At 37.9% G+C, this 144,179-nt stretch overlaps 5 protein-coding genes, 8 long non-coding RNA genes and 1 pseudogene across 16 annotated transcripts in view; 5 read left to right on the forward strand and 9 right to left on the reverse strand.

Moving 5' to 3' along the window:
* LOC147506660 (cytochrome c oxidase assembly factor 5-like) overlaps window positions 1-144 on the reverse strand; it is a 4,643-nt gene extending 4,499 nt beyond the window's left edge. Inside the window, exon 1 of one of the 4 annotated variants that reach the window (XM_086558732.1) lies at window positions 1-144. This exon is cut by the window's left edge and continues 365 nt beyond it. The gene's annotated coding sequence lies outside the window, so the exon portion shown is untranslated. The other 3 variants (XM_086558731.1, XM_086558733.1, XM_086558730.1) reach the window with 3 other exon arrangements.
* A 21,947-nt stretch (window positions 145-22,091) lies between these two features.
* On the reverse strand, window positions 22,092-22,659 carry LOC147506661 (uncharacterized). The gene is made up of 3 exons (XR_015220844.1): window positions 22,573-22,659; window positions 22,369-22,444; window positions 22,092-22,188 (listed from the first exon to the last, which is right to left on the reverse strand). It is a non-coding gene; the product is annotated as an uncharacterized LOC147506661 (long non-coding RNA).
* Window positions 22,660-30,130: 7,471 nt separating this feature from the next.
* LOC147506662 (uncharacterized) lies at window positions 30,131-30,808 on the reverse strand. Its single transcript, XM_086605811.1, has one exon. It carries the CDS (start codon window positions 30,806-30,808, stop codon window positions 30,131-30,133), a length of 678 nt encoding a protein of 225 aa, XP_086461937.1.
* A 459-nt stretch (window positions 30,809-31,267) lies between these two features.
* Window positions 31,268-34,919, reverse strand: LOC147506663 (endoglucanase 3-like; annotated as a pseudogene).
* Window positions 34,920-40,042: 5,123 nt separating this feature from the next.
* Window positions 40,043-43,090, reverse strand: LOC147506664 (uncharacterized). The gene is made up of 6 exons (XM_086605812.1): window positions 42,828-43,090; window positions 42,264-42,335; window positions 41,919-41,967; window positions 41,713-41,829; window positions 40,221-40,391; window positions 40,043-40,109 (listed from the first exon to the last, which is right to left on the reverse strand). Exons 3-6 carry the CDS (start codon window positions 41,963-41,965, stop codon window positions 40,043-40,045), a joined length of 402 nt encoding a protein of 133 aa, XP_086461938.1. The 5' UTR covers window positions 41,966-41,967; window positions 42,264-42,335; window positions 42,828-43,090.
* A 10,275-nt stretch (window positions 43,091-53,365) lies between these two features.
* On the forward strand, window positions 53,366-56,439 carry LOC147506665 (uncharacterized). Its single transcript, XR_015220845.1, has 2 exons — window positions 53,366-53,444; window positions 56,186-56,439. It is a non-coding gene; the product is annotated as an uncharacterized LOC147506665 (long non-coding RNA).
* A 4,179-nt stretch (window positions 56,440-60,618) lies between these two features.
* Window positions 60,619-62,868, forward strand: LOC147506666 (uncharacterized). Its single transcript, XR_015193853.1, has 4 exons — window positions 60,619-61,134; window positions 61,222-61,464; window positions 61,742-61,860; window positions 62,620-62,868. It is a non-coding gene; the product is annotated as an uncharacterized LOC147506666 (long non-coding RNA).
* Window positions 62,869-63,845: 977 nt separating this feature from the next.
* LOC147506667 (uncharacterized) lies at window positions 63,846-64,273 on the forward strand. The gene is made up of 2 exons (XR_015193857.1): window positions 63,846-64,062; window positions 64,132-64,273. It is a non-coding gene; the product is annotated as an uncharacterized LOC147506667 (long non-coding RNA).
* On the reverse strand, window positions 64,182-65,363 carry LOC147506668 (uncharacterized). The gene is made up of 2 exons (XR_015193855.1): window positions 64,922-65,363; window positions 64,182-64,500 (listed from the first exon to the last, which is right to left on the reverse strand). It is a non-coding gene; the product is annotated as an uncharacterized LOC147506668 (long non-coding RNA).
* Window positions 65,364-66,872: 1,509 nt separating this feature from the next.
* On the reverse strand, window positions 66,873-68,149 carry LOC147506669 (uncharacterized). The gene is made up of 2 exons (XR_015193851.1): window positions 67,613-68,149; window positions 66,873-67,191 (listed from the first exon to the last, which is right to left on the reverse strand). It is a non-coding gene; the product is annotated as an uncharacterized LOC147506669 (long non-coding RNA).
* Window positions 68,150-87,580: 19,431 nt separating this feature from the next.
* LOC147506670 (uncharacterized) lies at window positions 87,581-88,234 on the forward strand. Its single transcript, XM_086605813.1, has one exon. The coding sequence runs from the start codon at window positions 87,581-87,583 to the stop codon at window positions 88,232-88,234; it is 654 nt and encodes a 217-aa protein (XP_086461939.1).
* Window positions 88,235-98,604: 10,370 nt separating this feature from the next.
* LOC147506671 (uncharacterized) lies at window positions 98,605-99,681 on the reverse strand. The gene is made up of 2 exons (XR_015193852.1): window positions 99,372-99,681; window positions 98,605-98,957 (listed from the first exon to the last, which is right to left on the reverse strand). It is a non-coding gene; the product is annotated as an uncharacterized LOC147506671 (long non-coding RNA).
* Window positions 99,682-107,723: 8,042 nt separating this feature from the next.
* LOC147506672 (uncharacterized) lies at window positions 107,724-109,397 on the reverse strand. The gene is made up of 5 exons (XM_086605814.1): window positions 109,130-109,397; window positions 108,946-108,974; window positions 108,691-108,794; window positions 108,176-108,646; window positions 107,724-107,775 (listed from the first exon to the last, which is right to left on the reverse strand). Exons 1-5 carry the CDS (start codon window positions 109,395-109,397, stop codon window positions 107,724-107,726), a joined length of 924 nt encoding a protein of 307 aa, XP_086461940.1.
* A 3,931-nt stretch (window positions 109,398-113,328) lies between these two features.
* On the forward strand, window positions 113,329-116,252 carry LOC147506673 (uncharacterized). The gene is made up of 3 exons (XR_015220846.1): window positions 113,329-113,421; window positions 115,615-115,686; window positions 116,062-116,252. It is a non-coding gene; the product is annotated as an uncharacterized LOC147506673 (long non-coding RNA).
* The last annotated feature ends 27,927 nt before the right edge of the window (window positions 116,253-144,179 follow it).

Consider the following 144,179-nt stretch of genomic DNA (forward strand, 5'->3'; position numbering starts at 1 on the left):
TGTAATTGTTTTCTCATGATTTTATGGATCTCAAAAACATATAACCAATCTCGAGCAAATCCAACGTTTGGTATAATTTTTAGTAAGGGCTGAATTGTAAATAATTAAAATACTGTCTTTTTTTTTAATTAACTTTGGGTACCTACTTAAAAATTGTGCTGATGTGGCCTCCTGAAATCGCAGATGAGCATTTTCGCCCACTGTGCAATAATGGTTTTAGATTGTGTACCTTAGAATGTGAACACAGTACGTTAGGTGAGTTGTTATGAAATTTAGTTGATAGTTTTGGTTAAGGAGTGAAAAGGCTAGTCTTAAAATGTGAACCATAACGATGGGTTTTTGCTGAATTTTGTCATTTTTTTAGTGAAGTTAATTTGGTGGTTTGTGGTAGTCGTTTGATGGTGGTGAGCTAGTTTTGGAGTTTTGAGGACATGCAAGCTGTGAAGTGATGAAGATTATTTTAAGACTACACACTATCTTTCGATCAAAAGAGGGTGTGCTTGAATGAGCAACACTGCAATCAGCATGGTATATATCAAACCCATAGCACCACCTGTAGCAGGTTGGGAGATATCCTTCTCCCACCACTGAAGAACTCTTACAATCTCATTTGCATTTAAAGTTCCATCATGATTCGCATCAAACACATGAAGTTTATTACATACTCAAAATGTTACACTCAAAAATGTTTAAATGTAAGACTTTAAATAATGTTTCAACATCTCCTAAGCTATTTTGAACCAATTGAAAGTTACTAATTCTTAATCCAATTGAAGTCATAAATCCGCCCATTCCAATATGAGAAGTTACTAAACGGTCAGATGGAAAAGAAACACAAGAGAGAAATAGAATAGATGAGTGCATAAGCTTATTAAGTTAGATAGTGAAATAGTGAAAGAAGATGTGGAACAAGATAATCAATAGAGTGAAAGACGAGTAAGTTTAGGAGAGAGAGAGAGAGTTTAACAAAAAGTAAAAAAGGACATTGAGAGAGACTCACGAAAGGGGAGCAAAAATAAGAAAGATTTGATTTGGTTGTTCTTTACTCACGTGAGATTCCTTTCATAAATTTGAGTCCGTTCAAGTCTGGATTTTAAGAGTCCGTATAAGAGCAAAACTATATATATATATATATATATATATATATATATATATATATATATATCTGACCCTAAAAAGGACCTTAAATAAGGACCTTAAATAAGTCTAAAGTAAAAAACACCTTGTTTTCACCTAAAAATGATTTAAACCCTAATCTTTTTGTGCATATGATCTACTAACTATAAAGAACATCTCTACAAAAATTCAACTCGTTTGATATCCTCTAACTTAGATAAAATTGTTTTCCACTTTTGAATATATATATAAAGGTCCGAAATGTACAGTTTTTTTGCATTCATCTTTTTTGGAGTGTAAAAATTGTCAAACGAGTTGAATTTTTGTAGAGATGTTCTTTTATGGTTAGCAATAGATCATATGCACAAAAGATTAGGGTTTAAATCATTTTTAGGTGAAGCCATAGTTTTTAGACTTCAGACTTATTTTAAGTCCTTTAGGAGCTGTGTATATATATATATATATATATATATATATATATATATATATATATATATATATATATATATATATATATATATATATATATATATATAGACTGAATGAGCTAGTAACTTTTATATATATATAAGCTAAAATGTGAATTAGACTGAATGATCGAGTAGTAACTTTCTCTTGTGTGATGTGGCATTAGCATATTGGGTTGTTAGCCAGATACAAGATACTAGTTGTCCCACTTGTACTACTCTTACTTTATTAGTTGTGTTTCCAATACTATTAGTTTAATTTGTCTCTTTGTGAAAAAAAATTAGCCGGTTTCCAGTTTTACATGTTTTTTTAAAAAATGTTTATGGACTAGGCAGACCCAAACCTGTACTACTAAACTCTATTATACACCACTCTTTCTGCATCTTCTTTCAAAATAACAGACAACCTCTCTTCTATAGGTCTTATATAGTACATTGTGCTTCTTACATCCATATTACATAGCTTAATTTGTTACATAGTCCGCTGCTCTATTACCTTCTCTATAGATATGTTGGAAAAACAATGCTCCTGAAAGAACCACAATGGCCTTTAATAGTTTGTAGCAGATATTGGCAATCCCATGGAATAGACTCAATACCATTGATGATATTAATAGCTCGTGCAGAATCTGAATTGACTATTAGATGTTGTGTCAATGATTTCGCCGCTTGTAATCCAGCCTCAATTCCTTGCATCTCTTGGATAAGACCAGACCTATGCTTAGACGTCCCAGTTTTACCCTGGTCCTTGGGTACATGGTAACAAATAAAAAGGAGTTGGCTTCCTGTGGGTTAGGTACGATATGCAGTCCTGAAATTTAATTCAGTTTCCATTCAGATCCCGAAAGAACAAGAAACGAAGATTTTGAGGGCGCTTCATTATGGAGAAAAGCTTCGGTCCTCGGTACTTAGGACCGAAGTCCGCCCTAAGTGGTTCCATACCACATATTTATTTTCCACGTTAGCAACTTCACAAAAAACAGTCCTCAGCAAATTTTAAAAAGAAACAAAAAAAACCAAATGTGTGGTCCGAAGCTGTTTAGGACGAACTTTGGTCCTAAACGTTGAAGAACGAAGTCCTTTACAATAACCCTTCATTATAGTATGCTACTTCGTTGGCAGCTTTTGGCCGCCATCTATCGTTGTTGTGGGGTAGGGTTCAACATATCTGTGCCTCACATTTTCAGTTATAATGAAAGCTAATTTACATATCTCCCAAGTCATATAGGTTGCATGTGTTTGGTTGGTTCACATTAGGAGGCTATGTGGATATTTGAAAATTCAAAACCAAGTTTTTGAAAAATTGGATATTATTTGAAAATTTCGGATATTAGATTCTGATATAGCTATATCCGGTTCGATCCGAAAAACTTATATTTATTATGAATTTTAATTTATTTGCTTTTATAGTAAAAAAAATAATAAACTAATGACATAAAATTATAATAACAAAAAAGTAGTACTAAAATGAAAATATATTTATTTATACTATATGTTTTATAATGATAAAAATAAATTAATCAAAGCAAATAAAACTTTAATTTATAATATTTTTCAGATGGGATATACATTATCCGATATTTGATTATTTGATTTGGATATCAAAAATTAGATTCAGATACTATTTTTTATATTCGTCGGCACCGACACCCCTAGTTCCCATGTAAGTTTATCGAAAAGAAACGTGCTTGGTTCACATCAATCAATTCTTGAAACAATAGGCAAATGTTGGTCACAAAGCGAGTGATACTAAAACTATCCCTATACAACTGAAAAGGCTAGGTTCAACAATTGTTTCCCTAATCAAACATACCCAAATAACCCGAAACGGACTTAGGTAGGGGCCAAGGTATATATTCAATTGAATACCATCAAACATTGAGAAAATAGTATATATCATGCCCGTTATATGAACTGTACTTATACGAACTCCAAAGAAACACCACAATGAAAAACAATGAATTATATGCTGATTTTTTGTGGAGATGTTCTTTCTACAATATATATCATTTTTAGGAAAAAAAATCAGCACATTTGAAGATGTCTAGACGTATCAAAATTCTCTTACAATATTATAAAATTATCCAACGGTCCAAAATTTTCAAATTTCAAAACAACTTTTGAAAAGGTTAAACATTTTTGTTTGGGCTGATTTTTTGTAAGTAGATTCTCTATTGTGAGAAGACTATCTTCACCAAAATCAGCCCTCAATTATAAATCCACTTTTGGTGATGGAGTTCATTTAAGGCAGAGTTCATATAACGGGCTCATATATATATATATATATATATATATATATATATATACCTATATATATATATATATATATATATATAGCCCGTTATATTATCAAACGAGTTGAATATATCATATGCACAAAAACCTAAGGTTTTAAATCATTTTGTAGGTAAAGTTGTGGATGTTTTAGATTTGGTCCTTATTTAAGAGCATCTTTAGGTGGTAGTATAACCTGTTATTTTCTTCATATTTGAAGAAAAAATTCGGAATTTTTCGAATTCCATCTCTAGGTGGCCTTATTCATGGTCGCATCACCGCTTGTTTCAGATTTTTTGTTATGAAATTTGGCAATTTGGATACTCGGGATCTTGAGGCGACAATAGTAATGTCGCTAGCGCCAATACAAAATTCAAAGTTTTTTTTGACTTTGACCAAAGACTATTATAAATGCCAAAGTCAATGGCGGGCCAAAGCCATTCTTGGCCGGCACTACTAATGTCGCATTGAAGTTTATTTTTTTTTTTTTTTTCAATTTGGTGCGGCGATTGGGAATGTCGAGTGAGTTTTTTTGAACTTTGGGGGCAATGGTAATATCGCCACGACATTAATCTTGCCGCTGGGAATTAACAATGGCCGTGGTAGGGCCTACAATTGCATTTCGGGTCGATATTTTCGCGACCACCTATAGTTGGTCAAAATTTGCGACCATATTCTTCAAAAAATTTCTTCAAATTTGAAGAGTATACTACCACCACCTAGAGATGCTCTAAGGTCCTTTTAGGAACCGGACTGTATATATATATATATACAATATATAATGTACCTAGCTAGGTACATTATATGTTTAGGTAGGTACATTATATATTGCATCAATACGCTATGCTCGAGATTTGATATCATAATGTCTCTCTCCTCACTAGCTTTCCAACTTCTGTAGTAACTGTAGGTTTATAGTATTGTACGTCTGTACTTAGATAGTTAATTAAGTACCCAATCACACATTTGTTTATACATTCATTCAAAATCAAAATCACGGTACTTGTCCAAAACATAGACAATTTAAATTAATTAAAAGTGATATTCCAATCCTATATAAGCTAGATATTTGCTACCGATGGTCATACATATAAGTACAAAATAGTCATTTTCAGTGATTTGCCAAGAAGTATACTCGTTTCACCAACGATACGCTGTCAGCATAAACTTCAGCTCCCATAGTAAAAATTCCAATTTTTCTGAAGCTTTTGTTAATCAAAATCTATTATAAATGTGAAAATCAAACAAACTTATCAATATTTTCAAAAGGTGGATAAAACTGTCAACAAATAAATTGAACTGATTAATTTTTCTTGAGAACTGCAACCGCTTTGCCGGTTAAATTGATTTTAATTTGCAAAAAAATTTATGGATGATTAGAATTTTTAAATACCCGGCCTCGTGAAATATCATGGGTCCATCACTCCAAATAACCTAGGGTCCTAATGAGATTTGAGCTTGAGGCCTGCTTGAATGGGTGGTGTACTTTAACCAATAGAGTTGCGTTGAGCAGCCAGAAAATCGGCCGCCATGGTTACTCTCTCTAAAAATATGGGTGAAGTGGATAAAAACAAGGGTTAAGTTACTTGAATCCGAATAAACCATGTTCCAAAGATACCATGGTATTGGCGTCCTTTTGTTTGTCCTTTTGTTTGTGATGTCAGGTGAAAGAAGTGAAGAAAGAGTTGGAGTGAACTCTCATGCTCCTGGTGCCCATATAAGGCCACCAAGTTCATATCTAATATTCTAATTAATAGCATTCAACTACTGCTGCAGTGGATGCTTGTTGTCTCCTCATGAGTAAGCTTTGTATACTTATTTGTTAAAAATTTACGTATTTCAATTATATATATTTCTAAAATAACTCTTTGTAATGCTTATCCCAATATTTATTTTGCAATGGATATTCTTCACTGTGTAGCCAATGTCCCAACCATCCAACCCATATACACTAAAGTCTAAAATTTTCTAAAAACGTTCTTTAATTTCTGCAAATTTCTACGTGCACGATTGACACTATCTAGTTAATAGCGACTGAAAATGAAAGGATCTGTCTCACTTATAGTGTCTCCTACCCAGCCAATTATATTGCACATTCATTATCCATAATCCAGATAGTTTTACAAATTTTTTCCAAGTGGCATGATATGGAGGAATTCATTGTACACCGCAAATACTTGGACTGACTAATACTAAAATCAACTTAAACATATTATAACAACCCTAATTTTTAAACATAAATTACATTATTTGAATTGAAAATAACTATTATATTATGAAGTCAAATTTTGTTCAGGGAATTTGTTTGGCTGTTGTTGATTTTTCAAAATTGTTTTTACTGAATTTGTTTGTTAGAACTTTTGTGGGTATTTTAAAATCGTTTTTTGGGGCTTGAAAACATTGTTAAAATATACCCATTCATAGTGTATGGACCTTGGGTGTTTTAGACCCATTTTCGGGCTCATAGGTTAACTTAAACAGACTTAAAACATTGAATAAACATTACACGCGAATTTCCTCTGTAAAAATTTTATTATTCAAAAACAAAACCCTAGCCTCCATTAAAAAGAATATTTTTGATTGAAAGAAATAAAAAGAAGGGGAAAAAGAAGAAAAATGATTGGAGAAAAGGAAGTTTTGGTATTCTTTTGCAAATTCAATTTCAGGTGAGTAGACATATTTTTATCAAAAAATATTTATAAATCATTTTTTTTTTTTTTTTGTGATTTTTATCTTGTTTGCTTCATAAATTCATAAAATGTTCCATACTTAATTATGAACGTGTGCTATTTGTTTTGAAATTTTAATTGTCGTTTGGAACGATGATATGCTTGCAAAATTCTGCACAAGTACTGACTTGTGACTTGAATTCGACTAATAAGATGATGTAACTAGTTTTTCGACAGAAATATACAATTTTAGTTCTCTTAGTCATCTTTCATTTCCAATTGGCCTTGACTGATTCCAGTTTATATTCTATTTGATGTGAATTTTACAAGAAAGTGAGTCAGAAAATTGAATAACATAATTTAAGTTGTTGGGCATGTTCCATCACATAGTTTAGGGTACATACTAAACGAACTAGTGTTTAGGAATTTTTGTATTGAAATGGATTTTCTGTCTAATTTTCAGAATGGTATAATTGATTTAAAACTTTGATTATATGAATTCTCTAGAATTTTTAGAATGGACAAAGGTCAAACTGTCCTAACCAATTTTTCATGCATTGAACAATATACGTAACTTATTAGTGTAGATTTTAGTTGTACAAGAAAAAATGTAATGATCATGCAAGTTGTATCGTATTAATATTTCAAATAAATGTGTATTGATTAGAGGAGTAATTATTTTATTTGTCTAAAGAGTTCTATTACATGTATTGGAATAAGAGTTGCATGCATAATTATTTGATGAATATTGTATGTATAGAGCGTATATTGGTAGTTAAAGATTTGGTGTGGTACTATGCAATTATATATATTGGCACTGATTGACTTTGACTTTGACTATGTGGCTGTTAAGAACTACGAATGCTTGATTCTAATCTTGAAAGATTTTGATGCGTAGAAATCTTTGAGTAAAAGTGCAGCCACTATATTATATATTATATATTAGTTTTTGTGATAATTATATGTATATAATGTTATTAATTAATTGTGTACGTGATTGTGGCTGTTTGAATTGTATTTGATTGATGACCATTCATGTTGCGTTCAATGATATTTAAATGCGGGATTGATTTACATTGATGTGTGAAAATAACTATGCACGTGTAATCAATTGTTGTGTATGATTAATGCTAGTATAATGAAAAGTGAGTTGAGAATAATATTTTCAACGAGTCGACCACACCTTTAGAACTCTCCACGCCTCAGGATATGATATATTATGACTTGAGATGTCATGTGATAGGAAGGTATTCATTGAATGTGCCATGAATGACCTGTTAGTATTATGATGGGTATTCCTTGAATGTGGTGGGAATGACCCAAGGTATTCATTGAATGTGTCATGAATGGCCTGTTAGTGTTATGATGGGTATTTCTTGAATGTGGCGAAAATGACCTAGGTATTCATTGAATGTGTCATGAATCACCTATTAGTGTATGATGAGTATTCCTTGAATATGGCGGGAATGACCCAAGGTATTCATTGAATGCGCCATGAATGACCTGAGATATTGAATGACCATAAGAGGTTGTGATTATGAGCATGGAAAACCCAGAGATGGCTGTGACTCACAAGTTACGAGTTTGCAAGATGTAAATATGTTCCTGGAGGCGATATCCCCGCTTAGGACATATATTTTGTAGTGGTACTCAGTATGAGAGAGGCACACGGGTATGTGTGATTTGGCAAATGTGTGGAGTGCAAATCATGGAGTAGGAACTAAAGGTGAGGTCAATAAATAAGTGATTAATAAACAAGATACATTGTGGAATTGAATGAACAAAAATTATGTGAATTTGTGTGATGTTATGGATGTGAAGTGTGACTGTGAATAATATTAGTGAATATTAGTGATCTTTTATGTGATTGCGAAATGACTATAACTTGATATGTTATTACGAAAATATTAATGACTTGTGATAGTCTGAGATCTATGGTTATGCACTTGAGAAACTTTATGGCGTAATGATGTCATGTGAATGACTACCCTTGATATAGGTATTATGATAAGTGGTATTCCTTGAATATCTTGACGAACCGAACCGGAGTTGTATCAATTAGACTTAAATGTCTTAAATGAGGTTTGATTATGAATGGAAATTTGACTGGCTGAGATAAATCATTTTATTGTGATGTCTAACTCTGTTTTGCAGGAGGGTAAGATCTTTTAATATTTTATGCAGGGATGTAAATATCCTACCCTAAGACGACGTGTTGGCTTAAAGGTAAGGTGTATCAAACTCATATTTAATTAGGTTATCATATATGCATTTTGATAAATACCCAAAATTGTGTTTTAAACCCCGTAGAGACATTACATTTGGGTCAATTATGTGTTTAATAAATGTAAATTAATTATATTTTCATGTTTTCACAGGTTTCAACAGACAACGATAAAATACACACAGAACCTGCGTTTTAGCATGAAATACTGACCCGAATAAAGTTTGGACTTGAAATCTTGATGTCGGCTCATTTAAAGCTTCAAACTGCCGCAAAGCTCATGGACTCGAGAGAACCATGAAACAAGTTGAAGAATCCAAACTTGAGTCCCTAAGCCTGACTAAAGAAGAGATTTTGGTCAAAACCGACCTAAATCCCGAAAAGTCGGGAGAAAACTTCAAACGACGATATCTTAGTCTTCTAACTCGATTCAAGCATTTGACCTATCAAAATGATCAGCGCAGAAAACTCTACACAATGGTATATTGCTTTTACAAAATGGACGTATGGTTTGAAATCAGAGATAAAGCCAAGCACGTCACTATTCATCGAAGACGACGTAGATATTTTAGATTTTTATTATTTAACTTTTGTAAAGTCAAAAGATGAATAGTTCGAATAGTGTCAAATAATGTTGAATAGTGTCAAATAGTGATTACTATTCCTTAAAGTCAAAAAGTTGAATAGTGATAAAATCTCAGTCGTTGGATCAGATTTCTGAGATTCGATCACGACCATCCATTCAACTATAAATAGAAGGGTCTAGTTTTAGTTTTTCTCATGGAATGGTTAGCATTCCATCGTTAGGAGATAGAAGTAGTTTCTTTGCTTTCCTAGTGTAATGAAGAATTTAATTTCCAATTTTTTAATTAAAATGTTTTTAATTCAGTTTTATTTTCTGTTAATTAGAATAAAACTTTAGTTATGTGATCTCGAGCTTTGAAACTGCGAAAGTGAGAATTATATCCGTTTGGGGGTTAATAAAACTCATGTGAGGGAAAATCTTCGTTGTTGGTTTGGTAAGTTGTTTAGGAAGAACAACTAGACCTACATCCTATCCCAAAATGATAGTTGGTATAGTGTCTAGTTAGGGATCAAAGTGATGAGCTTAGAGATAAGTCATTGCTTTGGTTCCACTTGCTAGCATGTATGAGCTTAGAGATGAGCCATACATGTTAGGGATCAAGTTTTCTTCTATTAGACTTGTCTATGAGTTCTAGGAAGAATAAAATGAACTTATCAAACAACAAAACTTATTAAAATCATTGAGATTAAATAATTTGCAATTTTATTGAAATATGAACGAAATGACAAACCCGACCGCTGTTCTACAGTTAGATCAATGGCGCCGCTGCTGGGGACCGTAAAATTTGCAAAATAAATTAATTTGGTCACAACACTCCATAATAATTTCTATTCCCTCCACAATATTTCATTTTCCTCTAAAAAAAAAAATCCACAAAATCAACCATTTTGTGGTTATGGGCCTGTTTTTGGGCCTTAAAAAAAAAATGCACCGATCTTCTTCTCTTTCTCTTCTTCTTCAACTCACTTTTCTATCACCCTTCATTTTTTTTTCCCACTCCTTCCCTCATCTTTCTCTTCTAATCATATGACTTCTTCACGATTTCCTCTTATTGTAGGGGGTGCTTCTGCTTACACTTGCAAGCCGAGGAGATGTTGCTGCCGATGAAGGACGGTGTTGTTGTTCGTGCTGATGGGTGTTGATGATGTTGTTTTGTGGTCAAGCTGAACAATGGTGGGGTGTTGTTGATTTGGCTGATAGCGGAGTTCGGTGCTGATTGGGGGTGATTCACGGCGTGGTATGATGCTGATGGTTGTTGGTGACGAAGAAGGTCTTTGTTTGGGTGGTTGTTGAAGTTGAAGTGTGAGAAGCGGCGGTGGTGGTGCTATTTTGGTGCTGAAAATTGGAGGAGGTGATGGTGGTGACGGCTGTTGGTTCTAGTTGTTGGGATGCATTGATGGAAGGTCTTTGGCGGTGTTCGCGATCGTGATGAAGGAGGCGGTGGTTGTTGTTGCCACTTGTTGGTTGTGATCATAGTGTTGGTTGATGTCGAGATGGGTGCCTGTAAATGTGTAGTGGTGGTGATGTCCGTGCTAGTAAATGTTGTATTGTGGGGGTGGCGGTTGGTGGCGAGTTGGACGTTAAGATGGTTGGTTAAAATTGATTGGTAGCTGCTTGTTGTGGGTATCGATGCCCGAGGAAGGAGACGGTCGGTTAGTCTTTGGAAGTTGGAGGTCACGTTGAAAGGTGGTGATGTTTGAGTATTGAGGAGGCGGGTGTTGGATTCGTGGATCTGGAGTAGAACATTGTTTGGCGTCGGCGAAACACTTGACCGTGAAGGTGGCGATTGCTTGCTATGATGATGAAACTAGTTGGGTTTGTTGAAGTTATAGTGGCGGTGATAATGTTGAACAGGTGACCGAAGCAATACTAAAAGTCTACGTGGGTAGTTGTGAGTGTTAACTTTGTGGTTGCACCTATCCGAAGCAATTAAGATGAAAAAGAAATAATAATAAAAAAGAAATAAAATAAAATAAAATAATAATAATAATAATAATAATAATATGTAAATAGTAAATAGTAAATAAATCAATAATAATATTGTGTGTGTGTGCTTAGGACTTACGCTTAACAACCAAACGGACTTTGGACTAAATGACTTGGGGACTGCACCTAATGCCTAATCCCACGTTTGATTGTGCCGAAAGCATATGGACTGTGGACACTAATTTCCATTTGCCCTAGCACCACGCCTAAAAAATAAAAATAAAAATAAAAATTACTTAAGTAAGTGTTAAATATTTAGTTATAGATTTTTTTTAACTCGTGTAACTAATTTAGTTGTTTGTTTTTATTTTTAAATATATTCGTGTAATTAGGCCCTCGAAGGCACCAAATTGTAACTTATTGGCCTTGTGCCACCATTTCCGCTTGGCTTGTGGGTTTCTATTTGTATGTAATAATTTTCTAAATAACAGGTGAGTGGCATTGACCCCGAACTGTCAACAGGTCAATGACCACTCAAGTTATCTTCGACCCAAGTGTGTGTAAGCACAACTTGGGCATGTACGTTATCTTTTATCTCTCCCTTGAATCTCCTGTCAACGGGTTATATGCAATTTCCAAACATTTTTAGGCTATTCAAAAGAAAATCAATCTTAGTCTATTTTGGAAATGATATGACAGCCTGTTTAGAATTAACGAGCATGATTAAAATTCATTTTTTTATGAATACTTAATAATTTTGCCAAAATAATGAACTTTGAAAACATGCTTTTATATCGGGTATTTGACTATACTTTAAGGGAGTCTCCTACATGCTTAAATTTTCTACCATCTCAGTAACTCAAAATGTAGACATACCTAAGCGTAACAAACTTTTACCCTTGCATACAAGAGATAAATCAATCATTTCCGTTATTGAGACCAATCTTTCAACCGAACATCTTCAAAATGCTAGTTGTCCTATTTTCCAAATCTAAGCTTCATGAAGGACACTTTCTAATGCAATTTTTTCTTGACACAGGAGTGTAAAAATACCATTTTTTAGGGGGGTACTCGCTAAACCCCAAAATCTTTCAACTATTACCTAATAGTTGATATAGAAATATGACACCCCAGTTTCATCCTGTTTGGGGGTGTGCATAGTGTAGGGGAATCTGACGTAAAAAGACCCCACATACCTAGTCTCGAATCTGACTTAAAAAGACCCAACATAAAGTCTTGAGTATCTAACTTTAAACGACTCATTTTCTGTTACATTCAAGTAATGTCATAATAAGGTAACTGTAACGCCCGTATTTTTTTAATACGTATTTTTCTATTTTATTAATTTAATTAAATTATTTATTTCCAAAATTCGCCGGACCGGACTCGGGATACGTGGGCCCAGTTTTGGGCCGAGTGGTCGGTGTTGGGCTTGGGTTTGGGACCCAAGTATATAAACACTTTTCTAGAAAATAGGGTTCATAAAATAATAAAATATATTAAAATGGAGGCGAGCATGAAAATTTGGATTTCGGAGGTGGAGAGCGACGGTTCGGACGACGAGGATTAAGTAGGAGCTCGCATTGAGACGGTGAGTAGCTATTTTGCTATATCACGGATTCTGATTTTCAGTATATCGTGTATAGATTTTCTTTTTATATATTGATAAAACTGTCGGTATTAAAATTGAATTAAAATATGTTGAAACTTCGAATTTACCGTGGTCGACGAAGCTTTATGGCCGTTAGGCGATTAAAGCCCCATTCGTAAATCGGCGAGTTTTCCTTATTTTCTTTTACACTCTTTTTTGATTTCTTGTGGCTTTGTTTGTTAATGGGGATCAAAACCCGGCGATTTGTGGATCGATGTTGGGGGTATATGAGTTTGAAACTGTTAGAAGCAGGTTCAAAACTCTTTGGAGCTTTGTTCATGGGGCGCCGACCATGAATCTACGGCCATCATATTATGTTGTTGGGTTTTGGGGTATTTTGTTGGTTGAAATTGGTTGATGGACGCCGGGATTGAAGTTTGGGTACCTTGTTGGAAGCTCTCAAAGCGTCAATGGCGCCGGACGCCATTCTCGAGCTCTTTGGGGTTGGGCTGTTTTTTGGTTTAGTGGTTGTGTTGTTCGCTTTGTTGTGTTGAGTGTATTGTTGGAGGTGAGTGGGGGTTGAGTGGGCTGTTGGAAGCTTGAGGCCGGCCATTAATGGCGTGATAAAGCTTTTAGATCTAGTTTTGGAGGTGAAAAATCGTGATTTGTTAGTATGGGAAGATTGGGTTTTCCATATGGAGTCAAACCATTGGGGATGGGGCGATACCGGTGAGGAGTGGGTTGGATGGCCTTGGCTGAAATGGGGTGGTGGTGGAGAGAGTTCTTTGGAGGAGGAAGATGACTATTTTAATTTTGGGCACGGGGTTTGGGCCTTTAGTGGTCATTGGTGGGCGAAATGTTTAAGTTCTTTGGGGCCAAATTTCTATTTCTTGTTGGCCCGATTTTTAGTTAAGTTGTGGGCGAAATGTTTTATTGGCTTGGCGAAATTTCAATAGTGGTTGGACCGAAATTTCAGGTTTAGTGTTAGTTGTGGGGGCGAAGTTCTATTAGGATTTGGGCCAAACTAATTAAAATTTTGGGCCCGTTTAATATTATGCGAGGCGGTCCATAGGACTTAAAATAGATCCAATTGGGTCAGGTAGAATAAATAAGTGGACTTTTAGACTTTCGGGTTTTAAGGTTTGGGCTTGGCCAGTTGGGTCCGAACCATGACCGTGGTCATGAGCCCATGAGCCATACACCTTTGTCCTTAGCCATGAACCATGGCTATGACCCTGAACCTGTCGAACACGGAAACGACAGTTTGACTTTGACTTGGACAGTTTGACTTTGACTAGGACAGTTTGACTTTGACCATCGACCGTTGACTTTGATGGTTGACTTTGACCTTTGACCATAGACGGTTGACTTTCACCTTTGACTTTGACTATGACAGTTTGACTTTGACTTTGACAGTTTGACTTTGACCATGGACGGTTGACTTTCACCTTTGACTTTGACGATGACAGTTTGACTTTGACCATGGCATATTGAGTTTGACCTTGACCATGAGGTGTTGACCTTTGACCGTTGACTTTGACTGTTGACCGTTGACTGTGGATGTTGACTTTTCCAGTTTTTCATATGTTTGTTTATATGGATATATATAGTAATAAAAAAATCTTGTCGGATATTGTATAACTTGGTTGGTAAATTATCTAATTTAGATTTGACGTGAGTAGTGTGTAAAAGCATATTGGGCTTTGATTGTGGGTATGGATTGTTTAATTGTACTCACGTTTTATGTTGTATATTATATGGACATATGTAGTAATAAAAATCTTTGTGGAAGCTTCAGATAACTTTGGTTGTCATTATCTAATAAAGATTTGACATTGATATTGTGTATTTTTGACACGTGACGATATTGAGATGTTATGAGATATTATATTCCTAATACGTTATAATGGATGTGATACGTTGAAGCATTGTGACATGATATAATGTGCTAGGATAGTTGTATTAATGCAATATCTTGGAGAAATGTATTTACACTCCATTATTTTATATGTGAGATGCTAATATAGCATTGGTGAATATTGCCACGGGGGAGTGTGGTGTAGTCAATAAGATATTGGCACGTGAAAGTATGAAATATGGTTATGAGATATATTGAGGTATTTCTAGAGATTGTGGCTTAGTGCAATAAGGTAATTGACCTGCACGTGATATAGTAGAAATGTTTATGAGTCATAGATGTATGACACTGAATAAATTACGAACGAAAATCCTAGAACCCGACTACCACAACTCATGTGATTGGCCCTTCCGGCGCTTTTGGTTAAAATTTTGAATGGCCGGGCTTCCGCGGCGCTTTAAAGTTTGAAATGGCCCCTCCGGCGAGTGGCGAATAGTGGCTTGATTATTCCGTTTCGCAAAATAGAACGATGATCGCTAATATTTTTTATGCGAATAGTGGCGTTCTTGCTTACATAGATTTGGCTTCCGTGTGAGGATTTACGGTGTCGCGGCATCCCGGGGGGTGGTTACGCCGGAGTGGCTCATTATGTAAGGGAGGCATGTGGATGTACATGTTCGGCGTTGGGTTTTGCGATTGTGGTAGCCGTGGAAACTAGGTAAAGACATAGATACACGGCGTGATTTTAGGGACGCATAAAGAAAACCTTAATTAATATAATTATGGTAATATGTTGGTAAATGATATATCTTTAGATAGATGATTGTATATGATTTGGCTGGTTAGTATTTTAGTTAGAACCTAAAAGCCTCGCCATTGGAGGAACTAAATGCCTTTTATTATGCATTATGGTATGTTGTATTAGTTGTTGGAAGTTAAATTTACCGGTGGAGGAACTACCGCCTAGATTATTGAACTTAAGGATGTTATATTAGTCGTTGGAAGTTAAAGCGCCTCGGTGGAGGAACTAACTGCCTTATGGACTGTGTATATATTTGTATAATTATATGTTGTATTTTAGGGCTATTCACACGGCATTGTTTATAATCTTCAACCCGATATGCATGTTTGTTTTATCGGGTGTGTTCATTCAATGAACATAGTTGATAAGTTTTGACAGGTTTAGTGTTGAAGAAGAGTGGCTGCTGCTTGTGGTTTGCATTAGCGTTACATCTCCGGATACGTTTTGTTTTCTCTTGAGGTGATATAGATTTTCAGTTGAGATAAGGTTATTTGCTTTTTCATTTGTAAATTGTTTTATAATGAAGAGGACTTTGTTTAAGTTAAAATTTCTATTGGTTTTAATTATCCGCATATTTTAAAACTGTTTATGGGCTTTTGGAAGTGGGAGAGTCGTCACACCCGGAGATCGAAGAGTCGGGGACAAATAATGTTTTTCCGAATTCTGTCGAAATTCGGGGTGTGACAGTAACGCTCTTTTATTTGGAGAGATAGTTGTAAGCGTCGGTTCTTTCGTCCAAATAACTCGTGTATTTCAATTTAGTACCTGATGGGTGGCAAGGTAATGTTTATCAACGACACGAGTTTATTTGTTCAACATATTAGCGAATAATCTGTATTTGCTAAATCATTCCACCATCTGGGTGCGAATGCCAAGGGTTTCTACAAACCCTTATATTTGATAAAAGTCTTAGGAATCTGACTATAATTCTTGGTGCCCCAAGCCTCTTATTGCAGTAGGAGAATTCATAGCCCAAAGTAGTAGAGTCCAAGAGAGCATTGTCATTTATGAACTTCACAAACTCATTCACAAAGAACTTCGGCAAGGAAGTCCCCACCCCTTTCTTTCGGATAGTGCAAGTAACCACATTGAAATCGCCGCAATAGCCGGGCAAGATTCCCAACATTTATTCTATTTAATTCATCCCATAACATTAAATTCAGCCTGCCATAGTAAGAGCTAGCATGTACAAAAGTAATAAGAGTTTGATTGATTTGAACAGTGATTTGTTGATGAGAGAGGTTCACCAAATTCACTGCAAGACCATCCTTCCACATTACCCATATATTTCCAATCCTATCCACAGTGTTATTGTGCAAAAACATTGTATTGTACCCTAACCCAGTAAATACCAAAGGAGTACTGTTGGGTGGGAGAATTAAAGGTTCAGCAAGACCAATAATATCTGGTTTATTAGACTTAATAATATCTACTATGTAAGAAAAAGGATGACTTCTTCTTACCCCTCTAGCATTCTAGAATGCTATATTCATTTAGAGTATTTATGGGCTAGGCAGACCCAAACCTGTATTACTAAACTCTATTATACATCACTCCTTCCGCATCTTCTTTCAAAATAATAGACAACCTCTCTTCTATAGGTCCTATATAGTACATTGTGCTTCTTACATCCATATTACATAGCTTAATTTGTTACATAGTCCGCTACTCTATTACCTTCTCTATAGATATGTTGGAAAACAATGCTCCTGAAAGAACCACAATGGCCTTTAATGGTTGGTAGCAGATATTGGCAATTCCATGGAGTAGACTCGATACCATTGATGATATTAATAGCTCGTGCAGAATCTGAATTGACTATCAGATGTTGTGTCAATGATTTCGCCGCTTGTAATCCAGCCTCAATTCCTTGCATCTCTTGGATAAGAACAAACCTATGCTTAGGCGCCCCAGTTTTACCTTGGTCCTTGGGTACATGGTAACAAATAAAAAGGAGTTGGCTTCCGTGGGTTAGGTGCGATATGCGATCCTGAAATTTAATTCGGTTTCCATTCAGATCTCGAAGAACAAGAAACGGAGATTTTTTGGGCGCTTCATTATGGAGAAAAGCTTCGGTCCTCGGTACTTAGGACCGAAGTCCGCCTCTAAGTGGTTCCATACCACATATTTATTTTCCACGTTAGCAACTTCACAAAAACAGTCCTCAGCAAATTTTAAAAAGAAACAAAAAACCAAATGTGTGGTCCGAAGTCTGTTTAGGGCCGAACTTTGGTCCTAAACGTTGAAGAACTTAAGTCCTTTACAATAACCCTTCATTATAGTATGCTACGCCGTTGGCAGCTTTTGGCGCCATCTATCGTTGTTGTGGGGTAGGGTTCGACATATCTGTGCCTCACATTTTCAGTTATAATGAAAGCTAATTTACATATCTCCCAAGTCATATAGGTTGCATGTGTTTGGTTGGTTTTACATTAGGAGGCTATGTGGATATTTGAAAATTCAAAACCAAGTTTTGAAAAATTGGATATTATTTGAAAATTTCGGATTTCAGATTCTCGATATAGCTATATCATTCGATCCGAAAAACTTATATTTATTATGAATTTTAATTTATTTGCTTTTATAATAAAAATTAATAAACTAATGACATAAAATTATAATAACAGAAAAGTAGTACTAAAATGAAAATATATTTATTTATACTATATGTTTTATAATGATAAAAATAAATTAATCAAAGCAAATAAAATTTTAATTAATAATATTTTTCAGATGGGATATACATTATCCGATATTTGATTATTTGATTTGGATATTAAAAATCAGATACAGATACTATTTTTTATATTCGTCGGCACCGACACCCCTAGTTCACATGTAAGTTTATCGAAAAGAAACGTGCTTGGTTCACATCAATCAATTCTTGAAACAATAGGCAAATGTTGGTCACAAAGCGAGTGATACTAAAACTATCCCTATACAACTGAAAAGGCTAGGTTCAACAATTGTTTCCCTAGTCAAACATACCCAAATAACCCGGGACGGACTTAGGTAGGGGCCAAGGTATATATTCAATTGAATACCATCAAACATTGAGAAAATAGTATATATATATCCTGCCCGTTATATGAACTGCACTTATACAAACTCCGAAGAAACTCCACAATGAAAAACAATGAATTATATGCTGATTTTTTGTGGAGATGTTCTTTCCACAATATAGATCATTTTTAGGAAAAAAAAATCAACACATTTGAAGATATCTAGACGTATCAAAATTCGCTTACAATATTATAAAATTATCCAACAGTCCAAATTTTTCAAATTTCAAAACAACTTTTAAAAGGGTTAAACATTTTTGTTTGGGCTGATTTTTTGTAAGTAGATAGAGAAAACTACCTTTTGGTAATGGAGTTCATTTAAGGTAGAATTCATATAACGGGCTTATATATATATACAGCCCCGCTCTTAAGCGGATGTACTTAAACGGACTTTATCTAAATATTGAAATCTCACGAAATAAAATCCACGGTCTCTCAAAACCCAAAATCTCTTTCTCGGTCTTTCTCTCTTTTATTCTCTCTCCCGTCTCTTTCGTTAGAACACTCCTCTCCCTCCTAGCACTCTCTTATAGCAAGTGCTAAACAAAAAGAGAGAGGCACAACACAAGTTTTGTCGTTATTGAAATTCTTTAAACTTATTCTCTCTTTCTTTTATCACATTCGTTTTCCTAATTCAGCATGAAACTAAGAAAGTTTTTATCAATTATAGGGACTTGGAAGTATCATATCAATGTTATTTATTATTCTTTGAGAAATTGCATCAAACTTAGGGCAACTCGTGTATCAAAATCAAGAAGTTGAACCTTAGTTTTCAATAATGTTTTGGATGCCATGTGTATTTGTTTATATCAGATTTGCACGCGTATCAGTGTGCGCAGTTGGAGGCATGCTACTGTTGTGTGGTCTATTTATACTCTACTGGGTTGACCAAGATGATGCAAGACATAGCTTTGGACATGCTGGAGGTATCTTTTATATTCAATCTTGCATTTGATGAAAGAAAAATCATGATCTATTAGTTTTTTTTCATTAAAGATATTTTTTTAAGCCTGACATATTTATCATCCTGTTATATTAACTTGTTTGCACTGTGTTTCATGACCTACTTGAGGCTTGAGCATCGGCAATTTGAAAGAAAATGGATATGGAGATGGGGTTCCCTACTTCCCTTATGCCCTCCTCATAATGGTTCCTGAGTCCTGACATCAAACTTTGATACCATTTCAATTTTCAAGTGATCATTGATTACGAACTTTACTCTGAAGGAGGCCCAACTCTCGTTAGGAAAATTATTACCGTCCGAGGCAACCAGTTTTTTTATATCTATCTTTAACAGTGTTTATTATTTGGCATTTGTAGTTTTCTGCACAAGTGAACACCTACAAGCATTTCAGTTTTTTGGTTAGGAGGTAGAGCAGAAAAGCAAGATATGTTTTGTCTGACATGTTTGAAGTTCTTGCCAGGTAATCTGAATCTTTTATCACAATCGTCACATTTTGGATTTCTTTTTTTAATTTCCATAACATATCCAACATTTTTTAATTTCCATTAACATCTCCAGTATCCGAGCCAGGTAAATTTCGTAGGTCATCATATGTTATAAATGTTAAGCGAGCAGAGGTGCTTCAGTTCCCTTTTTATCTTTTGCTTTCTGTTTTGCTAGTAGTCCAAGGTCTGTCATATATCACGAACTTCTGGTCTGCAAGGGTGTCAGAAGCTACAACTATTGAAGGTTGAAGTGGCCTCGGATTCTATGAGGGTTGTTAACATCTTGAAGAAACAAGAAAGGGAATTAAGGGATTGCGACTGCTTCATCACGCTACATCTTGTTGTTAACATTTCTTTATTTTTTGTAATCCAATGTATTTACTACAAACATTTCAACCACTTTATACTTTATATGTTACATACTTGATGAATTTAAATAATAGTTTGGCGCTGTCGGCTACTTAATACTCATATTGCTTTGTGCCTTTGTTGTTTCTATGAACTATCTTGTCCAGCTACTTTAATTCGGTTTCAAAAAGTCCGAAGTCTCTGAACTGTTGACTGTTGTTGACGAAAGTGAATTGCAGATTTGTTCAAGACTTCAGCTAGGAAGAAGGCTTCTTATATCTATTATCAACCCGGTTACTTAAGCCAATGTATGGTTTTGCTTGGTTCACATATTGAATTCCATCTGAATTACAAATTTCACATACTAGACAATGAAATTTGGATAGAGCAGCCATTTTCTGATACATCAAACTCGACTTCCAAACTGAAACATTGTATTTCTTCTTTGTAGGTATAAGCACCATCTTTTCAAATTCTAAGAAGCTATTGGTGTTTGTAATACCAGAAAAATTAAGCCATGAAACTTAGAAGCTATTATTCTAGAAATCATGTAAATCATTGAAACAAAGCTCCATGAAGATAGATCACAGGATACAGAACAAATATTTTTCCCAACTTTACCAAAAAAACACTTACAATCACTAGACTAATCACTACCTCCAAATCCAAAAACTTTACAAGTTGTTAACTGAATTGACCCTACAATCTACAGCTGACAAAAATTTGCACATCCATACAAAGGACTACAGGTAGAGGATGACTAGGGATGAAGCCCTGTCCGGCTCGCAGCACCTCCAAATCCTTTTTTCGAGCCTCTTTGTGAAGATCCATGGGAATTAATGTTGTTGGAAATGAGTATCCGGAGTTGCCGAGAAACACTAAAAGGTGGCGTATTTGATGTGGTGGTGGTGATGCGGCTTGAATCGATTGAGTTGGTTTGAACCATATATTGGCTAAGAGCAGAGAATAAGCCCGACTAGATAGAGTTCCTCTCATTCGACTAGCAGGCCTCCAATTCTGATCCGATGGCAATTGTTCAAGACATTAGATCTTGCAACATGTGTCTTTGTATTTACCCCCCTATGCCCGTTGAAAATCATTGGAAAAGATGATCCGGGTGCTTGGAGTTGAACAGTGCACGGGCGTGGTGGTGATCTTGCAACCCGGGCGTAACGGTTAGGCTGCGGCTCTAAGACGATTATGCAAGTTACTTGCACCTCCCACTTTCGACCACAAGCACCTAGTGGTCCTCGCTGAACTTGCGGGGGATGATAATGAGAAGATGTATGCACTGCTGCTGCTGGTGGCGGAAGCCCAAAAGAACTCAGAGGGAACCTAGAACTTGACTTGTTGCTAGAAGGCCAACAACCCGTTGCAATGGACTTGGAATGTGCGGGCGGCCTTGATGATCCCATTCTGCCAACAAAACCCAAGTATTCCATAAATTGCGCGAAGAGAACACATCTCAATGCATATATCAAACAGAGAAAATAATTAACATCTTTTCGAGTAGCAGATAATTTCAAACATCCTACCGAAGAATTGCTATAAAAACAAGATCAAGTCATTCAACCCCGCTAAATATAAATGTGTATTCATATATGACAAGCCTGGTAACAATGTGACTACCAAGATTTAGCACTCTGAAATGTATTCATTATATTATTAGGCCAAATGTTCGAAGAGTTTCAGATCTCCTCGGTAGAGAAGTTGTCACATAAGCTGCATTTCGGAGTGAGTGTGGGTTCTTCCATACAATAGATAGAAAAATATTCCAATTATCATCCAGATGGAAACACGAATCCATGTGCCAGCCCTGAGTTTAGGAGAAATGTTTTAGAAGTTTACATGAGATTAGACCTTACTAATTGGTAGGGTACAACACGGTACTAAATCCAAAACATTCATGGAAAATGAAGGACGCTTGCTACACATCTACAGGAAGAGAAGAAAATAAATTAAAACAACACACGACCGGAGAATAGAAAGTACTCACCCAAGATTTATCATTAAATAGACATTAACAAGAATGCACACAATGGGGAGGAGTGGAACAAATGGGCAAAGGAAACCTGTCGAAAATCCAGTCAATTATATGATCAATTCTATATTATAAGCACTTTCATGCCTGAGTTTTTAACATACATTATTCTCTTAGAACTTTAAAGTAATGCAATGCAAGATTGAATATAAAAGATACCTCCAGCATGTCCAAAGCTATGTCTTGCATCATCTTGGTCAACCTAGTAGAGTATAAATAGACCACACAACAGGAGCATGCCTCCAATCAACAAGACACCGATCTGGCGTGCAAATCTGATATAAACAAATACACATGGCATCCAAAACATTATTGAAAACTAAGGTTCAACTTCTTGATTTTGATACACGAGTTGCCCTAAGTTTGATGCAATTTCTCAAAGAATAATAAATAACATTGATATGATACTTCCAAGTCCCTATAATTGATAAAAACTTTCTTAGTTTCACGCTGAATCAGGAAAACGAATGTGATAAAAGAAAGAGAGAATAAGTTTAAAGAATTTCAATAACGACAAAACTTGTGTTGTGCCTGTCTCTTTTTGTTTAGGACTTGCTATAAGAGAGTGCTAGGAGGGAGAGGAGTGTTCTAACGAAAGAGATGGGAGAGAGAATAAAAGAGAGAAAGACCGAGAAAGAGATTTTGGGTTTTGAGAGACCGTGGATTTTATTTCGTGAGATTTCAATATTTAGATAAAGTCCGTTTAAGTACATCCGCTTAAGAGCGGGGCTGTATATATATTTCGAACCCGTCCTACGAACGGGTTGTGTTTAATGATATTGATTAGAAAAGGCTCAATTATTATTGGTTCATTAATTAATTATCATTAACATAATCTTATTTGAATTTATCATACAATGTAAATTTTTTTTTTTTAAATCAATACATACGACATATTACATATATATTGAATTTAGGAATGAATAAATAGATTAGTTTCTTTCTGATGAAATCTTGTTGTCTTTCTTGTATACTTATAATATATAAGGAGTATCCTTTTTAGTTTTTGAAAGACTCCAAACTCTCCATTCAATTAAAGCTCTTGTTAGGCTTAAAGCTCTTGTTATGTTTTCTACTTTAATGGGTCTGTTGTTGCAATTGGATCATTTTATCAAGCGACTGTGTCTTTATCCTATTTATAATCCCTACACCATATTCATTATGTACCTCAAGAAGTGCTACAATCTGCCTTCTCATCCTCATAGCATTAGAGTTAAATTAGTTGTACACAAATTTGAGTTCTGAGCAATAGTTTATGGAGACCAAGGGCATTTATGCATTGAAAAAAGCAAATATGTAAGCATCGCTGGTCTTCTATCTTCATGTCCATGTTGGTGGCATATACATCTTTTTTGCCATGGGTTAACCTGGATTACGCATACATTGAACTACAATTGCTTAAAAAACAAAGATTGAGAATCGATCTACTTTTACAACATATATTGTACTACAGAAACTCATATATGGGATTATCATTCCATTTATGACAGAGTAGTATATTTAGATATAGGAATAAGTTAATCTCTCTAGTTATGCCTGATTAATGAAAATGCATTGTTTTTTTTTTTTTTTGAAATATTTAGAGGGTTAAGGCAAACTCACACGAAGGCTTACTGATTGTCAGAATGCTCATCAACCTCAAAGGGAACCTAGCCTGTAGGCTTTCACCAATGCACCCATTTTGAGTAGACCCAACCGCCTCCACCTTGTCCATGAAGACTTACTTTCACTCCTCGGTCCACCTAGAAAATGCATTGTTGCCTAGAAGTCTAACGCCTTTTGAAGCTCGGGCTATCAAAGAGATATATGACAAGTTAGCTAAGCTAGATATATAAATAGATGCATAGGAATCAAAATGAGAAAGTTAGTTTAAGGGCATACTATATGCTAATGCTGCAATGCTTAATTAAGATTTGGTTATTTCGGTTATTTGTTTTTAATTTTTAATGTTGTGATTGGTCTAAAGTTCTAAAATTCAACTATATATTTTCTTATGACTCCAAATGCCAATAAAAAGCCAAGAAGGTGATTGTCAAACTACAACCCCATAAAACTCATGACACCATGAATTAGTGAAAATAATAACATGATCACAATGGCTTAGAGAACATACTGCAAAGATAAAGAACTGGCGAGATTCTGAGTACCCATAGAAAACCCCATTTATGTGATTTTCAACTTAATGCCAATTTGCTAACTAACACAAACAAAACAAAAGGTAAAAGAACTTAACATAACACAAAGGTAAAGAATCTGCGATTTACAATAGTAATTAATCATCAAACATTTAACTGTTTGATTTCAACGGTCGCAAAGGTGTCACAAAGTTTGCTACTAATAAAAAGGAGAGAATTGGAAGAATTTGATCGATGTTAACTACGAATATAAACCTTTAGTTACACATTAATACAATGTGTTTATTACAATTTGATATATTCTATGCACTCCTCAGCAACTTACTTTTGGAATCTTCATTAGTTTGTCTAAAATATCATAACGCAGAGTTGAATCACAAAAAACTAAACATAAATATACAATTAGCAAATTTAGAAGTTATCAATCTCAACTTTCTGATGTCAATTAATGAGAACAAATCATTAGGAATAAAAACGGGCATAAAGACTTTTTTGTTTTTAAAAATTAAGCTAGGGTTAGGCAGACCCCCACCTGTATTGATTCAACCGTTTCGTACATATATTTGTCCACTTACATCCTCATTTACAATACATTGTAGTCTATGATCTAGTGGAGGGACAAACTGTACAACAAAATTAGTTGCATCATGATGTGAAGCTAAGTAGTCCGCTGCTCGGTTCACTTCTCTATAGACATGGGAGAAGGATAGAAAAGTGAACTCCGATCGTTTCATATCTATAGCTTTGATCATGTCCATGCAGAACCAAGGAGGTTTCTCCAACTTGTTGATGGCATTCACAGCTCTCAGAGAGTCGATTCGACCTCCACTTCCTTATAGCCTTTGCGATACATCTCAGGTAGGCATATGTTGATAGCTTTGATTTCACGAAATAGCACCGGCGCCATGCCTCCATGCCATCTGAATCCTGCTAACACATGACCCTCTTTGTCTCGATAACTCCGCCATGTCCCCGCTCCCCTTCGCTTCATCGCACCATCGGTATTGGCCTTCACTTTCCTGCCATTTGGACCCCTCCATACACATTCTACTTGCCTTTGTATCATATATTTGGGGTCGATGTTAAGCTCACAAAGCAATTCTAACTCTTGCAGTATCCTTGACTGCCGGGCCTTAAGACTTGCAGGTAATTCCTTGTGTCTCGCATCATCTTCTCATAAAGGTTTTGGGCTGTCCCGGCAGCATCTTTGAAATCTTCTATCGTTCCTTTCCTTCCATAGGTATGCGGCTTCTTTGCACAGAAAAAGACCTTGTAGATCTCCCCTAGCTCCTCCTCTTTGCAAATCACGAAGGATAGGCGACCACTCCCTATTTGTCGTGGCGGTTATCTCGTGGCTGATGCCGAAGCAGTCGCTTGACTCTAGCTATGACTTCCTCGAGTATACACATTCAAAAACAAATGCCACGAGAATTGGCGGCTATTGTTGCATATAGGCAAAGAACCCGAAGTTTGGAGGATTTTCACGGTAATGAAGTCCGTCTGGGTGGGAAGACTTTGGGAGAACAGCTGCCATGTAGAGAAAGAGTGTCTAGGCATCACCCACTTACCCCACACCAACTTATGCCATCTCATCTTTCCCTTCTCACGGTGGCGGTGCACGTGCAGCGTGTGTGAGGTGAATGGTGTCCACTTTCGAGTCGCGGTGTCCACACTATATGATGCGTGGCGAGATGTTTGTTGATGTCCACCTCTTGGATCACCGCCTTTAAGGTTTGAGATTGCATCTGATTGACTGCATCAGTCCATTCCCCATTAGAAATGATAACACTGACCTTAGCATCTAGTGGAAAATCCCATTCTGCCTTTGCTTCAGTGTCTTCGAGTAGCGGTGATCTTGAGCACCAAATGTCGATACACGCCAGGCGTTTCTTCCCCTTTGCAATGGAATATCGATGAGTTTCTTGGCTGTGGTTCTATTATTCAAAATACTTCGCCATGTCGAGCGGTCTCGAGGCACTCTCATAGTCCAAAAAAGTTGGACTTGATGTGTTGTTTCCAAATCCAATCTACCCGGATGGTGTCTTCTTTAGAGATTATTTTGAAAATCAGCCCACAATCGCTCCCGCGTTCCATCTATGAACATTCATAATTCCCAGCCCACCTTCTTCCTTTGATTGACAAAGCGCGGCTCCGGCTTCTTTGGTGCAACCCTTTTCTATTATTTGTGCGGTCAAAGGAATTTTGCACAAATACTTTCCACTTGCTCGAGAATCGTCTTGGGCGGAATGAAGGTTCTTGCCCAATATGTGTGAAATGATAGCGGGATGGACTTTTATCACTGTGTCGACCGCATGAGATAAAACTCTTGATTTCCAATTGGTAATCTTGCGTGTGATCTTCTCTACCAGAGGTTGGCATTCCTTGATACCCAATCGGGCGGAGATGAGGGGAAGGCCGAGGTATTTCACTGGGGGTTTGATCAAGTCAACCTCTAAAATGTTAGCCAGAGCACTCGCCTCTTGGTCATTTAAACCTCCCACAAGTAGAGTTGTCTTGTGCTTGTTGATCTGTAACCCAGTAGCCTTTCCAAAAATTTCCAGACAGTCTTTCATGGCTTGCATGGACGCACCCTCACCCTTACAGAACAGAAGAACATCATCTGCGAAAGCCAAGTGAGACAGCTTCACCTTTTTGCATTTGGAATGGTACTGGATAAGCCGATTGTTGAGCCTGTCTTGAATCACACAACTCAGGATCTCCATAACAAGGACAAATAAATATGGAGATAATGGATCTCCTTGTCTGACACCTCTGCCACCCTTAAAATATCCTTCCGGCGCACCATTAATCATGACAGAATAGGAAGGGGAGGAAATGCACATTTCGATCCACTGACACATATTGTCTGGAAATCCGAAGGTCCTGATCATTGCCTTGATAGACTCCCAACTGACCATATCAAAAGCTTTCCGAATGTCCAATTTAATGGTACATCTAGGAGTGCTATGCTTCCTGTCATATCCTCGGAGGAGCTCATGGGAAAGCGAGAATGTTGTCTTGAATGGATCTCGCGGGAATGAAAGGCGATTGGTTAAATTTGAATCGGATCATCAATAACTAGCTTAATCCTATTTGCTATAACCTTAGAGATACATTTATACACAGTATTACACAAGGCTATAGGCCTAAAGTCTTCAACTGCATTGGGATTATTGACTTTAGGAATAAGACATAAGAAAGTGGCGTTTATTCCTCTAGGAAAAATCCGTTTGCGAAAGGCATTAAGGATAGCTAGAGTGAAATCATGCCCAACTACAATCCAGCACTTCTTAAAGAAAGTGGGGGTGAACCCATCCGGCCCAGGAGCTGTATTTTCCTTCATTTCAAAGAGTCTTTGCTTTTGACTTCACCGGTATTTGTAACCTCCTCTTCCAGGATAGTCTTCATATGTTCAGAGATGGTGTTTCGGACTTGCAACTGATTGAAGAAGTTCTCTCCGCTTATCTCCGGTGCCTCAGTGCCTAGTATAGAGGTGTAGTAATCGATGATGGTTTTGGTCACCGCCGTGTGTCCAGTGATAGTATTCCCTTGAGCATTCTGGAGAGACCATATCCCTGCTCTGGCCTTCTTTTCTTCTAAGGATTTAAAGAAGAAAGCTGTGCATTTATCTCCTTCTAACATCCATTCACTATCTTGCTTGGTTTTGATCTCAGAGATTTCCATACCTGCCAGTTCTCCATATCTTTGCAATGCTATATGTTCCTTCTGTCCCAGGTAAGGGTCCCATGGCTTTGATTGGAGCTGTCTCTGGATGTCATATAGGTCCTCTCTGGCCTGCTGAACTCTGCCATGGATGTTTGAGAAGTTATTCCTAGCCCACGGCTTTATCCTCTCCTTCAGAAGCTTAAGTTTTTGCATTAGAACATACATAGGGTTGGAGAAAATAGGTTTCTGCCACACTTCTTTCAGCATGGAGTGGAACTGTGGCTGCTCAAGCCAAGAATTCTTGAATCTAAAAGGCGTCGCCTTCCTCTCTGCGTCATCCCAAGATAGGAGGATAGGCGAGTGGTCAGAAACACCGTGAGGCAGAAATTCTGCTTTGGAATTAGGGAAACCCTTTACCAAATATTTGTTCACCAGACATCGGTCAATTTTGCTCATGATTCTGCCTTGGCCCTTCACCTTGTTGTGCCATGTGTAGAAGAAGCCCCCGAATCTCAGGTCAATTAGTTCTGCTTTGAGCAGGCAGTCCACAAAATCCTCCGCTTCTCTTGGGTGCATTGGACGCCCACCCTTTCGTTCCTCGCTTTGGTGATGTTGTTGAAATCTCCTGCTGCGCACCAAGGCAAGTTCAGTGAACTCTTTATGTCAATTAAATCTCTCCATAAAAGCTGCCTGAGATTTTTGGAATTTCTGGCATACACTGCAGTTAAAAAGAACTCTTCATTATTGGGTTTGTATCTCCCCTTACAGTGTATGAACTGATCAGATTCGCTATCTTGTTGATATCCATCAAGTACGGATCCCAGCAAATCCAAATACGGCCAGAAGGATCTTTACTGTAGTTATTCGTGTGCTCCCATAAAGGGCAGCATGTGTTTCTGACGTAGTCATATCTGTCTTGCCGAACTTTGGTTTCTAGCAAGCAAAAAACGCTTATTTTTTTCTCTATTCTGACCTTGTTTATTTCTCTCGCTCTCGCAACATCATTTGCACCTCTAACGTTCCAGAAGCATATAGGTGTCATCATCTATGATTCCGGTTCTTGGAGCCTTTAGGTCTGCCCCTACTCTTCTTACCACTATTGTTATTTCTTGACTTGGTTCTTACGCTTTACCAACATCAGTTCTGCTCTTGCCACCTTGTTTCCCAGATCTAGTTGTAACCCCAGATGGTATTTCAACCGTCGGTGTAGCAGGTTCAACAGCTGTTCTGTTATCTACCTGGACACGATCATGGAAATGCTTTCAGTCTCCACTTCCGAGATTTCTGATTCCTCAGAGTCTTGTATAGCTGTCAAGAGATGGAATCTACTTGCTTCCAGGTTGTACATATGACTCTCTTCTAGTGCCATGACCGAGTAACAAGGTTCGACATGATTTGTTTCTTGTCCTTGGGCTTCTCTGTTCCTACTTTCTTCCTGTTGTCCAGTGTACACTATCATCGAGGAATCCAAGTTGTCATTCCCCGGAATATCTTCGCTCTCCAGAGCATTCTGGCCAGCCTCCACTTGTTCTTCCTGAGTTTCTACATCGGTGGTTGTATAAGGCTTGTTTTGGTATCGAGTTACTAGTGGCGGTGGCGTTCTTGGTCTCCACTCCTGTGCTCTCTTGCTTCTTTTTAGTCTTCTTTTCTGGCTTCTGGACATTCTATTCCTATCCAGCTGCGGTTCCTGTTCGTCTGGTTCATTGCCTCCTTCTTGTTCCTTGTTTGCATTCTCTGTGGTAGTTTGTGGCATTGAGGCTTGTTCCTTAGCTGTATTCCTACATTCAGCGACTAAGTGCCCCCACACTTGCGGTTATTCTGAGAACAGGGATCGATCAAATTGGATTTTCTGCGGGAACTCAATCCCTAGTTGGGGCACTTCTACAAATATTTGATCCGGGATTGAGAGGCTAAGTCTATATCAACAGAGGGCCGGCATAATATCCATTCGTTCTTTCCAACGAGTTCAAGTCAACACGAATCGGACAACCAAGACCTCGTCCCATACTCATGAGTATTTCAACTTCCCAGTACTCAAAAGGCAGTCCTGGGAATTTAACCCACACATACGCAGATGTTTGTCTATGGGTATCTATATTAAAGTTAGGTGTCCATTTGGTGAATCTAACCAATTGTCCCTGCAAAAACCAAGGACCACCAAAGAAAATGCGATTATAGTCTTCCTCATTAGAGAATCTGAACAAGACATATCCTTTCCCCAGGGGTGAAAGTTTGAATGTAGCAGACAATCCCCACTCAGCGCTAACTGCCGATCTGATGTTGTCTATGTTCAGGGATCTTGCATCCAGCCTGGTGATTAAAGCATACTTACAAGCTTCTATGCCTTTTTCCACCGCAGCTCTGGAGATTGTAATAGCCGGCTTATCTCCTTTGCGTGTTGGATGTGGAAGATTAGAGATGTTCACAGTTTGCTTCATCCTACCTCGAGCTATATCAGCATACGAGTCTCTGGTGGGTGCTCTATTGTTTCTGAGCTCTCCCTGTCTAGATGTTTCCGCTCCATCCACCTCTGAAGACCTTGAGAACCTTACTTGATGTCGGCCTGTATTGAATCCAACTGGGACCGAAGCCATCGAACTCAAGAAATCAAACCCGAAGGGAAAAAAGATTTGTCGACTCTGAACTCTCTCGTACCCGGAGGAGGATTTTACCGAAGAATCAAAAGAAAGGAAGAGAAGGAGAAATTCTTCCAGCTTTGAACTCGCACTGTAGACAGCGGAGGATTTTACCAAAAGAGGGAAAAAAAAGGCGCTAGAATAGGATAAGAAACTTGGAGAAGGGTTTTTGTTTACTAAACTAGGAAAGAAACGAGGTATCGGATCAGGGAGCTATATTACGTTATCTCACTACCTGTCTCACCTAGAGCTGTCCCCATTGTTTGAATCCAGTATTCTGTTTACTAAAGCTCTTGATGTTGAGCAACACCGCGAAGAGTCTGGTGTAAAACTTTCTACATAATCATATTATAAATTAGAAGTTACATAATCATATTATAAATTAGAAGTGAGATATTAAACTACAACATCATCAAGACCACTATCAATGATGAATTCAGTACTTCTGTCAACTAAATGCTTGATGGTTTTCAAGGCCAATAGTTATGATTCTGTAACAAAGGACTCTAATTCCACAAAATGCAAGATCCCACTTCCCAGATCTACCAAATAAGCACTAACAACAACCCAAAAGGCAAATTGACAAAGTGCCACTTTTTAAAACTTAAACTGACTTGTTATTCTGATCTGGACCACCGACAACAGCACCAATCAAGATGTTAGGATTAGGATTAGATGAATAGAAAAATGGATGAAATCCACCATCGTATCCTATAGTTTGTGGGTGGCTTATTAAGGAGGGCAAAGAGGATCCCCTGTGGTGAATTCTCCGTGGGAAGTCTGGTCCATAACCTACCATATATGACATCCTTAAGGGGTTCTCACCAAGAATATAGTCAACTTGCACATGACATAACAATGGTTAGTCTTAACTTCATGCACCAAGTACCAATAATATGTATACAGGCGTTTGCGTATGCCTTCTTTACGTATACACAAACATATGTAAGTACAACATGCCTGCCTCTTTGCTAGGTTCCTTAGGGTGCTTGGTGTGACCAACATGTTCCCACAATTAAAAGTTAAGTCTTGTGAGAGCATGTATTTTGCATATGTATCGAGTAAGAAGGTTATTGATGTAACATATTGAAGATTGCTTTGACTTAATTTGTACATGAGACCCCCTGCAATTCAGATTATTTTATCATTAGCTAGTTATTGGATGGAAATTACTAAGAGCAATGGACTACATATAACTTGTTTTAAGGGCCTATGTTCTCTCTTGAAGAACAATAATTACACCTTGTTTCGATTTTTTTTGCTCCATTGTTTTGGTCTCTAAGTGCCAAACTTGTATTAGTTTTGAATTGTTGGAACCATTTTAGTGGTATCGAAAGATCGGTGATGTTCAATCCGGTTTCCAAATTGTGATAATGCAATGACCTTTTATACCTCGATGTATTGTGTGCTTGTGGAGGGAGAGTTGGTAGAATTTTGCACATGAAATCTTAAACTTTGCGGTTTGTATTGCCCAAAGGACTTGTCCTTACTCAACAAAGCTCGGTAAATCCAATCAAAAAAATATGAAAACTGTTAGATCGATGAATCTTTAGCAAGCTTCCTATTAAGACACATTTCACTTTCATATCACAACAGTATGTATGATATGTTTTTCTATTTTTCTTGAAATTTACTCTTGATAGAAGAACACTTCCTCCAGCAAATTTGTTATCCCAATTGAAGATATCAGTTCCGTCAATACCCCCTAATGATTTCAATAGATTGAGATAAGAAACATCATTTGTTGCCCTTAGCAGCAAAGCAGCTCCCCATATTAGCTCATCCACGGTAATTTAAACAATCAAAAATGTTAACCACAAAAGAATAATCGTTTATGCTTCAAAGAAAAGTGGTAATATATTGTTATTTACGTTGGGATTTTAACCATTTGTAATAGAAATAAGATCATTTTTTCAGTTAGTGCCCCTTTACTAAATGTTGATGTTAAAAGTTCTTTCTTTTAGACCATATGCCTTTAGTGGAATGAAAATTTAAACAATTACCGATATAAATATTGACAAAATATTTTAAATACATATAAACTTCTTACCTTGTATCGAATATGAGTAGTAAAAGCGGGTACAATTTGAACCAAGTGAGTCACTATATGCACCTCTGTATTGCAAATGCGACTCTGAAAACAGAGTAGAGACACTTGAACTGTGTCCATGTCCTCTCGGCGCTCCAACACTTGTGATCAACATTAGGATCACCAACTCCTACATAAAGCTTGCTTGGAGTAGCTGTACCACACTTGAGAAGGTAGTCTGTTGACCACCGAATGGCACTCGTGATTTTAAGCAATAAGCACTGAATGCATGATATTACTAAGGGAGAAGTAAACAAAAACAGCAACACAATGATGATATGCGTGTGCAGCCAAGCCATCGGATATTCGGAATTGGACCTCCATGTGAGTTCTTGATCACGGGGAAGGTTTTCGGACCTTTGGCCCTGAAAAATAAGATAGCTTTGGATAGAGCATCCTCGTAGTTGGGATGCCCATCAATCTAAACACCAAAGAAGAAAACAAATAAACCAAAGAAGAAAACAAATAAAAGTAGGAAGAAGAGAGACTTGGAAGTTCCCCTTCTTCCCTCATCCATTGGTAATATAGTTTTTTTCCCGCTAAATAGGTAATACAATTAGTACTTTAGGTACATAGCAGGATCCAACTATGATGTTTGTATATAGAAAAGTTGGGAATCCCAATCACTAACGCAAAATCAGGTTTTTTACTCAAAAGCATCCTTTCTCTTGGGTTTGCAACTATTCTTATTAATGGATGAAATGTTAATCAAGCAACCTCTTTAATCCACCCCAAGTTGGTAAAAACATATAAATGTTTCATGTGCTCATGCACCAAGTTTCATAGGTCACTGGACATTGCACAGTCTCCTTATACTACTGTATAGAGTCAATGTTGAATATAGAACCACCCAAGGATCTTTAAGAGTTTCAGTAGCGACCATATGGTTCTTAGCAATAAGGATTAACAATTGGAAACCAATTACATCAATCTAAACCTTGTTAAGTACAAAAAGCAGCAAGCCGGCCATATGGTTCTTGGCAATAAGGACTAACAATGGAAAGCCAAGTACATCAATTCTGAAGAGCTATGGTACCTTAATTTTCTACTGTTGAAATGAAGCAGTTAGATTGATCAAAGAACGTCCTACGTGGGCTTTCAACCCCGTTCAAAGGGCCTTCTTTAACAGTTATTTAATGTATATGATTAATGCACGGTTTATTTATTGGGTGTTGGGTACCTCCTAGTCCTAATACTTCTAATGGAATTGCTCTTGATCACTAACTGATGTATCCGCAGATAATGTTGAAACTCAATAACATGAGTCAACCACTTCCACATATAGTAGTTAATACCTTCCACCATCTCCAAACCATATGGGTGGTGCAATGGACACATCCCACAATATTGTGTTTAACATTTTACATATATACAAAAAGAATAAAATAATAATAATAATAATAAATGATAGGCCTAACTTAATGCATTTTAATAACATGGGCTAAATGTCTATCATAAACTCATAGGTTCAAAAAGCTGACCTGATTCATTTGCATTGAATGAGAACGACACTTCATAATCTTCCTTTGCCATTGCACCCCATGGATCAATAGAATTGAATTTCAAAGAAATCTTATGTAGTAATAGTTTCTCCTTCTTATCTCTTCTTGACAATTACCTACATTCTCAAATTAAAAATTTGCTAACGGTGTTATGCACCCATTCTTCTAATTTTTATTCTGGAAATTGCTAAAATGCGTAACCAATCAGTACCCATTCTTCTACTATTTAGCCAGAACAGTGATCATTTGTCTTGATCAATACTATTTGGGGTCAAAAGTATCATATCAAAAACTATAACCAATTTTCTTTAAAAAATACTTTTGCGTACATGCATCAAAACCTTCCCAACCTGCTATTGACAATACCAAATGTCCACTCCACTAATAAATACCCAACTCTTCATTTGGATGCATGCCTATACAAAGACCAACTGACCTCAAAGCAAAAGGTATTAAACTCGCTTTTATGACCTCCCATGTATTAGACTCAGTTACAACATCAGAGATTTGTTTTGCAATTTAGAAACATATAAATGATCCAGAAAAAGGCAGGGGAAACATCACTACAACAAATAAAGAGTCATCAATGTAATGCATTTAAAAACCAAAATTTACCCGGGCTAAGCAATTGCGTGGTCATTTGCATTTACAATCTTCATTCTTGGAATAAAACCTTCTTGAGAGAGCATAAATTAGTGGTGCGGTGATAGGGAACACCTCCGTGAGTAGAAATAAGCTCCCATTATGTCCTTTCAAATTAATTGTAGATAGTAGGTTTCTTGACTGCAAGATATGCACACAAAAATCTAAGCATGAAGAACACTGCCTTCCAATGGTAGCTTACAAACTATACTTGTAATATGGTGTCTCAGGTCAAAGGCGTGTAAAATACTGATTTTGGTATTCGTCAATGATTCCTCTAGCAAAAGTAACATATTGTTTTAGCAAATCTATTCAGTCGAGGCTATGGTTTTTAAATTACTATAATTTGTAGTGTTTATCAATAAAATGACCAAAAAGTGAATTTTCTCGATAGATTATCAAGAAATAAGCAAACTCTATCTTACCTATCTTATAACAATTTAGCAATGTTTATTAGCTTAAGGAAACAAAAAACTCTAACATAACAATAAGAGAAATGTTTAATTATAAAGGACCAAGTTAATATGTAACTTACGACTTAAAGGATCACCTCAAGGAAAGCTAGGTTCCTTTCCATTGCTTTGAAGTGTACCAATTGATCAAGATCGACTTAGTATTGACTACCTGAAAACCACATTATGACAGAAAATCATGAGAAGAAAAATATATAAAATTTATTCCATTTATAAAAAAAAAGGAAAACAAAGGATAAAATAGGATTATAAGATTATGAATCTATCATTACTTTTTGTATGCAAAAAAAAAAAAATTAAGTTCCTCAAGAAAAGCTGAAATATTAAAAGGCGCAATCACCAAGCAAGCACTCTATTGAAAAAGATAATTGAATAAAAATAACTAAGCAAGAAGAAACTTGTATGAATGGAAACTAATTTCTTAGCACAGCTAGCTAGGTAATCAAAGTGAACCAAATACAACAAATGTGGGCAATATATATCTGAAATTGGGCGTAGCTAAGAAAAAAAAATCCAGCCACATAACCGATAGAATGACTCAAACAATTATATGAATGTGCACTCTTTGGAAAAAAAATGAACTACATACTTAGGTGTATTAGGACTGAAGTAGAGAAACATTAGAAAAACCACATCACCATTGTTTTAATGACAATGACAGATAATATTCGCATCTGAAATTCATCCATTTAGATAAAGAGATAATTTGGCCTACAAAAGGGAAATGCTACAACATAATAAATCAGTAACCTACCGTTAACAAAAGAAGTTTAGAATTGCATCTTAAAACCTTATCGGTTGCAACAGATCAGCTGCAAAAGAAAGGGTCAAGGGTAAAACAATATAATATAGATTGGTTATGTAAATATCTAAGGCCTAATTAATCACAATACAATAAGCTACCAGTAACAAAATAAGTTTTGAACCCATTCAAATAATTGATATACGCTATCATAAGATGGAAAAAAGAAAATTAGAAACTTCTGGATGTACTTTTAGAAAATCAAAAGGTTTTCTTGGGCAACCAAAATCTCCTAAGATAGAAAATAATAGCAAAAGTTTCTAGGGATATTGTTTACATTAGACTTTGACAATCATTCGGGAAAGAAGCCGTGGAATCAATTCAAGTTGATCATACATGTTAACTTCTTAATGTGCATAGTGAGAGATTCAATGTAATCTAGTGCATTAGTCCAAATTTATTTATTTCATAACCTATACAAACAACTTAGCAACTTAACATGTTCCTAATATTACCATACCCTAGCTCAACCTATCAAGTTCCAAAACTTGAGAAACTATATCAATAACCTATATATGCACCACCAATTCTTATAAATGCATCTATGTCTTGTGATTATTGTACTTTATCGCAGGAATAGATGTACTCAAGCTTCACATTATACTAATAGAAAACACAGTAACCACCTTTCATTTGTCTAGCTCTAATATATTAAACTATAGTTTCAATCCTTCAAGCTTTCTAACTTCCGAAACCGTATAAATATAACGTAGCACCCATGTAGAGAGTATAGAAAAAACATATTGACTCGCACGAAAAGTAAAACAGGACATCCTTCAAGCTTTCTAACTTCCGAAACCGTATAAATATAACGTAGCACCCATGTAGAGAGTATAGAAAAACATATTGATTTCATCTAAAAGTAAAAGCAGGGACCCTTTGGACATTATATAATAACTGAAAATAAAAAATCGTGCCTTCAAGCCATTGCTCAATTAAGTAAACTAATCAAATAATTTCAATAGATAATAACCAATAAAAATAACTAAAAAATAAGCCCGACTGAGGTTTCCAAACCTAGAACAACGATTTGAATATGACCGTTGGCGAAAAATAGCTTCATTGCCAAGATTGATGAATCCCATAATAACTTACGGTGACATTCCCCAACATTATTGCAAGTTCAGTTGCTGGCAATCATGTTTGTGGAGGAGGTATCATAAGTATAAGGCTTCAGATATAAACAACAACAAATTCAATTCAATTGAAAAACATGGATGATAAAGCAAAACCCTCATGGATGACTTCATTCCTTGCGAAATTCATGAAGAAGACCCTCGATTGAATCAAAACCCTAACTTCTTAAACCCAAACCTCGTTTTTCAATTGGGAACTTGCAAAAAACCAAAACTTCTAAATATTTGTGTGATTGACTGTCCCTAATATTTGTATTAATAGTTTGTTTATCGACCGAGAAGATGAGTGTTGAGACGATAGGGTAGATTAGGTAGTGTTGCAGTTGCAGGTTTTTTGTTTCCAAAATAAGTAAAATACATCAGAGTTGGGGTCTCTTTTCGAAGGGTTCGCACCTAAACCTCCTGTCCACGTGGACAGCCTCAATGAGCTTGAAAAAGGACTGTTGTTATATATATCTACACTAAACAATCAATTATCAGCATAAACTAAAGCACATTTTAAATATTTAAATAGGAGAAAAAAGAGGTTTCATATGTTTTGAAGTTGTGACTTGGGTAAAGTAATATGAATCAAGGAGCACTAAGTAAACGAATATGGGAAAGTATGTAGAAGGAGCACTGTTTTCTTTGAGAAGAATATGGTGAAAACTGAAAATAACATACCTTTTAGCAGCAAAAGTAAGAATACGTTGGCGAGAGCAACCTTCCTCATCCACACCCGTTACACTGTTGATCAGATCCATGGCCACGTTGTTTTGGACCATATATTGTTGGTGAATGTTATCTTGACTCAAAAGCGAAATCTAAAACCAACTATTATAGCGTGACACAACAGATATAAAGCAATCACAAAAAAAAATGATGTTCATAATGCTCAAATATTTGAATGGAATTGAAGATGCAAAAATCTAATTAGAAAAGGACCTTGTGTGGAGAGGTGGCATCCGCGACTTTCAACCCGGGAAGCATTAACCGTAGTGAGAAACTCACCATTATTACCATCTTCCTTCAACTCATTCAGCAATTCCCACATCGTAAATGTTTAGGCTTCCTTCGTCTTTACGGATCTCAAAGACGCTCGTTTTTTTTCAATCCCGTTTGATTCGATCTTGTTTGGATCGAATCTTCTTCAGGTCGTTAACTACTTTTGGTTAAGTAATTCAAATTTTGGGAAGAGGTACGGTGGGTTATAGAATAGTTTTTGTTTGGGTTTTCTACGTGAAGAAGAAAGTCAGATTTTGTGGAGTTGAGTTAAACTTCCTTTTTTTTCTCCACTTTTTTCATAATCCCCATATGACGTGGATAGCCTCAGAGTACTGGAAAAGGGACTGCTGCCGCCTCCATAACCTTGCAGGACAGTTCTTTATGCTTTCAGAACGATTTGCACTTGTTGAAGAAGAATTTTTATCTGCCGAATCAAGAGACTGCTCACATAGCTGAATCACCTCTTCATACTTCCGTAGCTATTAGATCTGATAAACAAATATGTCAATAATGCAAACCGATATACTTGTTGTAAAATAGATATGATTAGCGAGGCTAATGAATTCCAAGAGTAAATGTATCTTGATTTCTCATTTAGAATCTGAGTAGTGAATGAAATATGAACACACCGTCGAGAAAAGCTTACGCCTTCATTTCAATCGATCTCTCTCACGAATAAGGACTTATTAAAAGCGCTGGGCAATTAGTTGCAAAGCACCTTCCGCATCATCCGATGTTCTTATGTGCAAAAGCTCGGACAACGATTAAGACACGACCTACTTGCTACCGGTTAAAAAGGAAGAAACCAAAGGCGTGTCACTACATTTGTACACAAAAGATATGATCGGGTAAACTATACATCAAGCAAAATAAAGTATGAAAAGCGTCATGAGTAAGGTGATTCTATATGTTTTGATGTGCAGATAGTACAATAGGTTCTTAGTCTTCTTCTAGTTTATTGCCTTGACTTCTTGCTCAAAGACTAAACCTTCTTTCAATTTAAGCGAGACTTCGTCAAGCTTCAAGAATGTGAAAACGGAAAATCAGATAAAATCTTTATCATAGCTGTCGATTATAAGAGGGGTGAGTTATTACAGAGTGAAAATGCTTGCTAACTTGAATTGTGCAATGTGCATTTGTGATCTATGACTTGGTCAAGATATTCATTCTTTACAAAAAGAAAAGATTTCAAAGAAAAATTTATTAAGTGACAACTGTTGTATGTCAAGATATCCAATTAGCATAATGAACTTTGATGATCTTTTCTTGTAAAAAAAAATCAAAGAAAAATTGTTGAAGAAGCATAATTGCTTTGCAATTTGCGCTTTATGTTTCAATGTTCATTTGTTACGTTATTACGTTTTTTATTTATACTCAAGAAAGTAGCCTCCTAGATATTAGAAGACCAAAAGTTTTTATCTAGTTAAAAGTTTGGATGTCGACATCACAAATATATGAAAATGAAAGATTAAACTCAATTTTAAAGGCGGATGCACATACTTGCGCTTTTCTGCGGACCGTTAGAAGCTTCTATTACCAATTTATGATCCAAGCACGGATCAGCTCACGGTGGTAAAGAATCCTTGAAATATTTCAATGCATCTTCAACTTCACCAAGCAACAGATGACAACTGTACGAAAGCATCAAGTGATTTAGGGAAGAAAGACGTAAAAATTGACTTCCAAGTAAGATAGATAAAAAAAAAAGAACTTAACATAAATAAGACACACCTATTCCTGACTCTTCAGAACTGCGTTCATCCTGTTTCTGCAACTGTTGTTGCCTATATTTTTCAAGGATGGCTTCCCTTATTTTTCTACTCTCTTCCTTGATTCTTTCAACATCTTCCTCTTCCTCTGCAGCCAGATTGAATTCAACCATTTCTTCATTGTCTTCTTGCTCATCTTCATCTCTAAACACATAGGTAATAGCCAAAAACGGTATCTGAGAGTAAGTTCAACAATTAAGTCTCCTATAAAGAAAGGAATAAATATGTACCGTTTTAATTTGTCTTCATGCAATTCTAAGTCCTGATGTGCATTATTAGATACCTCAGACAGATGATTTGACCTCCTGTCATGGTTATGTTCTGCCTCACTTTGTTTCGAACGCCTAGAATCCCTATAGCCTACGTGAATTTAGAGGTGGAGAAAGAAGGTTTTGGGGGTCTCGTAGGGTTTAGAATCTTATTTGTGAGGGACTCAACGTATAATTCCTTTTTTCTCTCCTTATTCCCCGTGAGTTTTTTTCCCTCTCATGATTTATTCTTATTTAGTTATCCCGATTTTTCGAACTTTTTATTTAGTTGTCCTGATTTTTCGTAACAACTCTAGTACTTAATCCCCCTGAGTACTTAAGATTTGCTGACGTGGACAGCCCCAGAGACCAGGAAAAGGGACTGCTAGCTCACTTCTCTTCCAAAGCCCTGATTGGAAATTGCAAAACCTTGGTCAAGGCAAAGAATACAAAACTCAAAACACAGCAAGAATAACTCTACCACATAATTAATAAGAAGTTTTCTAACCTTGCAATAAATGGCATGATGGGGAATTTCTGACTTATTTCACTGAAGATAAATCTTGAAGCTTTCATCTTTAAGTGATAGTTCTTGTCAACCGCTCTCTTATATATAGTAGTTTGTTTCTCATCTAAAAGCTTAGGTTGTGACATTAACAACCACCCATGTTTGGCGTCCACGGATAAATGCACTGCTAGTTCAGGGATGTTCCGCGGTAGAGGCATCACCATAAGCAGGGGTGATTAAATATGCATTTGGCGTTTTTGTTCTTAGGGAAGGAGGCGGAGAAAGAAGGTTTTGGGGACTCGTGGGGTTTAGAATCTTATTTTGCGGGGTATAATTCCTTTTTTCTCTCCTTATTTCCCGTGAGTAATTTTTCCCTCTCCTAATTTCACGTGAGTAAAGTGGGTCGACGTGGACACCCTCAGAGAAGAGGAAAGGGGACTGCTATTTTATATATATATATATATATATATATATATATATATATAGATAAAGATTACCATACGTCAAACCAAACCAACTGCTTTACCTTCACTTTAAAACATGATGAAATTACCATACGGTATATTAAAATCTGATTTCAATAGAAATTATGCAGTGTTTAACAAAGCCCAATCTGGAGCATAAGTTTCTTCAACAACAAAATTTTAGAGTATTAATATGACGTTCTTTATAATAAAAGGAGTGAACAACAATTTAGAGTGTTACTCACCTAAGTGCAACAGCCATGACAAAAGTTAAGGCTGTAACTGAGCTCTGTATGGCTGAAGCAAACGTTGGTGAAGTGTTGTCCAATCCCAGCAAATAGAATCCTTGATTTGCAGTTATTCTAGAATCAAACAACTCAATTCATTCAGGTAATATAACAAATCTTATTTTTTTGGGTAGCATTTTGTTTTCATGAAAAATCGAGCTTACCCAATGAGAGCAAGGCAGAAGAATTGATTGAGAAAATAGACAGTCATTCCTGGAAAAAAAAAAAACTCGTTAGTATCAAAATGCATATCATTAGATTCAAAATCGTTGAAATCCAAAATGGGGTAAAGGTTCAATAAAAAAAAACCCAATCCAATAAATTAAGTGGAAAGAATTTCGAGAAATTGATTAAGAGTTTAAGACATACCTGGTTGCGAGTTCTTAATTTTGTCACATTGGGTATGTAGTAAATATTGAAAAGGGGCCATAAAACAACATCATTTGGTGGAAGAGGATGAAGAAGCTGAATAAGAAATTCGGAGTAAGAGGAAAAATTGTGAATGATACCTTCACTTTCTCATCGCGGATGTGCCCGGGTCTAAGAGAAACTGGTTTCTCCATCGCAACCAAACAAAGAACCTACAAGCGATATTGAATAGTTTGTTAGTACACTCTGAAACAAACCGTAGAGTTCAAACTTCAATACTAAATAAATGCTTCATTGATAAAAGATTCTCTTTCTCATTTGAACAAAGGAAACCAACTATATGTTGTGAGTATCCAAAAAAAAAAAAAAAAAAAACTATATGTTGTGAGTCCACATAAAAATCATATGCTTTGCTATATAAACAAAGTTTGGAAACAGATTCATGAATCTTTGTGAATATCAAAAGGAAGTACCTGCAGGAGATGGTTCTGTATGATGTCACGAATGATTATGCAAACCATCATTAAGTTTTAGTTGTCATTTAAGGAAGCAATATTGTAATTTTCTAAAATTAATCAACAATTTTGGATACAGAGAGCATATGCACAATCCATGTTACAGACAGAAATTGAATAATGCTAGTGACATAAATCAATATCTTGAACGCCTTAGCAAAATTTGAGTTTTTGGAAACAAAAGCATACCCATATTCATCAAAATATCCACCACACCCATCAGTTCAGAAATCTTCCCTGAAAACAATCTGGAAAGTGGAACACCAGTTAAGCATGCATTGAATTTAAGTTGTTACTTGTGTCGAAAAGATGGGTATGCTTAACATTCTTCAAGTGCAAATTGATGATCAGAATTTCGAAAAAAAGTATTTAAACTTTCATTTCAGTTGTGTTCCATACATAAACCATGACCTACGTATTAGTTTCTGGTAACTATAGCAAAGTCTAACATCTTTAACTAAGGCGGAAAGAAAAAAACGATTGGGGAAGAATGCATACTCTACATTAAGGAAGACTGAGTAAACAAATGAAACTTATTTATTTTTATCAATAGTAAACGAAAGAAACTACTGTCAGTTTCTTTCAAAACCTTGACCACTTGAGTGGAAGAACTACATTTAAGTGCTGACTCCCGAACATTAAGAAATACAATAGCTCTCAAACAATATATCACCTGAATGTTATCAATGTTATCCACAGTTCCACGGCGGCAAAAATAAGCGATTTGCAAAGCGGAGCACCAAGCTGTCAGTGGAAGCAAAACAAAAGGTAAATACAGTATAAACAGGTCTTAGAATAAAAAACACAACTACAATAACAGCTGCAGCAAAAAACAACAACAACCACGATGGTAATAAAAAAATTTCTGAGAAAATGTTACCAAGTTTTGCACCAACTCCTTTCCTAAATAATGATCGATCAAGATATATCTGTTTCTCCTCAAATAATTCCCCGGTGGGAACTCAGTTCCTCTGCAGAGTCTAAACCCTTGCCAAAAGGCTTCTCAACAACAATATGAGTCCAGCCACCATCATCAGCTGAAAAGGAGATAGTAAACATTCATGTAAGTTTACATAGAGATTGAATGTTTTGAAACTCTAGAAATGCGAGGAATCCATAGTAGTAGGTTACCGTGGATGTCCTCACATTTACGGACACATTTTCAGGTTCCACGACTTCATTATGTTGTCTTCCATGCATTTTAGGTTTAGAACACGAGACACATTTCAAAAGCTATATTCAAATAGACATTTTGTTTGGAGAGGTGAACTCAATTCTTAATTTGGTATTGCAATGTCTCGTTTTTTTTTTACTCACGCAAAATCCGGATAAAAAACTGCATCAGGGGTGTTAATTTTTTTTGAGAAATTGATTGAACAATCGAATAAATAAAAAGAGATTTCATTAAATTAAAAGCCAAAAGAAGAGAAGTGCATGACTTGTTTGCTTTTGCTTTTATTACACACTGATGCATGTGAGAGAACAAAACAAAAAGCAGGAAGAATAAACAAATTGCTTAGAAGAAAGCAAGAGATCTAACCTTTTCTAAGACGGTAGGCTCTGTTGCATTTGCCAACTCAAGAAGACGGAACAGGCCAATTGCAAAGAAACGGCTATAGCTAAAGCTTCCCTTGCCTGCAGCCCGTTCTGAAATGTCTTTCAGAAGTACCTCATCTTCTCCTTAGAGGTGGAGAAAAGAAGGATTTGGGGGACTCGTGGTTATCAAGTTATTTAGTTATCCCGATTTTTTCGAACTTTAAATCGCGGGGTTTCTCCTTATTTTTCGTGAGTAAAGAGGGTACTTAAAATTTGCATACGTGGACACCCTCAGAGCGCAGCAAAAGGGACTGCTATTATATATATATAAAGATATGCTTAGCTAGGTACATTATATATTAATATCTCTCTCCTCACTAGCTCTCCAACTTCTGTAGTAACTGTAGGTCTATAGTATTGTACGTCTGTACTTAGATAGTTAATTAAGTACCCAATCACACATTTGTTTATACATTCATTCAAAATCAAAATCATGGTACTTGTCCAAAACATCATACAACTTAAATTAATTAAAATTGATATTCCAATCCTATATAAGCTAGATATTTGCTACCATGATGGTCATTCATATAAGTACAAAATAGTTATTTTCAGTGATTTGCCAAGAAGTATACTCGTTTCACCAGCGATACGCTGTCAGCATAAACTTCAGCTCCCATAGTAAAAATTCCAATTTTTCTGAAGCTTTTGTTAATCAAAATCTATTATAAATGTGAAAATCAAACAAACTTATCAATATTTTCAAAAGGTGGATAAAACTGTCAACAAATAAATTGAACTGATTAATTTTTCTTGAGAACTGCAACCGCTTTGCCGGTTAAATTGATTTTAATTTGCAAACAAATTTATGGATGATTAGAATTTTTAAATACCCTCGTGAAATATCATGGGTCCATCACTCCAAATATCCTAGGGTCCTAATGAGATTTGAGCTTGAGGCCTGCTTGAATGGGTGGTGTGCTTTAACCAATAGAGTTGCGTTGAGTAGCCAGATAATCTGCCGCCATAGTTACTCAGCTCGCTTACTCTCTCTGAAAATATGGGTGAACTGGATGTTTATCGGAAAAAAAATGGTGAAGTGGATAAAAACAAGAGGAGCACTTATTACTTGAAGGTTAAGTTACTTGAATCCGAGTAAACCATGTTCCAAAGATACCATGGTATTGGCGTCCTTTTTTTTTGTGATGTCAGGTGCAAGAAGTGAAGAAAGAGTTGGAGTGAACTCTCATGCTCCTGATGCCCATATAAGGCCACCAAGTACATATCTAATATTCTAATTAATAGCATTCAGCAACTGCTGCAGCAGTGGATGCTTGTTGTCTCCTCATGAGTAAGCTTTGTATACTTATTTGTTAAAAATTTACGTATTTTATTTATATTATATATATATTTCTAAATTAACTCTTTGGAATGGTTATCCCAATATTTATTTTGCAATGGATATTCTCACTGTGTAGCCAATGTCCCAACCATCCAACCCATATACACTAAAGTCTTTTTTTTTCGCTATCCATATACACTAAAATCTAAAACTTTCTAAAAACGTTCTTTCTGCAAATTTCTACGTGCACGATTGACACTATCTAGTTAATAGCGACTGAAAATAAAGGATTTGTCTCACTTATAGTGTGTCTCCTACTATGAGGGAGTAATATCTACATCCAATGGATATCAGACACGTGTCCAGCACATACAAAGCTACCAACCGATCTCCCTCACTTACATCTCCAGGTCGCTTGGACACAACCCTCCATGCCAGATCGCTTCACAGTAACTCAAACCAATGGCACGACCTTTGCATAGAGTTCGTCCCCTCAGTTCGTCTTGCACAGCGACCTCCGGAAGGTCCACATTCGCTCATACCGCGAATCGGATAGTAAGCATTATGCCACGGTGGCATCATCAAGACCGGAGCCGGATGCGCACTCTATTACTCCACCGCGGCTCGCCTTCATGGCCCATTAAATGTCATCAAGTCCTGAACTTGACCTGACGTGGGAGAAGAGGAAGCGCGGGCAACTTGCCTATATAAAGAGAAGAGAAACTACATCTGACTTGATTGAAGTTTGGCTAAAGAACTTGATTCGTAGGCAGTTCGCATCCAACGTGAACTCAGTCAAACTCACACCATCTCTCCATCTCCTTCAATCCCTGAACCTATAAGACTATCCCAAATTGAGCCTTTACATTGGCACCGTCTGTGGCCCGATTTCTTGAGAAAAATCTTCAAACTGAAAGCTCTCAAGCTCTCAAGCCTCCAAGAACAGGTCAGAAATCTGGTCAGCCACGCACATCGGAACGATGAACGATAGCATCACCTTTCTCCGACAGAAAAACGAGGCACACAAAACTCAGGTCTCAACTCAGAACCCTAACGACATCACTGCTAAAGATGGCATCAACGAGGTGAACCAGCAGATCAATGAGCTCTCCCAGAAAATCGATCAGAGTACAGTTAAGAAAGACGCCACTCAGATCGTGCAAAAAATGCTGAAGACATACCGAACATCCCCGTTCACATCTACGGTACTCAGTAAACCCTCCCCCCAAAATTTCATCCAACCAAGGTTCACAATGTACGATGGCTGTACGTGTCCTGATCAACACGTAGCTCGCTATATCCAGAGCATCACACTCTATAGTGCTCAGGGGTTCAACCACCTGCAATGCCGCTTGTTCCCTGCAAACCTAAAAGAATGAGCTCTTGATTGGTTCTACACACTATAACCAAATTCGATAGACAGCTTCAAGAAGGTCATTGATCGGTTTGCTAGCTAAAATGCGTTCACAACCGCGCCTTAAAAAAGCCGACCTCGATTCACTCTTCCAAATTGTCCTAAAAAGAGCGGCGAGCCAATCCGCTCCTTCTTAAGGCGATTCAAGGCGAGCTTCGACCGTCCATGGACAGCGGCCTTAAGGAGTCGTTCGCCACCTTGGCCTTCACCAATGCCATTAGGAAACACACATGGCTATCCGTGTCGCTAATGAATGAGCGTCTGAATAAGCTCGGAAGACTTGTATGCTCGAGTGGACAAGTACATCAAGCTGCGGGGAAGGACTAGAGCGTGAAGGCTAGAAAGAAGAGGAGGAGGTCGCAGATGATCTCCGGGGGCTGCCCCATCTTCTAAAAGTGACCTAGGCTGACAAGGTGAGGAAGCCCAACACCAGAACTCATACCAAAAGAGAGCTCGCCCTACTCACCCGATCTCCTAGTTACATACTGGAAAAAATCAAGAAAGCCTCATACTATCGACCTGAGGTGAAACAGCCAAGTGACACTCGGGCAAACCATCATAGCGCTTTTCATAAAGCCAAGTTTCATGAGACCAACGAGTGTTGGGGGCTGAAGCATTACCTCTAGGACCTCGTTGAAGCAGGGCATATCAAGCACTACACTGATATTGCAGATGGCGACCTGCACTATAAGTTGATGGCTCGCAGATAGCTTAAGTCGAACCCCGACTTCAGCAAGAACAACAACAGAGCCCGCTCTCAGGCCCGAGGACGCTCCAAGGATCGATCTCGCCATGAGAACCGCCAGCACTCATCTGACAGAGACAATAACAGGACGATCAACATGATCACCTCCCAGAACGACTCTGTCATATCCTCAAGGGAGAAAAGGGGAAGAGTAGGCACTCTCCAAGAGGTCTACCAGTTCTCCTCTCAGGCAGCCCCCATCCCAAGTATCGCTGGTCACAACTAAGGAGACATAACATTCACTGAAGCCGACCTCAACAGGATGTGATTACCACACAATGACGCTCTAGTTGTCCATGTCAAAATCAGTGACTAGACAGTCAAACGCGGCGTCCTGATAGATCCAGGGAGCTCATGTGACATCTTGTTCTATTAGACCCTCAAAGAAATGAATCTACCCAAGTCGGTGATGATAAATCCAATAGCCCCACTCTATGACTTTAACAGATCTCGAGCTGACCCAATTGGAGACATCATTCTACCCGCTCTCACCGGTTAGATTGGCGTGAATACAAAGTCAGCATCAACATGAGCTTCAGCATCATGGATGTCAACTCGTCCTACACTGCCATCCTAGGACGTCGTTGGATCCACAAGATACAAGCAGTACCATCAACACTCCATCGATCAGGTACTACGCTTCCCTGGACCTAGAGGCATGATGGAGTTTCAAAGTAACCAGCTCGATGCTTACAACTGTAACCAGATTCTCTCAATAGACAAGCCTAGTAAGGCTTGCTTCAGTCAGCAACAAAGGAGAGATTGCCAAAGTCAAACGGGCAGAAGACTTCATCTCTGAGGTCTAAATCCTTACCAAGACCCCTCAAAGCAACCTGCCAAAGGAAACCATTGGGGGCTCGGTCAAAGGAATCACTCCAAAAGAAAAGACCCCATAGGTCGCCTAACCTCCTCAGGTTAAGGAGGTAGCACAAGAGACCAAGACCCCAGAGGTCGCTCAGCCCACTAATATGGCAACCTAGACCGAACTCAAAGAGAAGGTCAACCTAGCTTGGAACTGAGGAAGACCCTAAGTTTGTTTATGTAGGAGCTAATCTTGATTCTACTCTCAATGCACAACTTGTAAGCTTTTTATCTCTTAATAAAAATGTTTTTGCTTGGTCGTACATCGAGATCCCTGGAATTGATCCTAGTGTCGCATATCATAAATTGAATGTCAAACTAAAAGCCAAACTAGTTCGACAACGTCCTAGAAAATTATCTCTCAGATTCCAAAAAGCAATTAATGATGAGGTCGAGAACCTCAAAAAAGTTGGCTTCATTAGGAAAGTCGAATACCCTGAGTGGATTGCTCACATTGTAGCAGTCCCAAAAAAGAATGGCACAGTTCACCTCTGTGTAGACTTTACCAACCTTAATTAAGAAACCCCTAAAGATAGTTTTCCTTTGCCAAGAATCAACCGACTTGTCGACCCGGACTTGTGGCCCACGAGCTCTCACGTCCTTCATGGATGCCTACAATGGCTACAACCAGATCCCATTAGCTGAAAAAGATCAAGAGAAAACCTCATTCACTGCGACCTAGCAGCCATTCGAGTGGCCTCCTACCACCAGACTTTAAAGAAGTCATACAACAAACGAGTGAATCCTCGAAGTTTTCAACCGGGAGACCTAGTTTTGAAAAAGACTAGCGACGACTCGAAATTGGCCCCAACTTGGGAAGGCCCTTACATAGTGGAGCGAGTCGTTGGCAATGGAACATACTAGATTAAGACTCAGGACGGGCATACATAATTACCGCGTCCTTGGAATACCTATTTGTTAAAAAAAGTTTTATCAATAGTTGACTTCATTCACTTGAGTTCTTACTCTTACCATTATTACTGTGCATATATTTTTAGATTGTATTAATACATACCACTCTTTTAAATGCACAAGCAAAACGCTCACACGAGCTCCAAGTCTCCCTTGAGTCACAACGCTCACTCGAGCCCAAGTTCTACATAGCGCGCTAAGCATTTCTCACTAGATGAGTACCTACATTTCTATGATCAACTCAGTGCAAAACGTTCAGTGCGCAACTCGCTCACTAGTGTAGAACACTCCTTAAAGCACCAGGCTTCCTCGAGCTACAACGTTCACTTAAGCAGAACGCTCACTAGAGCAACATGCTCACTTGAGCTCAAAGGCTACATAGACATAATACTTCTCACTAGTTGAGGACCTACATTTCTAGGATCAACAACGTGCAGAGCGCTCCCTAGAGCAACACGCTCACTCGAGCTCAAGGGCTACATAGCCCAAGTACCACTCACTTGTTGAAGACCTACACTTTTAGGACCAACTCAATGCAACATGCTCATTCGAACACTAACACTCCCTAGCGCTATAGTCTTCTTAATTAGATGACATGACCTACATCTCTAGGTCCAATTCCAAGTTAGAGATCAAAACAACATGCAACAATATCTAGATAGGAGAAGGGGAAGTTAGCAACATGGAATAAGCATGCATTTCATAATGTGCAAAATATGAACCGCCTGAACAGACTCAGGAAACTGGTTCATAAACTAGCCGAACTGCCAGGACATCCTAGAAAAGCAGCTCGGTTAGAACTTAAACATAACAAAAATCGAATTGCCCAGAACAGTCCAAGAAACCAGTTCTTTCAGTATCAAATCAAATAAAAAGGGCGAACTGCCTGGATAAATCTAGAAACCAGCTCTAATGTATCAAACTTTGAGTATAAAGCCAAAAATTCACTCACAACTCAAAATTTCAAGAAACATCGGTCAAATTTTCAGTTCGCAGGGGCTCCAGTTCTTCCCCAGCAACAGCAGAAAGAGTATCATCAGCGACCACCTCAGAATAGCTCTCCACAATCTCCAGAGAAGAAGTACCTAAGGTCGGAACATCACATCCATCTCCAGGTACGTGTAACTCTGGTGTACCTGAAACCCTGTGTTCATGTTCCTCCTTCAAGGCATAATACATCTTCTCTAGTTATATATAATCACTATCCAGAGCTTTATAAGTGTCATTTGCTTTTTTGGCGACTTCCTTACAGTGCTTGGCATAGCCAGTAACAGTATTGCACTCGATCCTCAACTCGCCAACTTCATTGCCTAGAGCGATATTTGCCAAACAAGCGTCCTAGTACTTTGCCCTCATCTCATCAAACTCCTTCTTCTCAGCTACTTGAACGGTTTCCACATTCTTTATTTCCTCCCTAAGCTCGTCAATCACACCCTTCTCCGAATCCGCAATTTGGGCGATCTCTTACAGCTTCTGGAACCCACTAAAAAGCTAGGCAACACATAACAAACATATTGTCAGCCAAAAATTCCCAGTTCGATAGAAACCGAAAACTAATACTTGACAACACTTACAAGTCACTGAGCCAGGTCCATTAGCCTTAGGTTCTTGGCCAAGTCTTTGGCATCAAGTTTGCTCCGGTCCCCATCAAGTGCAATGCTATCGAGCAAGCAGGTCGCCACCTTAGCCGACTTGAAGCTACAGTCAGAGCACTTGACAATATGCTTCTTACCTTGGTCATCAACGTACACCAAGTTACGATCCATATCGTCCTACCCCATCACAGACTTACCACTCACCTTATTAGACACTATCACCTTCACTGCCGGACTACGCACACCGGGGCCAGTGGGTTGGCTTTGACTAGCCTTAAAAGTCTCTAGACCTACGAGCAGACCCAGGTCATCTTCCAGAATGCTCTATCATTGTTGCAGAGCGCTCGTCGTCCACCTGTACACTTTTCCCAGGCCTAGCATCTGAGGGGACAACCTTCCTCTTCAGTTGAGAATCACGCATTGTGATGACAATATCATCCATCACAAGCGGAGAGCACTCTCTCTGCTGCCTCCCCAGTTCTTTTTGAGCGACCTCAGAGCTCCCCCCAGTGTGCGGCCCAGATCGGCTAACCGTGCCAACTCCACTCCCCGATGCACTGGCATCACCTCCAGTTCTCGTAGGTCCAGAACGGTTCCTACGGAGAAGATCACCCTCTTATCTTTCCATCGCAACCTCAACTTCTGAACTTACAGCTACAGCAGCTAGCACTTTCTTCTTTTGTTGCCTCATCCTCTTTCACTGTCACGTTCAGTGAAGTAACTCACTACGACCCCAAGAATCTCTCTCTTTTCAGATCGCTTAAGCCTTGCAAATCTTTCGATCTCCCCACGATAACCTCGGTTCATTATAACAATGTCTATCAAAAACATCAAACAACCAAATGTCAAAATCAACAAGAAAAGGAAACAAGAGATCAGCATAAGTACAAACACCAGTACAAACATACCATCAAAATTACAACTCTTAGTTCTCAAACTACTTCCAACCACACAGTAATTCCCCATCAACAACAACGGTCTTTGCTCCCAAGACTCATTGCTAACTCCATCTAGAACAGATGACTTACTCGTCATAGTTTGCAAACTAAAATTGTTCGACCTAGATCGCTTCAAAGTGAAGTGCTTGAGCACATCGTTGAGCCCGATATTGTACTCCCTAGACTCGTTTAACAGATCCTTTAAAAGTCTCCAATAGTTCCCAACGAACTGACATGGAGCCTTCCCACAGAAGTTCAGAACATCACAAGTCAATATAGAGAATGACAAACACAGCCCTGCTCTCAGTTGCCCTATACATACAACGACCCCTCCCTTTATCGGTAGAAAACTACTACTAAATACATTATCTACACCACTCAAGTCGTGTATCTCCAATTCAGGGATATTAATATCAAATCTTCCCCTCACATCTTCAAAACTTCTGACTGCACTCCTATCAACAATCCTAGGAAGTAAACTACTAGAAGAAGACCCATCCTCTACATCATTGCCACTCGAAATGGCAACGACAGATCTAGAAACCTCTTCATCTATCATGTTTTCAGATCCTAGTGATCTCTCTATCACCTCATCAGAACGTGTGTCATCAGAATCAAACATTCTCTCCTTTCTATTTTACAAAATCCTTATGTATGCCTACTAAACAGAATAAAAGTGAAATAAAAATGGCAAAAAGCACTAATTTGAGCACTTAACGTTCTCAAATATCTCAAGAAAATGAAGCAAGATGATACTCTTCAGTTAAACCGTCTTATACAAACCACCCGTTCGGTTCCCAACGCAAGCCATCATTACGTTGAACCCTAAATCGACACATCTTCTTATGCCTTGTCTTTCCAAGTATGTGATATTTTCACCCGCCCTAAAATGAGGCGGTTACTAATCATATTTAAACCTGCCCACGCCCTCGCATGTGCAATACACGTGCCACCGTTCTCTATCAGTAGATCGCTCTTCTGTTTTAAGCAACCTACTGAGAGGGGGTTGCGTGAGGGAGTAATATCCACATCCAATGGATATCAGACACGTGTCCAGCACATACAGGGCTGCCAACCGATCTCCTTCACTTACATCTCTAGGTCGCTTGGACACAACCCTCCATGCCAGATCGCTTCACAATAACTCGAACCAATGGCACGACCTCTGCATAGAGTTCGTGTAATGCCCGTATTTTTAAATACGTATTTTTCTATTTATTAATTAATTAAATTATTTTATTTTCAAAATTCGTCGGATCGGACTCGGGATACGTGGGCCTGGTTTTGGTCCCGAGTCGATGTTGGGCTTGGGTTTCGGACCCAAGTATATAAACACATTTTTCTAGAGAATAGGGTTTTAAAAATAATAAAATAATGAAAATGGGGGAGAGAGAGAAGCTGGTTTGCTGGAGGGTGGAGCGCGACGAATCGGGCTAGGAGGATTCGTCGAGCTGTTCATACAGGTGAGTAGCTATTTTGCTATTTCACCGGATTTGTAGTTTACACACATCGGCGTATATTGTTTCGTTTTTTTACTGTTCATTATCCTGTTGTATTGGAATTCGTGCTATTTGTGTTATTAAATTTTATTAAATTCGGATTTGTATTAAACTGTCCAAACTTTGTGAGTTGGGTAAACTGTCGAAGCTTCGACAGAGCATCAATGGCGTCGCCCAACAGTTGAACGAAATCATATTTGGCTTGTGTGAACTTTCTTCTTGTTGTGGATTGGTTGCTTGGATGAGGTGGGTTTAAAATCGGTTGTGAGGGATTCGTTTCCGACGGCAAGGCCCATGGCGTCGTCGCGATTCGGTGGATGGGGAAGTGTATGGTTTTTGGCCGGAGGGCGCCGAGTTTGAAATGGGGGTCGTGTGTGGTGCCGTGGGGAGGAGGCTGAGCCCAAACCTCCTCCCTCAGAAAAAAAACGCGTCATTCTTGTCATCGGGTTGTAACTTTTGTAATTTTGTTTGGTTGGTTTTGTTGGTTTGAGGAATCGTTGGTGGTGGTTGTTTGATTGAGTGTGTTTGAGTGTGTGAGGGCTGAAAATGGTGGCGGTTGGAAGCTTGAAAACAAGCTTTAATGGAGGTCGATTTTTGTAGATCTAGTTTTTTGAAGAAGATATATATTGATTGATTTGGGGTTTTCGATTTTATTAATGTTGTTTGTTTTGTGTGGGGATCAAAACCGACGGAGGAGGAGATGAGTGGTGGTCGATTTGGTGGTGGTGGAGGAGAGAAGTTTGGGGAAGAAGATGAATAAAGAACCGATTTGGGCTTGGGCCAAATCGGTTGAAAAAATCTATTTTATGTGGGCGGTTCTATTTATTTGGTTGGGCCCGATTTTAAGTTATTTTTGGACCAGTTTAATTAAGTTTAGTCTGGGCCCAGTTTAAGTAAGTTTTGGGACCAGTTCTAATTTTTGTAATTGTGGGCCGAACCCATTTGTATTTTTGGATCAGTTTAATTAAGTTTTGTTTGGGCCTTTTCCAATTATGTTTTGGGCCAGTTCAGTATAAGTTTTTGGGCCCGTTTCTAATATAGCTTGGGACCAGTCTATTGGACTTAAAATAGATCTATTTGGGTTTTTCCAATGTTTAGACTTTCGGGTTTTAAGGTTTGGGCTTGGCCAGTTGGGTCCGAACCATCACCTATAAGCCCATGAGCTATGCACATTGACCTTTGCCCTTAGCCATGAACCATGGCTATGACCCTGAACCTGTCGAACACGGAAACGACAGTTTGACTTTGACCATGGTATGTTGACTTTGACCATGGCATGTTGACTTTGACCATGCCAGTTTGACTTTGACCATGACGTGTTGACTTTGACAGTTGACCATTGACTTTGACCGTTGACTGTGGAATGTTGACTGTTTTCCAGTTTTTCACATATTTGATTATATGGACTAATATAGTAATAAAATATTGTCGAACATTATATAACGTTGTTTGTCATTATCTAATTATGATTTGACGTGAGTAGTGTGTAAAGCATATATATATTGGGCTTTGATTGTGGATTGTATACTGTATAATTGTGCTACATTTTATGTTGTAAATTGTATGGACAAATTAAATGTAGAAATGCTGTGGAAGCTGATATAAATTTAGTTGTCATTATCTAATTAAGATTTGACGTGAGTAGTGTGTAAAGCAGATATATGTTGGGATATATATATTAAATGGAATAGTTTTGGAGACATAAATGTATAAATACTCCATTATTATATATGTGAGATGCTACTATGAGGTAGCATAGTATTGGTGAATATTTGCCCACGGGAGTGTGGTGTAGTGCAATAATATATTGGCACGTGAAAGTATGAAAATAGTTATGAGATATATTGAGATATTTCTATATATTGTGGCTTTAGTGCAATAAGGTAATTGACCATGACATTGATATAATTGATTTATTATGAGTCATTAATGTATGACACTTGAATAAATTACGAACGAAAATCCTAGAACCTAGCTACCACAACTCATGTGATTGGCCCTTCCGGGCGTTTCGGTTAATCCGAATGGCCTTCGGCGCCCTTCCGGCGTTCAAGTAAATTTGAATGGCCCTCTGGCGAGCCCGAATAGTGGCTTGATTATTCCGTTCGCAAAATAGAACGATGATGCTAATATTTTATGCGAATAGTGGCATTACTTACATAATTGCTTCCTTGTGAGGATTTACCTGGTGTGCGGCATCCCGCTCAGGGTGGTTACGCACGGAGTGGTTCATTATGTAAGGGGAGGCATGTGGATATACATGTTCGGCGTTGGGTAGCGATTGTGGTAGCCAGGGAAACTAGGTAAGACATAGATACGACGTGATTTTAGGGACACGCAAAGAAAGCCTGAAATAATCTAATTATGGTAATATGTTTGGTTGGTTATTTGTTTAGTTATAACCTAAAAGCCTCACGATGGAGGAACTACATGCCTTATTTATGATCGCGATAGTTTGTTGTGTGGTTAGTGGGAAGTTAAGGCGCCTCAGTGGAGGAACTACCTGCCTTAATTATTGTACTTGAGTATGTTATATTAGTCGTTGAAAGTTAAGGCGCCTCGGTGGATGAACTAACTGTCGTATGGTTTGTGTATATATATGTATAGTATATGTTGTATTTTAGGGCTACTCACACCAGCATTGTTTATAATGCTGACCCGATTTGCATGTTTGCTTATCGGGTGTGTTCATTCAATGAACATAGTTGATAAGTTTTGACAGTTTTAGTGTTGAAGAAGAGTGGTTGCTGCTTGTGGTTTGCGTTAGCGTTGCATCTCAGGATCTGTTTTGTTTTCCCTTGAGGTGATATAGATTTTCGGTCTAGACAATGTTTTTTGTATATTTCATTTGTAATTTTAAATAAAGAGTTATTGGAAAGAGATTTGTAACTTAATCTTATTTGTGAAGTTTTGTAATGAAGAGGACATTTGTATAATAGAAATTTTTATTGGTTTTTAATTATCCGCATATTTTAAACTGTTTATGGGTTTTTGGAAGTTGAGAGTGCGTCACACCTCGGAGATCGAAGATTCGGGGACAAATAATGTTTTTCATTGCGCCGATTGGGGGGTGATGGCGTCATCCCCTCGTTCGTCTTGCACAACAACCTCCGGAAGGTCCACATTCGCTCATATTGTAACGGACAGTAACGTATGCCACAACTAGCATCATCAAGACCGGAGCTTCAGATGCGCACTCTATTACTCTACCGCGGCTTGCCTTCATGGCTCATTAAATGTCATAAAGTCGCGGAACTTGAACTCGACGAGGGAGAAGAGGAAGCGCGGGCAAGTTGCCTATATGAAGAGAAAAGGAACTACGTCTGACTTGATTCAAGTTTGGCTAAAGAACTTGATACGTAGGCAATTCGCATCCAACACGAACTCAGTCAAACTCACACCATATCTCTATCTCCTTTAATCACTAAACCTGTAAGGCTATCCCAAATCAAGCCTTTACACCTACCTGGACAATTATATTGCACATCCATTATCCATAATCCGGACTGTGTTACAAAAAATTTCTAAGTGGCATGATATGGAGGAATTCGATCATTGTATACCACAAATGTTTGAACTGACAAATACTGAAATCAACTTAAACATATACAGAAATTAAGTTCACTTAAGAAGGTGCCTTTGTTTATATTTTTCATATCTTGTAACAACCACTTAACTTCGTATATTACTTGAAGGTTAAGTTACTTGAACTGAAAGTAAACCATGTTCCAAAGATACCATGGTATTGGCTTCCTTTTGTTGGTGATGTCGGCAAGAAGTGAAGAAAAGAGTCGAGTGAACTCTCATGCTCCCCGATGCCCATATAAGGACATCAAGTCCATATCTAATATTCTAATTAATAGCATCCACTCTCTGTTGTAGCGGTGATGGAAGCTTGTCAGGTCCTCCCCGAGTAAGCTTTGTATAACTATTTGTTAAAAATTTATTATTTCATTTATATTATCTTTTTTCTAAAATAAATCTTTGTAATGGTTATCCCAATTTTTTTATTTTACAATGGTTATTCTTCGATTTGTATAGCCAATATCCCAACTTATCACTCCCAAATGTGCATTTTATTACCTTTACATTCTTGACATTCTGACCGCTTCTTACACATAATAAACAAACAACTCATAGCTTTTACTATATTTTGTAGGTTACATGCCAATTCAGACCACTTATCATAAAAGATGCATTCTAGCACCAAAAGGAGCTTATGTAACACTTTTTATAAGGACTTAAGTTGCTATGGAAAAGTGGTGAAAAAAAAGTCAAAATCAAAGTCAAAGGTCAAGGACTCAAACCCGGAAGACGGAAAGTCATGTCCTTAACTCAGAAGACTAGAGATGGATGACCTTGTCACAAAAGAAGACTTGCTCAAGAAAAAAGAGAAAAAGCAAAAGCATAAAACAAAAATGAAAAGTAAATAGCAAAGTAGTGAGGTGTCTTGATTTTAGAGGGAGCGGGCAAATTAATCATTGTAAAAAGGTGTAGTATATAAACCAAAAGTAGAGAAGAGGGAAAACACACCTAGAGAGCTAGTCTAGTGTCATTAGAAGTAGTGTAATTTTCATTTTCAAGTCATTTTAATTCAAGTCTTTTTATTTCTTTTATATACTTTATTGCATTTTCCATTTTCATGTCTTAAAGCTTAAAACTTTATTCAAGTTCCAACTTTTAATCAATCTTTAATCAATCAATCTCAAGTTTTCCACCATAGAGTCTTCTTTTTATGCTTGTTAAATCAATCAAATGCAAATATTTCTATAACATCTTGCTTTCATTCACTACTAAAAAAAGAACCTATTATGACGACTATTTTTTTTCTATCTTGACGGTTTTGTCTAAAACCATCAAGATAAGTGTCTTGGTGATATTTTTATGGCGGTTGTTGCTAAATAGTTACGAGTGTAAGACAGGCGTCATAAAAATATTAAGCTTTTCTGACGGATTTTCTGAAAATGTCAAGTTCGCTATATACTAAACCGTTAAGAAAAGCTCCTTAAGGCTCTGTTTGGCAGTGTGAATAGAGTGTCTATATTCAGGAATTGGTGATGTGGCAGTCATGTTTATCTTGTATAGGTGTTTGGTCTGTCTAAAAAGTGGATACTCTAGTAAGCCCCTTGAATTGCGGGAACACAAAAGTGTGGATAAGCAAATCCAAAGGAAAAGTCCAGATTCGCTAAAATGTGTTTTCTATCCATGAGAGAGAAAATAATAAAAACACATAAAGAATGTTCTCCCTATCTCTTTCTCCTCCTCCTCCCTCTCTCTTTCATGGGAATCTTATTAATGGAACTATAAATCTTATGTATTTTTTTTTTCTCTCCACCTTTTTTATTTTCTCACATTAAACCTTTTTTTTTTCCTCCAAAAAGTAGTGTTTAAATCTTCACATTATTAATCAAATTGGTTTTTTTTTTTTTTTTTGGGATGTTTTTTGTATAAATCAATTGGGTGCTTATGTATTCAATATTTAATTAGAGTTTTTTTCCCTTTTATTTGTTTATTAGTTTTTATTTGTTTTTAAGTTTTTATTTGCAAATTTTGTATATGATTTTTTTTAGTTTTTTTTTTTTTTTTTTTTTTTTTTTGTATGATATAAAAAATGAGTATATAGGTGTGAATGTCAACCAAACAGTAGCCAAGTAAAACATGTGATAGGATAAGAGGCAGACACACAAGTACTCCATCTCATGACTTGTATCACCTAATCATAGTTAAGTAATACAATATCTCTTGCAGCCAAACAGAGCCTAAAAGATTTTTATGACTATTCTGTGTGAAGCGTCTTTATTTATTTTCTAATTTTTGACCGGTCCAGAAGAAGTGGCAATATATATTTCCTCTCTTTACAGAATTTTTCATTTTTGGGACTTACTAAAGCGTCAAGACCCAGGACAGTTCGGAACTTCGGATAATCTCTTTGATAAAGTGAAAGAGATTAATAAAGTTTTATCCACAGTAAATCGTGGACCTCTGTTCTACTAGGGCAGTAAGAAAAGTTTAAGCGAGGGTATTTCTTAATCCAAACTCTTGTAAAGAAACAACATCCCAATCGACCTCTTCCTGAAACCTTTTTTTTCATTTTCCTCTCAAACTCTCAAGTACATGAAATCCTAATTCCATCCATCTGATCATTTCCTTCATTTGCTCATTTGGTTCTGAACTTGAATTGATGATATCGCAATCGACCACTGGTGAAGTTGAGAAGTATATCCTCGTGAAATGTAGAGAATACATCATCTTCTTCTTAATCGTCTATTCGCTGAACCGAACTCCTCTGCGGATTCGAGAAAAAAGGTGCCTTTTTTGTTCTTATTGTTTTTTCTAATCTATTTTTTTTGTCTCTATTGTGTATTAAACTTCCCCTGTTTATTATCTTCAATTCTGACCAACTATGTTAACACCTTTAATTTCACCGGGCCTGCATCAACAAGAAGGGAAAAAAAATCGGCATCCCCTGTTCTGAATTCGTTGGCTTTCTTTTTTTCAGGAGAAAGAATAGTAACTTGACAAGGGAGCAGCAGTGATATTACTTATCATATCAACCAGTGATTAAATCCCTCAATCTAGTTTTCTTTCTGATAACTATTATATTGCAATGAATAGTTTGTTTTTTACTCTGCTTGGGGTCTCTACGCAAGTGCATATGAACTGTTTGAATAAACTTGTAATAGAAATATGCCTGGGTGTTGTCCTCTCATATTCTAATTATAATTCACATTAGACTAGCTAGTACTACTCAATGTTACATTATATATCATTGTTCTTTTACTATTGAATTGTGTATATGATGTGGAATGATTCTTTGAATTGGTCTTGCCAAGGTTATTAAGTCCAAAGAAATCTAATGACAATGGAAGTAACCAAGTTCTCAATTGGATTAAACTAGAAAACCAAAGCTATAGCGAAGGTACTTTGCACACTGCACTAATGTAGTTTATATTTAATTATATTAAACATTCAGGTGGTTCAAATTATTGTTTGATTACATGACTAGGTTGGGTAGTGATTGAAAGTTTGGTACTGGTGGTGTGTATTTGGTGAGTTGCCAGTGAGGTGAAGAGGGGAAATAGGGTCATGTACGTAGAGAACACAATTAGGGTGTGTTTGTTAAATTTTACTATGGAATGTAATGGAAAGGAAATAATTGTAAATGGTATGTGTTTGGTAAACTGGGGAAAAGAAAGTAAAAACTGGGGAAATGAATAATCATGTTTGTTTGCAAAAGCTATGGAAATGAATAATTGTACTGTTAGGTGTGCTAGTAGTAAGTCCCTAGCTATCTATTTCCTTTCCTTTCCACAAAATTTTTAGGGGTTAGCTAAGGACACAAAACCTTTTCCATTTCCATGATTTTGTTTCCATATAGAAAAGCCCATTTCTTCTCTATGCGTAAACAAACGCCTTAAAAACTATGGAAAAGGTGGACCACTCTTATTTTCCTTTCCTTTCCATAGTGTTTCCATCATAACAAACACACTCTTAGAAAAGAAGTGGGTCAAATGGGTGCTGATCTAGTGGTGCTGGTTCAAGTGTAAATGATGCCCATTCAGTTCTTCTTGACGAGGAGGAATTTGAAAAGGCTTCAGCAACATTTGACTATGATGAGAGTTATATGAATCCAGCTGAAGAGCTTGGTTTGATGGTAATTAGATGATTGAGAAAAATTGGAATTGTACCATTAATATTGATGCTTAAACCTTTATATTGATTTTCGGCTGGCGATTCTCAGGATGGGGGTGCAGAAGAAAGGATATTATTCCTTCAGCTCCTCAAAGATCTCTTCCTTTTGTAAAGTGATCATCTTTTGCTGAGGGCAATGAGATGGCTAACAACTCAAAGCCATCCAAGGTTGCATGGCATTCAGAGAAAGGCTACACTTTGGAAGAATTGCCACCTAGCTTAATGGGTAAACTGCTAGTTTACAAGAGCGCGTGGCATGACTATACTGAAGCTTGGAGACCACCTTTACGACGTAAGTGACATCCATACTGATATATTTGTCTGGTTGGGAATTCTAATCAATGTCAGTTGTTTATATAAGATTGACGTTTTCACTTTTCTCCATCTCACCCCTATAATGCAATATAGGTGTTTCTTGGTTTATCTTTAGAGAACGGGTTGCACATCACTATGTAGCTATATTTGAATTATATGAATCTCAACATAGTTTGATTAATTATGGTTTGTATAATCTATGTATTTTAAATCATGGTGGCAGCATTAATTTTGTTTTCTAACTTAATCTGCAGGTTGGCCTTTTATTGGTGAGAAAGTGGGTTCTTTTGTTGATAGATGTGGAAACCATATTGAGATGGGACTTCATGTTATCTTTGGTTGCTACAATAACCTTTTCCGCTTGTTGAAAAAGGTAAAGCCTCTCATTCAACATTTTTTTTTTGCTAGGTAAGTATCTCATTCAGTTTGTTTTTCATGGCTAATATTTAACATGTAACATCCATCACGACAGATGTCGTGTTGCTTCCTTTATATTTTGTGTTTGCTTCGCATGATTGGTATCTCATACAGTTGCATTGCGCAATGAAACCATGACCGCATGATAGTTCTAGACAATGTGAGTTTCAATATTGTTTGTCTTGAATAGTGGGGTAGCCTAGTCAGGTGGTTTCTACACTTAAGGGTTGGTTAGGGTGGTCTTTGGGCTCTTTCTTACCATTTACCAAACTACCAATCGGAAAATAAAAAAAATTCCCATTTCATCTAGTTCCATTTCTGTGGAGGTGATTTCTGTGGATTACCATTTACTTTTGATCTCGCCAAGCCAAAGGCATGTGTATGTGTTGCGAAAATAGTATTTTGTTTTTCTTTTGTTTGCTTTGAGGTATGGGATGACTTTAGCAAAGATTTGTGCTATGACCCTTGCATTTGTGGGTCTTTTTTGTTTTCAGCTCTCCGACAACCATGTACAATGTATAATTGTAGTAGTGTATATCTTGAACCACAGTCCATTTGCATTGTAGGTATTTTCATTTTTTTTTCCTTCCGTTGTGAGAACTAGGTCCATCGCATTGTTCCTCTCATGCCATATATAAAATAGCTTGTTTTTTGTCAGTGGCTTGAGCTTTTGGTAGCAAATTTACTAATAATATTTCTTTACTTTGTTTCTTAGGTTTGACAACGTTCAATCGATCGATGGATAATACTTAATTTGTTGATGATGGAGTTGATTAGAATGATTTTTAGTTTGGTTGAATGTGTTATCAAATAAATGTATCTAGTATTTTTCAATGATGTTGAAAGGATAATAATTTGCTATTTTTTCTTGTTGAATAAATTGATGTAAGGAATAAGTATTTTCGAATGGTTTGAAAATATATGGGGTTGAAATTACTCTGGATGTTCTAATTTTATTTTTGAGAATTTTATAGTTGTTTTATTGGTGAAATAAGTTTACAGGTTAGGAATTGAATTACAGGTTATGTAGTATTTTTGGTAGGAAAAATATAATAATAATATATTTAAAAAAATAAAAATAAAAATTAGATGACGGTTTTAGAAGAACTGTCATAGTGTAAACTATTTCTTCACGTATTTTGTTTAATAAAATGACGGTTCAACAGTAGTCAATGACGGTTCTAACTATAATTTATGACGGTTACATATGAGGCGTCATAATCAAATTTACCTACTATGGCGTTTTAAAGGTTAATATATGTCATAATAGGAGGAACTTTTAAGACGCCTTTCTATGAACTATCATAACTTTAATGACGGTTTTGGTTGACTTTTTATGACACCCTCAGTAATGACGGCTAGTTTTTCAATTAGAAAGTGTCATGATATATATTTCCTGACAGCTAAAAGTTGTCATAAAAAGCCCCTTTTTTAGTAGTGATTCATTCAACCCAACTAAAGCAAGTTATACTCAATCAATGAGTATAACTTGCCCATTAGGATATAAAAAACCACACCATTTACATACAAGTTCTTGAATCCAATAACTTTAGTTTCCATGTTTTGATCATTTCCTTTAGATAACTAGTGTTTTCAATATCTTTTTACTACAAACAACTAACTTAAGAAAAGCTAGAGTAAATCTTAGAACAAGAAGTTTAGTTAGTTCTTTCATCCTTCCTTCCCAACTAGGTTTATGTGGACAATGACAACCCAAAACCTCTATTACTCACCCAATACTACTAAAGTCTAAAACTTACTAAAAACGTTCTTTCTGCAAATTTCTTCGTGCATGATTGACACTATCTAGCTAGTTAATAGCGACTGAAAATGAAAGGATCTGTCTCACTTATAGTGTGTCTCCTACCCAGCCAATTAATTGCAAATCCATTATCCGTAATCCAGACTGTTACAATTTTTTTCCAAGTGGCATGATATGGAGGAATTCATTGTATACCGAGATGCTTGGACTGAGTAATACTGAAATCAACTTAAGCATGTACATAAATTAAGTTCACTTAAGAAGGTGCCTTTGTTTCTGTTTTTCATATCTTGTAACAACCACGAACTCGTACACATCTGAGTGCTTACATTTCACATATTTTATGTCCTTCAATTCAATAATGCTAAAATTTATATATTCCGGGAAGTATCATCTGTCTTGCAAGTTGCAAGTATCTTTCTTTCAATGTCATGTTATATTCTTGCATATAAACTCTTGTTGTAGACACGAAGAAAAATATATAAAATTCAACGGAATTAAAGTTGCACTCCATGTAGAATATATATATATATATATATATAACATTTTATCTCTGCATATTACAATCATAAAATCAGAAACAACATATTACGAGCTCAAACTAATAAGACTCAAGCTTTGTCGCAACTGCTGTTATTCGAGTCTACACAGTGAGTATATTCATATATATCACACTAGGGACCCATACGTATGTATACTAGTCTTTCTAGTTATGGGGTTTGGTTTCGGATACAACATCCATAGGTTCTCCAACGTAACTGCAGCAACGGCGACAGCCATGTAGGCTCCTACAAGGGCCTCCATACTTAGCATCCTCAAAACTCACCTTGTTCTCTGCAAACGAAATAGCAGGGGAGTTGTCAGTGTCTACGATTGTATTGCTTAATATAAAATCTTTAACGGATAATGTATGTACTGTGATGAAATTCCGAGAATGAATATATAACTTAGTTAAGATTTAAGAGCTATTACATAGTACATACTACTAGAAGGTGGACATTTCAGGTATGCTAGGAGCCTAGGAGCTAGGTAGGCCGCCAAGCACTTTGTCTTTCAGTGAGCCAGTAAGGTATATGTATGTACTATGTTACTGTGTACGCAGCTCAAGTCACTATTGTGTTGCAAATGTATCTAATAGCTATATTGCTAGCCTCGTAGATGTACATATTTTAACATCATAGAACTTTCAAAAACTTGGTACAAAACGCGGTAATTAGTTTAATTAATATATCACGTATATAATAATCAGACTCACTAGCTTGAGCCTCAGCTGCTGCTACTTCAGAAGAAATCAGAAGACCAACAGTTAGGAGGAATCCCATAACAAAAAAAGCTTTCAAATGAGACATTTTTCTTGAAACGTGAAAGACAATAGGAATTTGGATGAGAAGTAGAGTATGTGTAGTGTGCTCCTAATTTATAGAAAATTGAATATGGGATGAATGACTCACCATGTGACGTGAGGATGATGGAATCAATCTGTCATCCACTTGTGAGTTTGTGAAATAAAATGGGTGTGTTTGCAAAAGCTATGGAAATGAATAATTGTATTATTGGGACATGGGTGTATTAGCACTAAGTCCCTAGCTATCTATTTCCTTTCCTTTCCTTTCCACAAAAATTTCAGGGGTTAGCTAAGGACACAACCTTTTCCATTTCCATAATTTTGTTTCTATATGGAAAAGCCCATTTCCTTTCCATAGGTAAACAAACGCCTTAAAAACTATGGAAAAGGTAGACCACTCTTATTTTCCTTTTCTTTCCATAGTGTTTCCATTAGAACAAACACACCCATAATTTATATCTTGTGGGCCTCCCAGTCAGGGAATTATCAAAACTCAAGACCATAAGAATACATGTGCGTGATAATCTGGACTAAGTAGTGAAGTTACACTTGTCAATGCCATATGATCAGATAGATTGAAATGGATTCTGATTGAATTAGACATGGTTATATCTTGCCGACATCCTGATCAATTGAAGTAATTTCATGATTTTGTTTATAAGAAAAATGTCAGTAGAAACCTTGGGTTGACGCAGCCCTCAAGCATTATCGGAAAAAAAAAGACGCGGCCCTCAACTCCCCGACCTTGATTGCTTAACACGTGTATGTGTGAAAATGGGATACTTGTCTATCCTGTGTGATAATGAGAGGGGAGAGTGAGAAATAATAATCGAACCAGAAAAGAAGTTGGGGAAAGAAATAGATGGAGAATACGAAGAAACAGCCAAGATGAGAGCATTAACGACGAAGAAATAATTTTCCATTACATTATCGAAAATGCTAGCGGGATAGCTACTTGAAGGTTAAGTTACTTGAATCCGAGTAAACCATGTTCCAAAGATACCATGGTATTGGCGTCCTTTTGTTTGTGATGTCAGGTGCTAGAAGTGAAGAAAGAGTTGGAGTGAACTCTCATGCTCCTGATGCCCATATAAGGCCACCAAGTTCATATCTAATATTCTAATTAATAGCATTCAGCTACTGCTGCAGCAGTGGATGTTTGTTGTCTCCTCATGAGTAAGCTTTGTATACTAATTTGTTAAAAATTTACGTATTTTATTTATATTATATATATTTCTAAAATAACTCTTTGTAATGGTTATCCTAATATTTATTTTGCAATGAATATTCTTCAGTGTAGCCAATGTCCCAACTATCCAACCCATATACACTAAAGTCTAAAACTTTCTAAAAAAGTTCTTTCTGCAAATTTCTACGTGCACGATTGACACTATCTAGTTAATAGCGACTGAAAATGAAAGGATCTGTCTCACTTATAGTGTGTCTCCTACCCAGCCAATTAATTGCAAATCCATTATCCGTAATCCAGACTGTGTTACAATTTTTTTCCAAGTGGCATGATATGGAGGAATTCATTGTATACTGAGATGCTTGGACTGACTAATACTGAAATCAACTTAAGCATGTACATAAATTAAGTTCACTTAAGAAGGTGCCTTTGTTTCTGTTTTTCATATCTTGTAACAACCACGAACTCGTACACATCTGAGTGCTTACATTTCACATATTTTATGTCCTTCAATTCAATAATGCTAAAATATATATATTCCGGGAAGTATCATCTGTCTTGCAAGTTGCAAGTATCTTTCTTTCAATGTCATATTATATTCTTGCATATAAACTCTTGTTGTAGACACGAAGAAAAATATATAAAATTCAACGGAATTAAAGTTGCACTGCATGTAGAATATATATATATATATATATAACATTTTATCTCTGCATATTACAATCATAAAATCAGAAACAACATATTCCGAGCTCAAACTAATAAGACTCAAGCTTTGTCGCAACTGCTGTTATTCGAGTCTACACAGTGAGTATATTCATATATACCACACTAGGGACCCATACGTATGTACACTAGTCTTTCTAGTTATGGGGTTTGGTTTCGGATACAACATCCATAGGTTCTCCAACGTAACTGCAGCAACGGCAACAGCCATGTAGGCACCTACAAGGGCCTCCATACTTAGCATCCTCAAAACTCACCTTGTTCTCTGCAAACGAAATAGCAGGGGAGTTGTCAGTGTCTACGATTGTATTGCTTAATATAAAATCTTTAACGGATAATGTATGTACTGTGATGAAATTCCGAGAATGAATATATAACTTAGTTAAGATTTAAGAGCTATTACATAGTACATACTACTAGAAGGTGGACATTTCAGGTATGCTAGGAGCCTAGGAGCTAGGTAGGCCGCCAAGCACTTTGTCTTTCAGTGAGCCAGTAAGGTATATGTATGTACTATGTTACTGTGTACGCAGCTCAAGTCACTATTGTGTTGCAAATGTATCTAATAGCTATATTGCTAGCCTCGTAGATGTACATATTTTAACATCATAGAACTTTCAAAAACTTGGTACAAAACGCGGTAATTAGTTTAATTAATATATCACGTATATAATAATCAGACTCACTAGCTTGAGCCTCAGCTGCTGCTACTTCAGAAGAAATCAGAAGACCAACAGCTAGGAGGAATCCCATAACAAAAAAAGCTTTCAAATGAGACATTTTTCTTGAAACGTGAAAGACAATAGGAATTTGGATGAGAAGTAGAGTATGTGTAGTGTGCTCCTAATTTATAGAAAATTGAATATGGGATGAATGACTCACCATGTGACGTGAGGATGATGGAATCAATCTGTCATCCACTTGTGAGTTTGTGAAATAAAATGGGTGTGTTTGCAAAAGCTATGGAAATGAATAATTGTATTATTGGGCCATGGGTGTATTAGCACTAAGTCCCTAGCTATCTATTTCCTTTCCTTTTCTTTCCACAAAAATTTCAGGGGTTAGCTAAGGACACAAAACCTTTTCCATTTCCATGGAAAAGCCCATTTTCTTTCCATAGGTAAACAAACGCCTTAAAAACTATGGAAAAGGTAGACCACTCTTATTTTCCTTTTCTTTCCATAGTGTTTCCATTAGAACAAACACACCGATAATTTATATCTTGTGGGCCTCCCAGTCAGGGAATTATCAAAACTCAAGACCATAAGAATGCATGTGCGTGATAATCTGGACTAAGTAGTGAAGTTACACTTGTCAATGCCATATGATCAGATAGATTGAAATGGATTCTGATTGAATTAGACATGGTTATATCTTGCCGACATCCTGATCAATTGAAGTAATTTCATGATTTTGTTTATAAGAAAAATGTCAGTAGAAACCTTGGGTTGACGCAGCCCTCAAGCATTATCGAAAAAAAAAAAAGACGCGGCCCTCAACTCCCCGACCTTGATTGCTTAACACGTGTATGTGTGAAAATGGGATACTTGTCTATCCTGTGTGATAATGAGAGGGGAGAGTGAGAAATAATAATCGAACCAGAAAAGAAGTTGGGGAAAGAAATAGATGGAGAATACGAAGAAACAGCCAAGATGAGAGCATTAACGACGAAGAAATAATTTTCCATTACATTATCGAAAATGCTAGCGGGATAGCTACTTGAAGGTTAAGTTACTTGAATCCGAGTAAACCATGTTCCAAAGATACCATGGTATTGGCGTCCTTTTGTTTGTGATGTCAGGTGCTAGAAGTGAAGAAAGAGTTGGAGTGAACTCTCATGCTCCTGATGCCCATATAAGGCCACCAAGTTCATATCTAATATTCTAATTAATAGCATTCAGCTACTGCTGCAGCAGTGGATGTTTGTTGTCTCCTCATGAGTAAGCTTTGTATACTAATTTGTTAAAAATTTACGTATTTTATTTATATTATATATATTTCTAAAATAACTCTTTGTAATGGTTATCCTAATATTTATTTTGCAATGAATATTCTTCAGTGTAGCCAATGTCCCAACTATCCAACCCATATACACTAAAGTCTAAAACTTTCTAAAAAAGTTCTTTCTGCAAATTTCTACGTGCACGATTGACACTATCTAGTTAATAGCGACTGAAAATGAAAGGATCTGTCTCACTTATAGTGTGTCTCCTACCCGGCCAATTATATTGCACATTCATTATCCATAATCTAGACAGTGTTACAAATTTTTTCCAAGTGGCATGATACGGAGGAATTCATTGTACACTGCAAATGCTTGGATTGACTAATACTAAAATGAACTTAAAAATATTATGAAAACCCCAATTTTTAAACATAAATTATATTATTTGAATTGAAAATAACTATTATATTATGAAGTCTAGCTTGTTCTAGAATTTGTTTGGCTGTTGTTGATTTTTCAAAATTGTTTTTACTTGAATTTGTTTGTTAGAACTTTTGTGGGTATTTTAGAATCATTTTTTTAGGCTTAAAAACATTGTTAAAATGTACCCATTCATAAGTATGAACCTTGGGTGTTTTTAGACCTATTTGAGGCCTATAGATTAACTTAAACAGACTTAAAACATTGAATAAACAATACCTGTGAATTTTCTCTGTAAAAATCTTATTATTCAAAAACAAAATCCTAGCCTCCATTAAAAAGAATATTTTTGATTGAAAGAAATAAAAAGAAGGGGAAAAAGAAGAAAAAGGATTGGAGAAAAGGAAGCTTTGATATTCTTTTGCAAATTCAATTTCAGGTGAGTAGACCTATTTTTATCAAAAAATATATATAAATCATTTTTTTTTGTGATTTTTATCTTGTTTGCTTCATAAATGCTTCATTATCATTTTATAAAAGTTCCATATTTAATTATGAACGTGTGCTATTTGTTTTGAAATTTTAATTGTCGTTTGGAACGATGATATGCTTGTAGAATTCTGCACAAATACTGACTTTTGACTTGAATTCGACTAATAAGATGATGTAACTAGTTTTTCGATAGAACTAAACAATTTTAGTTCTCTGAGTCATCTTTCATTTCCAATTGGCCTTGACTGATTCCAGTTTATATTCTATTTGATGTGAATTTTACAAGAAAGTGAGTTAGAAAATTGAATAGCAGAATTTAAGTTGTTGGGTCTATTCCATCACATAGTTTAGGGTACATACTATACGAATTAGTGTTTAGGAATTTTTGTATTGAAATGGATTTTCTGTCTAATTTTCAAAATGGTATAATTGATTTAAAACTTTGATTATATGAATTCTCTAGAATTTTTAGAATGGACAAAGGTCAAACTGTCCTAACCAATTTTTCATGCATAGAACAATATACGTAACTTATTAGTGTAGGTTTTAGTTGTACAAGAAAAAAATGTAATGATCATGCAATTTGTATCGTATTAATATTTCAAATAAATGTGTATTGATTGGATGAGTAATTATTTTATTTGTCTAAAGAGTTCTATTACATGTATTGGAATAAGAGTTGTATGCATAATTGTTTGATGAATATTGTATGTATAGAGCTAGGGGTGGGAATTTGGCCCTAACGACCTTAACCCGGCCCTGACCGACCCGACCCTAAGTCCTATAAAGCCCTCACAACTAAAGCCCTCACAGAGTTTAGGGCCGGGCCGGGCCGGCCCTAATGCCTTCTAGTAGGCGTGTGGCTAGGGTTAAGATTCTAAAACATAGGCCGACCCTAATTCAAGCCCTCATTAGCCCTCGCCCTAAAAGCCCTAACCGCCCCTGTTTCACACTTTCACTATAAATACACATACCATAATTGTCCAACTCTTTGTTAAATATTTTCAATTAAAATAACATTGTCCTTTGTAATTTATCACTTACACCCAAGGGTACTTCCAATAACTTGTCTTATATAACAAAAACTTGTCAACTTAGCAGCCATGAAGAACAATAATCATTAGCCTAATAAAAAATAAGACTTTATTCCTTTGATCATCAAGTCAAAGTCCATAACTTATTATTCTCAATTTCTTTTCTCACTTATATATTTCTTATAAATTATATTTTTATTCACATCCAAGCCAAGTCTAGAACTAAAGGTTTCCTTCCACGCCATTAAAGCAAAATACAAAGCAGACATTTGTAACATAGAAACCAAAAAACAACCTTTGTCAGAAAAATGATATTTGTAATCTCAAACCTTTCTCCATCACTTGTTCAAAAGCCAATATTTTCATTTCCACATACAAAGCTTGAATCACTTTTAAATTAGAAGAAAGGTAATATTATATTTGTTTGAATCTATTATGGAAATAATTTATGATATTGGAAATAGTTTAACAACTTCCATGACCCTTAACCAAAACTATTATGTTTATTCTTTATATCTATTACTTCTTCCTTTAAAATGATAATATAATTATTTGTCTATGTATTTCAATGTTAAATGTAATTTTAGTGAGGTTTGAGTACAAGGAAGAACAAATTCCGAACTCTCGATGTACTTCAGTTCATTAGATTGTGGATGTGCATTTTAAATTTTTGAACTTATACAGGATTATTACTAGATTGGTAGGACTTTGAGTTTGTAGATTATTGTACATTTTTGTAATATAAATGAGTTTTAAAACTAATGTAGTAAAAAAAGAAAATATATAGGCGCCCTAAAGCCTTTAAAAGAGGGCTTAGGGTAGGTCGTATTTGAGGTTTAGACTTGTGACCCGCCCGACTCGACCCTATATCTTGATTTTAGGGCGGGACTAACCGCCCTAATATCTGAAGGGCTTTAAATGTTTAGGGCCGGGCTAGCCCAACCCGGCCCATTGCCCACCCCTATATAGAGCGTATATTGTTAACAAAAGATTTGGCGTGGTATTATGCAATTATATATATTGGCACTGATTGACTTTGACTTTGACTATGTGGTTGTTAAGAACTACAATGACTTGATTCCAATCTTGAAAGATTTGGATACGTAGGCAGCTTTGAGTAAAAGTGCAACCACTATATTATATATTATATATTAGTTTTTGTGATAACTATATGTATATAATATTAGTAATTAATTGTGTACGTGATTGTGGCTGTTTGAATTATATTTGATTGATGATCATTTGTGTTGTGTTCAATAATATTTAAATGCGGGATTGATTTGCATTGATGCGTGAAAATAATTATGAACGTGTGATCAATTGTTGTGTATGATTAATGCTAGTACAATGAAAAGTGAGTTGAGAATAATATTTAATTACAACGAGTCGACCACACCTTTAGAACTCTACACGCCTCAGGATTGGTAATGATATATTATGACTTGAGATGTCATGTGATAGGAAAGTATTCATTGAATGTGCCATGAATGACCTGTTAGTGTTATGATGGGTATTCCTTGAATATGGCTGGAATGACCCAAGGTATTCATTGAATGTGCCATGAATGACCTATTAGTGTTATGATGTGTATTCCTTGAATGTGGCGAGAATGACCCAGGTATTCATTGAATGTGTCATGAATCACCTATTAGTGTATGATGGGTATTCCTTGAATGTGGCGGGAATGACCTAAGGTATTCATTGAATGTGCTATGAATGACCTGAGATATTGAATGCCCATAAGAGGTTGTGATTATGCGTATGGAAATCCCAGAGATGGTTGTGACTCACAAGTTACGAGTTTGCAAGATGTAAATATGTTCCTGGAGGCGATATCCCCGCTTGGGACATGTTTTGTAGTGGTACTCAGTGTGAGAGAGGCACACGGGTATGTGTGATTTGGCAAATGTGTGGAGCGCAAATCGTGGAGTAGGAACTAAAGGTGAGGTCAGTAAATAAGTGATTAATAAACAAGATACATTGTGGAATTGAATGAACAAAAAGTATGTGAATTTGTGTGATGTTATGGATGTGAAGTGTGACTGTGAATAATATTAGTGAATGTTTGTGATCTTTTATGTGATTGTGAAATGACTATAACTTGATATGTTATTACGAAAATATTAATGACTTGTGAGAGTCTGAGATCTATGGTTATGCACGCATAAACTTTATAATGTAATGATGTCATGTAAATGACTACCTTTGATATAGGTATTATGATAAGTGGTATTCCCCGAATATACGGGACGAACCAGATTGTATCAATTAGACTTAAATGTCTTAAATGAGGTTTGATTATGAGTAGAAATTTGACTGGCTAAGATAAATCATTTTATTGTGATGTCTAACTCTGTTTTGCAGGAGGGTAGGATCTATTAATCTTTTATGCAGGGATGTAAATATCCTACCCTAAGACGACGTGTTGGCTTAAGGTAAAGTGTATCAAACTTATATTTAATTAGGTTATCATATGTGCATTTAATAAGTGGAATGTAAGTGGTATTTATGTCATGAGTTATTTTGGAAAGTTGGAATGATGAGTACTGTTATATGAGATTCTTGGAATTGTATATTAGGGGTGAAATCTTACTTGGGAAGAAACTACATACCGTTTTGAGAAAACGGAACTAACTTATCTTCCAAGTTGAAATGATTGTAATAGTATATTTCTTTATTTGAAATATTGAATATATTGTTTTTATATTTAGTCTTACTCATACCAGCAAATTCAATTTGCTGACCCATGTTTGCTTTGTTTTGCAACGTGGGTGTGTTCTTGGAAACATAGATGGTGGAGTCTAGTGGATGAGGACACGTGATTTGGATTTACTCTTAGAGTCTTCTGGTTTAAGTTTTTCTAAAGTGTACGGTTTTGTTTTGAGACAGATGTAATAGAGTTGGTTAGATTTTTTGTAGTTTAATAATGTGATTGAAGGATTGTTCATTTTGGTTTTAAATTTGATCTCAGATTTTAATATCGTGGTTGATAATATGTTATTAGGGTTTCGTTTTCATCCCGGTTTTCGATGATTGAATAGGATGGTATCACACCTCGAATTTCGGCTGCACTGAAAAACATTATTTGTTCGACTCTTCGATCTCAGAGGTGTGATGCACTCTCCACTTCCAAAACCCATAAACAGTTTAAATATCTTGAGATAATTAAAACCAATAAAAATTTTAACTTAAACAAAAGTCCTCTTCATTACAAAAATTCACAATTAAGATTAGGTTACAAAATCTCTTTTCAATAACTCTTTAATTAAATTACAAATGAAAATACAAATAATATTGCCTCAACTGAAAAATCTATATCACCTCAAGGGAAAACAAAACCTATCTTGAAATGCGACGCTTAACGCAAAACCGACAACCAACCTTCTTCAACACTAAACCTGTCAAGACTTATCAACTATGTTCATTTAATGAACACACCCGATAAGCAAACATACAAATCGAGTTGACATTATAAAATGTGGTGTGTAGCTCTAAAACACAAAATATACTTATACAAATATATACACAATCCATAAGGGGAGTTAGTTCCTCCACCGAGGCTCTTTTACCTTTCAACGACTAATACAACATCCTTAAGTGCAATAAATAAGGCATGTAGTTCCTCCATCGGTTCTTTAGGTTCGAACTAAACAAATAACCAACCAAGCATATTACCATAATTAGATTATTTCGGGCTTTCTTTGCGATCCCTAAAATCACGTCAGATCTATGTCTTACCTAGTTTCGGCTACCACAATCGCCCCAATGCCGAACATGTACATCCACATGCCTCCCCTTACATAATGAACCACTTTGTGCATAACTACCCCCGGCGAGATGCCGCGACACCGGGTAACCCTCACACGAAAGCCATATATGTAAATCTGCCACTATTCGGCATAAAAATATCGCGTCTCGTTCTATTTTTGAACGGAATAATCAAGCCACCATTAGAACTCGCCCGGAAAGGGCCATTTAGCTTCTTGAAACGCCGAGAAAGGCCAATCACATTACTTACGCCCGGAAAAGGGCCATTCAGATTCAATCAAAACGAAGGGCAATCAAATTGCACACGCCCAACACGGGGCAAATCCATGAGTTGTGGGATTTTCGATTCGTGGTTTATTCAAGTGTCATACATTTATGACTCATAATAATTCCACTATATCACGCGGCGGGTCAAATACCTTATTGCACTAAGCCACAATATTTAGAAATATCTCACTTATATCCTCATAACCACTTTCATTCTTTCACGTGCCAATATATTATTGACTTCTCCACACTCCGTGGGAAATATCTACAAATACTCTACCTCCCTAGTAGCATCTCACGAGGATAAAATAATGGAGTGTTTATACATTTATTTCTCCACAACTATTGCATTTAATATATATATCCCAACATACTATATAATGTCACAATTGCTCCAAACGTATTGCATAATATTTTTATAGCGTTTTAGGAATATTATATCTCCTAAAGTTTCTATCTCGTCACGTGTCAAAACATACATAATATCAACGTCAAATCTTTCTTAGATAATGACAACCAAATTTATACAAGCTTCCACAGCATTTAATTACTATATTTGTCCATATAATTTACAAAGATAAAAGCGTGAAGCATAATTAAAAGCGGTCAAAAAGTCCACAATCAAAGCCCAATATTTATATCTTTTAATTACTTCACGTCAAATCTTAATTAGATAATGACAAACAAGGTTATACAATATACGACAATATTTTATTACTACATTTGTCCATATAAACAAATATATGAAAAACTGAAAAAAGTCAACATTTCATAGTCAACGGTCAAAGGTCAAAGTCAACGGTCAAAGTCAACAGTCAACTATCAAAGTCAACACGTCATTGTCAAAGTCAAACTCAACAGTCAATGGTCAAAGTCAACCGTCAATGGTCAACGGTCAAAGTCAAAGTCAACATGCCATGGTCAAAATCAACATGTCATTTCCATGTTCGACAGGTTCAGGGTCATAGCCATGGTTCATGGCTAAGGGCAAGGTGCATGGTTCATGGGCTCATGGCTAAAGTCATGGTTGGACCTAGTTGGCCAAGCCCAAACCTTAAGAAAAGTCTAAACATTTAAAGACCAAATTAGATATATTTTAAGTTATATAGACCGGCCCCAAAACTAACTTGAAACTGGTCCTAAGAAAAGCAATTAGTTTTAGCCCAATCAACTTAACCTAAACTGGGCCCAAACTAAACCAAACCTGGTCCACAACTTAACTGAACGGCCCAACACACTACTAGATTTCACGCCCAAAACAAAACAAAGAGAACTGGCCCAAAACTTAACTTGGTTCGGCCCAAGAAAACCAATAAGAAAAGGCCCAAACAAAATAAGGTTTTTGGCCCAACCAACAAAATAGAATTCGGCCTAGCAACCAATATAGAAACCGGCCCAAACTAAATTAGATTTTGGCCCAAACAAAACCAAAAGGTTTAGGCCCAAAGCCCAACCGAAATAGACTTGCACTAGTGATATGGGGAGCACTGGATCTCTCCCTCTGTCATCTCCTTCACAGCCACCACCAGCTGCCAAAATCGGCCACCACCAAGCTCTAATCGCCCACCCATTTCAACCATGCGGTTGGACTCCTAGAGAAAAACCCAACCTCTTTAAATAAAGCTAAAACTCCATTCTTGAATTTAAAATCTTCAACCCAAAACCGGATCGGAAAATCGCGACCGCCATTAATGGCTTCTCTAAGCTCTCCATCAACACTCAAGCCTCCACACTACCCCCATTCATCAATCAACCAACACCCTTGTACGCGCAAAAATGTGTACCTAGGTCGATGCAATTGATTTTAGAGTCGCCACCTAACTTTATTAAGGAAAAGAGTTGCATCATATCAACAAATTTGAAAAATCCTACAACAAGCGAGTGCATCCTCGATCTTTCCAACACGGCGACCTAGTTCGGGAAGACACAAGATGACTCCAAACTTGCTCCAACATGGAAGGTCCATACATCGCCGAACGCGTTGTAGGCAATGGAACATACCGGATAAAGACCCAAGAGGGCAAATTGTTGCCACGCCCTTGGAACACTTTATCTGCTGAAAAAAGTTTTATCAATAAAACCACTTATGTTGTATATTCCATCTTTCATATGTTGTAAATTCAAAGTTAAATTCCTTATGTTCGTTATTACAATCTACTCCATTTACTTGCATCAAAAGTCATACAATTCGACTGAAGAACGACTAGTACACTTACATCGTCCAACGCCTCGGTAAAGCAAAGACGCTTTCATAAGCCCAAACGCCTCAGAGGCGAACGCCTCTCAAGAGCTTACAGTTCCATAGCCTCTTCGAAGTCTCGCTGAGTCGGGGACCTATACTTCTAGATTGACTCACCGGTGGACGCTCTCGCCGCAAAGACGCCATAAGCCCAAACGCTTCCTCGGAGCGTAACGCCTCAAGAGCTTACATGCTCCATAACCTCTCCGAAGTCTCGCTAGTCGATGGGCAAATACAGAACTCCAAACTCCTTACAGTTCCAACGCCTTTACCAACTCACCTAGTGAGAGACACTTAATGTTAAGCCCCAACGACAAGCCGCATTCCCAATAAGCCTCATATAGCACGTATAACCAACGCTTTAAAGAAAGCGGCAACTACAAGCATAACGCTTTCTTAAGATAAACCATTACGCCTCATGCTCGTTCCCATCCCATAATTATAAACAAGAACCTAGCTATAAACATACAAGCGGAAACATGCAGACATACACAATCAAGGGGAATACTCAGCCAACGCCAAGACATTAATTTACCGATCTGCTGGGTCTACCCAGGAAATCTAGATCGATACTTCTCACATGTTCACAAAACAACGAACTGCCACTCTCGTGGAAACCGGTTCTCGCGATCAAATGGCGAACTCAAGCCAGTGCAAGCCTGAAGACACAACTCTATTGTTAACTTTCATATAAGAAAGATGAACTTACAAAATACTCTTAAAATTCCCATAGCCTGACAAAGACAAGAAGATACAGCACAATCAAGAATCAGCCACAACATGCTTATCTTTCGGGGCGGCGCTAGTCGAAGGCGTGTGCCTGGCAGATCTCAGCACCACACGCATACCCGAACCCTGTCCCTCACCGTCATTAGCCTTCTTCAGCTGATGATATTTCATCCAAATTTCAAATATTGAACACGGCGCAATGGTATACGCCTCTTGTGCCTCGCGCGCCACCCTCTGGCATTGTTTGGCATACCCAACCACTTTAGCTAGCTCCCCTTGTAAATCAGTTCATAGCAAGAGAAAAGACCGCGGATTCTCGTCGAAACATCCCCACACTTCTTAGTCATCATCTCGGTTTCTTGTTCTTTGCTCGCACCCACGCCACTCATACATCCTAACTCAACGTGTGGATTAGTGTCGACCGGCGACTACACAAATAAGCTCTTCAACTTGTTGTACCCCGCAAAAACTGCAAGTACAATTTTTAACGACAAAACGCCCAAGTAATGGCAATGAAACAAAACATCACGCGTAAGTTTCTCACCAAACAAGTAGCCATATCCATGGTACTTTCAATAAGCGGTCCATATCTTCATCCTCTACCCGAGCTTTGTCACCGGGCCCAACATGATCCCCTTCAACAGATCGGTCGCCTATGGGTGCGAAAGTGGAAGCTGCAGCCTAACGCTTCATCGCGACGCTTCTTCCGCTTTCCCATGTAGTAGAACTCACTCCCCACGCCACCGCGATGTGGAGACGAAGTTCTCACCAAATGACGCTGTGACCTTTTACCCCTAGTCGCCGCGTATACCCCCAGAAGTCGATCGGTATCATCGACTTGTCGAGGCGACTGAATATACCACCGCCACCGAGCGACTGCCTTTTAGGTCACTTGTTCCCTTTAGCTTCTACGGCAATAGCTTTCCTTTTGCCCCGACACCATGAACGGGGGATGGAATTCCATCTCCTCCATTATCGGAGGGAAGTCTCCCCTCAAACTTCCTTCCTCTTACATACCTGCGGCACCTAGCCATGAGTATAACCTCTACGAAATCGACAACAATACACGAAGTTACCCGCTAAAACAATGCCTTTGTGTTCAAACGGATAACGTGAATAAGGAAGACAAACGCATCTAAAGAAGCAACGAAGAGGATGCAAAGCCAAAGGTTGAGGAAAAGCGGCGGCCGGGAGCAAAGGGGGAACAAATGTCTTTGCTCTCCAACTAACGATGTTACTTTATGGTGTACTAACTTATCTTCCCTAGGCACATCATAATTACATCGAGATGCCAAACGCCGCCCACGGCAGCCATCATTGCACACATCTAACCGCTCATTTGCCTATATGCGCGGCATACACGTGTGGAACTGTTTCACTTCTACAGAGCGATGATATCGACCTACGTCCTACTATCGATCTACGTCCTACGATCACAGGTTACTTAAAGCCAACTATAGACACTAGGAAGCTTCTCCACAGACATACAAATACAACAATGCCTACATTCATATAGTTAACCAGCACAGGAATCTTACAAAACAATGAATCAAGAGACAAGCATAGCATATAAAGCAAAAAGTGATCTGCCAGCATGTGCCCAAACCACGGGCCAGATGACATACCGAAATTTGAGTCTACTTTAGAAATCCAAAATCCGGTTAGCCAACATTCATCGTCATGGTTATCCAATGTGCACAAACAGTAATAAGAAAAGTGAACTGCCAGTTATCCCGAAACCAGTTCATTGTATCACAACTAACACAAATTAACCTACCAACCTTACATCACAACTTTCGCTAGTTCCCCGGCGAGCGGCCAAACCTCCGGCTACCAAATGAAAGGCCGACTTCAAATTTCTTTCCCTCAACCACTATGGACACACCATCCGGACTTAAAACTCATAAGAACATCGGCAGGCAGCCTTTAGTATGCGGGCAAAGCAATTTCGGGCAGCGATGGAAGAAGTTAAAGCACCACTAGTATCTCTCTGCGGTACCACCGGATCTAAGAGTACAAAGATCCATGCTCCTCTTTGATTTTATAATCAACTTCCAGCTCAACAAAGTCAACGTCCAAATTCGTCATAAGCTTTAGTAAGCGTCTTGAGCAACTCCCTTGTAATGCGGGAGGCGTCATTCATTCAGCCTACCAATCTCCGCGGTCGTTGCATTAATGTTCTCTTCAAAGACTCGTAGTTTTGCTTCAGATCTTCCACCTCGGTATCCTTCAAAGATCTTAAGCCAAACTTCGAGGCTTGGTGCTTTTCTTCGGATCATCGAGCTCCTCGCTCCATCTTAGCGGCGTCAAGAACATTCTTCATCATTTTTGGTTGACTTCACCACCGGTTTCTCTATCCGCTCAGTAATCGGGCAATCTCCTTCAGCTTTTGAAATCCACTCACAAGCTGCAGTCGCACTCATATACTAATAATCAGTTCACAACAAGTTTCATAAGTGAACAAGTAAATTACAGTGGGACAATCCCACGTACCAGACATTGAGCGATTTCCATCCGCTTTAGGTTATCCTCCAACCCCCTCTCGTCTAGCTCCTTACGATTGTCATCCAGAGCCTATATGTTCAAGTAGACATCCCGCTACCTTTTACTTCGACTGAAGCTACAATCAATCAGTCCGGCCGCAAGAAGACGCCCCATTGTCATCCAAATCGCCAGGTGGATCTCTAAGTCCCGGCAGCCATAGTTGATTTCCACTTGCTTTACGGGAACTCTTCGCCCTGGGCGGACTAGGCTCTTGCACCACCGGGCGACGAGCTCGGGCTAGCTCCCAAAAGTAGCCAGTCCAACCCGCTCGGTCGCCTCGAGTTTTTATGAGTGGCAAATTCCACCAATTCGGATACCACTGTGAACTTCACCCCCCATTTTGGAACTCTCCCCAAAGCATACCTCGCGTTTTAGCTACCCTACGGGGAGCCATGCATCAGCTTTCCTCTTCGGACGACTGCCCTTACAAGGATTGAAGACCACCGCCTCTAGCTTTACAGAGCATCAATCGACCCACCTTCGCCCGGCAATCCACCCGCTTTCTAAGGCACTAACACCTCAGGGTGGTCGCGGAACTAACGACCAGTGTTTCTATCCTCCCCTTTTACTGTCACCCAGGCGGCTTCTCCATCACTTCCTCATCTAGCTTGACCATCACGCCTGAGCTCGGTCTTTATGAATTCTCCTTTTCCTCTCCTTCGCTAGACCCCCTTTCTACAAAGAAATGAGTTAACTTCGTGCAGCTTAGTCGAACTCGGCCGCTGAACCTCTCTATTTCCCTCGATTTCTTAATGACCTCTTGAATGAAAAATCTGCAAACTAAAGACACGATTAGTTAGAATAGCAACAACTCACCCATTAAAGCGACATGTACAAGACACTCCCACCCACTTAGATATTGCAAATCCTAGTTTGCAACCTACACCCAGCAGCAAGCGCAAGTGGTTGCCAACTAGCAGCAACGGCCTCTTGGTCCATGCCTCGTTGCTCACACCGTCCATCACACCCGTAACGTGTGGTCATGGTTTTGCAAGCTAAAGTTGAAATTACGGTTAAGCCTTACAACAAAATGCTTAGTAATATCGACACCCCTATGTGGTACTTCGCCATTTGCATTCAGCAGTCGAACACCTTTGAATAGCCGCTAGGTGTTACCAACAACCGACAAGGGGACTTCCAACAATGAGCTAGAAAGTCACAAACAAGCTTCGAGAACGGTATTTTGCATACGCCTCCGACTTTTCACAGATTATTACCCCACCATTCGGGCAGATTGTATTCTTCAATTCAGCATTTTCACTCAGCCTTTGTTGATATATCTCCGTGTCCGCAATGCGCTTATTCCATAAGTTGCCCTCGGTTCGAGGAACGACTCAATCGCATCTACGACGATCCACCGCCCTAGGGGCAACCCACTTTGAAGAGCGACCCTCACCACGCGACTGACGTGCTAGCCAAGACTTAACAGAGCCGGATCGAACACTACCCTCTTCTCCCCTAACTTCCCTCACCATGATCGATTGATTACCAAGACTCACCGACTCTTCTTTATTATCCCTCATACTCACCACATGACTTAAAAGAGACCTCTCGAACCTCTTCCAGGATCGAGTATCGCCGTAATCGACATTTCTACATTTTCTTACCGACTACCCAAACTTAAAAACTAAAGCCTAAACACCGACCTATCTAGTAAACGCACAACGACTAAGATGAAAGAAAATGAAAAACACAAAGACAGCAGCAGCAGAAACACTCACCTGAAAAACCCTAGCTTGCAGTTTTTCTGAAGACGAAAACAAAAGATAACTTTTGCGGTTGTCCCAAATTTGATTTTGTGCAACCACCCGTTCAGTTACTAAGGAGTTATGATTACAACCTACGGCCTAGCCCACACGCGGGCGTAGGAGCCGCCTTTTCCGCGATTTCCGGAAAACGCGGCGACATGTTTCTCCACCAACTGCTATGAAGTCAATCACATGCCTACCACGTGACAACTTTTGTTTCTAACCGAATCGCCATGCAACCTAAATTGAACGTTAAGGCGTGCGCTTACTTTACTCGACTTTACACTAACAGCTCATCCGGCCATGCTCAACACGTGACGATTGTTTTCTCTCGCCAGACGCTTTCATGAACAACACAATCCATCGGAGAGGGGTGTAAGGGAGTAATATCTTCATTAAAGAATATTAGCACGCTGTAAGCATAAGTAGAGATCACGCGCAATCGACGACGCCCCTCCAAGATCGACTTCATGAAAAGCTCGCTTTATGTAGGTGGTACAATCCACGCCAAGAACGTTCCAAGAAGATTGAACGACCTAGAGTGAAACGCCCGATAAAGACATTTTCCTTAATCCAAGGGTAATCATTACCAAAGTCATATCGGTACTTCCAATCACCGAATTATGAACTACCGCACTCCATTCCCAAATGATCTCCGCCTTCCTACCGTAACCAACCTAACACTCATTCGTAATCTCCACCCTACATATGTATAGAGAAGTACACGCGTTTCAAGGATCAACACTCTTCGCCTATAAATACCACCTACATGAACTACGGAGAGACCTTATTCTTCTCGCCCGGCCGAATCAAGAGAAGATATTTAGGCAGCTTCGCTACTTAGCTTAACTCCGGTCTAATCCAATCCAATCCCCATTCTTTTCCCACCAGATATGTAAAAAGAGAAAACGCCTCCTTTACAATGTCTCTTTAGTTTCTATTAATGCGATCTATCATCTCGAAATGTTTTCTAGATTTCTAGTTAATTGAAAAGGAGAGTTGAATCCAGTCTAAAAATAGGGCCGGTGGCAGCACAAAAATATATCTCTCCAATTATACGGTCGGTGGTAGCACTAAATAGTTCATTAGTAGGAGTACATTCTTGCATAATTCAAGGAGATACATTGTCCAAAAACTTAAATTGTGATCATTTTAAATGGATTTTTCTTTATTTCACATGCTTTATCTTTTGGAATAACTCGCTCGACACTAAACTTTACAAAAATGGTATGTTAGAAGTTGCTCTTAGGGTCAAGTGGGTGATTCCGATGATGGACCAAAGAGGTTTATATGTTTTTGAAACTTTAATTAATAGTATTTGTTACCGCGGACCCCAATTTGTGTTATGACTCCCAAAAAAGACGATTATTACAAGTGTGCCATTGGTTTCCAAAAAAAAAAATTATTACAAGTATGCCATTGATTCCCAAAAATTGAATTTAAACCCCAAACTTAAACGACCCGGCTAGATGGTTTTGGACTAGAATCCCAAAACGACTTGGCCACACAGTTTGGGACTTAGTCCAAACGACCGGCCACACCGTTAAGAGCCCAAAAACGTAATCTTTGAATTTTTTTTTCAAAGTTCAAATCCCAAACGACATGGCCACACCGTCTGATCGAGTCCAAAACGATGTGGCCATGTCGCTTGGGATTTGACTTATAAAAAATGGCCACACCGCTTGGACTTAGAAAAATCCCCAACGATATGGCCACACCGTTTGGACTAAGTCTCCAACGATATGGTCACACCGCTTGGACTTAGTTCAAAAACGATGTGGCCATGTCGTTGGATTTGAACTTTGAAAAAAAATTCAAAGTTTTGTTGTTTGGGCTCTTGACCGGTGTGGCGGTCGTTTGGACTAAGTCCCAAACGGTGTGGCCAAGTCGATTGATTCTTAGTCCAAACCCACCCCAGCCGATCGCTTAAGTTTGGGGTTTGAATTCAATTTTTGGGAATCAATGACATACTTGTAATAATTGTTTTTTTTTTAGATTTTTTGAAACCAATGACATACTTGTAATAATTGTTTTTTTTGTGGGAGTCCTATGAACACAAATTGGGGTCCCAATAGGAATAGGACCCTTAATTAATTGGTTATATTTGATGCATCAAGTAAATGAATCGAGCTTCGACCTTTTGTGCCACTCAATTAGTTGTCTTGGAGCATGGCGAGTTGAACAAATTTTTAGTACCGCTTTAAAAAGCATGTCAAGCCTAAACATACCGATCATATATGGTTTTGTTGGGAATTAGATATTACACTAATCTCGACTAATCCCGACTAACAACAATTATCTTCAAGATTTTGGAATCAATGATAAAACAAGAACACCAATACAACCACTAAAGCAACAATGAAAAAGCATAGAATAAATAAACCCAAGGAACTTACATGGTTTGGCAATTGCCTACGTCTACACGCACACCAAAATCCACTATAATCAAAGAGTTGTTTACAATGTCACAAGTCTCACACAAACACCAATCTCTCTCTCACACGCACAAACTTTTGGTACTCACAAATTTATACTATTGCAATATCACAATCTACTCACAAATTTGGCTATTGCCTTATACTAACTATTGCTCAAATTAATGTACTCGCTACGCACCCCGTACACTATGAGCTCTCTTAGTTGTGTCTTCTTAATTCACTAGTCTCATGGGGTATTTATAGACTCCCAATTGGTGAAAGCGTATAAAGAACCAATTTGGTATTGGTTTCCAAAACCAATTTAGACTTCCAAGTCGTGCTGAAGAAAGACATGAATTGGTTTCCAAAACACAATTCCAAAGTTATGCGAACATGTGCTGGGGGTGCTTGGTTTCCAATTCCAATTTGGAAACACCCACGTAATTAGGCTCTACAAACATAACAATCTCCCACTTGGAGACTGATAACCAATATAAATTAACTCCATGCATTTCCAATGCATAATGGTGCACTTCATCCACGATCTTCAAGCTAGAAGACCAAACTGCTAGACATAGCTTCAGCTCCTCAGTAATCATTGTCTTTGTCCATTGTGAGTCCCAAATTTCTGCAGTAGCTCCCCATCAAAGACATAACCAAAGAGTACTTTTCCTGCGATCAACTTCACCTTGTAAAGTCTCAGATCAATATACCTTGTAAGTACACATCACCCCTCACGCAAAGCACCACTTAGATACCGCAATAATATTCACTTCACATCCCAAGATTGCTTGCCACGATTGACCATCAACCTACTAATAGCTCCCAATCGCACGGGAAATATCCGGATCGTGCAAACTATGTACCATTAAGAATTGTGTCAAACTACACAAGCACTTTCTCAGCTTGCATACTATATTGTCTCTACCCATCTTAATGAAACACTCACGTTGCTGTACACACATCTCTTCCTCTTGGTCATCATGGAGGAAGACAATTTTCACATCTAACTGCTCAATGTGTAAATCTTCTGCTGTAACAATGCTCAACACTGACATTGTAGTATTCAGTTTCACAATTAGAGAGAATATCACTGTGTAATCATAAACGAGGGACTTCATCTCATTCTTCATTGCAAGCTCCCACTCACTTGCATCATCAACCTCTAATGCTTTATCATAGAACTGGGGTGCACTACCATCAGTACGTGGCAATAATACTAGCGGTTCTCTGTTGATCAGGTAAGCAGCTGTGCTAATGGCGTCTACCCAAAATTGCTTGGGCATCCCTGCTAGCATATGCATACACTTAGCTCTTTATGTCAGTGTTATGACCATACATTCTGTCACCTAGTTTAGTTGAAGCATCCTTAACAAAGTATATTCCATCTGGTGGTACACAACATTTTAGCTGGTCAGAATCGCTTAATTCCATATTGATGCTTTTACTCACAATCTTCTTAATTCGACTTTCAATAGTGAGATTCATAATGAACTTGATTTTGTACTTGGTTACTCCAATTGGAAACATATTTATTCTATGGAAAGCAATAACAGGAGTAGCTCGATGGACAATGTTAGTACCATCCACTCTCAACCACTCGTGGCAGACCACGTGTCCAGACTAGCTACAAGCAGATTGTGCATACGACATAAGGTCAGGTCGTCCAAACGACCTATGAAACGTAACCGCTGCAAGCTAGTCAACAGCATCATTAATGATAGATCATTACCAGAACGGAAGGAGTAAAAACAATCATCAAAACAGCGCAAAAGGAGGATCTATACTTATAAAATGAGGCATATTCTCCATTCTCAGAGGGGGGGGGGGCTCACATTCTTACCATCTCCAACTCAATCACTCAATATGAACTACGTCTGACTTGATTCCAATTCATCAAAGAATTGGATACGTAGACAGCTCAAAACACCGACCTGAGTTCAGTCAAAGAGGGGGAGTTGCCAGAATCATATTTGGGTGTGCCGCGCTTCAAGGGGAAAGTAACTAGAAGATCCACTCAATCCTTAGTGGATAAAATAAAAAAGAAAGCATCCGGATGGGCTGGCAGAATGCTTTCATTCCAGGGAAGAATAGTGATAGCCCAATCAATCCTTTCAAGCATGCCAATACACAACATGGCAGTGTATAAATGGCCGGCAAAGAGCACGAAAGAAGGAAATGAGGCCATTCGGAACTTCATATGGTCGGGAGATCCCACAAAAAGGAAAGCAGTCACTCTAAAGTGGGAGGATGTCTACAAACCCAAAGCCGAGGGAGGGCTAGGCATTAAAAGGTTGGAAGAACTGAACAAAGCACTGCTCTTCAAACTGGCTTGGAGCTTTCTGTGTAAGCAAGATGACTGGAGCAAATTCATGACCACGAAGTTCACGAAGAAGAACGGAAGTATTCTCACTTACCATAAGCCCTCTTCAGTTTGGCCGGGGCTAAGGGCTGCTCTCCAAGACATTAAATCCTACACTGGCTGGGTCATCGTCAATGGACAAAGTGTGGATTTGTGGAGGGATAATTGGGCTGGACAATCCATCATGGAGCTAATGCCACAAGTAAACTGGACGGGTTTCAAAGCTACTGTAGCGGATGTCATTGTAGGCAACTCTTGGCGCATACCCAGCTCAGTCATCAACGTGTTCAATAGGTTCGGGATGGACCTTTCAAGTCTACCACCCCCAAGTGGGGAAGAGGACTTAAGGATATGGAAACCTGAAACAGGTGGAAAATTCTCTGTTCGGTCGGCTTTTGAAATGACTAGAAAGAAGAAAACTAAAATCACATGGCACAGGAGGGTCTGGGCACCACACATTCATCCGCGAGCTGCTAGTCTAGCTTGGAAGCTCATCAGAAAGGTTGTCCCAACAGATGACCGCATCAGGAAAACCGGGGGTTAAACCGGGTCTCGAGGTGTCATTTCTCCAAAGAAGAAGAGAGGAGTCCGGTCCAAAGACATGCTATGGACCGCACGACAACTAAAGAGCTATGGGCTTGGGTCAGCCGGTCCGCGTTTGAACCGCAACAACCCATCAATTCACATTCATGACCCTTATAGGACTCTCCAAAGGTCGAAGCCCCATTGTCCAAGACCTCTGGAATGCGGCTGTTGTTCACCTTATGGTGCAAATCTGGAAAACTCGCAACAAAATTCACTTCGATGATCTTCCAATGAACTTTTGGCATATGAAGAAGTCTATAGTGCAGGGAATTAGAGTGACACATCTGCTTTCCAAGGGCAGAATGTACAATGGTGTCCAGGACCTCCGAATTCTCCGCAGACTCCAAGTGAAGAGCAAAGGCACCCCACTCCAAGGTATCAAAGAAGTACATTGGTATCCACCTATGGGCTCGGTCATCAAATGTAATACTGACGGGTCAGTTCAGGGCGTCCCAACTAGAGGGGGTGCTGGTGTAATTTTTAGAAACAAGGACTTAGCAATCATGGGGGTTCTAGCAGTTGGGCTCGGTGAAGTTACCTCTTTTCAAGATGAGTGCATAGCTATTGTCTACGCAGCGGAGAAAGCTAAAGATATGAAATGGAATAGAATATGGATAGAGGCGGACTCACAGGCGGCGGTCACGACATTTTCAGGGAATGACATACCATGGTCACTTAGAGCCCGTTGGAAGCATGCAACCAGGAACTTACAAGAGCTTAAAGTCTCACATATCTGGAGAGAGGGCAATTTTGGGTGACTTTCGGCAGCCAAGAAGGGCTCTTCAATGCCTTTAGGAACCATCTCATGGTGTTTGAGTAGGCCTGACTTTGTAACCAGTATAGAAAGTCCTTTTAGGACTTACTATAGGTTTGAGTAACTTCGGTGTAAAGGGATGTACCCCATTTTCTCTTCTTCCTAATAAAATTCCTTATTTGCGTGCAAAAAAAAAAAAAAAAACATCTTATACAAACCATATTCTCCGAGATTGTAAGGTCATGACTAAAATGTACCTCTACATTGGCATTGTCTGTCGGTTCGTCTTCTTGAGAAAAAGCATCCAAACCATTTTCTCAAACCCACGAAACTTAGTAAAACCACCATGGAAGGACAACTCAAAGCTTTAGCTGATCAAATGAAAACTCTCCATGATTCTTTTACGGCAAACACGTCATTGAAGTTTCCATGACGTTGGTGTGGATTATCAATGACGTCAAGCGAAAAGTCAGCGTTATAAGAGATAAGTTTACATTCAACTATCTTTCATTTATACTAATCTTTAATCTTTGGATCAGTTCGGATAATCTGTGCATACTTTTATGTTGCAAGATATTCATAATATGGCCTATGGAATTATCAGGAAAATCATTTTCTACCATTATTTATATCTATGTCCCTCCACCTCAATATTCTTCATTATCACACATATGTCTAATTGACCTAATGTGACATTCAACATTAATTGAGCATTAAGAAACTATTTCTTATACCAGCTGGGTTTGAGCTCAATTAGTTATGTCACAATTTCTTAATACATAACTCCGTAGAGTGGTGGATTATTTATTAGAATTCGTGATTCAAGACTTCCTACATTCATTACCCAAAACGTCAAGTCTAGTATATGAATAGACATTACCTTTTAACGCCTCAAAAGTAATAAATTTGAGACACAATGGATTTTCACAATTTATCAAGTCTAGGGAATAATTGGGAGAGTGAGATTTGCACACTAACCTTAATAATGAATTTATAGTGTGTTCTCAATTTGATCCCCTCGATTACCCGTTGTCATCGATGTGCACAAATATATAAACTTTTAGAGTCATACTCAAATGATTGAGATATCATCATCCTATCATATATAGCGCTTATGTATATTACAGTTGTATAAGTGAACTATCCGACTTCACCCCTGATTGTGAGCATTCTAGCTTAGGTAAATAGATACAATCAAATCTCCCGCCACATGACTCTTTATATGCTTGATTGTACTAATTCTATTACCCATGGAACTTATGGTTTCATCATATGATATTAATTCACCCATATGCATAATAATTAAATTTGTGTATTTAATTAAACATCATCATGTATAAATAATAAATATTCATTGGTTTGGTAAAGGCCAAATATCCCAACAGTATAGTACTAGGTGGCTCCCGAAATTATTTGGAAACTTGTCTGGTTATGATTGGGCTTGGAGCCTTCTTCAATGTCCATATCCAGTCCAGTTTCGCTCACATTCATTCCCTTCCCATATTTAGGCTTCCCATATTTAGGTGAATGTGAAAGGTTGAGACAAAAGTTAGGTTTTGCAAGGGACGAAGTTGTTTGCACTTCACCTACTTTATATATACTATTCAATTCAAGTACGTAATATGTAGAATAATCTATTGAAATGTACAAAACAATATAACTCTGTGCAATGAGAATAGTTATGATCAACCAGAATCGTCTAAACTATCCAACTCAGGAAAGCTCTACATTTATGACTTTCAACTAAAATCGCTTGTTCTTATAGTTTGTTATTTGTCGTTGTAGCAATTAGTTGTAGATTTGTAGTTATGGTGAATCCAATCAAGTGATGGGCTGTCAATAAGGATCAACCCGGCCAATATTTCGGTTTTTCGTCCCTAAGGCCTTTTTATCATTGTGCAACGGAATCATGTTCCACTAATTTTCCTTCAAAACTAATACACTGTAAGGGACCTCCTCATCAGGCACATGATTCGCACGCGCTACGACTCCTCGCACACCCGACTGCAGCACTCGGTGATGATCACTCGGAGTCACCCTCGTGACATCACCCCCGTGGGCGGATACGGAGATTATTAGAAAGAGGAGGAAAGCGAGGGTGATGAAGAATGAACGGTAGGTAATTTTGGAACTTTTGAGGTGGGACTTAGAGAAGTGAGGTGATTGGGTTTATAAACAGTTGGTTTTGAGGAAGTTGTGTGTTGTAAATTGTGCTTATGTTCTTTGGTTTGGAGAAAATGAAATGTAGTTAAAAACGACAGTATGACACGGCCGTTATTTAGAAAAGTTAGTGGATCGGGTCTGACAATATATACTTCAAGAAATGCTAATAAGCAACTAGTTAAAAATATGACTGTTCAGAAACTGGGTTAGAATGCTTGTGTACCCAAATTCACAGCCCAATTCAAAATATTATTGTTCGTCTTCTTGGCTCCACAAGCTGTCATGACTACTGATCGTAGAAGTTACTCCAAATTGACTTGTTGTTGACGCATATTTCGACCATTCATTTAGGTCCAAATATCACAAAGAAGCTTATAGGCTTTAGCACAAGTGTACAACTGTCTTAAGTGCTTAACTATTTAAGACGGTAACACCAAGAAGACTATTGTTTTCACTTACGAGCTAGCCTAGTTCATTTCTGGAAGTCAACCACCACCGAGTCACCGAGATAGACACAAGGTTCATTATTGGCATTAAGATTCGCATTACCCAAACATACAAAAAGCTTCATTCCTGGTCTAAGAATCCCAAAACTTCAACAGACACACACACAGTGACAAAACCAAAATTCCAAAAATTCCATCGATCATTAAAGAGGTTAACTTGACATACTAAAATACTAGTAAGTGCCTCGTTTTGAGGGACCTAAGACAACCCCCTCCCCCGGTGGAGCTGGAATTCGGGTGGGGCTTGAGCCTGGAAAGAGTGGTTTCATTTGAGACACGAACTCACTTATGTTTTTTCGTAGCCCCGGATAGACACAATCACAATCCTCATGGCCAAACAAAATACATTGATCTTCCTAAGGTAAATCCAACATGTTGGAATTAGTAATTTTAGATCTAACAAATTTGGTTAAATAGGGTTAGAGTTTAATTAATTAGAAAGTGGTGTGATTTGTGTTGGAGTTATCCTTCACACAAGGAGAAAAAGAATTTTGCTTGCGTGCAGAAGCCTGGGTGCGACCCACGCTCAGAATAGGTTTGCCCAAGGCGCGACCCACGCTCATGCCTTGGTCGACCTCCAGTACTTTCAGCGCGACCCACGCTCATGTCTATTTTCAGAAGAATTCTATTTTTGTGGAACTGCGAGTTTGCAATACAAGTCGGGGTTTTTGGCAAAACCTAACTAAGTTAGAAGACACGAAAATACACAGCACAAGAGAGAGAAACCCAATCTTGAAAGCAATCAATATTGAGAGATAACCTTTACAAAGATACAACCCTGTAAAGAGAAAGGAGTAATTTAGTAAGATGAGAGACTATAAGGAGTAATTGTAATCTTTCTTCCTACTTTATATAAGGACTAGCTCTTGTAGAAGTAGGCACCATTGGCCGAACCATGGTATATCTTTGTGTTGTGGTTTACTTTTACTGTTTTACATTATTATCTGTTGTTAATAATTGTTTAGCGAGTTGGGCATGTTAGTTTGGTTGTAGGGAATATTTAGATTGTTGTCTGGAGTTGAATTGAGTTCAAATACAAATTATCTGTGAAGTGGGGAATCGATTGGTATTGGTATTAACCCCAACAAGTGGTATCAGAGCCTTGGTTAGATTAGCCTAGGGTGTTATCCAAATCTTGGTCGGAAGGTGTTTGACAAAACTCCTGAGAGAAGATTTGAGTTTAAATAACTTGTAGAAATGGACCATTCCATGAATACTCGCATGACTAGTCTAAATAGGAAGAACTACACCATTTGGAAAGCCAAGATGGAAGACTTGCTTTATTGCAAAAGACTTGGCACAACCCATTGAAAATGGAGGAGAAAAAACCGAAAACGGTTCTTTCGCTACCGAGCGGGCAAGCTTGTGACGAAAAGGCAATTGGGTATATTCGACGATGGATTGATTGATAATGTCTTTCACCATGTATCCCAAGAGACTACAACTTTTGGCTTGTGGAAGAAACTTCGAAAACTACATGAGAGGAAGTCGGCGGAGAAACAAAGTCTGGTTGTTAAGAAGTTTGCCGACACAAAGTACCAAAAAGGTTCTTCAATGTCCGAAAGCATCTTAACGAAGTCTGAGAATACCATCAATCGGATGTATTTGATGAATATTAATTTGGGAGATGAAGTTGAGGCTTTGTTTCTATTAGGCTCTACCCAAAAGTTGGGAGAGCGTTAGCGATCTCTACACCCGGAGGCGACTAAGGATGGAATTGTTACCATGGATATGGCTACCGCGTTTTTGTTGAATGTGTTGAATGAGGAGACTAGAAGGAGTTCAAAAGGCAGCTCCTCTCACTCAGAGATTCTTGTCATAGAGAAACGGGGGAGAAGTAGATACAGAAAACCATCTCGTTCTAGAGGTGATGACGGAAGTAAATCTAGGGGTAAAGCTAGAACTCTTAAGGCAGAAAGGCAATGTTACTATTGTGCCACCAATGACCACTTCAGATATGAGTCTGACGTAACAATCAAGAAGGATGAGAAGAATAACTGTGTACATGAAGACATGGTGTAGAGGAACGAAAACACAGGTAGAGATACTACCGCACTAGTCGGCGACCTAGTGAGAATCAGGTCGGTGTGGTGGTGTGTTTGTCTTTAGTACCTCATGTTAGGATGCAAAGTGGGTGATAGATCTGAGGAGCATCCTATCACGTCACCGCGATAGGGAATTCTTCACTACTACCTACGGTGGTGAATATGGTGAAGTGAAGATGGAAATAACAGCATGTCTCGAAGATTATAGGCATTGGTGATGTTTATGTAGAAACCAATGTCGACTACACCTTGACACTCAAGGATGTAAGACATGTCCCCGACATTCACTAAGCCTAATTTCGGGCCGGAAGTTAGATGACGATGGCTTTGTAAACTTCGTTTGGTAACGGGGCATGGAAATGGCGAAAGGGTTCCATTGAGCGACCGAAAAGGAAAGAAAATTTGCTCTTTTACAAAACACAAGCTAGTTTGTGTAAAGTAGAAGTGAATCTTGTGAGAAGAAGAAGCTTCCTCCAAACTCGCGTCACAAGAGATCGTGTCATATGGGCATAAAAGGGATGGAAGTTCTTGCTAAGCAAAAGGCCTTGCCAGACATCAAAGGTACACATTTAAATACATGTACTCACTGTTTGGTAGGAAAGCAACACAGGGTGTCTTTCAAAAGATTCATGTATCACAGAAAGGACAATGTCCTCGAACTAGTACACACAGACTTATGTGGTCCTATAAAAGTAAAGTCCTACGGGAAGCTTCATACTTCGTGACCTTCATTGATGATGCGTTAAGAAAGATATGGGCATATAGTCTGAATACCAAAGATGAAGTACTTGGCGTGTTTGAGAAATTTCATAGCATGGTGGAAAGAGAGACATGGAAGTTGTTAAAGTGTATTCGCTCAGATAATGGGGGTGAGTACATTGGGCCGTTTGAAGAGTATTGCCAAAGTCATGGGATTAAGTCATGAGCGCACCGTTCCCAAGACACCGCAACAAAATGGAATATCGAGAGAATGAACTGCATACCATTGTAGAGAGGATGAGATGCATGCTATCTCACTCTAAGCTACCTAGAACTTCTTGGGTAGAAGCAATGCGTCAAATAGTGCATGTGATCAACCTATCACTGTCAAAGCCTCTGAATAGTGACTATCCAGAGAGAGTATGGTCAAGCAGAGATGTTGATTATGGATACTTGAGGGTATTTGGCTGCAGAGCATTTGTGCATATTTCGAAGGATGAGAGATCCAAGCTTGATGACAACGCCAAGTAGTGCATTTTTCTGGATTATGGAGATGAAAAGTTTGGTTACAAACTCTATGATCCGATTAACAAGAAGGTAATCCGAAGTTGAGATGTTGTGTTCCTGGAAGACCAAACCATAGCAGACTTTGAGGAGGGTGAGAAGCTACATGCTTTCACCAATGATCTTGTTGATTTAAAACCAGAAGTTTATACTGTGGAACGTGCAAAAGACATTGATAATGCAGGGAACCATGAGTTTAAAGCTCATGATGAGAATCATATTGCTCATGATGGGATAAAACCTATTAGTATAGAAGATGCAGATGAGATGCATGAACCACCACCAGAGCAAGCAGAAGTGCATCCTCTTGAGGCACCAGCAGATGGGGCAAGGAGGTCAATTAGAGAGAGACTAGTTTCAACCAGGTATCCACCACATACGTACGTTCTATTATCGGATGGTGGAGAACCTTTGTACTATCAAGAGGCACTTGAAGGTACAAACAAAGAGAAGTGGTTGAAGGTCATGCATGACGAGATGGATTCTTTACATAAGAATCACAATTATGAGTTAGTTGAGAAACCGCAAGGATGAAAAATTCTCAAGAATAAGTGGATATACAAAGTCAAGCATGAGGAGAACAATCCTCACCCAAGGCACAAAGCTCGTATTGTTATGAAGAGATTCGGTCAGAGGAAAGGGATTGACTTTGATGAGATTTTCTCTCATGTAGTGAAGATGACTTCTATCCGGGTGGTATTGAGTATGACCGCAAGTATGAACCTAGAGGTTGAGCAGCTAGATGTTAAGACAACCTTTCTTCATGGCGACTTTGAAGAAAATGTCTACATGGACCAGCCAGAGGGGTTTGAGGTCAAAGGCAAGGAGCACCTAGTATGCAAGCTGATAAAGAGCTTGTATGGGTTGAAGCAAGCACTGAGATAGTGGTACATAAAGTTTGATTCCTTTATGGCGAAGCAATGATACAAGAAGTTTGCTTCCGATCATTGTGTGTTTGTTCAGAGATTTCCAGATGGAGATTTTATAGTGCTCTTGTTATATGTAGATGATATGTTGATAGTTTGCCCAAACATCAACAAGATATTCAAACTGAAGAAAAACTTGAGTATATGAAGGATTTGGGTCAAGCAAAGCAGATACTTAGGATGCGGATCACTCATGACAGAAAGAGTGGGAAGTTGTGGTTTTTCATGAAAGCTACATTGAGAAGGTGTTGAAGATATTCAACATGGATCAAGTGAAGCCAGTCAGTTGTCCACTTGGTGGCCATTTCCGCATGACCAAAGAGATGTGTCCAAAGGGTAAGCATGAGCAGAGTCAGATGGAAAAGATTTCTTATGCATTCGCAGTGGGCAGCTTGATGTATGCAATGGTGTGTACAAGACCAGATATTACTTTCGCCGTTTGTGTTGTAAGCCGTTTTCTGTTAAATCCGAAGAAGGAGCATTGGGAAGGTGTTAAGTGGATATTGATATATCTCAAGGGCACTTCAAAATTGTGTCTGTGTTTTGGTGGAAGTAAGCCCTTATTTGAAGGTTACACCGATCAGATATGGCGTGATGATGTTGTGCTTCGATGAAGTCCACCTCCAGTTATCTGGTTATTTTTGTAGGGGGAGTAGTTTCTTGGCAATCTAAGTTGCAAAAGTGTGTTGCCCTCTCCACTACAGAAGCCGAGTATATTGCAGCCACTGAGTGTTGTAAAGAGATGCTATGGATGAAGAGGTTCTTCGACGAACTAGGGCTAAAGCAAAAACAGTTTGTAGTTTTATGTGAAGGTCAGAGCGCCATCCATTTGAGCAAGAATCCGAGTTTCCATTTTAAATCCAAGCACATACATGTGCGTTATCATTGGATTAAAGAAGTACTCAAAGACAAACATTTGTGTATCGAGAAGATCCATACCGACAAGAACGGGTCGGATATGATGACCAAAGTCTTACCGAAAGGTAAGTTTGATATTTGCTGTGCTACTATCGAAATGGTAGAAGACTCCTCCTGTTGATTTGGAAATTGCATGGAGGTATCTCCCTCACTGTTCGGGAGGGGGAGATTGTTGGAGTTATCCCTCACATGAGGAGAAAATGAATTTTGCTTGCGTGTAGAAGCCTGAGCGCGACCCGCGCTTAGAATAGGCTTGCCATGCCAGCTCATGCCTTGTCAACCTCCAAGACCTTCAGTAGCGACCAAGACTCGACTTGGCCTTGCCCAAAACCACCCTTCGCCATGTCTATTTTCAGAAGAATTCTACTTTTGTGGAACCGCGAGTTTGCAATACAAGTTGGGTTTTTTGGCAAAACCTAACTAAGTTAGAAGACACAAAAATACACAGCACAAGAGAGAGAAACCCAATCTTGAAAGCAATCAAGATTAAGAGATAACCTTTACAGAGATACAACCTTGTAAAGAGAAATGAGTGATCTAGTAAGATGAGAGACTGTAAGGAGTGATTGTAATCTTTCTTCCCACTTTATATAAGGACTAACTCTTGTGGAAGTAGGCACCATTGACCAAACCATGGTATATCTTTGTGTTGTGGTTTGCTTTTATTGCTTTAAATTATTATCTGTTATTAATAGTTGGTTAGTGAGTTGGGCATGTTAGTTTGGCTGTAGGGAATATTTAGATTGTTATCTGGAGTTGAATTGAGTTCAAATACGAGTTATCTGTGTAGTGGGAAATCGATTGGTATTGGTATTAACCCCAACAATTAGCAAGTATGAGTTTCCATTAGTGTTGGAGTTATCCCTCACATGAGAATGAGAAAGAGGAGAGAAACTGGTACTGTTCGTGTGAAGAAGTTTGAGCGCGCGCGTGCTCAGATTGGCCTTGCCCAAGGCGCGCCCACGCCCTTGCCGTGAAAAAAGAAGATAGTTTCTTTTTCAGCCTCTCACGAAACAAAGTTACTGGACTTTTAGGTTTGAGGAAAAATAAGAGAGTGCGCCCGTGCTCATGCCTAAATTTGCAGTTTCTATTTTGCTACAGTAATCGTGAAATTTGTTTTTACTATAGAAACATAAATAAGGTTTTGGAAAACCAAGTCTTGAATAGAAACCCAATTTTGAGAGCTATCAAAATTGAGAGAGAACCCTTGCAAAGAGAAAAGCTTGTAAGGAGAGAGGAGTGATCTAGTAAGGTGGAGAGACTTGAGAGGAGTGATTGTAATCTTCCTTCCCACACTTATAAAAGGATTAACTCATGTGGAAGTAAGCATCATTGACCGAACCACGGAACATCTTTGTATTGTGGTATGTTTTACTTTCTTTGCATTATTATTATTTGTTTGTGATAGTTGTTTAGAGAGTTGGGCATGCTAGATTGATTGTAGTGTGAAAATTTAGATTTTTGTCTAGAGATAGTAGTTGGTCTAATTAAGTACAAGTTATCTTAGTAGTGGGGATCGAATGGTATCGTTGTTCCCAACAATTAGGAAACCAAGTTGATATTGTCAATACATGTAATATTAGAATTAGGTTGGTACTAGAATTTTCTAATTAGTAGTTTAGTAGGAATTAGTAATTGGAGAAACTATATATATATATATATATGTGTGAGTGCCTAGATCAACATTAGTAAGAAGAAGTGAGAGAATAATAAGATAGATGCATTGTTGAAAAGAAATGTATTGGTATGAAGTGGTAAATTCTTTTGTTCATCATTGGCTAGATATTTGCTACTATTATGGTCATACATATAAGCACAAATAGTCTGTTTTTAGAGATTTTCCAAGAAGTATATTCGTTTCACCAACGATACGCGGCCAGCATAAACTTCAGCTCCCCTAGTAAAAATCTCGATTTTTCTGAAGCTTTTGTTAATCAAAATCTATTATAAATGTAAAAATCAAACAAACTTATCAATATTTTCAAAAGGTGGATAAAACTGTCAACAAATAAATTGAACTGCTTAATTTTTCTTGAGAATTGAAAAAGCTTTGAATTGCGGTTAAATTGATTTTAATTTGCAAAACAATTTATGAATGATTAGAATTTTTAAATACCCTCGAGAAATATCATGGGTCCATCACTGCAAATAACCTAGGGTCCTAATAATGAGATTTGAGCTTGAGGCCTGCTTTAATAGCGACTGAAAATGAAAGGATCTATCTCACTTATAGTATGGATGCTTAGACTGACTAATACTGAAATCAACTTAAGCATGTACATAAATTAAGTTCACTTAAGAAGGTGCCTTTGTTTCTGTTTTTCATATCTTGTAACAACCACGAACTCGTACACATCTGAGTGCTTACATTTCTCATATTTTATGTCCCTCAATTCAATAATGCTAAAATTTATATATTCCGGGAAGTATCATCTGTCTTGCAAGTTGCAAGAATCTTTCTTTCAATGTCATATTATATTCTTGCATATAAACTCTTGTTGTAGGCACGAAGAAAAAATATATAAAATCTAACGGAATTAAAGTTGCATTCCATGTAGAACATATATATAACATTTTATCTCTGCATATTACAATCATAAAATCAGAAACAACATATTACGAGCTCAAACTAATGAGACTCAAGCTTTGTTGCAACTGCTGTTATTCGAGTCTACACAGTGAGTATATTCATACCACACTAGTGACCCATACGTATGTACACTAGTCTTTCTAGTTATGGGGTTTGGTTTCGGATACAACATCCATAGGTTCTCCAACGTAATTGCAGCAACGGCAACAGAAAACACCACAGCGGCGGCAACATCCACTCCGGCACCTAATAAGGCCTCCTCCTTCTTCTCCTCCTCCTCCCACATACTTAGCATCCTCAAAGCTCACCTTGTTCTCTGCAAACGAAATAGGAGGGGAGTTGTCAGTGTCTACGACTGTATTGCTTAATATAAAATCTTTAGCGGATACTGTATGTACTATGATGAAATTCTGAGAATGAATATATATAACTTAGTTAAGATTTAAGAGTTATTACATAGTACATACTACTAGAAGGTGGACAATTCAGGTATGCTAGGAGCCTAGGAGCTAGGTAGGCCGCCAAGCACTTTGTCTTTCAGTGAGCCAGTAAGGTATATGTATGTACTATGTTATTGTGTACGCAACTCAAGTCACTACTGTGTTGCTAACAGCTATATTGCTAGTCTCGTAGACGTACATATTTTAATATCATAGAAATTTCAAAAACTTGGTACAAGACGCGGTAATTAGTTTAATTAATATATCACGTATATAATAATCAGACTCACTAGTTTGAGCTTCAGCTGCTGCTGCTTCAGAAGAAACCAGAAGAACAACAGCTAGGAGGAATCCCATAACAAAAAAGGCTTTTAAATGAGACATTTTTCTTGAAATGTGAAAGACAACAGGAATTTGGATGAGAAATAGAATATGTGAAGTGCGCTCCTAATTTATAGAGAATTGAGTATGGGATGAATGACTCAGCATGTGATGATGTGAGGATGACGGAATTAATATATCATCCACTTGTGATTTTGTGAAATATAATTTATATCTTGTGGGCCTCCCAGGCAGTGAATTACATGCATGCAGGGAATTATCAAACCTCAAGACCATTACATGCATGCAGGGAATTATCAAAACTCAAGACCATAAGAATGCATGTGCCGATGTGCGTGATAATCTGGACTAAGTAGTGAAGTTACACTTGTCAATGCCATATGATCAGATAGATTGAAATGGTTATATCTTGCCGACATCCTGATCAATTGAAGTAATTCATGATTTTGTTTATAAGAAAAATGTCAGTAGAAACCTTGGGTTGACGCAGCCCTCAAGCATTATCGAAAAAAAAAAAAGACGCGGCCCTCAACTCCCCGGCCTTGATTGCTTAAGACGTGTATGTGTGAAAATGGGATACTTGTCTAACCTGTGTGATAATGAGAGGGGAGAGTGAGAAATAATAATCGAACCAGAAAAGAAGTTGGGGAAAGAAATAGATGGAGAATACGAAGAAACAGCCAAGATGAGAGCATTAACGACGAAGAAATAATTTTCCATTACTTTATCGAAAATGCTAGCGGGATGTTGTACCAGGCTAACAGCCTAATCAAGTGAAGCCATGTTACAAATGAAAAACTTGTTACTCTTTCATCCAGTTCTTTCTCTTTTTTCTTTAGTTAAAAACAAATAAAAACAAGTCAAGAAAAACAAATAAAAACAAAACAAAAAGAAAAACACAAAGCATTAATTCTCTTCTTCCCACTGTTGTTAGTAGAAAACCACTTATCCCTTTCAATTTTGCTTAATCAAGTCATTAATATAAGGAAAGAAAACAATGAAAACCAACTGGCAACAATACAAATTAAAGTTGTATTTTTCAAATTAAAATCCTATTTTTCTGTTGAAAGCAATACAATCATTTGGATTTCATCTAGAAAATGAGCGATCTTGCATGCATACTGAAAGATATTTTTAAAATTATGCATTTTTGATAAATATTATTTAGTAGTGGTGAAAGTCATGACTGTTTTTGGGCTACCATTGTCGTTCGAGTCGAAGACGAAGAGACATAACCATGGCTGGTCCAGTTGAACAAGATGAATTCCTTGGTTTCCTGATCTTAATTATCAGATGCCAATATATATTTGAGACACAACCATGCCAATATATATATATATATATATATATATATATATATATATATATTTATATATATATATATCCTCTTTACATTAACAATCCAATCCCCATTTTATTTTATTTTTCATTAATTTATGGATTGAAACTACCATTTTACTCTTGTAAAAAGACAAAATAAAAAAAAAAAACAAAAAATAGCATGAGTTGCAATATTAGTGTTTGGCAAGGGGTAAAATTGGAAAAAAATTAATGGCGTGATGAATTTACTGTTGAAGCTCTAGTTTTCTTTATAGGAGTTAGATAAGCTAAAATGTGAATTAGAATGAATGAGTAGTAACTTTCTCTTGTATGATGTGGCATTAGCATATTGGGCTGTTAACTAGATACAAGATAGTAGCTGTCCTGCTAGTACTACTCTTACTTTATTAGTTTTGTTTCCAATACTATTAGTTTAATTTGTCTCTTTGAAAAAAAAAATTAGCCAATTTCTAGTTTTACATTTAAAAAAAAAATTTTATGGGCTAGACAGACCCAAACCCAAACCTGTATTGCTAAACTCTATTATACATCACTCCTTCTGCATCTTCTTTCAAAATAACAGACAACCTCTCTTCTATAGGTCCTATATAGTACATTGTGCTTCTTACATCCATATTACATAGCTTAAGTTGTTACATAGTCCATTGCTCTATTACCTTCTCTATAGATATGTTGGAAAACAATGCTCCCGAAGAACCACAATGGCCTTTAATGGCTAGTAGCAGATATTGGCAATACCATAGAGTAGACTTCGATACCATTGATGATATTAATAGCTCGTGTAGAATTTGAATTGACTATCGATGTTGTGTCAATGATTTCGGCCGCTTGTAATCCAAAATTTCAATTCCTTGCATCTCTTGGATAAGAGCGGACCTATGCTTAGACATCCCAGTTTACCTTGGTCCCGGGGTACATGGTAACAAATAAAAAGGAGTTGGCTTCCCATGGGTTAGGTATGATATACAGATTATGAAATTTAATTCAGTTTCCATTCAGATCCCAAAAGAACAAGAAACGGAGATTTTGAGGGTGCTTCACTATGGAGAAAAGCTTTGGTCCTCGGTACTTAGGACCGAAATCCGTCCTAAGCGGTTCCATACCACATATTTATTTTCCACATTAGCAACTTCACAAAAAGTCCTCAACAAATTTTAAAAAGAAACCAAAAAACCAGTTCAAATGTGTGGTCTGAAGCTGTTTAGGGCGAACTTTGGTCCTGAACGCTGAAGAACGAAGTCTTTTACGATAACCCTTCATTATATTATGCTACTTTTCGTTGGCAGCTTTTGGCTGCCATCTATCGTTGTTGTGGGGGTAGGGTTCGACATATCTGTACCTCACATTTTCAGTTATAATGAAAGCTAATTTACATATCTCCCAAGTCATATAGGTAATAGGTTGCATGTGTTTGGTTGGTTCACATTAGGAGGCTATGTGGATATTTGAAAATTCAAAACCAAGTTTTGAAAAATTGATATTATTTGAAAATTTCGGATATCAGATTCTGATATAGCTATATCCAGTTCCATCCGAAAAACTTATATTTATTATGAATTTTAATTTATTTGCTTTTATAATAAAAAATAATAAACTAATGACATAAAATTATAACAATAGAAAAGTAGTACTAAAATGAAAATATATTTATTTATACTATATGTTTTATAATGATAAAAATAACAGAGAATGGGCTTGAAGCCCAATGTTCCAATTTAATTACATCAAAAAGACACAGCTTTTTCTAATTATATCAAAAGCCCATCCCGGTCCATTCGTTGGCAATATTACACAATGGTCCCTTAAACAGAAATCAAAACTAGACAAATATGCAACATTCATGTTGCAGTCAACAACATATACAAATTTCGAAATCTTAGTTCCCCAAATTAAATCCAAATTTTGAAACCCTATTTCCCCAAATTTCGAAACCCTAGTTCCCCAAATTAAACCCAAATTTCAAAACCTAGTTTCCCAAATTAAACCCAAATTTTGAAATGAATAACCCTAATGAAGAAAAAAGAAAAGATTCAAATGATAATATGCAAGCAAACACAAGATCTACTACAAAAAAAAATAAGAACAAGAGGGTAAAAAGGTTAGATACCAAATTTCACTGATAGTTTCACAATTTTGATATAATAGGATTTTCATTTTATGAAAAATTGGTTAAAGTGTATTGAATATATTCACTGCAATATGAGTATTGCATCGAATATACTTGGATTTTCATTTGCACTGTCACTTACCACTGCAATATGGATGTTGCAATGTCAAATCCCAATGCAACATGGATGTTGTAGTATCAAATCCCACTTTAACATGAGTATTTTGGGTCGAATGCAACATGAGTGTTGTTTGAGGTTTAAATTGGTGATGTTTGTTTGAGTTTTGAGGCATGTTTTCCACTGAAACATTCATGTTGCAGTCGTAATTGGTTGAAACAAGTTACTAATTTATTAGTTTTCTTTTTCAATTCTGCGCAGACAGGGAAGGACGCTAAATCTAAATTGAGCCTTCTGAAACAGACTAAAGATGCAACTACCTCAACGAGCAAAAACCCAAAAACGAAAGGCAAAGAAAAGATAGAGGAGAAAGGTAAAGAAAATTTGGTGAAAAGCGAGTTGTTGAGTTATAGGTCCAGTTTAAAGTCAATGATTGAGATTATGGATTTGATTAGAGCTGATATAACGGAAGTGCATAAGAAAAAGATGATGGATACACCGTTTGCAAATCTTTTTAGTGTCTTTATTGAAAATAGGGTGAATGTTGAGACCACAATAAAAGCAAATATTGATGTTTGGTCAGTTTTGAAGACATACTCGGGAGTAGATGATGGGTTTAGTGTTGGGGGTAAGATTGTTAGATTTACCCCGGAAGATGTTGCATTGATTTTTGGGTTACCTTTGGTAGGGGAAACTATGGTGTTGTATCCAAAAAATGTAGGAAAGAGTAACTATTTGGAGTTTATGAAAACCTACTTTGGAGGAGATGACGAAATCAAATTATTAGGAGTAAAGAGTGAGATTACAAGTGTTGTGAAGAAGATTGGGATGGAAGATGATTTTGTGAGGTTGATGTCCTTATACTTGACTACGACAATCTTCTTTCCGAACCCAACAAGAATCAATTGGTCTTTTGTTCCTCATATTGAAGATTTGAATGGGATGAGAAGAATCTCGTGGCCAAAAAGTAATCCATCGGAGTTGATGGACCGGATAAGGCGTAAAAGCGACAAGCTCTCGACGGTTTTGGTTGTGTTGTTGCACTTTTGGTAGGTTTCGTTTTATTTTGCAAATGAATTTTGTTTCTAATACAATCCCTTTTGCTAATACTTTTGTTTCAAATTGCGGTATTGGTTGTGTGAGCATACAAAGATAATCACACCAATAAATGAATTTGAATATCTTTGAGCCTAGAGTCCAGTAGGTGGAGCTTAGATGAACTCGAGAAGCCATGGAGAAGTGTCCTCCTCTAAAGAGATGGATCCCGAAAATGTAAGTGTCAAGGTTATCCACCGCAACACCGCAACATGGTCAAATACCAATCGCAACATAGATGTTGCCGACGTCAGAACTCATACTACAACATGGATGTTGAAGTATCAAATACCACTACAACATGGATGCTGCACTATAAACTCATACTTTGCAACATAGATGTTGTAATCGCAGCCTATGTTGTCAAATCAAATGCTATTGCAACATGGATGTTGCATCAGAACTCACACCTATGAACATGGTGTTGCATCAGAAACTCACATCGCAACATCCATATTGCAAGATTACATTGACATCAAATAAATGAGATTGCATGTTAGTTTTGAATCTTAATTGTGTTTTTTGTGCATCATTTTCAGGTATTAGTCGAATTGGGTACTAAATCAAGCAAAGAGGAAAAGTTGTTAGATCTCAACTTCAAAGTTAAAAGAGAAGTTATTTCATGCGAATTGAAAATGAAAATCTGAAAAGGTTAATTGATGAATTAAGAGATAATCAGAAGAAGGACAAGGAAGAGATCGAAAATCAAGAAGGAGGTCCAAATTTTGGATGAGGAGAATAAGAGGTTGAAGGAGGAGAAGCAATTAGAGATTGTGCGTCACGATGATAGTGTCGCAAAGTTTGAAGAAAATCAGATTGGCAAGAGAGGGCCGGAAACTAAAAAGAATGAAGAAATAGGTTCATTGGTCATAAGGGTAAAGAAGAGAACAATATTGGAAACAAGAAAGGAGAAAAACCCCGACGGTGATAACAAGAGCCCCAAAAAGAGGAGAAAGGCCGAAGAAAGAAGTAGATGCCATACCTATAATTGTGGATGAGTGGCCTACTCCAATAGTGGACCCAATGTCATTAAAAATGCCTGGTGTCACTACAAGGATGGCATGCCCTTATTTGGAGAAAAATGAGAAAAAGATAGTTGAGCAATTTTTCAAGAATGCAAAACCAGAAAGTAGTAACAAAGCTTAAAAATTATTGCTTTTGTTGATGTGTTATCCTAATGCGTCGAACTTTAATAAACCTGTTTTTCTTTCCTTTTGTTTATTTCAAGAGCACTATAGCGTGGGAAATGAGTGGAAAGAGTTAACACTCAGTGCATCGATGGTTATGGACCTCATGTTGGGAAGATTCGTAGATAGTCAGGTAATGATAACAATTATAGCTTGAATTTGATTAAGTTCAGTAGCAAACATATAGATGAGTTTTGTTTTGCACTGGATATCCCAATGCAACATGAATGTTGCTCTGTTACCTCGCATGGCAACATGGATGTTGCATTGTTACAATGACATCAAAAAAATGAGATTAATATGATAATTAGATGTTAATAATTCTTAGTATTTCACTGCAGATCATTAATTGGTATGGTCGATATTTGCAAAGAAATGTCAAGGGAGCTGAAAAAGAGACATTTTTCTTCGATTCTTGTATTTGGGTAAAGTTTGAACTTGTACCGCCCCTTTTATTCTCCGCAAAATATTATTTTACAAGGAATACGCCTAACTTTATACTTTCATTTGTATTCAAGACCTATGTAAGGGACAATCTCACTGCAAGTGTGGGAACACACTTGACTTTTGAGATAGAATCTTTTGAATGATGACGCCACCTTATACTTTTTCCCCATGATTCATGGAAAGTACAAGAATGACAAAGTGGGAAATCATTGGACTCTACTCGTTTATAACACAATCTCAGACAAATGGACTCACTACGATTCAATGGTTCCAAGAAATAGCAAAGAAGGCATTTGCTTCAAAGATGCAGAACAATTGGTGAGTTGAACTTAAATTTTGAAATGTAAAGTTGAATTGTGTTATCTAGTATCTAAATTATTGATTTCACTTATATTGCAGCAAATCCGTGTCTCGCGAGTGATCAATGACAAAAGGTGTATGGAATGCTTAAAATTAATAAACCCTAAGGCAACGATAAGGTCATCAGTTTGCACACAACAAAATCTAGAGTCGTAAGTGACTTATGAATTACTCAGCTCACTTTTGTTGTTAAATTTTGATGTAGAGTCGTAAGAGAAAGGCTACTTGTGCCCTTTGTATACGGTATACCGAACCTTAGTTTGGTGGCATGGAATCTGCATATTAAAATGTGATTTTCTTTGCGCATCCTTCGATGGTTTCTCTGAAAATGTGTGGGGTGGTTGATGCTTTCTAGAATTTATTGTTATAATCTTCTCGGCTTACTTTTGTTGTTAAATTTTTATGTAGAGTCATAAGAGAAAGGCTACTTGTGCCCTGGAGTAGTATGAATGTTACACTAACTGTTCTTAATTTTTTATGTGGCAGGGCTGATTGCGCACTCTACGTGTGTCTCTTCATGGAAACTTTGGTAGCCAAGGAACAAATGCCATATGTAGTAGGAAAGGAAGCTATGCATCGCAACCGGGCATCCAAAGCATACAAAATTTTGTCTGACAAACCATATTGTTGGGTGCCGAAACCTTAATGCAACATGAATGTTGCACTGTTAACTCATAATTATTTTGGTCTTGTTGTTAGCTAGCTAGCATCGTAGTTATTCGGCTGGCTCAGGAATCAGGAATCTTCAAGGCTTGCAAGGTACAACAAGAAGTCCACCATCACTTCTCGGGAGATTCAGACTACTGTTCGTCTTGTTCATCTTGGTGAATTGGCTAAGCATGCTGTTTCTGAAGGCACCAAGGCGGTTACCAAATTTACTAGTTCTTGAAGATGTTTGTTTCAATGTTTCAATGTTTCTATCTTTAGTATTTAGTATTAAAATGTTTCAATGTTAGTGGTGTCGATGTAATATATAGTTGATTTGGAACCTATGAATCAGAGTTAGATCTTTTGTGAATGAAATTAGGGTTTTTGGTGTTCTCTATTTTGGTTGATTTCTTCGTTAATTTTACCTAGTTCAGATCTGAGATAGTTTGATTACAATGCCAATCTGGTGTTATTGGCGTAAATTTCTGAACCGATTAAAAAATGATGATGGTTGTGGATCTTGAATTGGAATGATGGCGTTAAAGAAAATGTTAGCATAATTGTAAAGTTTGGTTACTTTTTATGCCTAAATTTGTATCGATGACGTTGAATACCTCATCGACTAGTTGCTTCCTAAATTCCAAGTTTCTACTAAATGGGTTTAGCTTTGTCTACATTATGAGTACATGATTCCAAAGACAAAAACACCAAGTTTAAAAAGGAAGCATCAAACTATGTAGTTGTAGTACATAGCATGACACCCTGTAAAATGGAGAAGTCTCCTTTAAAAAGAGATGGGTTCAAGAAGTCTCACGATTACGATTGCATGCAATATGAATGTTTCACTCTCAATTACAACTGCAACATGAATGTTGCACTCTCAATTACTACAACAGATCGCAACATGAATGTTGCACTATCAATTACAATCGCAAATATGAATGTTGCACTCTCAATACGACCGCAACAGATCGCAACAACATAAATATTGCAATCATCAATTACGCTGCAACATGAATGTTGCACTCTCAATTATGACTGCAACAAATCTGCACATGAATGTTGCATCACAATTACCGCAACATGAATAATTTTATAGACTATAAAAATTTCATTATAACAAATGAAAAATAAAACAAACCCGACTAGCTTAATAATCTCAAATGAGTATCAACATTCCATAAAAGTATACAATGAATATAAATTTCTCATTAATAAATGTCAAAAGACCAAACTTAAAAATCTTAATTAAGACAACTAAAACATATGGTTTGCCGAGAACATCAAAACTGATCATAGACTAAACGAATCACACCGGTGCTTTCAATTCTTTTCTTCTTGGTCTACCAGACCAATCTTTCGACTACACGGATAAACCAAGTAGAGAATCGGGCATCGCCTTGGCATAGAACCATTCGAACCGGCTTGATAGAATGTGAGTAGCATTGCCTGAACGCGATCACCGTATATCCTTCATCAATGTAGCCATAAAAGGAATCACCCTTACTACCAATACAGGCGATAGCATGTATGCAAGGGAAATTATCGATACGCCAATAGTTACAAGTACATGTTCTATTCATCAAATCAATTGAATGAATAACGTCGCTATGAACTAGAAACTGATTTTCATTAGATCTAACCACCCTCAAAGTCCTTGTAGCTTCAACCTTGCTAGCTAGTACTATCTCCATTTTTGGACATAAAACAAAATTCCATTTCATAGACTCCTCCAATCTGTTCCAACTCATTTCCATCATCTTTTCCATGATTCCAAAAAGCATAGGAGTAATAGGTAGGAAGCGCTCCTTGGTGATCCATGCATTGAAACATTCAGCTAGTGTCGAGCACATCTCACCGTATCTAGCACTGCGGAAGTATGCATTTGCCCAATTTTCCAATCTAATATCTTCCAAAAACCTTTACACAGGAAGACCGCCATATTTCTTCAACTTTTCAAAGACAGTAAAAATTCATGATGAGAAGCTGCATAAGCACAATCAGAAAATAGCTTCACAACATATTTCCTCAACTTGTTATCTTTCCATATAGCAGAACCAACATTGTTCTTCAAGTGCCAAAGACACCGAAAACACAATTGGAATATTTTTAAACAGTCTAACATGTCGATCACTCAAAAATGTCAAAATTCTATCATTTGAAATAACAAGTTTCAATTGTTCTAGGAACCAAAACCAATTTGCATCGGTTTCACTAACCACTATAGCAATGGCCAACGGAAAAATCCCTTCAAAATAGAAAATAAAAATAAAAATGGTTAGTCTCATATGCATTAACAAACATTATTGCTAGCTAGTAAGCTTCTCAATAACAATATAATACTATTTCATGTTTATATAGATAACAAATAATCAATGCATTCTAAATGATATACTACGTTACCTTGATTTCCATTTTTGGCGGTTGCAGCTAACAAACATCCCTTATGCTTATTATTCAAAAAAGTACCATCTAAGTACACTATAGGACGACAATGGTTAAAACCATAACTGGAAGCCTCAAAGCATATGAACATTCTTTCAAACTTTTTCGTAGAGTCAATATCCAGAATAACGCGACTTCCAGGATTACTTTCTATGATTGCATTCTTCAACCATTTCAACTGGTGAAAACACAATCCATTTATACCATGAATCTCCTCCAAAGCCATCTTTTTAGCCGTGTACGCATAGTAATATGTAATGTCAAGCCCGTAGTCAGTCTTCAACGTAGTCATCAAATCTTTTGGCTTTATCAAAGGCATACCGCGCACAATCTCTAAAATAAGATTTTCCACTAGCTTGCTCGACATCAAACAACTATTAATATCTTTGCAGACGAATCCACAAGAGTGCTAAGAATGCATAGTTTTTATCACAAAAGAGTCAAACTCAGAAACTGCATGTACATGCCACAAACAACTAGTACTCTCCTTCTTAGCACAATAAACCGTAACTCTCCCCGGATCATTCTTTGAAAATTGATATTTGTACCCAGTCTCAACAGAATACTGCAATACTTTAAGACGGAAATCATTAGCATCAACAAATGTTTGACCAACATGTTTGAGATTAAAAGCCCATAATCTACTCCTCAATTCTTTAATAGGCACTATTTCACTACTAGTCCCACTACCAGAAGCACAAGAACTACCATAAGAATTAGAAGAATTATCACCAGATGTACTACTTTCACCTACTCCATAAGAACACAACATACTATCAAGTTTCAAAGAGACATCAATGTTAACTGTAGATAAGCCCTTTGCAAAGTCAGAAGACGCTAAAGATTGAAGCTCGATCATTTTCTATAACAAATGCCTTCCTATCGCCCGAGTGAAAGAAATATCAAAGCATGATTGATTTAACTTCGGGCCAATTCGTCGAAATCTCATTTTGACATCGATAATTGAAGAAGACGGACTAATACGACTCATGAGAGTCAAATTTTTGTAGGATATAACTCCAAGAACAAGTAAAATCCATCCTACAACACAAAATTGAAATGAAACTAAAAATTACAACAATTCCATTATCTCAAAAGAGTGAAGGTTATATTATTCAATGAAAAAAAAAATGATTAAATACAAAGATGACGATAAGTTAAATTATCGAAGAGTCAATTTCCATATTTTGTCTTGCCCTAGATAACATAATAATAGAAGTGTAGGTGTAAATAAATGTACCTTAGTGGTAATGTTCTAGAAAGTCCAAAGAAAAGGAGAACAAAGAAGAAAAGAGAAAAAGACGATCTCAATTTCAGTTTAAAATCAATGATATGAGAAATCACCATTGCCAATTGAGGAAGAAAGAAATTAAGAACAACTTTCATATAAAAGGGTGTAAGGTATTTTGAAAAACAATAAAGGTGCGGTTGGTTTTTTTTTCAGAAACTCATCGAAAACGAAACCTTTATTTTCAAGACTTTTACAAACCGGGTGGGCTTTTAGACATAATTCAAAAAGTCAATGGGTTTTAGGCTAATAAAGACCGAAATCAGGGTTTTGAACCTAGTTATATTAAAAATAAATTAATCAAAGCAAATAAAACTTTAATTAATAATATTTTTCAGATGGGATATACATTATCCGATATTTGATTATTTGATTTGGATATTAAAAATCAGATTCAGATACTATTTTTTATATTTGTCGGCACCGACACCCCTAGTTCACATGTAAGTTTATCGAAAAGAAACATGCTTGGTTCACATCAATCAATTCTTGAAACAGTAGGCAAATGTTGGTCACAAAGCGAGTGATACTAAAACTATCCCTATACAACTGAAAAGGCTAGGTTCAACAATTGTTTCCCTAGTCAAACATACCCAAATAACCCGGGATGGACTTAGGTAGGGGCCAAGGTATATATTCAATTGAATACCATCAAACATTGAGAAAATAGTATATATCCTGCCCGTTATATGAACTGTACTTATACAAACTCTAAAGAAACTCCACAATGAAAAACAATGAATTATATGCTGATTTTTTGTGGAGATGTTATTTCCACAATATAGATTATTTTTAGGAAAAAAAATTAACACATTTGAAGATGTCTAGACGTATCAAAATTCGCTTACAATATTATAAAATTATCCAACGGTCCAAATTTTTCAAATTTCAAAACAACTTTTAAAAGGGTTAAACATTTTTGTTTGGGCTGATTTTTTGTAAGTAGATTCTCTGTGAGAAGACTATCTTCACCAAAAATCAGCCCTCAATTCATCTTATAAATCCACTTTTGGTAATGAAGTTCATTTAAGGTAGAATTCATATATATATATGCTTAGCTAGGTACATATATTATATATTGCATCAATACGCTATGCTCGAGATTTGATATCATAATATCTCTCTCCTCACTAGCTCTCCAACTTCTGTAGTAACTGTAGGTCTACAGTATTGTACATCTGTACTTAGATAGTTAATTAAGTACCCAATCACACATTTGTTTATACATTCATTCAAAATCAAAATCACGGTACTTGTCCAAAATATCAGACAACTTAAATTAATTAAAATTGATATTCCAATCCTATATAAGCTAGATATTTGCTACCATGATGGTCATACATATAAGTACTAAATAGTTATTTTCAGTTATTTGCCAAGAAGTATACTCGTTTCACCAACGATACGCTGTCAGCATAAACTTCAGCTCCCATAGTAAAAATTCCAATTTTTCTGAAGCTTTTGTTAATCAAAATCTATTATAAATGTGAAAATCAAAAAACTTATCAATATTTTCAAAAGGTGGATAAAACTGTCAACAAATAAATTGAACTGATTAATTTTTCTTGAGAACTGCAACCGCTTTGCCGGTTAAATTGATTTTAATTTGCAAACAAATTTATGGACGATTAGAATTTTTAAATACCCTCGTGAAATATCATGGGTCCATCACTCCAAATAACCTAGGGTCCTAATGAGATTTGAGCTTGAGGCCCGCTTGAATGGGTGGTGTACTTTAACCAATAGAGTTGCGTTGAGTAGCCAGATAATCTGCCGCCATAGTTACTCAGCTCGCTTACTCTCTCTGAAAATATGGGTGAACTGGATGTTTATCGGAAAAAAAATGGTGAAGTGGATAAAAACAAGAGGAGCACTTATTACTTGAAGGTTAAGTTACTTGAATCCGAGTAAACCATGTTCCAAAGATACCATGGTATTGGCGTCCTTTTTTTTGTGATGTCAGGTGCAAGAAGTGAAGAAAGAGTTGGAGTGAACTCTCATGCTCCTGATGCCCATATAAGGCCACCAAGTTCATATCTAATATTCTAATTAATAGCATTCAACTACTGCTGCAGTGGATGCTTGTTGTCTCCTCATGAGTAAGCTTTGTATACTTATTTGTTAAAAATTTACGTATTTCATTTATATTATATATATTTCTAAAATAACTCTTTGTAATGGTTATCCCAATATTTATTTTGCAATGGATATTCCTCACTGTGTAGCCAATGTCCCAACCATCCAACCCATATACACTAAAGTCTAAAATTTTCTAAAAACGTTCTTTCTGCAAATTTCTACGTGCAAGATTGACACTATCTAGTTAATAGCGACTGAAAATGAAAGGATCTGTCTCACTTATAGTGTCTCCTACCCAGCCAATTATATTGCACATTCATTATCCATAATCCAGATAGTTTTACAAATTTTTTCCAAGTGGCATGATATGGAGGAATTCATTGTACACCGCAAATACTTGGACTGACTAATACTAAAATCAACTTAAACATATTATAACAACCCTAATTTTTAAACATAAATTACATTATTTGAATTGAAAATAACTATTATATTATGAAGTCTAGTTTGTTCTAGAATTTGTTTGGCTGTTGTTGATTTTTCAAAATTGTTTTTACTTGAATTTGTTTGTTAGAACTTTTGTGGGTATTTTAAAATCGTTTTTTTGGGCTTGAAAACATTGTTAAAATGTACCCATTCATAGGTATGGACCTTGGGTGTTTTTAGACCCATTTGAGGCTCATAGGTTAACTTAAAATGCACTTAAAACATTGAATAAACAATACATGCTAATTTCCTCTCGAAAAATCTTATTATTCAAAACAAAAACCCTAAATCCATTAAAAGAATATTTTTTATTGAAAGAAATAAAAAGAAGGGGAAGAAGAAGAAAAATGACTGGAGAAAAGGAAGTTTTGGTATTCTTTTGCAAATTCAATTTCAGGTGAGTAGACATATTTTTATCAAAAAATATTTATAAATTGTTTTTTTTTTTTTTTTTTTTTTTTTTTTATCTTGTTTGCTTCATAAATGCTTCATTATCATTTTAAATGCTTCATAAAATGTTCCATACTTAATTATGAACGTGTGTTATTTGTTTTGAAATTTTAATTGTCGTTTGGAACGATGATATGCTTGCAAAATTCTGCACAAGTACTGACTTGTGACTTGAATTCGACTAATAAGATGATGTAACTAGTTTTTCGACAGAACTATACAATTTTAGTTCTTTAGTCATCTTTCATTTCCAATTGGCCTTGACTGATTCCAGTTTATATTCTATTTGATGTGAATTTTACAAGAAAGTGAGTCAGAAAATTGAATAACATAATTTAAGTTGTTGGGCATGTTCCATCACATAGTTTAGGGTACATACTAAACGAACTAGTGTTTAGGAATTTTTGTATTGAAATGGATTTTCTGTCTAATTTTCAGAATGGTATAATTGATTTAAAACTTTGATTATATGAATTCTCTAGAATTTTTAGAATGGACAAAGGTCAAACTGTCCTAACCAATTTTTCATGCATTGAACAATATAAGTAACTTATTAGTGTAGATTTTAGTTGTACAAGAAAAAATGTAATGATCATGCAAGTTGTATCGTATTAATATTTCAAATAAATGTGTATTGATTAGAGGAGTAATTATTTTATTTGTCTAAAGAGTTATATTACATGTATTGGAATAAGAGTTGCATGCATAATTGTTTGATGAATATTGTATGTATAGAGCATATATTGGTAGCTAAAGATTTGGCGTGGTATTATGCAATTATATATATTGGCACTGATTGACTTTGACTTTGACTATGTGGCTGTTAAGAACTACGAATGCTTGATTCCAATCTTGAAAGATTTTGATGCGTAGGAATCTTTGAGTAAAAGTGCAGCCACTATATTATATATTATATATTAGTTTTTGTGATAATTATATGTATATAATGTTATTAATTAATTGTGTACGTGATTGTGGCTGTTTGAATTGTATTTGATTGATGACCATTCATGTTGCGTCCAATGATATTTAAATGCGGGATTGATTTACATTGATGCGTGAAAATAACTATGCACGTGTGATCAATTGTTGTGTATAATTAATGCTAGTATAATGAAAAGTGAGTTGAAAATAATATTTTCAACGAGTCGACCACACCTTTAGAACTCTCCACGCCTCAGGATTTGGTAATGATATATTATGACTTGAGATGTCATGTGATAGGAAGGTATTCATTGAATGTGCCATGAATGACCTGTTAATGTTATGATGGGTATTCCTTGAATGTGGTGGGAATGACCCAAGGTATTCATTGAATGTGTCATGAATGACCTGTTAGTGTTATAATGGGTATTTCTTGAATGTGGCGAGAATGACCTAGGTATTCATTGAATGTGTCATGAATCACCTATTAGTGTATGATGGGTATTCCTTGAATGTGGCGGGGAATGACCCAAGGTATTCATTGAATCTTGTGGGCGAATGACCGAGATATTGAATGACCATAAGTGGTTGTGATTATGAGCATGGAAAACCCGAGATGGTCGTGACTCACAAGTTACGAAGTTTGCAAGATGTAAATATGTTCCTCGAGGCTTATATCCCCGCTTGGGACATATATTTTTTTGTAGTGGTACTCGATTGTGAGAGAGGCACACGGGTATATATGATTTGGCAAATGTGTGGAGTGCAAATCGTGGAGTAGGAACTAAAGGTGAGGTCAATAAATAAGTGATTAATAAACAAGATACATTGTGGAATTGAATGAACAAAAATTATGTGAATTTGTGTGATGTTATGGATGTGAAGTGTGACTGTGAATAATATTAGTGAATATTTGTGATCTTTTATGTGATTGCGAAATGACTATAACTTGATATGTTATTACGAAAATATTAATGACTTGTGATAGTCCGAGATCTATGGTTATGCACGCTGAAACTTTATGATGACGAATGATGTCATGTGAATGACTACCCTTGGTATAGGTATTATGATAAGTGGTATTCCCCGAATATGCGGAGATCTAACCAGGTTGTATCAATTAGACTTAAATGTCTTAAATGAGGTTTGATTATGAATGGAAATTTGACTGGCTGAGATAAATCATTTTATTGTGATGTCTAACTCTGTTTTGCAGGAGGGTAAGATCTTTTAATCTTTTATGCAGGGATGTAAATATCCTACTCTAAGACGACGTGTTGGCTTAAAGGTAAGGTGTATCAAACTCATATTTAATTAGGTTATCATATGTGCATTTAATAAGTGGAATGTAAGTGGTATTTATGTTATGAGTTATTTTGGAAAGTTGGAATGATGAGTACTGTTATATGAGATTCTTGGAATTGTATATTGGGGGTGAAATCTTACTTGAATTGTGAAGAAACTACATGTTATTTTGAGAAAACGGAACTAACTTATCTTCCAAGTTGAAATAATTGTAGTAGTATATTTCTTTATTTGAAATATTGAATATATTGTTTTTATATATAGTCTTACTCATACTAACAAATTCAATTTGCTGACCCATGTTTGCTTTGTTTTGCAACGTGGGTGTGTTCTTGGAAACATAAATGGTGGAGTGTAGTGGATGAGGACACGTGATTTGGATTTGCTATTGGAATATTCTGGTTTAAGTTTTTCTAAAGTATATGGTTTTATTTTGAGACAGATGTAATAGAGTTGGTTAGTTTTTTTTGTAGTTTAATAATGTGATTGAAGGATTGTTCATTTTGGTTTTAAATTTGATTTCAGATTTTAATATTGTGGTTGATAATATGTTATTAGGGTTTCGTTTCATCTTGGGTTTTCAGATGATTGAATAGGGTGATGATTGAGATAATTATATCTTGGATAATTTTCTATTTTAAATTTTCTGGAAATTTAGAGTGTGACACATATACATAAATTAAGTTCACTTAAGAAGCTGCCTTTGTTTATGTTTTTCATATCTTGCAACAACCACGAACTCGTACACATCTAAGTGCTTATATTTCACATATAGTTTATGTCTTTCAATTCAATGATGAAATTTATATATTCCAGGAAATATCATCTACAAACAAAATAGCACGTATATAAATTTATATAAAACTCACTCTGTCTTCTACAAACAAAATAGCACGGGTCGGCCGGTGTTTTGTTAAAATGTTATTGCATTGCTTAATATGAAGTCTTGAAGAGGTCTTGTATGTATTATTTTGTAATGGAATTTCAAGAATGAACATATAATTGAGTTACTACTATATTAGTACTAGTAGAAGGTGGACATATTAGGAAAGCTTGGCCGCCAACTCACGTATTGTGTAAAATCGTAAACTAATGACATAAAATTGTAATTACATAAAAGTAGTAATAAATGAAAAGTGTATTTATTTATACAAAGTTTTATAATAATTAAATAAATTAAGATTAATTAAAGCAAATAAAACTTCAGTTAATAATAGAGTACTCTTAATAATATTTTTCAAATGGGACATATAATCGATATGTGATTTGGGTATTCAAAATTGGATTCGAATACTATTTTTGATATCCATCGGATTTTGAATTCGAATAGGCAGTATAAATTTTCGGATTAGGATGTAAGCATATTCGAACCGAAACCTATTTGTTTGCACCGCTAGTTCACATGTTCAATGAAAAGAAACGTGTTTGATTGGTCCACATCAATCAAGATCGATTCTTGAAACAGAAGATTTAGCAAATGTTGGTAATGAAGCAAGTGATACTGAAACTACCCTTATACCAACGGCTAGGTTTCGACGTGTTTCCCTCGTCGAGCATACCCAAATAATAATATAAAATATACACTTAGGCATGGTCATTGCAATCAATAAGCTTCAATTCCCAAAATCAACTTCGCTAATTTTGTGTCAGCACAAAACTTTTGGCCGCCATCATATCTATCGTTGCTGTTGGGTAGGGTTCAATATATCCATGCCTCATATTTTTAGTTATAATGAAAGTTAATTTAGATATATCCCAAGTCATATAGGTTGCACGTGTTTGGTAATTTGGTTGGTTCACATTAGGCGGCTATGTGGATATTCGAAAATTCGAAACCAAGTTTTTGAAAAATTCGGAAAAAATGGACGTTTTATACCATGAGCTTTGTTGTTTTTATCAATTTAGGCCAATAACTTTTTTTGGGAGCAAATTGGGCCAACAACTTTAGTTAATGTATCCGGTTAGGCCACCGTTACCATTTCGTTACTTCAAATGCTTATGTGGCATGCCAAATGTATGTGTCCAACCGGAAAGCTCATGTGGCACTGTTGTAGTGGACACATAACAAAGCTTATGTGGATCCTTAAGTCACCCTTACGCCATCCTAAGATCACGTGTGTTGCATGTGTAAACAACTATCGGGTATCACCAACACTTAGTCAATTTTTTCCTTCTTTAAGTTCTCTCAAATCTCCAAATTGGAGAACTCTGTTATATAGTTGTGTTATAATTTTTTTTATTTAAAGATGCTTAATTTTTTTAAAAAAAAGTAAAAATAAATAATAATAATAATAATAATAATGTAGAAAATGAGAACCAAAACATCAAATTCCATTCACTAAGAGCATCTTTAGGAGAGCTACCAAAAAAATACCAAAATTTTGAACCAAAAAAATACCAAGCAACTTTAGGAGCAACATCAAATTTTCGACATCAAACTACGCGGTTTTGGATAAACTGCGCCATATAGCCCACGCGGTTTTTCCAAAACCGCGCCATTAAAGCCCAACCGACAGCCCAAGCCCGCGGTGTTCGTAAACACGCGCTACTTCTATATAATTAGGACCAAAGCCGCGCGGTTCAATCACTTTCAACTCTTCTCTCAATTATAAACCCTCTCCTTAGTTAAAAAAAAAAAACCTACCTAAACTCTTGAAATTTTATATGGATCCTTTTGAACCTTTCGACGGTGATGATTAGCAAAGATTACGCATCGACATTGGAGATGAGGGAGAAGAACCCGATGAAGTAGAATACGGTGGGGGAGAAGACAGTGGGGAGAAGAACCCGAGGATGTCGCACCGACTGATAGACATCCCTATGTACTGGAGTATCAGATGAACGACTTCAATTGGCAATTTGCACCCGGTGAAGCACTTAATATGGAAGTTGTGTCTTCTACACGTGATACAAAACACGTGTCGAGTGTAGTGACTAATACTCAGGTAATTAATTAGTTTTGATTAAATATTTTGAATATTAATTAGTTGAGTTGGACCAATTAATTATTTATCTTATACGCATTTTTTTTTTCATAATATCAGCATGTTATTGACTACCGAGTTAGATCGGCTTTACATGGTGTTAGAAAGTGGTAGAAGGTTATTAAGAGTTTGGATGAGTTTGTACATATTAGAGATAATATTTTGTATACACCTTTGGGTATTTTGGTTGATGTGGATTATGAGAAGCCTAATTGCATAGCTTTAGTAGAAAGATGGTGGAGTAGAACTCATACATTTCATTTCTCTTGTGTGGAGTTAGGGTTCACAACACTAGACTTCACTATGATTTCTGGGTTGAGTATCGGTATAGGCCAACTGATACCTTTTCATACAAATTATGAGAATATTGATAGTATGCTTATGAGTTTTCCTCGCTTGGATGCGGATGCTTATGATTCTTCTAGTATTAAGCTATCTCATATTAAGACTGTATATATAGAACCCCTCTTAGATCCTGATACACGAGCGGAGTTAACTTTGACTGTTCTACCTGGTAGTGAGGGTGCTGATGTATATGTTAGGGCTTTTTTGATGTTTTTTATTGGGCATGTTATGTTTCCCAATGGTCATTCTATAGTACGACTGAGATATTATGCTTATGTATTTGATTTGCATGCTATGAGAGATTATGACTTGGGTAGCTCAGTATATGCCACATTGATAGCGGCGTTAGATAAAGCTTCACAGACATTCGGAAGTAGAAGTCCTCAGATTGCAGGATTCACAGGACTTTTAGAGATTTAGTTTTATGAGTACTTTCGAACTCTTTGTCCTAACATAGACATGATTGCTGATACTCGCCCTAGATTTGGTAGTTGGTCGGGCCTCACTCGACTCTCGCATAATAAAGGGCGATTAGAAATAATGTATGTATGACTCGCGTGCTCGATTGATATTAGATCATTGTCATCTATTGAGTGGAGACCTTAGCGTTTGACTAACGCCTTTGAAGTTGAAAACACCAAATTGTTGAAAAATTTAGTGATTGATGCTAGGTTGATATCACTCCTAAAGATGCTCTAAATACCCAAGTTTCTTAAAATGAGTTTCTTTGAACCAATACACATTACAAATGAAGCATTGCTCTTTCAAGAACACCAACTTTCTTTCTTAATACAAAGAAAAGCATTGCTCTTAACACAACTTTCAAGAACAAAGAACTACTACACTTTTTATCTTCGTCATCATAGTTAATACAACCAAAGAACCTTCTCTCCCGTGATCTTTGTCTGGTACATTAAAGTGACAGTTCAGCTCTCCACAAGCAAAGTCGATCGTGTGTGAATTAACCGAAGCTAATTGATCTGGAAATTGACATTTTTGAAATTGAACAAAAAGCAAAGCCCTAAGTTGCGATATTAAAGAGAAATGAGAGAACTGAGACAAATTAATGGAAATAATTAAAAGAAAAATGGGAAAGTACATGGGAAATAGATGGGAAATTTCAGGTTCATGAATCCAAAAGCTAGAAATGGGGCAATGGTTATTTAGTGGATGTTGGAGAGATGATGCAGCGAAGTAAATGGAGAAGTAGATATGTAGATGGGAAGTACTTCATGTGTTTCCATTTCACATTTTCACGTGTTTCCACTTTACGTGCTACAACATTACGTAATGCTTACATAACCGAGCCACATCAGATGTACTTAGGTGTCTGTTTCGACAAGATTTGTCAAAACACGCCAGCCAGTGAAGGAGATTGTCAAAGATGGTTGTTGAAGTGTTCTTTTGGAAGAGATTGTGAAGGAGATGGTTGTTGGTGAGAGTTGAGACCGACTTCAGTTTGAAGTTGCCCTACGCATCTAAATGTTGTATTGATTTGGGATCAAGTCTCGATTATGTGGTTCGAAAATGACGAAAGTTGGATTTTATAGGTAGGATTAGTGATAGTTACTTTCTCATTCTCCAATATTTCAATCGTGGGATGAAGTTGGAGAACCGGCGAGAGAACTGTCACACGATATGAAGTTGATAAAAGTGAATCTTGAATGTGGACGAAGTTGTGAAAGTTGTGGACGAAGTTGTGGAAGTTGTTTGACTCGCAAAACATGTGCGCAATTGATATTGATTTTACATGTAGATATGTAGGCTTTGAGCATAGGCTTTGAACATGGACTCTGAGTGTGGGATTTATTGTTGATAAGCTATGAGCATAGCCTCTGAGCATGAGTTTTATTATAGATAAGCTCTGAGCGTGGGTTTTTTGAGCTTTGAGCATAGATTTTATAATAGATAAGCTCTGAACATGGGCTCTGAGCGTGGGTTTTTTAGGCTCTGAGCATGGGCTTTATTATAAATAAGCTCGAAAGCATGGACTCGAAAGCCGGTTTTTTATATAGATAAGTTCCGAAAGCATGGGCTCGAATGGATGCTTTGGGCTATGAGTGTGAGTTTGTATTGAATTGGGCTTTTATTGGGCCACATTTATGGGGGCCGGAACAGTGTCCATTAGAACAACACCACGTCAACTTCCGTTAGTACACATAGGCAGCTGTTTGTATACATAGGCAAATCTTGTAACGGAACTACACCGGTGGCCCAAAATGATAAAAAGAAAAAAGGTCATGGCCCAATTTGCTCCAAAAAAAAGTTCTTGGCCTAAATTGATAAAAACAATAAAGTTCATGGTACAAAATGTTCATTGTTTCTAAGAGAGGATGTGTGATTATAGCCTTATAGGTTCTTTAAGAATATTTCAGTAAATAGAAATTGCCTACAGGTGCAACAGAAAAGATATAAAGGAACAGACACATTGTACGCTCTCGTCTCAAATCATAAGACGCTGCATCATCTCCTTTATTTCCTTTCAGCAATAGGTGGAATTCAGAATGCCATATGCCTATAAATATTATAAATTTTTGAGACTGAAGTTTCCGACTTTGCAGCTTCATCGGTTAGGCGTATTTTTAGTTTATAACCGTAGGAAATCACAAGTTATTGGTAGCCTACTAGTCTATTTCTGGAGTTCTAGATTGCTAAAATCCTTGAAGATGATCTAGTTTGCAGATGCAAAGCAGGGAGGCTATATATGTCAATCATACATGGAACTGTCAATCAATTAGTTAACTATGGTGTGTTTGATTGAGGCGAGATATGAATGAAATGAGAAGATCTGGTCAAATCACCTGAGCACTGGGTCCTATGTGGGTAGGATCACTTATTTGTCTGAAAAAACTTATTTGGTTGCAGTTGCAACCGAATGAACTTATAATTTAGTGGAGTATTTTTGCGAAGAAAAGGTGCAAAAGTTGTCACATGTTAGGCTTGGGTTCAAGTTCAACGTGGACTTTCATGTGATCTAGTTAATTGATGTCTGTAAGGGAGTAATATCTTCATTAAAGAATATTAGCACGCGTTAACCATAAGTAGAGACCGCTGCGCAATCCGGATGGCGTATTCAAAGATCGACTCGCGAGCAGCTCGTTTTATGTAGGTGGTACAATCCAGCTCGCTCAAAAACGTTCCAAGAAGACTGAACGACTTAGAGTGAAACGCTCCGGATAAAGACATTTTCCTTAATCCAAGGGTAATCATTACCAAAGTCATATCGGTACTTCCAATCACCGAGAATTATGAACTACTGCACCCACTCCCAATGATCTCCGCCTTCCTACTAGAACCAACCTAACACTCATTCGTAATCTCCACCCTACATATGTATAGAGAAGTACACGTGTTTCAAGGATCAACGGTCTCTTGTGCCTATAAATACTACCTACATGAACTACGTGAGACCTGATTCTTCTCTACCCCCAAATTAAGAGAAGATACGTAGGCAGCTCGCTACTTAGCGAACTCGGTCTAATCCAAATCCAATCCCCATTCTTTCCCACCTGTATATGTAAAAGAGAAAACACTCTTTTACATTGGCGCCGTCTGTGGTCTCGATTACTTGAGAAACCACTTTCACAAAACTCAAAAACTCCAAAACCAATGGTTCTCAAGCCCACGAAGCATGGCAAGCTTCGAAGCTCAAGTCCAAAGCCTCGCGAAACCAAATTTGGGATTAACAAACGAGCATTTTCTTGCTCAGAAAGAAAACGCCGCTTTTGCGAAAGCACAAGTAGATGCTTACCAACAACAACCGATTCGGTAACGCCGCCGAGAACGGCATCAATGAAGTTAATCAACGATTAACGAACAATCGCAAAGGATCGGCCCAGAGTCAAAGAAGAAAGGACGCAACCCGTTGTTCAAAAATGCTCAAGACGTATCGCTGGCGTCTCCGCTTCATCCGAGGTACTCAATAAACCCTCTCCTTAAGATTTTGTCCGACCCACGCTTCCCGATGTATGATGGCAAAGACGCGTGCCGGTCGGATGTGGCTTGCTACATTCAAAGTCTGGCACTCTACAGTTCACCCGAGTTTGATCACCTTCACTGTCGATTATTTCCAGCCAGTCTCAAAGATGGCGCACTCGATTGGTTCTTCTCACTTGAGTCTGATTCCATCAAAACCTTTGAGCACCTTACTGATCTGTTTGCCAGTCAATACGTACACAACAGACGAAAGAAAGCGGATCTTGACTCACTGTTTCAGCTATCATTTAGGGAAGATGAAACCATTCGCCAATTCTTAGGACGGTTCAAGGCCGAACTGTTATGTATAGAAAGCAGCCTGAAAGAGTCTTTCGCCACACTGGCATTTTCTAATGTCTGTCGAGTGATTAATACCGACCTCTCCAGATCATTGATGAAAGAACGCCTTTAAACGCCGTTCTCAACCGCGCCGGGTAGACAAGTATATTAAATTGCAAGAAAGTTTGAAGCTCCATGGCTTAGCAGAGGACCTGGAGGTTGCAGCGATCTCTGATCACACCCCACGTGCCAAAAAGCGATCCAGGTCGCTCACACCAAAGTCGGGTAGCCGACTGGACAACAGCAGAGAGTTCGCAATCCTGACACACTCCCCCAGTTACATATTGGACAAGATCCAGCGAGCCTCATATTTCCGACCGGATGTGAGGCAACCAATAGATCGACCTGACAAGCCCTACTGCGCCTTCCACAAAGCAAAATCCCACGAGACCAATGCGTGCTGGGGGCTTAAGCACTATCTCCAAGACCTCGTTGAAGCTAGTCATATAAAACAGTACACCAACATTCCCGATGGAGACTTGCGCCATAAGCTTATGGCTCGCCGAGTACGCAGTCGATCTCCACCTCGCCATAACCACCAAGAGGTTCAAGCTCGCCCTCAAAGCAGAGGACGTCCCAGAGACCGTTCTCGCCACGAGCGAAGACAGCACTCATCAGATCGCGACAGTGCTAGAACCATTCATATGATTACTTTTCCAGATGATTCTGTAACTTCCTCCAGAGAGAAAAGACGTCGTGTCGGCGCTCTTCAGGAAGTGTATCATTTCTCTTCACAAGCAGAACACGCCCCACGAAGCTAAAGGCTAAGGTCGCAACACAGGGGTTCAATGTCAAGATTAGCGACAGGAAGTGTTCACAGAGGCCGACCTCAACAAGGTCTGCCTCCCTCACAACGACGCACTGGTCGTCCATGTCAAGATTAGCGACTGGACAGTCAAGCGCGTCCTGATTGACCATGGGAGTTCATGCGACATTTTGTTCTACCACACCATCCAAGATATGAACTTACCCAAGTCAGTCCTCATAGATCCGATTGCTCCCCTTTACGGGTTTAATGGCTCCAGGGCCGACCCAGTAGGTGACATCATACTCCCAGTATTGATAGGATCTAGAGAAGACAAAATCAGCTTCAATACACGCTTCAGCGTTCTACACATCAAGTTGTCCTACAATGCCATACTAGGACGGCGTTGGATCCATCAAATGTAAGTTGTACCGTCAACATTGCATCAAGTTCTCCGTTTTCCAGGCCCTAGAGGAATGATGGAACTTCGCAGCAATCAGCTCGAAGCTTATCATTGTAATCAAATCCTATCAGCAAGTAAAACCGCCAGTGTACCAATCCACACAAAGCATGAGCCTACCAGTTATATAATGGCGAACGACTTAGTCGCCGGAGTCAAAGTCCAAGCTACACCGCAGAACACTAGGGGCTCCAGTAAGAAGACCTTCTCTCCTGTTCAGATGCCAGGAATCGCTCCAGTAGTCATTACTTCACCAGTCAAGACCTCGACGCCAATCCAAAGATCCGCCGCTCCATCAATCAAAGCCTCCTCGAGGTCGCGATCGGTGTTGTCATGCCATCATGTACGACCTCGGAAGTCATTACTCCCACCACTGTTGCTATGACCACAGAGGCCACCCCAGCCCCTGTTGTCGTCGCCACAGCGGTGGTTCCAACCTTAACTGCCAATCCTACCGTCTCTCAGAGCGACAAAACATCCCCAGAGATCAACTTGCTAAACGACACATCACCATCAGACGTAGCACCTCCAGCTGCAGAAAAAGAGCGTGTGAACTTAGGAACAGAAGACGACCCTAAGTTCGTCTATGTAGGGGCTAACCTTGACTCCACACTCAAGGCCCAACTTGTAAACTTCTTATCCATGAAAAAAGATGTTTTCGCGTGGTCGTATGTCGATGTGCCCGGAATAGATCCCAATGTAGCATGTCATAGATTAAATGTAAATCCCAATGCTAAACTAGTTCGCCAACGACCTCGCCGCCTATCCCTGTGATTTCAGAAAGCCATCAATGATGAAGTCGACAAACTCCAGCAAGTTGGTTTCATCCAAAAGGTAGACTATCCAGACTGGGTCGCCAATATCGTCGCGGTCCCCAAAAAGAATGGCACAGTTCGCTTATGCGTCGATTTCACGAATGTAAATCAAGAAACACCGAAAGATAGTTTTCCTCTACCTCGCATTGACCGACTTGTCGACCAAACCTGTGGTCATGAACTTCTCTCCTTCATGGACGCATACAGTGGATACAACCAAATCCCACTCACTGAAGAAGATCAAGAAAAAACCTCATTCATCGCAGAGCAAGGAGTCTATTGTTACAACGTCCTCCCGTTCGGCCTTAAGAATGTTGGGGCTACGTATCAGCGGCTCGTTACTGACATGTTCCAGGACATGTTGGGTGACACTATAGAAGTTTACATCGACGACATGGTCGTTAAAAGTAAGAAAGCAGAAGACCACCTCACTCACCTCGCGCAAGCGTTCTCAAGGCTGCGCAGAACTCAAATGAAACTTAACCCAGAGAAATGCCTCTTTGGAGCGTCCTCCGGGAAGTTCCTTGGATACCAAGTGTCACAAAGAGGGATCGAGGCTAACCCAGACCAAATCAGAGCGTTCTTGGATATGCCCGATCCACAGACGAAGAAGCAAATACAGAAGTTGTCAGGGATGGTTGCCGCGCTAAACCGATTCATATCCAGAGCGTCTGACAAATGCCGACCGTTCTTACAACTTCTAAAAAAAGGAGAGCAATTCTTGTGGAACGATCAGTGCCATCAAGCATTCTCAACACTCAAAGAGTACCTGACTACACCTCCCGTCCTAGCCAAACCAACGGATGGAGAAATGCTGGGGCTATATTTAGCAATATCAGACTTCGCCATCAGCTCGGTTCTCTTTAAAGAAGAGAACAATTCCGAAAGGCCAATCTACTTTACAAGTAAGACTCTCACTCCAGCAGAAAAGAATTATTCTTACATTGAACGAGCAGTGCTCGCGTTGTTATATTCGGCAAGAAAATTCAGGCCGTACTTTCAAGCACACCCGATCAAAGTACTTACCGACCTTCCCTTGAAGAAAATCCTTCACAAGGACAACAAGACAACTCGCATGGCAGTATGGGTCGAAGAGCTCGGCGAACACCACATGGAGTTCGTCCCTCGAACTTCTCAGAAAGGTCAGGTCGTAGCAGATTTCCTCGCAGATTTCCTAGTTGATGACCCAAATTGGGAACCAGAAACGGAGCTCACATGCACAAAGGAACGTATCAAATCAGTCTGGTCTCTCTTTGTAGATGGCTCTAGCAACCCTGGTGGGAGTGGCATCGGAATCGTCTTAGTGTCCCCAGATGGAGCTATGGTAGAGAAATCAATTCAAATTGACTTCGCAACTTCCAACAATGAGGCGGAGTACGAAGCATTGATCATGAGACATCGTATGGCGCTACAGCTTGGTGTACAGGAACTCTCTTTAGTGACTCGCAACTGGTCGTTCGCCAGATTGCCAAAACTACCCATGAAGGTAACCTTTCGAATTATCTTCAAGTCGTTTATCATTTACTGCCTTCTTTTAAAAAAGCAACCATACATCATTTTTTGCGTGACGAGAACCGTCACGCAGACAGCCTAGCTTACTTAGCCACTCAAACACCGAGTTGCGCCCCAAGGCAACTACTCATTGAAGTAGTCGACCGACCTGCCTACCAAGTCGAGCACGCCCTAGCAATCAGTGATCTATTCTCTCTCTCTGACAATCAGTTGAGTCAAACATGGATGAAGCCCATCATAGAATACATCCAACATGGCACGCTCCCAGCCGAGCGTACCAAGGCCAAGCAAATCCCATACCTGGCACGGCGTTATTGCTTAGTTCATAACAAGTTGTTCAGGAAATCTGCTGGTGGACCATATTTGAGATGCATTAGTCCAGAACAAGGTCAATTGATTTTTGCTGAGATACATGAAGGGGAATGCGGAAACCATGCGGGAGGTCGCTCTTTGGCCCACAAAGCGATTTTCCAAGGATACTTCTGCCCTCGCATGCAGATTGACGCCAAGGCATACGTCCTCAAATGAATAAAATGCCAAACATTCGGCCACAACATCATCCAACTAGCTCGCGAGCTGATCAATATAGCAAGCCTATGGCTATTTCACATGTGGGGCATGGACATCATGGGACCGTTCATATCGCAAAAAAGCATAGGTTTCCATTTCGTCCTAGTTGCAACGGATTATTTCACTAAGTGGGTCGAAGCTATCCCCTTAGCAAATGTCAAAGAATCACATGTCAGAAACTTCATATGGACTCACATCATCACCAGGTTTGGGCTACCACATACACTGGTGATGGACAATGGCTCCCAGTTCAAGGGCAGAACAGTTAGAGAATTTCTAGCCAAGTGGAAGATCGTTCACGCATTCTCTACTCCCCAATATGCCCAGAGCAATGGCCAAGCAGAGGCCAACAACAAAGCAATCTTAGAAAATCTGAAGAAAAAGATTGAAAAGAACAAGAGCCAATGGTAGAATCAGTTAGAAAACATTTTGTGGGCTGACCGCACCACAGCTCGCTCCAGCACAGGCGAATCACCATTTTCCTTGTGTTATGGCATAGAAGCCGTGATCCCCACTGAGTTGACAATCACCATGACTCGATCAGAACTCGTCAAGTCGGGACACAATGACTCCGTCCTAGCACGAGAGGTCGATTTGTTAGAAGAGCGGCGTGATCAAGCCGCCATCAGAGTTGCATCATATCAACAAATTCTGAAAAAATCCTACAACAAGCGAGTGCATCCTCGATCTTTCCAACACGGCGACCTAGTTCTGAAGAAGACACAAGATGACTCCAAACTTGCTCCAACATGAGAAGGCCCATACATCGTCGAACGCGTTGTAGGCAATGGAGCATACTGGAAAATAAACACTAAGTGGAAAATAAATTAAGTTCACTAAAGTCTAAAACTTGCTAAAAACGTTCTTTCTGCAAATTTCTTCGTGCATGATTGACACTATCTAGCTAGTTAATAGCGACTGAAAATGAAAGGATCTGTCTCACTTATAGTGTGTCTCCTACCCAGCCAATTAATTGCAAATCCATTATCCGTAATCCAGACTGTGTTACAATATTTTTCCAAGTGGCATGATATGGAGGAATTCATTGTATACCGAGATGCTTGGACTGACTAATACTGAAATCAACTTAAGCATGTACATAAATTAAGTTCACTTAAGAAGGTGCCTTTGTTTCTGTTTTTCATATCTTGTAACAACCACGAACTCGTACACATCTGAGTGCTTACATTTCTCATATTTTATGTCCCTCAATTCAATAATGCTAAAATTTATATATTCCGCAAGTTGCAAGTATCTTTCTTTCAATGTCATATTATATTCTTGCATATAAACTCTTGTTGTAGACACGAAGAAAAATATATAAAATTAAACGGAATTAAAGTTGCACTCCATGTAGAACATATATATAACATTTTATCTCTGCATATTACAATCATAAAATCAGAAACAACATATTACGAGCTCAAACTAATGAGACTCAAGCTTTGTTGCAACTGCTGTTATTCGAGTACAAATTCGGTATATTATACACTACACAGTGGGTTTATTCATATCACACTAGGGACCATACGTATGTACACTAGTCTTTCTAGTTATGGGGTTTGGTTTCGGGTACAACATCCATAGGTTCTCCAACATAATTGCAGCAACGGCAACAGATTTTTCCACAGGGGCGGCAACAGCCAAACATGCACATACCTTTATCTCTTCCTTTTCCCCCTCCTCCTCCAATCCTAACATCCTCAAAGCTCTCTTTGTTCTCTGCAAACGAAATAGTAAGGGAGTTGTCAGTGTCTACGATTGTATTGCTTAATATAAAATCTTTAACGGATAATGTATGTACTGTGATGAAATTCCGAGAATGAATATATATATAACTTAGTTAAGATTTAAGAGTTATTACATAGTACATACTACTTAGAAGGTGGACATTTCAGGTATGCTAGGAGCCTAGGAGCTAGGTAGGCCGCCAAGCACTTTGTCTTTCAGTGAGCCAGTAAGGTATATGTATGTACTATGTTATTGTGTACGCAACGCAAGTCACTACTGTGTTGCTAACAGCTATATTGCTAGCCTCGTAGACGTACATATTTTAATATCGTAGAAATTTCAAAAACTTGGTACAAGACGCGGTAATTAGTTTAATTAATACATCACGTATATAATAATCAGACTTACTAGCTTGAGCCTCAGCTGCTGCTACTTCAGAAGAAACCAAAAGAACAACAGCTAGGAGGAATCCCATAACAAAAAAAGCTTTCAAATGAGACATTTTTCTTGAAATGTTCAACAGGAACTTGGATGGGAAGTAGAGTATGTGTAGTGTGCTCCTCATTTATAGAGAATTGAGTATGGGATGAATGACTCACCATGTGATGACGTGAGGATGATGGAATTAATCTATCATCCACTTGTGATTTTGTGAAATATAATTTATATCTTGTGGCCTCCTAGGCAGGGAATTACATTGCATGCGGGGAATTATCAAAACTCAAGACCATTACATGCATGCAGGGAATTATCAAAACTCAAGACCATAAGAATGCATGTGCGTGATAATCTGGTCTAAGTAGTGAAGTTACACTTGTCAATGCTATATGATCAGTCGATCAGATAGATTGAAATGGATTCTGATTTGAATTGGACATGGTTATATCTTCCGACATCCTGATCAATTGAAGTAATTTCATGATTTTGTTTATAAGAAAAATGTCAGTAGAAACCTTGGGTTGACGCAGCCCTCAAGCATTATCGAAAAAAAAAGACGCGGCCCTCAACTCCCCAGCCTTGATTGCTTAACACGTGTATGTGTGAAAATGGGATACTTGTCTAACCTGTGTGATAATGAGAGGGGAGAGTGAGAAATAATAATCGAACCAGAAAAGAAGTTGGGGAAAGAAATAGATGGAGAATACGAAGAAACAGCCAAGATGAGAGCATTAACGATGAAGAAATAATTTTCCGTTACTTTATCGAAAATGCTAGCAGGATAGCTACTGTGTTGTACCAGGCTAACAGCCCAATCAAGTGAAGTCATGTTACAGATGAAAAACTTGCTACTTTTTCATCCGGTTCTTTTTATTTTTTCTTTAGTTAAAAACAAATAAAAACAAGTCAAGTTTTGCTTAATTCTTTAGTTAAAAACAAATAAAAACAAGTCAAGAAAAACAAATAAAAACAAAACAAAAAGAAAAACACAAAGCATTAATTCTCTTCTTCCCACGGTTGTTTGTAGAAAACCACTTATCCCTTTCAATTTTGCTTAATCAAGTCATTAATATAAGGAAAGAAAACAATGAAAACCAACTGGCAACAATACAAATTAAAGTTGTATTTTTCAAATTAAAATCCTATTTTTCTGTTGAAAGCAATACAATCATTTGGATTTCATCTAGAAAATGAGCGATCTTGCATGCATACTGAAAGATATTTTTAAAATTATGCATTTTTGATAAATATTATTTAGTAGTGGTGAAAGTCATGACTGTTTTTGGGCTACCATTGTCGTTCAAGTCGAAGACGAAGAGACACAACCATGGCTGGTCCAGTTGAACAAGATAAATTCCTTGGTTTCCTGATCTTAATTATCAGATGCCAATATATATTTGAGACACAACCATGCCAATATATATATATATATAAGCTAAAATGTGAATTAGAATGAATGAGTAGTAACTTTCTCTTGTGCGATGTGGCATTAGCATATTGGGCTGTTAACCAGATACAAGATAGTAGCTGTCATGCTAGTACTACTCTTACTTTATTAGTTTTGTTTCCAATACTATTAGTTTAATTTGTCTCTTTGTGAAAAAAAAATTAGCCAATTTCCAATTTTACATTTAAAAAAAAAAATGTTTATGGGCTAGGCAGACCCTTCTTTTGCACTCAAGTAAGGTAATTTTATTAGTGAAAAAGAGAGAATGATACAGAGAAAGGGAAATCCTTTTACATCATTCAATCACACTTAGGTAAACCTAAAATAAGTTCTATACGGACATTCAAGAGATTTCACAAAGTTAGGCCTAGTACAACTCCAGAGGATTGCATCTTTAGCCAATTGTGAACATTTTTTTGCTGCTGCGTCAGCTGCAAAGTTCACTTCTCTGTAAGTGTGCGTGATACACACCTCTTGGAGTTGTTTGTATTCCCTTCTCCATCTTTGTCTCCATTGCCAAGGACCTTGATTCCCATTGAAAGCAAGAACAACAGCACTAGAATCTGATTCAATCCATATCTTCAGCCATCCTTGACGCACTGCAGTTTCCACAGCAAGTACTATCGCAAAACACTTTCAAATTTCTCATAGTTTGTTACCACCCCAGCCCCATAGCTAAGACTCCAACAACCATGTTTTCACTATTACGACAAACCAGACCACTACCCCCATTCCCAGGATTTCCCAAGGAAGAGCCATCAGTGTTAACTTCACAGTATACTCATCTGGCGGTATCCAAGACACTTGTTTGATGCATTCAGTTGGTCTGACTCGACATCGAACGTTAAGTTTACGAAGAAGAACCAGCTCATTTGAATCATTTTTCATGAAGCTTTTCGATAGCATACCTGCTAGGCCAATACTACTTAGAATAAGCTTCTTCATCAGGTGGATTCTGACATTAGCATCCTCGAAAGTGCATTTGTTTCTGACCTTCCAAATCTTGATCAGTGTGTTAATCACCGCAGCCACCCAGAGATCTTGAACCAATGAGCTTCTGGTTTTAGATGCTTCCATCATGCTACCGAAGTTATAATCATATCTTGCCACTTGAAATAAATCGGCAAGCCAATCCCAAAGAGATCGAGCTACAGTGCAATTCCAGAAGATATGATTAGCCGTTTCCTCTTGTTGTTTGCACATTCTGCACTTTGACCCAAGGTGCACCCCTTTCTTTTGTACCTTGTCATCAGTAGGAATAGCCATGTGCATGATTTTCCAAGCTAGGCCTGAAGCCCTGGGATGAATGTGTCGTGCCCATATATACTTATGCCACAGTGTCTTAGATTCTTTTTTCCTTATCGCCTCAAAAGCAGAACTCACTGAAAAAAAATCCCTCTCTATTAGGCTTCCGATTCTAGTATCCCCGCTCATCACCACTTGGCATCTGCAAGATGTCGAAAAGATCCACTCCTAGATTTGAGAAAACCCGAGAGACTTGGTGGTATACTCCAATTATTTTCCTCTATGAGATCAGCTACGATGAGCCTTTAAAATTCTTCCAGCCTAAGTTAGGTAGCCGATCTGCAATAGAAACACCAGCCCAATGGTCACGCCATAAGTCAATGTCTTTACCTCGTCCAACCACCAAACCAATAAGATGCTTCATATGACCCAAAGCCCATTTAATCCCAGGCCAAACAGATGAGGCCTTGTAGTAGGTGAGCCAAGTTCCATTCTTCACTGTAAACTTAGAATGCATATATACACTCCAGATGGATTCTTGTTGCATCAAATCCCAAGCAAGCTTCATGAGTAAAGACAAGTTGAGATCCCTCAATCTTCTCAACCCAAGACCTCCTTCTTCTTTAGGTTTGCATACTTTCTCCCATTTTAGAGTAACAACTTTTTTCAGATCCGGGTTACTAGACCATATGAAGTTTCTAATAGCTGCTTCCCCTTCCTGAATACTCTTCCTTGGCCACTTGTACACCCCCATATTGTGAATGGGAATGCTAGAAAGAATAGATTGGGCTAGAACCACTCTACCTTGGAAAGATAACAACTTTCCAGCCCACCCACTAGCCTTTCTTTTTATCTTATCCACTAAAGGCTGCACATGACTCTTTTTAACCTTCCCTTGGAATAACGGTACTCCAAGATACTTCTCTGGTAGACAACTTTCAGGGATACCAAAAAGGTCTTCTATCTTTTTCTTTCTTGCAAGATCCATGCTTCCCAGAAACAACTTGCTTTTTGTGGGATTACAAATATGCCCAGAAGAAACCTGGTACTCTTGAAGGAGTTTTAGGACCGCCTTAAGCCCCCTCAACCCTCCATTCATGAAGATAAAAATGTCATCTGCAAAGAGAATATGTGTAGGAGCATTCACCTGACTAGTGCTTGCGAGATAACCCACCTTCCCAGAGCAAAACAACCAATTCAAGCCTCTACTCAAGACATCCTCCGCTATATCAAACAAAATAGGAGACATCGGATCCCCTTGTCTAAGACCCCTTCCAGCTTCAAAGAAACCACAAGGACCACCATTAACCATAACTGAGATTTTAGCACTCTTGAGAATAGTCTGAACCCAATCACACCACATATCATTAAAGCCGAATCTCTTGAGAACTTCAAGAAGGAATTCCCAGCTAATGGAATCAAAAGCCTGTGCCACATCAAGCTTCAACCCCACATTACCACCCCTCCTTTTTATGTTGAGCTCATTCATCATTTCAAAGGTCAGACAAATGCCAGAAGTACTTGTTCTGCCTTGTACAAAAGCTAATTGCTCCTTACTAATAATTTTATCTGCTACATGCTTAATTCTGTTAGCCATTATTTTAGTAATGATCTTAAAGAGGAAGTTGCTGAGACACAGAGGTCTATAATGATTGATAGAGATTGGATTATTGACTTTAGGCACCAACACCAAAAAACTGGAATTCATACCTTGAGGGATTTTATTATGCTGAAAAAAAGAGATGACAGCTTTGCTTATGTCATGGCCAATGATTTCCCAGAAATGCTGATAAAAGATCCCTTGGAAGCCGTCAGGTCCAGGGGAGCTATTGGCATCCATACTAAACACCACAGCTTTGACTTCTTCCACAGATGGGAAAGCACCCAAAATATCATTATCTGCTTCAGTAACTGCTTTAGGAATAAGCTCCAGCAGGTGATGGCTCATTTGAACCGGCTGCATCAAGTACTTCTGTTCATATGCTTCAACAAGATAATTTTTTATCTCTTGTTGTTGCCTGAGGACTGTGCCATCCAGTTTAGTAACTTCAAAGATCTGTGATTTCTTAAGCCTGAATTTAGTCACTGCATGGAAATAAGCAGAATTTCTCTCCCCCTCAAAATCATCTGAGACTCGAGCTTTTTGCCTTTTCATGCTGGTTTCCAGATCCTTGGCTTCCATGAGTTCAACTTCCTTCATGCTTTCCTGCTGTTGCAGAATAGGGTTGAGAGGGTCCTCCTCAAGATCAGTAAGGATGGTGCCCAAATCATTATCAAGTTCATGGATTCTACATTGCAGAGACCCAAAAACCTTCCAACTCCACTCTTTAAGTGTTGCTTTCAATCTTTTCAGCTTCTTCATGACCTTTCTGATAGGAACATCCACCAAAGGTTCATTCCAACTTTCTGTTACAACTTGCTTTAGATTAGCATGATCTAGCCACATCTTCATGAATCTGAATGGAATGTTATGTGGCTTCGGAATAAAAGGACTCCATCCAACAATAGGAGAGTGGTTAGAGAACTTTCTTTTAAGAATCTTGCTACTCCAGTTAGGCAATACCTGCAACCATTCTTGATTAACTAAAATTTTGTCTATTTTCTGCAACATTCTTGCTGCCCTAAGCCTCTTATTGCAGTAGGAGAATTCATAGCCCAAAGTAGTAGAGTCCAAGAGAGCATTGTCATTTATGAACTTCACAAACTCATTCACAGCAACTCAGCAAGGAAGTCCCCCACCCTTTCTTTCAGATAGTGCAGTAACCACATTGAAATCGCCTGCAATAGCCCAGGCAAGATTCCCAACATTTATTCTATTTAATTCATCCCATAACATTCGTCGCCTGCCATAGGCAGAGCTAGCATGTACAAAAGTAATAAGAGTTTGATTGATTTGAACAGTGATTTGTTGATGAGAGAGGTTCACCAAATTCACTGCAAGACCATCCTTCCACATTACCCATATATTTCCAATCCTATCCACAGTGTTATTGTGCAAAAACATTGTATTGTACCTTAACCCAGTAAATACCAAAGGAGTACTGTTGGGTGGGAGAATTAAAGGTTCAGCAAGACCAATAATATCTGGTTTATGAGATTTAATAATATCTACTATGTAAGAAAAAGGATGACTTCTTCTTACCCCTCTAGCATTCCAGAATGCTATATTCATTTAGAGTATTTATGGGCTAGGCAGACCCAAACCTGTATTACTAAACTCTATTATACATCACTCCTTCTGCATCTTCTTTCAAAATAATAGACAACCTCTCTTCTATAGGTCCTATATAGTACATTGTGCTTCTTACATCCATATTACATAGCTTAATTTGTTACATAGTCCGCTACTCTATTACCTTCTCTATAGATATGTTGGAAAACAATGCTCCTGAAAGAACCACAATGGCCTTTAATGGCTGGTAGCAGATATTGGCAATTCCATGGAGTAGACTTGATACCATTGATGATATTAATAGCTCGTCCAGAATCTGAATTGACTATCAGATGTTGTGTCAATGATTTCGCCGCTTGTAATCCAGCCTCAATTCCTTGCATCTCTTGGATAAGAACAAACCTATGCTTAGACGTCCCAGTTTTACCTTGGTCCTTGGGTACATGGTAACAAATAAAAAGGAGTTGGCTTCCCGTGGGTTAGGTATGATATACAGTCCTGAAATTTAATTCAGTTTCCATTTAGATCCCGAAAGAACAAGAAACGGAGATTTTGAGGGCGCTTCATTATGGAGAAAAGCTTCGGTCCTCAGTACTTAGGACCGAAGTCCGTCCTAAGCGGTTCCATACCACATATTTATTTTCCACATTAGCAACTTCACAAAAAAAGTCCTCAGCAAATTTTAAAAAGAAACAAAAAAACCAGTTCAAATGTGTGGTCCGAAGCTGTTTAGGACGAACTTTGGTCCTAAATGCTGAAGAACGAAGTCTTTTACGATAACCCTTCATTATAGTATGCTACTTCGTTGGTAGCTTTTGGCCGCCATCTATCGTTGTTGTGGGGTAGGGTTCGACATATCTGTGCCTCACATTTTCAGTTATAATGAAAGCTAATTTACATATCTCCCAAGTCATATAGGTTGCATGTGTTTGGTTGGTTTACATTAGGAGGCTATGTGGATATTTGAAAATTCAAAACCAAGTTTTTGAAAAATTGGATATTATTTGAAAATTTCGGATTTCAGATTCTGATATAGCTATATCCAGTTCGATCCGAAAAACTTATATTTATTATGAATTTTAATTTATTTGCTTTTATAATAAAAATTAATAAACTAATGACATAAAATTATAATAACAGAAAAGTAGTACTAAAATGAAAATATATTTATTTATACTATATGTTTTATAATGATAAAAATAAATTAATCAAAGCAAATAAAATTTTAATTAATAATATTTTTCAGATGGGATATACATTATCCGATATTTGATTATTTGATTTGGATATTAAAAATCAGATTCAGATACTATTTTTTATATTCGTCGGCACCGACACCCCTAGTTCACATGTAAGTTTATTGAAAAGAAACGTGCTTGGTTCACATCAATCAATTCTTGAAACAATAGGCAAATGTTGGTCACAAAGCGAGTGATACTAAAACTATCCCTATACAACTGAAAAGGCTAGGTTCAACAATTGTTTCCCTAGTCAAACATACCCAAATAACCCGGGACGGACTTAGGTAGGGCCAAGGTATATATTCAATTGAATACCATCAAACATTGATAAAATAGTATATATCCTGCCCGTTATATGAACTGCACTTATACAAACTCCAAAGAAACTCCACAATGAAAAACAATGAATTATATGCTGATTTTTTGTGGAGATGTTATTTCCACAATATAGATCATTTTTAGGAAAAAAAATCAACACATTTGAAGATGTCTAGACGTATCAAAATTCGCTTACAATATTATAAAATTATCCAACGGTCCAAATTTTTCAAATTTCAAAACAACTTTTAAAAGGGTTAAACATTTTTGTTTGGGCTGATTTTTTGTAAGTAGATAGAGAAAACTACCTTTTGGTAATAGAGTTCATTTAAGGTAGAATTCATATAACGGGCTTATATGAATATATATATATATATATATATATATATATATATATATATATATATATATATGCTTAGCTAGGTACATTATATATTAATATCTCTCTCCTCACTAGCTCTCCAACTTCTGTAGTAACTGTAGGTCTATAGTATTGTACGTCTGTACTTAGATAGTTAATTAAGTACCCAATCACACATTTGTTTATACATTCATTCAAAATCAAAATCACGGTACTTGTCCAAAACATCAGACAACTTAAATTAATTAAAATTGATATTCCAATCCTATATAAGCTAGATATTTGCTACCATGATGGTCATACATATAAGTACAAAATAGTTATTTTCAGTGATTTGCCAAGAAGTATACTCGTTTCACCAACGATACGCTGTCAGCATAAACTTCAGCTCCCATAGTAAAAATTCCAATTTTTCTGAAGCTTTTGTTAATCAAAATCTATTATAAATGTGAAAATCAAACAAACTTATCAATATTTTCAAAAGGTGGATAAAACTGTCAACAAATAAATTGAACTGATTAATTTTTCTTGAGAACTGCAACCGCTTTGCCGGTTAAATTGATTTTAATTTGCAAACAAATTTATGGATGATTAGAATTTTTAAATACCCTCGTGAAATATCATGGATCCATCACTCCAAATATCCTAGGGTCCTAATGAGATTTGAGGTTGAGGCCTGCTTGAATGGGTGGTGTACTTTAACCAATAGAGTTGCGTTGAGTAGCCAGATAATCTGCCGCCATAGTTACTCAGCTCGCTTACTCTCTCTGAAAATATGGGTGAACTGGATGTTTATCGGAAAAAAAATGGTGAAGTGGATAAAAACAAGAGGAGCACTTATTACTTGAAGGTTAAGTTACTTGAATCCGAGTGAACCATGTTCCAAAGATACCATGGTATTGGCGTCCTTTTTTTTGTGATGTCAGGTGCAAGAAGTGAAGAAAGAGTTGGAGTGAACTCTCATGCTCCTGATGCCCATATAAGGCCACCAAGTACATATCTAATATTCTAATTAATAGCATTCAGCAACTGCTGCAGCAGTGGATGCTTGTCGTCTCCTCATGAGTAAGCTTTGTATACTTATTTGTTAAAAATTTACGTATTTTATTTATATTATATATATATTTCTAAATTAACTCTTTGGAATGGTTATCCCAATATTTATTTTGCAATGGATATTCTCACTGTGTAGCCAATGTCCCAACCATCCAACCCATATACACTAAAGTCTTTTTTTTTCGCTATCCATATACACTAAAATCTAAAACTTTCTAAAAACGTTCTTTCTGCAAATTTCTACGTGCACGATTGACACTATCTAGTTAATAGCGACTGAAAATAAAGGATTTGTCTCACTTATAGTGTGTCTCCTACTATGAGGGAGTAATATCTACATCCAATGGATATCGACACGCGGTCCAAAGACATACAGAGCTACCGACCGATCTCCCTCACTTACATCTCCAGGTCGCTTGGACACAACCCTCCATGCCAGATCGCTTCACAGTAACTCAAACCAATGGCACGACCTTTGCATAGAGTTCGTCCCCTCAGTTTGTCTTGCACAGCGACCTCCGGAAGGTCCACATTCGCTCATACCGCAACGGATAGTAACGTATGCCACAGCTGGCATCATCAAGACCGGAGCTTCAGATGCGCACTCCATTACTCCACCGCGGCTCGCCTTCATGGCCCTTTAAATGTCATCAAGTCCTGAACTTGACCTGACGTTGGATGCGAACTTGCCTATATAAAGAGAAGAGAAACTACATCTGACTTGATTGAAGTTTGGCTAAAGAACTTGATTCGTAGGCAGTTCGCATCCAACGTGAACTCAGTCAAACTCACACCATCTCTCCATCTCCTTCAATCCCTGAACCTATAAGACTATCCCAAATTGAGCCTTTACATTGGCATCGTCTGTGGCCCGATTTCTTGAGAAAAATCTTCAAACTGAAAGCTCTCAAGCTTGAAAGCCTCCAAGAACAGGTCAGAAATCTGGTCAGCCACGCACATCGGAACGATGAACGATAGCATCACCTTTCTCCGACAGAAAAACGAGGCACTCAAAACTCAGGTCTCAACTCAGAACCCTAACGACATCACTGCTAAAGATGGCATCAACGAGGTGAACCAGCAGATCAATGAGCTCTCCCAGAAAATCGATCAGAGTACAGTTAAGAAAGACGCCACTCAGATCGTGCAAAAAATGTTGAAGACGTACCGAACATCCCCGTTCACATCTACGGTACTCAGTAAACCCTCCCCCCAAAATTTCATCCAACCAAGGTTCACAATGTACGATGGCTGTACGTGTCCTGATCAACACGTAGCTCGCTATATCCAGAGCATCACACTCTATAGTGCTCAGGGGTTCGACCACCTGCAGTGCCGCTTGTTCCCTGCAAACCTAAAAGAATGAGCTCTTGATTGGTTCTACACACTATAACCAAATTCGATAGACAGCTTCAAGAAGGTCATTGATCAGTTTGCTAGCTAGTACGTCCACAACCGACGCAAAAAAAAGCCGACCTCGATTCACTCTTCCAGCTGTCCCAAAAGAGCGACGAGCCAATCCGCTCCTTCTTAAGACGATTCAAGACAGAGCTTCGATCTGTCCATGGACAGCGGCCTCAAGGAGTCGTTCGCCACCTTGGCCTTCACCAATGCCATTAGGAAACACACATGGCTATCCAGGTCGCTAATGAAGGAGCGTCCTGAATAACTGGAAGACTTGTATGCTCGAGTGGACAAGTACATCAAGCTGCAGGAAGGACTAGAACGTGAAGGCTAGAAAGAAGAGGAGGAGGTCGCAGTGATCTCAGACGCTGCCCCATCTTCTAAAAAGTGACCTAGGCAGCAAGGTCAGAAGCCCAACACCATAACTCATACCAAAAGAGAGCTCGCCCTACTCACCCGATCTCCTAGTTATATACTGGAAAAGATCAAGAAAGCCTTATACTATCGACCTGAGGTGAAACAGCCAAGTGACACTCCAGGCAAACCATACTGCGCTTTTCATAAAGCCAAGTTTCATGAGACCAACGAGTGTTGGGGGCTGAAGCACTACCTCTAGGACCTCGTTGAAGCAGGGCATATCAAGCACTACACTGATATTGCAGATGGCGACCTGCACTATAAGTTGATGGCTCGCAGATAGCGAAGTCGAACCCCAGCTCGCGGCAACAACAACAGAGCCCGCTCTCAGGCCCAAGGACGCTCCAGGGATCGATCTCGCCATGAGAACCGCCAGCACTCATCTGACAGAGACAATAACAGGACGATCAACATGATCACCTCCCAGGACGACTCTGTCATATCCTCAAGGGAGAAAAGGGGAAGAGTAGGCACTCTCCAAGAGGTCTACCAGTTCTCCTCTCAGGCAGCCCCCATCCCAAGTATCGCTGGTCACAACTAAGGAGACATAACATTCACTGAAGCCGACCTCAACAGGATGTGATTACCACACAATGACGCTCTAGTTGTCCATGTCAAAATCAGTGACTAGACAGTCAAACGCGTCCTGATAGATCCAGGGAGCTCATGTGACATCTTGTTCTATTAGACCCTCAAAGAAATGAATCTACCCAAGTCGGTGATGATAAATCCAATAGCCCCACTCTATGACTTTAACAGATCTCGAGCTGACCCAATTGGAGACATCATTCTACCTGTCTCAGTTGGGTCGCGTGAATACAAAGTCAGCATCAACATGAGCTTCAGCATCATGGATGTCAACTCGTCCTACACTGCCATCCTAGGACGTCGTTGGATCCACAAGATACAAGCAGTACCATCAACACTCCATCGATCAGGTACTACGCTTCCCTGGACCTAGAGGCATGATGGAGTTTCAAAGCAACCAGCTCGATGCTTACAACTGTAACAAGATTCTCTCAATAGACAAGCCTAGTAAGGCTTGCTTCAGTCAACAACAAGGGAGAGATTGCCAAAGTCAAACAGGCAGAAGACTTCATCTCTGAGGTCTAAATCCTTACCAAGACCCCTCGAAGCAACCTGCCAAAGGAAACCATTGGGGGCTCGGTCAAAGGAATCACTCCAAAAGAAAAGACCCCATAGGTCGCCTAACCTCCTCAGGTTAAGGAGGTAGCACAAGAGACCAAGACCCCAGAGGTTGCTCAGCCCACTAATATGGCAACCCAGACCGAACTCAAAGAGAAGGTCAACCTAGCTTGGAACTGAGGAAGACCCTAAGTTTGTTTATGTAGGAGCTAATCTTGATTCTACTCTCAATGCATAACTTGTAAGCTTTTTATCTCTTAATAAAAATGTTTTTGCTTGGTCGTACATCGAGATCCCTGGAATTGATCCTAGTGTCGCATATCATAAATTGAATATCAAACTAAAAGCCAAACTAGTTCGACAACGTCCTAGAAAATTATCTCTCAGATTCCAAAAAGCAATTAATGATGAGGTCGAGAACCTCAAAAAAGTTGGCTTCATTAGGAAAGTCGAATACCCTGAGTGGATTGCTAACATTGTAGTAGTCCCAAAAAAGAATGGCACAATTCACCTCTGTGTAGACTTTACCAACCTTAATTAAGAAACCCCTAAAGATAGTTTTCCTTTGCCAAGAATCAACCGACTTGTCGACCAGACTTGTGGCCACGAGCTCCTGTCCTTCATGGATGCCTACAATGGCTACAACCAGATCCCATTAGCTGAAAAAGATCAAGAGAAAACCTCATTCACTGCGACCTAGCAGCCATTCGAGTGGCCTCCTACCACCAGACTTTAAAGAAGTTATACAACAAACGAGTGAATCCTTGAAGTTTTCAACCGGGAGACCTAGTTTTGAAAAAGACTAGCGACGACTCGAAATTGGCCCCAACTTGGGAAGGCCCTTACATAGTGGAGCGAGTCGTTGGCAATGGAACATACTAGATTAAGACTCAGGACGGGCATACATAATTACCGCGTCCTTGGAATACCTATTTGTTAAAAAAAGTTTTATCAATAGTTGACTTCATTCACTTGAGTTCTTACTCTTACCATTATTACTGTGCATATATTTTTGGATTGTATTAATACATACCACTCTTTTAAATGCACAAGCAAAACGCTCACACGAGCTCCAAGTCTCCCTTGAGTCACAACGCTCGCTCGAGCCCAAGTTCTACATAGCGCGCTAAGCATTTCTCGCTAGATGAGTACCTACATTTCTATGATCAACTCAGTGCAAAATGTTCAATGCGCAACTCGCTCACTAGTGTAGAACACTCCTTAAAGCACCAGGCTTCCTCGAGCTACAACGTTCACTTAAGCAGAACGCTCACTAGAGCAACATGCTCACTTGAGCTCAAAGGCTACATAGCCATAATATTTCTCACTAGTTGAGGACCTACATTTCTAGGATCAACAACGTGCAGAGCGCTCCCTAGAGCAACACGCTCACTCGAGCTCAAGGGCTACATAGCCCAAGTACCACCCACTTGTTGAAGACCTACACTTTTAGGACCAACTCAATGTAACATGCTCATTCGAACACTAACACTCCCTAGCGCTATAGTCTTCTTAATTAGATGACATGACCTACATCTCTAGGTCCAATTCCAAGTTAGAGATCAAAACAACATGCAACAATATCTAGATAGGAGAAGGGGAAGTTAGCAACGTGTAACTCTGGTGTACCTGAAACCCTGTGTTCATGTTCCTCCTTCAAGGCATAATACATCTTCTCTAGTTATATATAATCACTATCCAGAGCTTTATAAGTGTCATTTGCTTTTTTGGCGACTTCCTTACAGTGCTTGGCATAGCCAGTAACAGTATTGCACTCGATCCTCAACTCGCCAACTTCATTGCCTAGAGTGATATTTGCCAAACAAGCGTCCTAGTACTTTGCCCTCATCTCATCAAACTCCTTCTTCTCAGCTACTTGAACGGTTTCCACATTCTTTATTTCCTCCCTAAGCTCGTCAATCACACCCTTCTCCGAATCCGCAATTTGGGCGATCTCTTCAACCGAACCCACTAAAAGCTAGGCAACACATAACAAACATATTGTCACCAAAAATTCCCGATTCGATAGAAACCTAAAATTAATACTTGACAACACTTACAAGTCATCTGAGCCAGGTCCATTAGCCTTAGGTTCTTGGCCAAGTCTTTGGCATCAAGTTCGCTCCGGTCCCCATCAAGTGCAATGCTCTCGAGCAAGCAGGTCGCCACCTTAGCCGACTTGAAGCTACAGTCAGAGCACTTGACAATATGCTTCTTACCTTGGTCATCAACGTACACCAAGTTACGATCCATATCGTCCTACCCCATCACAGACTTACCACTCACCTTATTAGACACTATCACCTTCACTGCCGGACTCGCACACCGGGGCCAGTGGGTTGGCTTTGACTAGCCTTAAAAGTCTCTAGACCTACGAGCAGACCCAGGTCATCTTCCAGAATGCTCTATCATTGTTGCAGAGCGCTCGTCGTCCACCTGTACACTTTTCCCAGGCCTAGCATCTGAGGGGACAACCTTCCTCTTCAGTTGAGGATCACGCATTGTGATGACAATATCATCCATCACAAGCGGAGAGCACTCTCTCTGCTGCCTCCCCAGTTCTTTTTGAGCGACCTCAGAGCTCCCCCCCAATCGCGCCCGGATCGGCTAACCGTGCCAACTCCACTCCCCGATGCACTGGCATCACCTCCAGTTCTCGTAGGTCCAGAACGGTTCCTACGGAGAAGATCACCCTCTTATCTTTCCATCGCAACCTCAACTTCTGAACTCACAGCTACAGCAGCTAGCACTTTCT

Source organism: Coptis chinensis, chromosome 4 (genome assembly GCF_015680905.1).
Source record: "Coptis chinensis isolate HL-2020 chromosome 4, ASM1568090v1, whole genome shotgun sequence".
In the NCBI taxonomy this organism is placed as follows: Eukaryota; Viridiplantae; Streptophyta; class Magnoliopsida; order Ranunculales; family Ranunculaceae; genus Coptis; species Coptis chinensis.

Bases quoted from the DNA above. Each gene is read 5' to 3' on its own strand.
- LOC147506662 (XM_086605811.1), bottom strand. From the start codon at position 30,808: ATGGCTTCGGTCCCAGTTGGATTCAATACAGGCCGACATCAAGTAAGG.
- LOC147506664 (XM_086605812.1), bottom strand. From the start codon at position 41,965: ATGACTGTCTATTTTCTCAATCAATTCTTCTGCCTTGCTCTCATTGG. The intron at 41,830-41,918 runs GTAAGCTCGATT...GTTTGATTCTAG, and splicing joins TTCTGCCTTGCTCTCATTGG to AATAACTGCAAATCAAGGAT. The intron at 40,392-41,712 runs GTGAGTAACACT...CTATGTGTTTAG, and splicing joins GTCATGGCTGTTGCACTTAG to AGATGAAGATGAGCAAGAAG.
- LOC147506670 (XM_086605813.1), top strand. From the start codon at position 87,581: ATGACCCTTATAGGACTCTCCAAAGGTCGAAGCCCCATTGTCCAAGAC.
- LOC147506672 (XM_086605814.1), bottom strand. From the start codon at position 109,397: ATGGCTTTGGAGGAGATTCATGGTATAAATGGATTGTGTTTTCACCAG. The intron at 108,795-108,945 runs GTTAGTGAAACC...TGGCACTTGAAG, and splicing joins CGTTGGCCATTGCTATAGTG to AACAATGTTGGTTCTGCTAT. The intron at 107,776-108,175 runs GCAATGCTACTC...ATTCATGTGCAG, and splicing joins TATACGGTGATCGCGTTCAG to ATTTGTTGCAGTCATAATTG.